Source organism: Microcebus murinus, chromosome X, assembly GCF_040939455.1.
Source record: "Microcebus murinus isolate Inina chromosome X, M.murinus_Inina_mat1.0, whole genome shotgun sequence".
Lineage (NCBI taxonomy): Eukaryota > Metazoa > Chordata > Mammalia > Primates > Cheirogaleidae > Microcebus > Microcebus murinus.
The window spans coordinates 5,288,325-5,408,629 of NC_134136.1; the positions used below are offsets into that span (position 1 = coordinate 5,288,325).

General features: G+C 40.8%; 2 protein-coding genes across 13 annotated transcripts; one reads left to right on the top strand and one right to left on the bottom strand.

Moving 5' to 3' along the window:
- The first annotated feature begins 1,662 nt into the window (after positions 1-1,662).
- On the top strand, positions 1,663-89,235 carry TAF1 (TATA-box binding protein associated factor 1). Of its 12 annotated transcripts, none has more exons than XM_075999243.1 (40): positions 1,663-1,896; positions 2,895-3,009; positions 3,147-3,263; positions 8,394-8,513; positions 9,625-9,866; positions 10,266-10,484; positions 10,909-11,127; positions 11,853-12,060; positions 14,461-14,637; positions 15,353-15,480; positions 15,575-15,682; positions 15,815-15,988; positions 17,559-17,732; positions 18,172-18,276; positions 20,276-20,476; positions 20,646-20,787; positions 21,837-21,967; positions 22,674-22,754; positions 29,166-29,315; positions 29,494-29,613; positions 29,892-30,067; positions 30,745-30,923; positions 32,387-32,600; positions 33,396-33,561; positions 34,734-34,945; positions 38,985-39,093; positions 39,309-39,407; positions 39,705-39,882; positions 43,151-43,218; positions 44,925-45,047; positions 46,438-46,530; positions 46,612-46,696; positions 68,513-68,580; positions 68,886-69,002; positions 72,474-72,599; positions 73,403-73,504; positions 73,779-73,935; positions 75,439-75,616; positions 78,329-78,393; positions 86,199-86,322. In XM_075999243.1, the coding sequence occupies exons 1-40, from the start codon at positions 1,717-1,719 to the stop codon at positions 86,273-86,275; spliced, it is 5,703 nt and encodes a 1,900-aa protein (XP_075855358.1). In that variant the 5' UTR covers positions 1,663-1,716; the 3' UTR covers positions 86,276-86,322. The 12 variants fall into 12 exon arrangements, with proteins under 12 accessions (XP_075855358.1, XP_075855364.1, XP_075855362.1 ...); XM_075999249.1 differs by lacking the exons at positions 78,329-78,393; positions 86,199-86,322 and adding exons at positions 78,239-78,242; positions 84,136-85,988; XM_075999247.1 differs by lacking the exons at positions 78,329-78,393; positions 86,199-86,322 and adding an exon at positions 88,838-89,235.
- On the bottom strand, positions 67,041-67,206 carry LOC142865928 (ribosomal biogenesis factor-like). The gene has a single exon (XM_075999498.1). It carries the CDS (start codon positions 67,188-67,190, stop codon positions 67,041-67,043), a length of 150 nt encoding a protein of 49 aa, XP_075855613.1. The 5' UTR covers positions 67,191-67,206.
- Positions 89,236-120,305: the final 31,070 nt, after the last annotated feature.

Consider the following 120,305-nt stretch of genomic DNA (forward strand, 5'->3'; position numbering starts at 1 on the left):
ATGCCCGGCTAATTTTTTCTATATATTTTTTAGTTGGCCAATTAATTTCTATTTTTTAGTAGAGATGGGGTCCCACTCTTGCTCAGGCTGGTTTCGAACTCCTGACCTTGAGCGATCCACCCGCCTCAAGCCACCGCGCCGGGCCTGGTTTATTCTTGGTAGTAGTATTGTTCATGTAATTCTGAAATAATATATTGATGTTGGGAACCAGTGCTTTCTTCCCTCTGTCCCGGAATGCAACCAGTGTTTTCACTGTAAGAGAAGAAAGACACAAATATAAAATGGAGGAAGGTGAGGAAGAACCCTATGGGGTTAGATTTAAATTGGAAGTTTATTAGCCACTCTGGCTAATAAATGTAGAAAGAATTTAATTAGAAAAATCACCCTTTTGCTCTCTCCCAATATAATTGATTCAGGCAAGGATCATCAATGGGTGCTAAACTGGTTTAGGGGTGGGGACCCTGCACAGCGCAGAGGCTCACGCCTGTAATCCTAGCACTCCGGGAGGCCCAGGTGGGAAGATCGCTTGAGGTCAGGAGTTCAAACCAACCCAAGCAAGAGCGAGACTCGTCTCTACTTAAAATAGAAAAATATATCCCGCCGTGGTGGTGCCCACCCAGCTACACAGGAGGCTGAAGCAGGAGGATCGCCTGACTCCAGGAGTTGGCGGTAGCTGTGAGCTAGGCTGACGCCACTGGGCGGCAGAATGAGACCCTGTCTTAAAAAAAGAAAAAAAAAAAAAAAACCCACCAGACAAATTCAGAACATGTAATGCTTTCAAGACAACTTGCCTGGATTCTTCCAAATATTTAGTGTCATGAAAAACAAACAAAAAGGCCGGTAGATCCTGGACTAAAGGGAGATTACCAAATACAATGCACAAACCTTGAATGGATTCTAGGTTGAAAAAATGTAGAATACTCCAACTAGGACAACTGGGGAAATTTCAATACGGACTGTGTGTTAAATTATATTGCCTTAATTTTTAAAGATGTGATAATAGTAGCGTAATTACGAGGTACGATGTTTGTTTTTAGGAGTGAAGAAACAGTATGTTTGCAACTCACTTTCAAATGGTTTAGGGGAAAACGAAAAAACCCTGGCAAAAGTTAACTGAATTTAAGTGAAGGGTCGGCTGTTCATTTTACTAATCCTTCACGTTTCCTGAAATAAAACGTTCAGGGGGAAGAGCCCATTCCCATGGGGGAAACGCCAATTCAAAACAAGTAACTTGCAAAGGTACCTTTGGCATGGTTGGGGACTGTCCATACAATTTACGGCAAATTTCCCTTTGGGACGGAGCGGTGAAGCTGTAGCCAGCAGACAGAAGAACCGGTTCTTACTCTTACTTTCCCAGCTTTGTGGCGTCGTGACCTGAGGTCGCCAGAATGTCAGCCACGTGACCCAGGCGGCTCTTTCTGATTGGAGGAAGATCCGTTGTTCTGTGCAGTGAGAATGACCCTGCGCAAATTAGCAGAAGGGGGCGGGACTGAACATTTCTTTTGACCAACCGCTTTCCTCATATCCAGCCTCCTGACTGCGTGTGGTCGAATCAAAAGCCGTTAGTAAAGTAGTAACACTTATTCTCCTTTCTCGTAGGATGGCCGGTCTTTCCGGTTACTTTTTTTTTTCTATATTTCTCTTCCGGTGGCGGCAGGGAGGGCCAAGGAGCTCTGTAAGTCATTTCTGGGCGACTGCTGTTTTTATTTCCGGTCTATGGGACCAGGCTTGGATTTGCTGCTGCTCGCAGCAGCCGCCGGCACTGCTGCCGCCATCATGTCAGACACGGACAGCGACGAAGATTCAGCTGGAGGCGGGCCGTTTTCTTTAGCCGGTTTTCTTTTCGGCAACATCAATGGAGCCGGGCAGCTGGAGGGGGAGAACGTCTTGGATGATGTGAGGGGGTGGGCGTGGGGATAGGGCTGGGGGTGGTACGGCTAAGGAGAGTAAGTGCAGTGAGGAAAGCAAAAGGTGCTTAGGAAGAGAGTAGAGGACGGTGTGGCCCTCTCCGAGGGGGCGCAGTTAACGTAATAGGATCCCGTCCTCGTAGCTGTGGGAGTAATGCGGAGTGACAGAGCTCAGTGCTGGGCGATGGTGAGGAGAAGAGAGGAGGACCGTAGGCGAGCCCCAGGAGTCGGGCGCGGAGTGGGTGGCTTTGGAGACATTGTTCTGCCGGACTAGACAGTAGGAAAAAGAATCGTGTACCCAAGTGAAATTGCTTCCAAACCATTACTCTGTGAACCTTCTTGGAGATTCTTGACACTGTCTGCATTTCTGACATCGGTGAGCGGAGATGGCTCTAGAGCCAGAGGACTGGACAGAACGTGCAACAAAGCGTTTGGTTTGGGCCCCGAGCCTTAGGACAGTACTGTTCAGACGGCTCGGGGCAGACCACTTCTGGTCCCAGTGTGTTCACTGACATTCTTGGAATTTATTCTTGTGCCCAACTGAAAGTCACCTACTTTCATTTAGCTTCATTTTCTCAAAGAATAAAGCTGTTGACCAATATTCCCCCTCCCCTGTGACACGAACACATAAAAGATAGCCCCCAAAGCCCTGCCTTGCCTTGCTCATCCAAATGACCTCAGTTGCCTTGGCAGAGAACTATTCATAGTTCAGAGACCTATTCCATTCATTTAGCCTTCGTGGTGGTTCTTTAGATAATCTTTTCTTAAACTGTGGAGGTGAAATTAGACATAGTACTTTAATAAAGATCTGATCAGTGTGGAGTTTAGTGGAAGATTTATGGTTCTTGAATGTGACACTCCTATTTAATACACTGCATTCATTTTTCATAGGGATTTATGACTTTGTGGACCAGGGAGATAAGCCTTGTGGTGTGGGAAGCTTAGGTCTAGTTGTTATCTCCGACTCTGGTGCTGTCCCTTTTTCAGGAGTGTAAGAAGCACTTGGCAGGCTTGGGGGCTTTGGGTCTGGGCAGCCTGATCACTGAACTCACGGCAAATGAAGAATTGACTGGGACTGACGGTGCCTTGGTAAATGATGAAGGTGAAGTCCGGGTCATGGGGAGTAAGGTGGGGGAGGAGGCTACACTTACTGTACATGTACTTTTAAATGGGAATTATCTGAGGGACTGAGAGTCATTTGCTTCTTGTTGAGATTCCCGCCCCTTTTTAAATTTATAGGATGGATCAGGAGTACAGAAGATGCTGTGGACTATTCAGACATCAACGAGGTAGCAGAAGATGAAAGCCGAAGATACCAGCAGACAATGGGGAGCTTGCAGCCCCTTTGCCACTCAGGTAATTTTTTGGTGTCATGGATAGAGCGTTCCAGTACTTTTTTCCAGTTCATTCTTTTTTTAAAATTTCAGAACATTAGGGGGGTACAAACGTTTTGGTTACATAATTGGTTTTGTATAGTTTGAGTTAAAGAAGTGTGCCCATCACCCAGATAGTGTGCATTGTACCCATTAGGTGTGAATTTACCCATCCTCTCTTCCCCCCTCCTGCCTGCTTGATTTCTGTTGAGTTTTACTTCTATATGTGCAGGCACATAAGTGTTGATCGATTACTTCCAATTTAGTACTGAGTACATGTGGTGTTTGTTTTTACATTCTTGGGATACTTCACTTAGACGAATGATCTCCAATTCCATCCAGATTGTTACAAAAGGTATTAGATCACCATTTTTTTTATGGCCAAGTAGTACTCCATGGTATACATGTACCACATTTTATTAATCTATTGATGTATTGATGGGGACTTAGGTTGTTTCCATATCTTTGCAATTGTGAATTGTGCCACTATAAACATTTGAGTGCCAGTGTGTTTTTTTTATAAAATAGTTTTTTTTCCCTCTGGGTAAGTACCCAGTAGTGGGATTGCTGGGTCAAATGGTAGGTCTACTTTGAGTTCTTTAAGGTATCTCCATACTACTTTGCATAGAGGTTGTACTAGCTTGCAGTCCCACCAACAGTGTATAAGTGATCCTTTCTCTCCGCATCCACGCCAGCATCTGGGTCATTCTCACTGGAATTCGGTGGTATCTCATTGTCCAGTACATTTTCTTGCTGTTTGGGCTGTGGTTTCTATGCCTGCTTTCCACCATTGTTCCTGCTCTCTATGCCTTTGCTTCTCTCCCTTTGCCAGCTCCGCTCCAAGTAGCTGCTGTTCTTTTTGTTGTTGTTGTCGTGGGGTAATCTTACCATACTCAATGTGTTGATCCTTCTACTGGTCCTGAATTCTTGGTTAATGACAAATAGGGAAGATAATGCTTTGCTCCTTGTCACCTAGTATTTGAGTATCCACAGCATTCACAGTATTGTTTTAGATGCTCTTCAAAGTTAGAGATTATGAAACAAACTCAGTCTTCATGGGTAAGTAATTGATAGTTTGAGGAAGATTAAGTATACAATGTAATATGTAAATGAATACATGTATTTGTCGGCTCCTATTACTCTCCTCTGTTGACACAATGTACTTAATGCTTTCTCCAATGTAAGGATTTTTCTCCCAGGTATAAGGTGCTACATTATAGAGTCTGAATGTCAGGTGCTACATTATAAAATCAGAATGTAAGTTGCTACATTATAGAATCAGAATATCAGCTGCTACATTATAGAATCAGAATATCAGTTGTTACATTATACATTCAGAATGCCAGCTGCTACTTTGTAGAATCAGAATGTCAGCGGGAAGGGGTCTTCGCAGTTATTTATTTTTAACCTCCTAATAGATAAGGAAAATAAACTTCAGGGAACTTTATCAAAAGTTTTACAATTAGCTCATTGCAGACGCTGACTAATTTAAGAACTCAGTTCATTAGACTGAGATTGAGCACCTCTATTATGTACTATAAACTGAAATAAACAGTATGATCCAAAGATAATAAAGTCCATTTTCTAATCTTCAGCAGCTTGGTTAAGTGATCATCATTCTTTGTATTGCCCTGTCCTATCCGTCATGTTTATTCATTGTCCATCTCTTTGAATTAGATTTCAGGCTGCTGAGAAATGTAGATAAAACCTTGGTAAATACTTGAACTGAGTTTTTTTCAGGGCCAGTTAATGTATTTGAGTGCTTCTTATATAAAGAGAATTAACTGTATCGTATACACAAGAAGTAACCTACAAAAAAATAGAAGATAGAGGACCTACCTTTAGAGATATTGTCAACATGAGGAAGATGAAATAAACAAGTGCAAAACAATTATTCATAGTAAGAAGACAAACCAACTACAAGCTTATGTTTCTGTAATGAGGAAAACAAACTTTAGAGAACTTTAATAAAGTGAGTAAATGAGTGTTATATTTAGTTTTGATGGACTGCCAGAATAACTAAGTCAAATAGCACTCTGTTGCCCTGGCTAGAGTGCCCTGGCATCAGCCTAGCTCACAGCAACCTCAAACTCCTGGCTCAAGCAATCCATCTGCCTGAGCTTCCCGAGTAACTGGCACTACAGGTATGTGCCACCATGCCCGGCTATTTTTTTTCCATTTTTGGTAGAGACGGGTCTCGCTGTTGCTCAGGCTGGTCTCGAACTGCCCGCCCAGCCTCCCAGAGTGTTAGGATTACAGGCATGAGCCACCACACCCAGCCAACATAGCTATTATTATTATTTTTGAGCACCCCAATTAAGGGGGAGGTGGTGGCAGCTCTGATTTTCAGTGGAAGTTATAATTTTCAGGTTTGAGTTTGTCATGACTAGAGATATTAAGGAAGAGAACATTTTTTTGTGGGGGTTTCCTAGGTGGGTTTTATGAGCTAACTTCCTAGAAAAGGAGGATGCTGCATTGGATAGAATCACAGCACTGTAGGATGCTCATTTCCAAGTTCTCTTGTCCTCTAGAAAGCTAAGGGCATAGGTTGAGATATTTAGAAGTAAGTGAGTGTAGTGTGTGTGTGGTGTTGGGGGGGGGCAGGGTAGGCAGTGATCTGCCAGCAGGTTTTCTTGAAAGAAGTGGAAAACATACTGCCAAATAGCAAGAACCAAGGATAGAGCGATTTCACAGTATCTTTATGTATGCATTACTTGGGATTTGATGCCATAAAGAGTTGTAAACAAACAGATTGTTCAGTAAGAGACAGGGTGGTAAAATGAAAAGAATGGATTTTGGAGTCAAAATGTCCCAGGTTCAAAATGTCATAGGTTCATGCCAGGCGTGGTGGCTCATGCCTGTAATCCTAGCACTCTGGGAGGCCGAGGCAGCTGTATGGCTCAAGGTCAGGAGTTTGAAACCAGCTTGAGTAAGATTGAGACCCCATCTCTACTAAAAATAGAAAGAAATTAATTGACCAACTAAAAATATATAGAAAAAAATAGCTGGGAATGGTGGCGCATGCCTGTAGTCCCAGCTCCTCGGGAGGCTGAGGTAGCAGGATCGCTTGAGCCCAGGAGTTTGAGGTTGCTGTGAGTTAGGCTGACACCATGGCACTCTAGCCTGGGCAGCAAAGTGAGACTCTGTCTCAAAAAAAAAAAAAAAATATTGGAAGCCACTTGCTATGCTAAAAAACAACAAAATAGCAAAAAGGGCGAAAAAAATTAAAGAAAAGAAAAGAAAATTAAAAAAAAATAATAATAAAAAAGAAATTATTGGCCAACTAAAAATATATAGAAATAATTAGCCAGGCATGGTGGCACGAGCCTCCTATAGTCCCAGCTAATTGGGAGGCTGAGGCAAGAGGATCGCTTAAGCCCAGGAGTTTGAGGTTGCTGTGAGCTAGGCTGACACCATGGCATTCTAGAGCGGACAACAGTGTGAGACTCTGTCTCAAAAAAAAAAAAAAAAAAAAAAAAAACACAAAAAACCTCCTGGGCTCAAGCAATCCTTTTGCCTCAGCCTCCCGAGTAGCTGGTACTACAGGCATGTGCTACCATGCCCGGCTAATTTTTTTTTTCTATATATTTTTAGTTGGCCAATTAATTTCTATTTGTTTTTCAGTAGAGATGGGGTCTCACTCTTGCTCAGGCTGGTTTCAAACTTGAGCGTTTCTAACTGACCTTGAGCAATCCTCCCACCTCAGCCTCCCAGAGTGCTAGGATTACAAGTGTGAGCCACCATGCCCGGCATGCTGTAATTACTATTATTTTTTCTTTTTTTTAATTTTTTAACTTAAAAATTTAAAATTAAAAATCTTTAAAATTAAAATTTTCTTTAGCTTTTTGATTGGACAAGTTAGGAGTTGATGTAATTACTATTAATATTTGGAAAATGTGTGTGTTGGGGAGTAAGAAATTGATAAAGGAGACAGTAGACTAAAGTCACAAGCTGGGAAAATGAGGATAGATATGTTTTTTTGTTTTTTTTTTTTTTGAGACAGAGTCTCGCTTTGTTGCCCAGGCTAGAGTGAGTGCCATGGCGTCAGCCTAGCTCACAGCAACCTCAAACTCCTGGGCTTAAGCAATCCTGCTGCCTCAGCCTCCCGAGTAGCTGGGACTAGGCATGTGCCACCATGCCCAGCTAATTTTTTCTATATATATTAGTTGGCCAATTAATTGCTTTCTATTTATAGTAGAAACTGGTCTCGCTCTTGCTCAGGCTGGTTTCAAACTCCTGACCTGGAGCAATCCTCCTGCCTTGGCCTCTCATAGTGCTAGGATTACAGGCGTGAGCCACCGCACCCGGCCCACGTGATATTGATAGAAAAAGAATTGAAGGATATTTCAGTGTTTTACAGATTTGGGTTTAATTTAAGTAAGGGTAATTCTTGAGAAAGGGGGCTTGTGGGGAAATAAAAGAGTGTTCAGGACCAAGTATTAAATGATGCCAGCGGTTAGAGGACAGTGAAAAGAATAATAAACTGTAGGTGGTAGACGGAAGTATGTCAGAGATTTGGTAGGTGAGAAGACAGACCAGTCTTGTGGAAAACTGACAGAGGCAGAGGGAGAAGATTCAATTTAATTATGAGATTGAACAGAGTGAAAATTTTTAAAAAGACACATGATCGGGAAAAGGAGCAAAAGATTTATTTTTATTTATTTATTTTTTGAGATAGAATCTTACTCTGTTGCCTGTGCTAGAGTGCCGTGGCATCAGCCTAGCTCACAGCAACCTCAAACTCCTGGGCTCAAGCAATCCTTCTTCCTTAGCCTCCCAAGGAGCTAGGACTACAGGCATGTGCCACCATGCCCATCTTATTTTTTCTATATATTTTTAGTTGTCCAATTAATATCTTTCTATTTTTAGTAGAGACAGGGTCTTGCTCTTTCTCAGGCTGGTTTCAAACTCCTGACCTTGAGCCATCCACCTGCCTCGGCCTCCCAGAGTGCTAGGATCACAGGCGTGAGCCACCACGCCTGGCCTCCTATATATTCTTAAGGGATATGCATAGTACTTTATGTGGTGCTTTAAATTTTTGAGTGGCAAGGGAGATCAAGGTGGTTATATAACATTTTAGATATTGAGGAGATCACCTTCTTGGTTTTATTAGATTATGATGAAGATGACTATGATGCTGATTGTGAAGACATTGATTGCAAGTTGATGCCTCCCCCACCTCCACCCCCAGGACCAATGAAGAAGGATAAAGACCAGGATGCTATTACTGGTGGTAAGTAGAGAGTGTCTACTGTTGTCTAAGGAGCAAGTTTCCATTAATAAGTACAGGCTTTTGGCACACACATAAAGGACGATTAAACAAAATTAAGCTTCTAGGAAAGGATAAAACTTCTGTAGATTCATACACTCTCAAATTTTAGTAAAAGGAAACTTTACTTTTAAAACATTTGGTATCAGTGTTTTAACATGTGCTTAAGAAGTAATAGTTTATGTTGGTGGCTCTTATATCTGGCTGCCCATCAGAATCACCTCGAATCTTTAAAATTCCAGGACTCTACCCTAGATCTTCTGAATCAGACTCTCCAGGGGTATTTTTTAAAGAGTTCTCCAAGTAGTTTCTGATGCAGCTGATCTGCATACTGGTATTTGGAAACTACCTGTTTAGGTGGCTTTCTTTTAAATGGAATAGTTAAAAAGGGAAGGTGCCCTAGAATGTGTATAAATCATATAGCATCGACTATCAGATACTCAGAGATTTCAAAGGCTGGTAGGGTCTTCAGTGATCATCTCACCTAGTCCTATGCCTGTAATGGTAATAACCCTGTCCTCAGCTGGAAGATTGGGGAAGAGTAGTGTCTTTGATTCCCCATATTTTGAGGATTATGTTAACCTGAATTCTTTCTGTTGGAGTTTTAAGCCATTTCCTTTTTTAGTCTGCAGGCTAAATATCAACTGTTAGCTTTGTGTCATAGATCTTATTTTATGCTAAACAATCTCATTGTTATCCTGTGGGCTTAAAAAATTCTCCAGCTTATGGATCCCTGAACTGGACATGATAGAGCCTGACTAATATAAAGTATCATAATTTTGCTATTGGTCACACCATTGGCTACAATATTGGTCACTTACAGAAAGTAGTAAATGTAGTAATAGTGTTTGTTTTCTCTCATCACAACCCTAGGGTACCAGGTACAAGGTGAGTTGGGGATGCTGGGAGATAATTCGTTGGAATCAGTTTTCTGGGTTGCATACTAGTATTCTGGGCGCTTGGAACTTTATCCCCTGCAATTGAGCCATGTGTATAGCCTAGAGTGGATATTGGCTGAATTTGAAGAAATATGCTCACAGTTACATGCCAAAGGGGTTTCTCTTCCTTGTTGCAGTGTCTGAAGATGGAGAAGGCATCATCTTGCCCTCCATCATTGCCCCTTCCTCTTTGGCCTCAGAGAAAGTGGACTTCAGTAGTTCCTCTGACTCAGAATCTGAGATGGGACCTCAGGAAGCAACACAGGCAGAATCTGAGGATGGGAAGCTGACTCTACCATTGGCCGGGATTATGCAGCATGATGCCACCAAGCTGTTGCCAAGTGTCACAGAACTTTTCCCAGAATTTCGGCCTGGAAAGGTACTTTCTATGGAGAATGCCCACATTGCAAACCACTGCCCTTTTCTAAATACTGAGTTCTCTTGTTAAGATGCTAAATATAGAATGGATAAGAGCTAAGGGTTTCCTTACTCAATGACATATTATTGGCTATACAAGAGCTCTTCACACTGTATTAGGTCTTCTTTTGAAGTTGTGTATGTTGATAATAAATGCGATTTATGCTATTCTCATTAGAAATTGTCCTATTCCCTTAAAAGAGCTATTAGAGATTATTATAGGACACTTCTTTATATTTGTGTTAGATGTTATAAATATGAATGCAGCACTCCTTGATTCCTCCCTCACAGTTGAAGGGAGTTTTCAGGCTCAGATGCTTTTGTTTTCCTATCTGGCATAGTGATGTGTTCTGTGTTCTAGGTATTACGCTTCCTGCGTCTTTTTGGACCAGGGAAGAATGTCCCATCTGTTTGGCGGAGTGCTCGGAGAAAGAGGAAAAAGAAGCACCGTGAGCTGATACAGGAAGAGCAGATCCAGGAGGTGGAATGCTCAGTAGAATCAGAAGTTAACCAGAAGTCTTTGTGGAACTACGACTACGCTCCACCACCGCCTCCAGAGCAATGTCTCTCTGATGATGAAGTAGGCAAAAGAGACCTGGGATTAAGGCCCATGAGGGGAGCAAATGAGTTCTTCCTAGCTTATGTCTAAATGAGAAATAACACCTTAGCAGCCAGAATTCTGTGCTAATTCTCAATGAGTAATCATAAATTCAATCCCAGTGACTACCCCCTTCCCTATTGTGATAGAAAAGTAATTGGTGGGGGAGGGCTGGGGGAGTAGAGGAGTAGATGATAATAATACACTGCTAAATAGGGAGGTTTGAATGATAGGCAGAATGTGCCATGATGTATTTGCATTATTTACATTGTAACTCCAGGTAAAGATTCCTGTTCAAGAATCAGCCTTATGGCTTCTCTAACTTTGCTTCCTGATTATTGACGCTCTGTAGCCTTAGGATATCTGGGATTAGGAAATTCTCCCCCCTTACCTTGTTCTGTTACAGATCACAATGATGGCTCCTGTGGAGTCGAAGTTTTCCCAGTCAACTGGAGATATAGATAAAGTGACAGATACCAAACCGAGAGTGGCTGAGTGGCGTTATGGGCCTGCCCGACTGTGGTATGATATGCTGGGTGTCCCTGAAGATGGAAGTGGATTTGACTATGGCTTCAAACTGAGAAAGACAGAACATGAACCTGTGATAAAATGTAGAATGATGGAGGTGAGCAACGCTGGTATGTAAGAAAGGAATCAGTGTGTTCAGGGCCCTATCAGTTTTAGTCACTTTGCTTTTTAATTGGGTAGATACTGTGTAGAGCTTCCTTGGTAGGAAATGCAGGTGTCTAAACAAAGCATTTAGTTTTTTGTTTTTTTGGGTTTTTTTTATGAGACAGAGTCTTACTCTGTTGCCCGGGATAGAGTGCCGTGGCATCAGCCTAGCTCACAGCAACCTCAAACTCCTGGGCTCAAGCAATCCTTCTGCTTCAGCTTCCCAAGTAGCTGGGATTACAGGCATGTGCCACCAAGCCTGGCTAATTTTTTCTATATGTTTTTAGTTGGCCAATTTCTTTTTTTTTAGTAGAGACGGGGTCTCGCTCTTGCTCAGGCTGGTTTCGAACTCCTAACCTTGAGCCATCCTCCTGCCTCGGCCTCCCAGAGTGCTAGGATTACAGGCGTGAGCCACCGTGCCCAGCCTAAACTAAGAGCATTTTGTTTGGTGTAGTATATCACCCTGGTAACAAGGCCCCATTCTGAGGGTCTGTTTGTGAAATGAGTGCTGTGCCAAACTAGGAGTGGGAGGAGGTAGATATTCCTCCATTATCAGGTGGTTCTCTCAAGTAAAGGACTGTTTATAAGGTGTGTGATATATCTCTGTTGTGGAGTTTGGAGGGGAAACATTGACCAATGACCAGTCAGGGATTTGTTATTCTTTCCCTACTTCTATAGGAATTCAGGAAACTTGAAGAAAGCAATGGCACTGATCTTCTGGCTGATGAAAACTTCCTGATGGTGACACAGCTGCATTGGGAGGATGATATCATCTGGGATGGGGAGGATGTCAAACACAAAGGGACAAAACCTCAGCGTGCAAGCCTGGCAGGCTGGCTTCCTTCCAGCATGACTAGGAATGCCATGGCTTACAATGTTCAGCAAGGTGTGCTTCCATGCCAGCTGTGTCTAGCACACTACCTTTCATCCCATTATCCTCATTGGCTTAGCTGTGATCTTTTGGGCTGCTGATAGTGAAATGTTTTGGAACTAAGCCCTAATTCTAGTCCATGTAATTTTTTACTCTATTAATCAGCTATGATGGACTCTGTTTTGTTTTGTTTTGTTTTTTAAAGACATTGGGTCTTGCTCTGTCTCCCAGGCTGGAGTGCAGTGGGTGCCATCATAGCTCACTACAGCCTCAGGCTCCTGAGTAGCTGGGACTACAGGCAGGTGTTACCATACCTGGTTAATTTTTCTTATTTTTTGTAGAGACTGGGAGGGGGGGGTGGTGTCTCACTATGTTGCTTAGGCTGATCTTGAACTCCTGACCTCAAGCGATCTTCCCACTTTGGCCTCTCAAAATGCTGGGATTATAGGCATGAGCCACTGCACCCAGCCACGTAGTTTCTTATTAGAGAAATGTGAAAGCCATTTTCAAGTTAAAGAGCTTTCTGAACTATAACAGTGCTTCATCTTTATAGTATATTTCTGTTTCCAAAGCCCCTTTGTATAATTCTAGAGTTTGCCATTTCCCTCCTTAAATAGATTTTTTTTAAAAGGTATGTCATGCTTACTGTGGAAAACTTTGAAAATACGGTATAGTGTCAAAAAAAAATTACCAGTAATCTATCCAGAGATTATCAACTATTTATTGGTATAGTTTATTTTCATTCTTCGTATGTGTATGTAGTTGAGTTTATATGTACAGTTTTGTGTACTGCGCTTGTCACTTAAATATTTTTCTATGTCATTCAGATTTTTTCATAAAAATGTTTAATGACGTGGGAAACTCATTTTAATTAACTTTTTTAGAGAGAGGGTCTCACTATATTACCCAGGATGGATTCCAACTCCTGGGCTCAAGTGATCCTCCCATCTCAGCCTTCCAAGTGACTGGGACTATAGGCATATCCCACCATGCCAGGCTTGGGAAACTCATTTTAAATGGAAAAAAAGTTATAAAACAACATATTTGATATCCCATTTGTGGAAAAAATGCAGATTTCTATGTTTTATATAAACATGGAAATCTGACTAAAAATATACTAAAGGGTCACAGTGGTTATTTCTGATTTATAAGATCATAGATAGCTTCAGTTTCTTCCTTCTACCTTTCTGTATTTTCCAGTTTTTTTTTCAGTTAACCTGGATTACTTTTATAATTTGGAGGAAAAACAAAATTGTCTAATTTTTTTTTTATTTATTTATTTTTTGAGACAGAGTCTGGCTTTGTTGCCCAGGCTAGAGTGAGTTCTGTGGCGTCAGCCTCGCTCACCGCAACCTCAATCTCCTGGGCTCAAGCAATCCTGCTGCCTCAGCCTCCCAAGTAGCTGGGACTACAGGCATGTGCCACCATGCCCGGCTAATTTTTTCTATATATATTAGCTGGCCAATTAATTTCTTTCTATTTATAGAAGAGACGGGGTCTCGCTTTTGCTCAGGCTGAGTTTGAACTCCTGACCTCCAGCAATTCGCCCTCCTCAGCCTCCCAGAGTGCTAGGATTACAGACGTGAGCCACCGGCCTATCTAATTTTTTAAAATCTAGCAAATAAGCTTTTTCCCTTTTCCCTTCCATTATGCCCAGATACTTTATTGGTTGCATAGTATTCTTTTAGGAATATTTCATAATTTATTTACCAATAATTATGTAGAGACGGGGGTCTTGCTCTTGCTTAGGCTGGTTTCGAACTCCTGACCTTGAGGATAGGATATTTTGTTAAAACCAATAGTTGTATTTAATATGTTTTTATTAGCGTCCTTTTTTTTTTTTTTTTTTTTCTGGAGACAGAGTCTCACTCTGTTGCCCTGGCTAGAGTGCCATGGTGTCAGCCTAGCTCACAGCAACCTCAAATTCCTGGGCTCAAGCGATCCTCCTGCCTCAGCCTCCCAAGTAGCTGGGTCTACAGGCGCGCACCACCATGCCCGGCTAATTTTTTCTATTTTTGGTAGAGACAGGGTCTCTCTCCTGCTCAGGCTGGTCTTGAACTCCTGAGCTCAAACAATCTGCCCACCTCAGCCTCCTAGAGTGCTAGGATTACAGGTGTGAGCCACCGTGCCCGGCCAATTTAACCATTTCTTATTAAACATTTAGGCTGTTTCAATTTTTGACAATTATAAATAATATTGTAGTGAACATTGTGTCTACAGCATTTTTTTAAAGTGAGAAATATAAAAAGAAATATATAAAAAAAAATAAAGTGAGAAATACATTGTGTAGGTTCCTTTTCAGTAGCTACATGAGTAACTCTAACATTTACTCTTTCGCTCTTTGTTAGACTCATGATTGAAAGGGTATAAATGTTTTGTCTGTTATTGAGTATATCCTCTTTCTGTTTTGAGTAGGTTTTACAGCCACTCTGGATGATGACAAACCTTGGTACTCTATTTTTCCCATTGACAATGAAGATCTGGTGTATGGACGCTGGGAGGACAATATTATTTGGGATGCTCAAGCCATGCCCCGCCTGTTGGAGCCTCCTATTTTGACACTTGATCCCAATGATGAGAATCTTATTTTGGGTATGTTACCAGCAGAGGCCAGTGTTGCTTTTCCACCTTTGACAGCATGTTGTTAATGTTGTTAATGGGCAGGAGGAAATCAGAAGAGTTGGGGACAGTTAAGACTAGAAACTCGAGATAGCAGTTTGAGAGGGCAAAGTTGTGGTTGTCAGTTTGTAGTATTTGTGTTGTTTAGGGAAAACTTAGGTAGAAATGTTGGAAAGTGGAACGTTTGCAGTGTCACTGTGGTTTGTTCAGTTAGAGTGAATCATGGATTAGATTTGGTTTGGAATGGGATGAGATAGCTAGTTAGGAACTGCAAAGATGTCGGTACAAAAGGTAAATCTTCAGGGATAGCAACTCTGGAGAGATTTTTTTTTTTTTTTTGAGACAGAGTCTCACTTTGTTGCCCAGGCTAGAGTGAGTGCCGTGGCATCGCCTAGCTCACAGCAACCTCAAACTCCTGGGCTCAAGCAGTCCTCCTGCCTCAGCCTCCCGAGTAGCTGGGACTACAGGCATGCGCCACCATGCCCGGCTCATTTTTTCCATGTATTTTTAGTTGGCCAATTAATTTCTTTCTATTTATAGTAGAGACGGGGTCTTGCTCTTGCTCTTGCTCAGGCTGGTTTCAAACTCCTGACCTCGAGCAATCCACCTGCCTCGGCCTCCCAGAGAGCTAGGATTACAGGCGTGAGCCACCGCGCCCAGCCTGGAGAGATTTTTGTTTAATCCTCAGAAATTCCTGATGAGAAGGAAGAGGCCACCTCTAACTCTCCCTCCAAGGAGAATAAGAAGGAATCATCTCTGAAGAAGAGTCGAATTCTCTTAGGGAAAACAGGAGTCATCAAGGAGGAACCACAGCAGGTCTGTGAAGGGAAAAGGGGCTTGATGTTTAGAGCAGAGAAAGATAATGGAAAAGGGTAGTCTGACTAAGGCTTATTTCATGATCTATCATTAGAACATGTCTCAGCCAGAAGTGAAAGATCCATGGAATCTCTCCAATGATGAGTATTACTACCCCAAGCAACAGGGTCTTCGAGGTACCTTTGGAGGGAATATTATCCAGGTACAAATATTTTATATGGTGGAGGGGAATCTCCTGCTTTGTTCTGATGGGAGGATCTGGATAAATTTTGGCTTAGGCTAGAGTTAATATTAATTTTAAATAACTAAAAAATACTGCTGTTTCTTGTTTTAGCATTCAATTCCTGCTGTGGAATTACGGCAGCCCTTCTTTCCTACCCATATGGGGCCCATCAAACTCCGGCAGTTCCATCGCCCACCTCTGAAAAAGTACTCGTTTGGGGCACTATCTCAGCCAGGTCCCCACTCAGTCCAGCCTTTGCTAAAGCACATCAAAAAGAAGGCCAAGGTATAGTTGAATTCTTGTTAGAAAAAACAGCTTTGAAAGATATTGGGGTACAAATGGGGGGAATATACTAGATTATATCAGAGAGTTATTTATTTTTTCCCACGTATTTATTTATTTATTATGGTTTTTGGGGACAGAGTCTTGTTCTGTTGCCCTGGCTAGAGTGCAGTGGTGTCATCATAGCTTACAGCAACCTAAAACTCCTGGGCTCAAGCAATCTTCCTGCCTCAGCCTCCCAAGTAGCTGGGACTGCAGACGCACACCACCACACCTGGCTAATTTTTCTGTTTTCTATAGAGATGAGGTCTTGCTCTTGCTCAGGCTGGCCTCTAACTCAGGAGCTCAAGCAGTCCTCCTGTCTTGGCCTCCCAGAGTGCTAGGATTACAGGTGTGAACCACTAGATCCGGCCTCGCCTGTGTATTTATTTCATCCTATGTGATAGGATGTTATTTTTTTTTTTTTTTTTTTTTTGAGACAGTGTCTCGCTTTGTTGCCCAGGCTAGAGTGAGTGCCGTGGCGTCAGCCTAGCTCACAGCAACCTCAAACTCCTGGGCTCGAGTGATCCTTCTGCCTCAGCCTCCCGGGTAGCTGGGACTACAGGCATGCGCCACCATGCCCGGCTAATTTTTTATATATATATCAGTTGGCCAATTAATTTCTTTCTATTTATAGTAGAGACGGGGTCTCGCTCTTGCTCAGGCTGGTTTCGAACTCCTGACCTTGAGCAATCCGCCCGCCTCGGCCTCCCAAGAGGTAGGATTACAGGCGTGAGCCACAGCGCCCGGCCAGGATGTTATTTTGGTTATTTAGGAGAATGTCCTTATTAGGGAGTGGAGTGCATGTGAAAATATTTAATGGTAAAGTATCACAATTACTGCAACTTTTAAAAATAGTTCAGCGAAATCTATAGAAAGACAGTTATAGTCCTTCCTTTCCTCCCTCCCTCCCCTCCCTCCCTCTCTTCCTCCCTTCCTAAAAAAAAAAAAAAAAAAAAAAAAAAAGAAAGACAGTTATAGGTAAATACAGCAAAATATAACATGGTGGTAGGATAATAGGTATTCATAGTGTAGTCATCCGTCAGTATCTCTGAGGATTTGTTTCCAGGACCTCCTATGGATACCAAAATCCTCGGATGCTTAAGTCTCTGATATAAAATGCCATGGTATTTGCATATAACCTATGCACATCCTCCCATATACTTTAAATCATCTCTAGATTACTTATAATACCTAATACAGTGTAAAAGCTGTGCAAATAGTTGTTACACTGTATTGTTTAGGGAATAATGATGAAAAATGTCTATACATATTCAGTGCAGATGTAATTTTTTTCCAAAATATTTTTGGTTTGTGGTTGGTTGAATCCATGGATGCAGAACCCACAGATATGGAGAGTTGACTGTACTATTCTTTCAACTTTACTATACAGTATGTTTCAGACTTTTCATAATGAAATTAAAAAATAGCAAAGTAAAACCTATTTTGGTCTGTTTGTCTCAGATTGAATACATCAGTGTGTGTAGTTAGTGTCCTATCAAGAGCTGGACTATATTTTCTTTGTTCTGGGCAGATGAGAGAACAAGAGAGGCAAGCTTCAGGTGGTGGAGAGATGTTTTTTATGCGCACACCTCAGGACCTCACAGGCAAAGATGGAGATCTTATTCTTGCAGAATATAGTGAAGAAAATGGGCCCTTAATGATGCAGGTTGGCATGGCAACGAAGATAAAGAACTACTATAAACGGGTGAGTATCTGCTCAAATTTTTGTTATTAATATAGCTGTAGTTAAATATCTAGTGATAAACTATGAGCATGTATTTTGTCTTTTTTATATTATACATTTTGATGGAGAAAAGAGTATTATCTGTTTTAGAGTTAGTAATACAGGTTGAACATCCCAAATTTGAAAATCTGAAATCTGAAACTAAAATCCAAAACTTTTGAGCACTAACATGAAGCTCAAAGGAAATGCTCATTGCATTTTGGATTTCCAGATTTGGGATGCCCAACTGAAGTAAAAATGTAAATATTCCAGAATCCAAAACACTTCTGGTCCCAAGCATTTTGGATAAGGGATACTCAACCTTTATTAGTAAATTGCCATGCTCATAGAATATATTGTGTAGGATTATTGATTATATTATATTCTATGATAGTAACTGGGTCTGCTATGTTCCTCATAGAAACCTGGAAAAGATCCTGGAGCACCTGATTGTAAATATGGGGAAACTGTTTATTGTCACACATCTCCCTTCCTAGGCTCTCTCCATCCTGGCCAATTATTGCAGGTGAGGAATTCCTTCCCGTTTTTACTTTTTTCTAAGGAAATTGATAGATGAGTTAGCTCAGAAAGAACCAATTTTAGTTGATCGAGAGACTGTTGTGTATCAAGTATGGGGAAGATGAGTATAATTCAAAAATTTTTTTAAAAAATCTTTTTCTTAAAACTGGCTCTGAATTGTGTTGCTCTTGGGCTAAATGAGGTTTGTTTTTTTTTTTTTTTTTTTTTTTGAGACAGAGTCTCGCTTTGTTGCCTAGGCTAGAGTGAGTACCATGACGTCAGCCTAGCTCACGGCAACCTCAATCACCTGGCTCAAGCAATCCTTCTGCCTCAGCCTCCCAAGTAGCTGGGACTACAGGCATGCGCCACCATGCCCGGCTATTTTATATATATATATATTAGTTGGCCAATTAATTTCTTTCTATTTATAGTAGAGACGGGGGTCTCGCTCTTGCTCAGGCTGGTTTCGAACTCCTGACCTCGAGCAATCCGCCCGCCTCGGCCTCCCAGAGAGCTAGGATTACAGGCATGAGCCACCATGCCCGGCCTAAATGAGGTTTTCTGAAAACTGGGTAAGCCCAATAACATTTGGATGGCATAGGGAAGCCAAACTAGGATTAATAATTTACTATAATTTATGAATGTTTAATTCCTGTGTATGAAATTGGTGCATTTTGACCATATTAGTTTGGTCATTGTATTGAACCACACCTGAACTGGGCCATCTACAATCCCCAGCCATAGTGAAATGTTTTTTTTTTCTTCCTTTGTTCTAATGGGTGTAGAGAGGTCCTCTGATAACAGCTTTTATATATTCAAGGGGAGGTATGGAGGTCCACAAATTATGTGGAGAAATCTTTAGCAGTCTCCTATCTTGTTTTTTTCCTCCATTTCTCTTGGGAACCTGAACCATTTTCCCTACTCTTAAACCTAGTTTATTTCACTATTGCTATTGCTTGTTCTCCTAAAGCACTTGCAAAGCCTATTTTTTATATCTGTAGTCCATTTCCCACCAGGTTTTGAGTATCATATTTATACTGTCCTTGGCATTCCTCTACTGTAACTTTCTATTGAGATTTTTTCTATTGAGGTTTTCTACCAATCCATCCCCTTCTTTTGTGGCTACTTCTATAGTCTCTTAAACATCCTTTCCTGTCTTTTCCTGTAATTCTTTTTCTGTCTATGTTTGACATTTAGAATTTTCTTTCCATACCCATATAATGAAGATCTTCCTTTCTGTCTACTCGTCTGAGTTTCTGGAGAGACTTTCCTTAGACTCACAGGCTTCTTGTAACAGTTAATCCTCATCTGGCTTCTGATTAAACTATTTATTTATTTATTTTTTTACTGGATGAGGTTCTGGGGCCCCAAGAGAGGGGTCCCCAGAAGTCACCCTAAACTATTTTATAAATGTTTCTGTTCTGCTGTCCTCTATCCTACTGTCCCATGTTTTCCTTTGTGTTTATTCTGTCCTCTCTAAGATAGTTTATACCTCATTAATTATTTTTTGTTTTTATTGTTCTATTTTTTAATTAATTCACTAATTTATTCAACACATGTTTTGATTTCACCTGTTGTGTGTCAGGGGCTATGTTGGGGTCTAGGGTAGTGATGGTAGTACTTGTTAGTTTATAAGGTGATTTTCATGTATAATCTTCATAGCAATCCTATAAGATATAGACATTTTAAGTAACTCCATTTTGTAGTTGAGGAAAATGAAGCTCAGAGAGATTAAATAACTTGTCTCATATCATATAGGTAATGACAGCCACCATCACTTAAATCCAAATCATTTGTTTTCTTCACTACTGACACTAAAAGACAGTGGATAAAAAGTTATTTAATCCCTTTCAATATTCCATGTTATAATTTGTTTATGTTACTGGATAGACCTTAGATGGCATAATGTAGATGGAGAGCAAGAAGCTTAAATTTCCTTTTTCATTAATTGACTGACTTTACTAGGGCTTTTCTGTATGTAATTTTTATGTTTTTACTTCTGCTAGGCATTTGAGAACAACCTTTTTCGTGCTCCAATTTATCTTCATAAGATGCCAGAAACTGACTTCCTGATTATTCGGACAAGACAGGGTTACTATATTCGGGAATTAGTAGATATTTTTGTGGTTGGCCAGCAATGCCCCTTGTTTGAAGTTCCTGGGCCCAACTCTAAAAGGGCCAATACACATATTCGAGACTTTCTACAGGTAAGACTGGGAAGATAGGAAGGGGGTCAGGATATATATAAAAAGGGTATGTGGGTTAGGGAGCACATCAAGAAAGATAAAAATATTGGAGCTTAGTGGGGGAAGAGGCCCTAGTAAGAACTTTTATTCTTTTCTTTGCTAAATAAAATACATTTGGTTTGTTGGGCAGGTTTTTATTTACCGCCTTTTCTGGAAGAGTAAAGATCGGCCACGGCGGATCCGAATGGAAGATATAAAAAAAGCCTTTCCTTCTCATTCAGAAAGCAGTATCCGAAAGAGGCTAAAGCTCTGCGCTGACTTCAAACGCACAGGTTATCAGTTGTGACTAGTTACTTGTCATGTCTACCTCTTTCCAAGAAAAGAAATATGGGGCCAAGCATGGTGCCTCATGCCCATAATCCCAACACTTTGGGAGGCCAAGGCAGGAGGATTGCTTGAGACCAGGAGTTCGAGACCAGCCTGAGCAACATAGCAAGATCCCGACTCTACAAAAAATTTTTTTGAAAAATCAGCTGGGTGTGGTGGTGCATGCTTGTAGTCGTAGCTTTTTGGGAGGCAGAGGCAGGAAAATCACTTGAGCCCAGGATTTTGAAGTTGTAATGAGCTATGATTGTACCACTGTAGTCTAGCCAGGGTGACAGTAAGATGCTGTCTTTAAAAAAAAAATAGGCCGGGCGCGGTGGCTCACGCCTGTAATCCTAGCACTTTGGGAGGCCGAGGCGGGCGGATTGCTCAAGGTCAGGAGTTCGAAACCAGCCTGAGCGAGACCCCGTCTCTACCAAAAATAGAAATAAATTAATTGACCAACTAAAAATATATATACAAAAAATTAGCCGGGCATGGTGGCGCATGCCTGTAGTCCCAGCTACTCGGGAGGCTGAGGCAGTAGGATCGCTGAGCCCCGGAGATTGAGGTTGCTGTGAGCCAGGCTGACGCCACGGCACTCACTCTAGCCTGGGCAACAAAGTGAGACTCTGTCTCAAAAAAAAAAAAAATAAAATAAAAAAAAAAAAATAAAGAATTATGATGCCTTTCAGTTAAAGGATAAGCATACAGCTAATAAAATAGAAATTGCTGGCCATCAAAGGTAGGAGGTAGCAAATTTAACTATGGAGGCTCTGATTACTTTTTGATTTTGGCTGCCAGGAAATTCAGTGTGTGATTGTTGGATGTCTTATATGTAGGAAACCTAGCAGCAGGGGTTTTCTTGGCCAGACAGTCAAGCCAACTGTGGCTAGGCCTGTTACTTTCTAGGCATTGCCTGGTTCAGTCTTGGTTTGCTATCCCTGTTACAGTCAGTGAATGTCAGGGCCTCTGGAATTCAGAACAGTCTCATTCTCTCTCTCTGCATCTTTTCCAGGGATGGACTCAAACTGGTGGGTGCTAAAGTCTGATTTTCGTTTACCAACTGAAGAGGAGATCAGAGCTATGGTATCACCAGAGCAGTGCTGTGCTTATTATAGCATGATAGCTGCGGAGCAGCGACTGAAGGTGAACACCTTCCTCTTAGGCACTCCTTATGCCTATGTTGTTTTTCAGAGAGACAGAAAAGACTCTCTTTCTCACTATCTTAGAGATAGTTACTAGATTGTTACCAGTTACTAAAAAATTCAAACTGTATAAGGTACTCTCTGTGTATGTCAGTTCTGGGGAAAACTGCAATGCAGTTAATTATCAGTGGGAAGGCTTAATGAGGGACTTAAGGCATATTGCTTTGCTTTGAAAATGGTTGCTCATCCATTTGGGTGGTGACCTTAATCTCTCCTCTTTGCAAGACAGGCATATAAGCAGGGAAAGTACTTGTTAGCTTTCCAAGTGGGGAGAGGTGATGATGGTGTTAGATGTATGGTTTAGAGAAGGACAGAATCCTTGTAAGGCGAAAATAGAAAAGATCCAGCTGGGTGGGACAGTATAGCTCTGTCCCACTGAGTTAATGAGTCTCAGTTAATGAGCACCTCTTTTTAGCTTCCTTATAGGCCCTAACTATCTGTATATTAGCTAGTAAGTTCCTTGGAATGTGGTAATATGTCTTTTAATAGCTTAAGGATTGTACAGTGGTGATAGATACAGTGAAGACTTTACAAAAAGAATTCATTCTCTATGCAGAATAAGTTTTGATGTTCTGTACTTGGTATTTAATAAAACTTGTACTTTGTGTTTTTCAATTGACTGATTTATGCGTGGATTTGTCTTCCAGGATGCTGGCTATGGTGAGAAGTCATTTTTTGCTCCGGAAGAAGAAAATGAGGAAGATTTTCAGATGAAAATTGATGATGAGGTAAGGCTTTACACTAATTTTTATTAGTGCATCTCAGTTATCCTTTTTAACGAAACAGCATTATTGAGATAAAATTGACATACAACAAACTGCACATAAAGTATACTATTTGATATGTTTTGACATGTTTATATCTGTGAGGTCCTCATGACAAAATAATGAACATACCTATCACCCCAAAAAATTTCTTTGTGCTCTACTGAAATCCCTTTCTCCTGCCTCTTTATTTCCCTATCCTGTGTCTGTCCCCTGGCAACCACTGATCTCCTTTCTGTCACCATAGATTATTGTGTATTTTCTAGAATTTTAGATCATGAAATCATATAGTATGCTTTTTTAAAAAATTGCGATTATATAAAGTTAAACATCTTAACTTTTAAGTGTACAGTTCAGTAGTGTTAAATACATTCACATTGTTGGCAACTCATCTCCAGAACTCTTTTCATCTTGCAAAACTGAAACTCCATACCCATTAAACAACAACCCTTCCCATTTTCTCCTCTCCTCAGCCCTTGGCAACTACCATTCATTCTACTTTGTTTCTGTGAATTTGACTACATTAGATACCTCATGTAAGTGGAATCCTATAGTATTTGTCTTTGTGACTGGTTTATTGTCCTCAGTAATAGCGTAATGTCCTCAAGGTTCATCCATGTTGTAATGTATGTCAGAATTTCTTTTTTTTTAAGGCTGAATAATATTCCATTATATGTATATACCACTTTTGTTTATCCATTCATTCGTTGATGGATATTTTGGGTTGCTTCCACCTCTTGGCTATTGTGAATAGTGCTGCTGTGAACGTGAGTATACAAATATCTCCTCAAGACCATGCTTTCAGTTCTTTTGGATATATACCCAGAAATAGGATTAGTGACTCCACATAGTAATTCTATTTTTAATTTTTTAAGGAACCTGCTTACTGTTTTCCATAGAAGCTGCAGCATTTTGCATTCCCACCAGCAGTATGCAAGAGTTCCAATTTCTCTACATCTTTGCCAACACTTGTTATTTTATTTTTGTTTTGTTTTTTTTAATCATAGCCATCCTAATGGATGTGAAGTAGTATCTCATTGTGGCTTTGATTTGCATTTCTCAAATGACTAGTGACATTGAGTATCTTTCCTTTCATGTACTTGTTGGTCTTTTTATGTTGTCTTTGGAGAAATAACTAAAGTTATTAAAGTGAGTCCCTTGCCTCACTTTTTTATTGGGTGTTTGGTTTTTTGTTGCTGAGTTGTAGGACTTCTTCATGTATTGTGGATATTAACCCCTTATCAGATAAATTATTTGCAAATATTTCTTCTCACTCCATAGGTTGCCTTTTCACTCTGTTGATTGTGTTCTTTGATGCATAGAGGTTTTTAATTTTGGTATAGTCCAGTTTATCTATTTTTACTTTTGTTATTGGTGCTTTTGATGTAATATACCAAAAATCAATACCAAATCCAATGTCATGAAGCTTTTGCCCTATGTTTTCTTATAAGAGTAGTACAGTTTTCACTCTTTCGTTGAGGTCTTTGATCCATTTTGAGTTATTTTTGTATGCGGTGTGAATAACAGTCTAACTTCAGTTCTTTTGCATGTGGCTGTCCAGTTTCCCCAGCACCATTTGGTGAACATATTCATCTAGGTTGTTATATGTATCTATCGGTAGCTTGTTTCTTTTTACTTTTGCATTAGTATTCCATGGTACATATGTACCACAGTTTAATTGCCTTAGAACATTTTGGTGGTTCAGTTTTTGATTATTATAAATAAAGCCATTTAAAAATTTGTGTGGCCGGGCGCGGTGGCTCACGCCTGTAATCCTAGCACTTTGGGAGGCCGAGGTGGGCGGATTGCTCCAGGTCAGGAGTTCGAAACCAGCCTGATCAAGAGCGAGACCCCATTTCTACTATAAATAGAAATTAATTGGCTAACTAATATATATAGAAAAAAAATTAGCCAGGCATGGTGGTGCATGCCTGTGGTCCCAGCTGCTTGGGAGGCTGAGGCAGTAGGATTGCTTGAGCCCAGGAGTTTGAGGTTGCTGTGAGCTGGGCTGACGCCACGGCACTCACTCTAGCCTGGACAACAAAGCGAGACTCTGTCTCAAAAAAAATAATAATAATAATTAGTGCATAATTGTGTTGTGAATATTCACATATGAATCTTTGCATTAACATATATTTCCTTTTTTTTTTGATAAACACCTAAAAGTAGAATTGATGAGTCATATGGTAATTTTAACCTTTTGAAGAACTGCCACTGTTTTCTATAGCAACTGCACCGTTTTATATTTGTTCATTTTTTTATTTTTCATCTTGAGACCCATAGTGAGGGAAACCATTTTATATTTGTACTAGCAACATAGGAGGGTTTCAGTTTCTCCATATCCTTGCCAATACTTGTTATTTCCTTTTTTAAAAAAATTTATGGCCCTTCTAGTGAGTGTGAAGTGGTCCCTCATTGTGATTTTTGTTTGTTTGTTTGTTTTTGAGACAAGAGTCTCCCTCTTTCACCCCAGGTAGAGTGCAGTGGTGCCCTGGGTAGAGTATATAAGTAGAGCTGCCACGCCTGGCCTGTTTGTTTTTGAGACAGGGTCTCTCTCTGTTGCCCTGGCTAGGATAGAGTGGTGCAATCTAGCTCACTGCAGTCTCCAGCTCCTGGCCTTCTGCCTTAGTCTCCCAGGTAGCTGGGACTATAGACACATGCCACTGTACTCAGATAATTTTTTCTATTTTTAGTAAAGACAGGGTCTTGCTCTTGCTCGGGCTGGTCTCAAACTCCTGAGTGTCAGCCATTGGTGCCTGCTCTTCATTGTGGTTTTTTTCCCCCCTTTTATTTCATCATATTATGGGGGTACAAATATTGTTAGGGTTACATATATTGCCCCTGCCACCCTTCTCCTCCTCCCTCCTCCCACCTGCCCACCACCTGATAAAAAGTTGTTTTTTTTACATTTTGGTTACATTGTATATCTTTGTCTCTCCCTAAGAAGGGTTAGAGTTATGCCCTTCCCCTCCAAAATGCTCGCCACATCCCTAAGATGTGGGTCTCTCCCCCCCACAATCTTTGGTGAACATTACCACCATTTGAGAACCATAGTTTTAATCAGTCAGTACCAATTTGATGGCAATTCATTGTGGTTTTAATTTCCATTTTCCTAATGCCTAAGGATGTTGAATATATTTTGATGTACTTATTCATCATCCATATGTCTTCTTTGGCGAAGTGTTTATTCATCTCTTTTGTCCATTTTTATTTTAATTAGTTGTTTGTGTTCTTACTGAGTTTTGAGAGTTCTTCACTTATTCTAGGTATGAGTCCTTTTATTAGGTATCTGGTTTACAAAGATTTTCTTCCAATCTGTGGTTTGTCTTTTAATTGTCTTAACATTGTCTTATGAAGTCCAGTTTCTCAATATTCTCTTTTGTTGCTTGTGGTTTTGGTGCTGTATCTAAGAAATTTTTGTCTAATCTAAGGTCACAGAGATTTTCTTATGTTTTTTACTAAAAGTTTCATTGTTTTAGACCTTACATTTAGATTTATTTTGAGTGAATTTTGTATAGAGTGCAAGGTATGGGCTAAAGTTTGTTTTTTAAAATATGAATGTCTAACTATTCCAGCACCATTTGTTAAAGAGTTGAATTATCTTTGAAAACAAAAATTTCGCCAGGTGCAGTGGCCAACACTTGTAATCACAACATTTTAGGAGGTCAAGGTGGGAGGATCACTTGAGGCCAGGAATTCAAGACCAGCCTGAGCAAGAGCAAGACCCCATCTCTTCAAAATATAAGAAAAATTAGCTAGCATGGTGGTGCGCACCTGTAGTCCCAACTGCTGGTGAGGCTGAGGCAGGAGGATCGCTTGAGCCCAGCAGTTTGAGGTTTCAGTGAGTTACGATGACACCACTGTACTCTAGCCTAGGTGACAGGACAAGGCCCTGTCTCTATGAAAAAAAAAAAAAAATAGAAAAAAAAGGACAGGAAACCCTAATATTTGATTATATCATTCTAATGCCTTTAAACTTTCTCTGGATCCTCATTTCTTTTAGAAAAGTCCTTAATATGCTTTATAAGACTCTACATGATTTGGTCTTTGTATATAACTCTAACCATCTTTCATCTCCTGTCATTGCCCGTTCTTTTTTTTTTTTTTTTTTTTTTTTTTTTTTTTTTTTTGAGACGTCTCAGGTTCTCGTTTTATTGCCCAGGCTGGAGTGCAAGTGGTCAGATCATAGCTCAGTGCAGCTTTCAACTCCTAGGCTCAAGCAATCCTTTTGCCTCATTCTCCTGCGTAACTGGGACTATCTGGCTAATTTTAAAATTTTTTTGTAGAGATAGGGTCTGGCTTTGTTGCCCAGGCTGATCTTGAACTCCTGGCCTCAAACGATCCTCCTGCATTGGCCTCCCAAAGCCTGGGATTACAGACATGAGGCACCATACCCAGGCAGCACCCTTCACTTTCTTATCATGACATTGATAGTATATACTAACATTGAACTTCGTTGGCTATTTGTTGTTTTTTTTTTGAGACAGAGTCTCACTGTCTTGCCTGGACTAGAGTCCCGTGGCATCAGCCTAGCTCACAGCAACCTCAAACTCCTGGGCTCAAGCGATCCTCCTGCCTCAGCCTCCCGAGTAGCTGGGACTACAGGCATGCACCACCATACCTGGCTATTTTTTTCTATATATTTTTAGTTGGCCAATTAATTTCTTTCTATTTTTATTTTTTTATTTTTATTTTATTTTTTTTTTTTTTTGAGACAGAGTCTCACTTTGTTGTCCAGGCTAGAGTGAGTGCCGTGGCGTCAGCCTAGCTCACAGCAACCTCAAACTCCTGGGCTCGAGTGATCCTTCTGCCTCAGCCTCCCGAGTAGCTGGGACTACAGGCATGTGCCACTATGCCCGGCTAATTTTTTATATATATATATCAGTTGGCCAATTAATTTCTTTCTGTTTATAGTAGAGACGGGGTCTCGCTCTTGCTCAGGCTGGTTTTGAACTCCTGACCTTGAGCAATCCGCCCGCCTCGGCCTCCCAAGAGCTAGGATTACAGGCGTGAGCCACAGCGCCCGGCCTTCTTTCTATTTTTAGTAGAGACAGGGTCTCACTCTTGCTCAGGCTGGTTTTGAACTCCTGACCTTTAGCGATCCTCCTTCCTCAGTCTCCTAGAGTGCTAGGATTATAGGCGTGAGCCATCATGCCCAGCTGGCTATTTGGTTTTTTTCCTCACTGACATGAAGTTCATGAGAAGGTAGTGCCTGGAATATAGTTATGTATTCAATAAATATTTGTTAAATGAGTAACTGATTGTAAAAAGCAGAGAATGAGCAAAGCATTATTGTACTACTCTTTCACAGTTGGAATGAAAAATGAGTGGATGTCTAATAAGAGTTTCAGAATTTAAGAATTCTTTTTTTTTTTTTTTTGAGACAGAGTCTCACTTTCTTGCCCAGGCTAGAGTGAGTGCCGTGGCATCAGCCTGGCTCACAGCAACCTCAGTCTCCTGGGCTCAGCGATCCTACTGCCTCAGCCTCCCAAGTAGCTGGGACTACAGGCATGCGCCACCATGCCCGGCTAATTTTTTTTTTTTTTGTATATATATTTTTAGTTGGTCAATTAATTTCTTTCTATATTTTGGTAGAGACGGGGTCTTGCTCAGGCTGGTTTTGAGCTCCTTACCTCGAGCAATCCGCCTGCCTCGGCCTCCCAGAGTGCTAGGATTACAGGCGTGAGCCACCGCGCCCGGCCTAAGAATTCTTTTGAATAGCCTTCAAGATTGAATCTTGAATAAAGAATTGTCCATTTTCTAGCCAATCGTGTATATTCTTGACTAGTTTGTGAGCACATTTTCCCCTTGTCTTAATTCTCTTAATTATTTTGTGGGGGTGGTAAACACTATTCAAGATCCCAGAAGAGGACAGACCTTTTTGACCCAAATCTTTGGCAGAGATAGAATACTGGACTTTGATTTAGTGCTGCTAGGTTTGGGACCAGTGCTTTGAAAGCATACATATAATCTATTTTGAGAATGTATAGATCATTCTAAAGAAGCTATTCGTGCAATTGGATAATCAAATGCAGTCATCAGTCTAATTTTGAGCCTTATGAGGGTAGGGGAAAACACTTTACTTGAGAATGCTTAGTTAAGTCCAAAGGATATGAGCTGAAGGATATTACTGTTCCTTATATTTCTCCTTACCCTGGCTGAACTCTTGGCCTCTATGTATTGTCATAACTTTTAAGTATCATACATATAAAAGAAGAGAACTGAGTACTAGACAGCTATATTTAATTGTTGATCTTTGTGAACACTTTAAGAAAGCATGAAATTGTTCATTATAATTATTTTACCCTTCTAGGTAATGGCTAGACATAGAGCAAATGTTTCCTACAGGCCTGAGAATCTTTTTCTGTACCTCAGGTTCGCACTGCTCCGTGGAATACCACAAGGGCCTTCATTGCTGCCATGAAGGGCAAGTGTCTCCTAGAGGTGACTGGGGTGGCAGATCCCACAGGGTGTGGTGAAGGATTCTCCTATGTGAAGATTCCAAACAAACCAACACAGCAGAAGGTAAGATTGTCTGAATTTCTAGAAGAAGAAAGTGAAGGGAGGAAGAAGTGGAGGTTGAGTGGAGATGAATGGAGGTGGGTGGAGGACTTGGAAAGTGGTTAAATTGTCAGAATGACTTAGATGTTTACTATAAGGAGTTCAGTTTCTTAGGATACTTACCTGTTTTTGTTTGAGATAGGATGATAAGGAGCCTCAGCCAGTGAAGAAGACAGTGACAGGAACAGATGCAGACCTCCGTCGCCTTTCACTGAAAAATGCCAAGCAGCTTCTGCGTAAATTTGGTGTGCCTGAGGAAGAGGTGAGTATGGGAGATAAAAACTTAGAGGATCCTAGGGGCTTTGTATAGAGAGGGAAGGGCGGGGAGGCAGGTGTAAAGAACAATCTGGAGAACTTTGTAGTATGCTGGGTCTTGGATACTTTTTCAGGAGTTAGATTTCCCAAAGCTTTCTTTTTAATCTGCTTTGGGATGGTTTTTCTTTTGTAGTCTAGCTCTAATTGTGTGGGATTGGCTTATCCTTTGGAATCCCTGAATGATTTGTACATATGTATTTATGTGTATGTGTGTCTATCTCATAGATTAAAAAATTATCCCGCTGGGAAGTGATTGATGTGGTGCGCACAATGTCAACAGAACAGGCTCGCTCTGGAGAGGGACCCATGAGTAAATTTGCCCGTGGATCAAGGTTTTCTGTGGCAGAACATCAGGAACGTTATAAAGAGGAATGTCAGCGCATCTTTGACCTACAGAACAAGTGTGTTGTTTTAGTGCTATAGAAAATCCAAGCTGGGGAGTCCACTTGCTCAAGGCTTCTTGGGCGTGGCTCCGGGTAAAAAAATCAAACAAAGAAAATCCAAGCTGGAAAGGGGAAGGGTCCCAGACACTATTTTGTAATGAAGAGGAGGTCATCTAAAATGTGACTGGGTGGTCAAATATTTGTGATGACAGGGTAGTAGCTGTTGTAATAGTACCACTTGAGTACCTGTTCCCTTCAAAGCAACTTGGCAAAAGTTTTACATGGAAAGAGGAGCTAGGCTTGAGCTCTAGGTTCCATGGTAACTCTTATGGCCTACTTGGGCCTGACAGCCAGAACAATAGGAACAGGTGACAGAGTTTTTTCTGAAGCTTTAGCTGTAAGAGGATGATAATGTGCTATTGAAAATGACCAGTGTGCTGATTTGTTTCTCAAGTTTTCTGTAGGAGTTCTGAAGAGTTACTGTAAGTTTTCAAACTTGACTGTTGATTAAATATTTAGGAAAACTTTGTAAAGCTTTTCTGTTAAGGGCCCCATGTCTTAGTGGATTTTGAGTGTGCCTTTTTAAGGTAGATTTTCTGATTTTCTACTCTTTCCTGCCGCCATATTTCCTTAGCTCTTTCTACATTTTTATGTGTCTCCTGGTCTTAATTTAACATTGTTTTTTCTCTTTTTAGGGTTTTGTCATCAACTGAAGTCTTATCAACTGACACGGACAGCAGCTCAGCTGAAGATAGTGACTTTGAAGAAATGGGAAAGAACATCGAGAACATGTTGCAGAATAAGAAAACCAGCTCTCAGCTATCACGTGAACGAGAGGAGCAGGAGCGGAAGGAACTACAGCGGATGCTACTCGGTGAGGGTAGTGGCTTCACAGACAGACAAGAAAGAAAAGGATCGAAAAAGGAGCGTAAATAACTGCAGACTATAACTGAGGCAAAGCTGGAGGCAGAAGAAGTAGGGGATGAGTATAGAAAAGCCTATAGATGAGGTAGAGAGCTTTCTGCAAACAGGATTCTAGGTTTGTCTTTGGGGGACAAATTGAAGAGATGCTGTCAATCTACTACTGCCTCTGTCTGTATCAGGTGCCTGGCCAAGCCAGGGCTGTCAGTGCTGTACTTCAAATGAGCTTTCTGGGCATTCATCCTAGAGGGTAAGAGTTTTTAATGCAGAATCTGTGGCTGAGTTTGGGGAGTTGTCCTTGAACCCTCTGAAGTTACATGTAAAATTCTATGCAAATGTGCTTTTTCTTAGAAGATTCATGGCTTTCGAAAGATAATTAAAGGAGTCTTAGACCCTAAAAAAAGTTCAAATTCACCAGCCAAAAATTGCAAAATTTGTGGGCAGGGATGGTGATAAAGGCCTGAATTGGGTTGGGCTATAGACATTGGGGATCAAAAGGGAGAAAATCAGGCTACCTTAAGATTTTACTGTGGGCTTACTAGAAAGATGTTAGTATCATTGATTATAGTAGTAAATTTTAGAGAAAAAAGGTTTAGAAAGAGAATGTGTAATGTGTGGAGTTTTAGTTCCCTGTGACACTCCTGAGTGTAGATGTCAAGTAGGCAGCTGAAAACTTGGATGTAGATACTAAGAAGAGAGCATAAAGGCTGAAGGTGAAGATTTCAATGAATATTCTCACTCACAGTAGTTTTCCCTTTGTTTCCTCCTTCCTATAAAAAGTTTTGTGCAATTTTATTTTTCTGGCTACTTTGTAAAGATGTGATATAATCCTTCCACCAGTGTGGTCCTCTAGATCTTGACTAGTGTGGTCCTAGACCACGGTATCTACTTCACGTGGGGATTTGTTAGAAATGTGGAATCTCAGGCCTCACTCCAGATCTGAATTCAAACCCACATTTTAATAAGATCCTCAGGTTATTCCTATTTATATTAAAGTTTAAGAAGCATATGCTAAACCTTAAGACTCTGCACTTGTTTCTGTGGTGTCATTTTTACCCCCTACTGCTTGGTTGGGTGCTTTTCTTTAATGTGATCATCAACTGCTTTCTGCTTGGACTTTTCTCTTCCCTTGTTCAGAGGATTCAGAATACCACTACTGCTCCTCTGTCTCCTATAGCAAACAGAATTCTTTGAGGTTCTTTCAGAACTTTTGTACTTGTAAAAATGGAGAAATTGGCATTGGTAAAATGAAGTCAGGAAAGGATAAATCAATGTACTCTTGGGGCTGGTGGTGATATGCTGTCTGTAGAACCATAGATTTGTAGCATGTTGAGCTTCAGTGTCTCCACTCAACCCCAAGAAAATGACTATTTGGGTGGTAGGGGGAATGTTTGGAAATCTTTTTCTACCTTGCAGCAGCAGGCTCAGCAGCATCAGGAAATAATCACAGAGATGATGATACAGCTTCTGTGACTAGCCTTAATTCTTCTGCTACTGGCCGCTGTCTAAAGATTTATCGCACATTTCGAGATGAAGAGGGGAAAGAGTATGTTCGCTGTGAGACAGTCCGAAAACCAGCTGTCATTGATGCCTATGTGCGCATACGGACCACAAAAGATGAGGAATTCATGTAAGTTTTTTTTTTTTAAATACTTTACTGATGGAAAATGGCTGAGGCTAAAAGAAAAATAAATTTGTAATTAAAAAAATACTTTAGTAAGCCGGGGTCTCACTATTGTCCAAGTGGCCTCCTGGGCTCATGCGACCCTCCCTCAGTTCCCACTGGTGGGGACCCCAAGCAGGCCACTGCCTGGAAGGCTCGGCAGGGTGTGGCCCACAGGGGCAGAAACCAAGGAAACCCAGGCCAGAGCTGCCGTTAGCAGCGTGTGGGGCCAGCGGGCTCTCTGGAGGAAGGAGGGTTAGTGAATCCTAAATACAACTGTGGCTCCTGGATGAATTCATGTAAGTTTGATTCACCACTTTCAAATATGATAGGGAGAATAGTAATAATAGTGGGGAATGGAGAGTGAGTGCTTTGAGTTTTAGTGACAGGATTCTTCACAGTCGTCACTAAAACTGCTGTAATTGGAAACCATCTTAGATCTTTGGGTTTGAACAGAGCCAAATCACAGAGACAATTTTGTATTTACCACATAATAAAGACATACCTAGTTCTATCTGGCTTCTGTGCATTTTGATTGGTGGATTTGCAAAAATCTTAGGGATTAGTCAGGACTTACTCTGAAAGAGGTGCCTCTCTGCAAATGGAGGGCTAACTGGTGAGAGATGGAAATGGCAGGTGGTAGCCTCTTTTATTTTGGCCTGGATGGATTACTTTAATTCTGAGATGTTAGCTATATAGACAATCTTCTTGGTTTAGGTTTGCTTATGGTCCTGTGATTTCCCCCCCTTCCCTGTTATTCAGTCGAAAATTTGCCCTTTTTGATGAACAGCATCGAGAAGAGATGCGAAAAGAACGGCGGAGGATTCAAGAACAACTGAGGCGGCTTAAGCGGAACCAGGAAAAAGAGAAGCTTAAGGGTCCTCCTGAAAAGAAGCCCAAAAAAATGAAGGAGCGTCCTGATTTAAAAGTAAGTATAATGTGATGTGATCACAACCAATGAACCAAAGGAAGAAAGCATACCTTTTTCCTTAGCTTGTGGCATTCTCTGTTACTGGGAATGAGGGCAGCATTGTGGAAAGCTAGTTTGTGAATTTATGTGGCTACCTGGGTGTTATTAGTACTAGTGTGAATGGTACTGGCAGCACTACACCCAATCTGGTGCCATTGTTCTCATTGGGTGTCATTTATTCTTCACTTGAAATATTTCCTAGAAGTCAAGATAGGTTTGGTGGATGTTTTTACACATATGTTTGTATCTCTGTACGTGTATATATATGCACAGGGACACGAATGTACCTGTTTTCTATAAAGTGACACCTGTCTCTCACAGTATTATATTAAATGATAATAATGCACAGGAAGCACTTTATGAACTGTAAAATGCTGAAAAAAAGTAAAGCACTGTTATTAACATGTACCGAGGTTATTGTTTTAATGTTCTGTTCTTGTACATGATATTAGATACGGTATTGGCCCCATTTTACAGATGAAATTAAGGTCTAGGATACTGATGCCACTTAGTTGCAAAACTGAGGTGGAGACTTGGTACCATTGAGCCTTTTCCTTGTTTTTACTAAAGGCAGGGAATATACCCAGCTCACTGATTGTGCTGCTGCATGTGGGCTTGGGCTTCCAGCAATGTTTCTCTTGCATATTTAATATTTTTGTGGTTCACAACTTAAATTGGGAGTGATAGCCTCTTTTTTTATTCCTTCCTTGATTTTTAAAGCAATATTGAGTCTCTGGATTTCATTTTATTTTTCACACGTCATTTCCATACATGCACTTTTGTCTAGTGGGTTCTGGTTGATATGTGCATAACAATTCTATTAGAGCAAAGGTTCTGAAGCTGCTCTTGTTTCTCCCCTGCCTTATATATACAGTTGACCCTTGAATAAACATGGGTTTGAACTGTGTAGGTTGGCTTCCATGCACGGATAATGGGATGTAGAATCCATATATACAGAGGGCTCGCTTTTATATGCTCAGGTTCAACAGGGCCAACTGCAGGACTTGAGTATGTGTGGATTTTGGTATACTCAGGAGGTCCTAAATGAAACCAGTCCCCTGTGAATACTGAGGGACGACTGTACTTCTTATCTGCTTACCTCTGACACTTTGATACTTTTCCTTTTGCAGCTGAAATGTGGTGCATGTGGTGCCATTGGGCACATGAGGACAAACAAATTTTGCCCCCTCTATTATCAAACAAATGCTCCACCTTCCAACCCTGTTGCCATGACAGAGGAGCAGGAGGAGGAGTTGGAAAAGACAGTCATTCATAATGATAATGAAGAACTTATCAAGGTTGAAGGGACCAAGATTGTCTTGGGGAAACAGCTGATTGAGAGGTAAGGGATAGCAGGCGGGAAGTACTATGAGACAGATCTATTAGAGTTTGGTGATGTTGGTGGGTGGCAGGGGTGGATGTGATATGTTCTCTGAATTGGAACTGAGGATACAGGGATTTTGATTAATTTTCCTCAGTAATCGTTATGGGTAATGAAAATTACACCACTCATTAGGTTCCACCACTTGCTTTTGGGCATGCTGCCTAATTTTTTTGAGTCTCAGTTTCCTTAGTTACAAAATAAAACCACCCTTACCAGGGTAGTTAAAAAGATAAAATGAGGCCAGGCGCTATGGCTCATGCCTATAATCCTGTGTGATCCTAGCACTCTGGGAGGCCGAGGTGGGTGGATCGCTCAAGGTCAGGAGTTGAAGACCAGCCTGAGCAAGAGCGAGACCCCGTCTCTACTAAAAATAGAAAGAAATTAGCTGGCCAACTAAAAATATATAGAAAAAATTAGCCAGGCATGGTGGCACATGCGTGTAGTCCCAGCTACTTAGGAGGCTGCGGCGGTAGGATCGCTTGAGCCCAGGAGTTTGAGGTTGCTGTGAGCTAGGCTGACGGCACGGCACCTGTGCAACAAAGCGAGACTCTGTCTCAAAAAAAAAGAAGATAAAATGAGAGAGACTATAAAGCATATAGTACAGTACCTGGCATATAATAGATGCTCAGTAGATGTTAATTCTCTTTTCCTGTTCTACTTCCAGGCTCTTTAATTATTACAAGGTCCCTAATCTTAGAGTGTTCTGATAATGGACCATCTAAAAAGATTGAAGAGACATAAACTATGCATATACCTATCTTTTATCCTCAGAGAATTTAATAGATGATAAAATGGAGAAGTTTTGAAATTTTTTCCCTTAACGTTTTAGTTTGAAAATTACAAACATACAGAAAAGTTGAAAGAATACAATACACTGTTCCTCTAAATTCACCAATTGTTAATATTTTGTCACATTTGCTTCGTCTTTGTATAACTTTTTTTTTTTCACTGAACCATTTGGAAGTAAGTTAGTTGCAGGCTTCATGATGTTTCACTCCTAAATTCTTTAGCACACATCTCCTAAGAATAAGAATATAACAACATGATATTATTATCACACCTAAGAAGGTTAACATTAATTCATAGTAATGTGTAATATTAACTCAGACCTCATTCAAATTTCCCATTGTTACAATATCCTTTATTGCTCCCCTTCCCAATTCTGGATCTAATCCTAGTTCAAACGTTAAATATATTTTGAGTCTCTCTTAATCTAGAATGGTCATCCTCCCTACCTTTTATGTTTTTCATGACAATGAATTTTTTGAAGAGTCCAGGCCAATTGTCTCATAAAATACCCTACATTCAGGATTTGTCTATTTTCTGGTTGACTAAGTTCAGATTAAATGTCTTTAGTGTGACATTTAATATCATACATAGGTGATATTATATACTTACTGTACCACGTAAGAAAGCTCATGTCAAGTTTTCCTGTTATTTAGATCATCTTCTTAAAGAGGTGGTACACAGACCCTATCATAAAGGTATGTTGGCTGGTCGCGGTGGCTCACACCGGTAATCCTAGCACTCTGGTAGGCTGAGGCGGGCGGATTGCTAGAGGTCAGAAGTTCAAAACCAGCCTGAGCAAGAGCGAGACCCCGTCTCTACTATAAATAAATTAATTGGCCAACTAATACATACAGAAAAAATTAGCCGGGCATGGTGGCACATGCCTGTAGTCCCAGCTACTCGGGAGGCTGAGGCAGCAGGATTGCTTGAGCCCAGGAGTTTGAGGTTGCTGTGAACTAGGCTGACACCATGGCACTCACTCTAGCCTGGGCAACAAAGCAAGACTCTGTCTCAAAAAAAAAAAAGAGGTATGTTTTTCTGTTTGTAATAAACATGTGAGTGAATATTCTATTCCCTAACTATCTTTCAATAGTCTTAGCATCAATTGATGATCATTACCTAATTCAGTTATTTCAGTGGGGGGGTTCAAAAATGGTGATTTTTCTAATTCTAGCATTCTTTCTACATTAGCTAGCATTTTTCTATAAACAAGAGCTTTCTCCTCTCCCATTTAAAGTATTACTATGGATTCTAAAATTGTTTCCTTTGCAAATGTAATGTTTTATAATTCTTTTTTTTTTTTTTTTTTTTTTGAGACAGAGTCTTGCTTTGTTGCCCAGGCTAGAGTGAGTGCCATGGCGTCAGCCTAGCTCACAGTAACCTCAAACTCCTGAGCTCAAGCAATCCTGCCTCAGCCTCCTGAGTAGCTGGGACTACAGGCATGTGCCACCATGCCCGGCTAATTTTTCCTATATATTAGTTGGCCAATTAATTTCTTTCTATTTATAGTAGAGACGGGGTCTCGCTCTTGCTCAGGCTGGTTTCGAACTCCTGACCTGGAGCAATCCGCCCTCCTCGGCCTCCCAGAGTGATAGGATTACAGGTGTGAGCCACTTCGCCCGGCCTATGATTCTTTAATATCATTAATTTAGATGCATAGATGGTATCCCAAATTTGACTCCTTTCAGCCAGATCTTGTGCCCTTTTGAAATTATTATAAATCTTTGAGAACATCTTTGCATTCTAGCAGAAGATGTCACAGGCTCTCTTTGAACTTTTCCTGTCCTAGACCTATAATTGGCCATTTCTTCAAGGAGCCCAGGTTCCTTTTATTAGGGAATGGTATTTAGAAACCAAGATCTAGATGTTACATAAGCTCATGGCCATTGAGATGTCTTTTACTTCTGTCCTCTTTTGTGGACAGAACTCGTAAATATGCATATATTTTAAATCACAACTTTGTACTGGTACCTCTAATCCAAATTGTCCCTATAGATTCTTTCTCATCTTTTCCCATTTCATATTTGTATTCTTTCTCAGTAAATAAATTTCTCAATATTGATTTCCAACATCAGTACATTTATTCGTTTGCTCTGTCCTATGATATGTACAAAATAGTTTCAGAATTACTGTACTAATACTACGTTAACCAACAACAAACCTATAAAGTAGGTTCAAGATGTTTTTTGTAGTTTGTTATCCTTGGACTACATGCCACTGAAGTTGTACAGTAAGGGTATTATATTCAAAATATATTTGGATTAATTGTTTTTGTGTATAATTTTAAAAATCAATTTGATATAGTCAGATTCACTTATTTCTGTTTGTATTTTGTTTGAGGTTCTTTTTTCCATCCTAGTGAATTTAATTTAACAGTATCTATAATGGTTATTGTGTTTCAAAGCACATTAGAAAAGGAAAATGTGGTGTCTTGATCCCTTACAGTGTAAGGGAAAAAGGTGGATGGGCTTAATGATTTAGGGAAAAACCCAAAGTAGTTTTTTTTTTCCAAATTAGTTTTTAATTTCTTGTTTTCATTCTGAATGAGTTAAGTTTCGTAGCCCTTTAACCCTAAAACAGAGGGTTTTTTTGTTTGTTTGCTTTTTTGAGACAGAGTCTCACTCTGTTGCCCAGGCTAGAGTGCCATGGCATCAGCCTTGCTCACAGCAACCTCAAACTCCTGGGCTCAAGCAGTCCTCCTGCCTCAGCCTCCTGAGTAGCTGGGACTAACAAGCATGCACCACCATGCCCAGCTAATTTTTTTTTTCTATATATTTTTAGCTGTCCAAGTAATTTCTTTCTATTTTTAGTAGAGACGGGGTCTCACTGTTGCTCAGGCTGGTCTCAAACGATCCACCCGCCTCGGCCTCCCAGAGTGCTAGGATTACAGGCATGAGCCACCGGGCCTAGCCCCTAAAACAGAATGTTAAAATTGGAAGGATTCTTAAAATTCCTTTAGCCTAGTTCCCTTATCTTCCAAATAGGAAACTGAAGTGAAGTTGTGACTTGCCTAGTTCTTTATTAATTTGGAGATCCTATGAGGCCTTGCCTGATATGAGCCTTAGAAGGTGGATGTCTGGCCTTTTGGTTTGACTTTTTCCTCCTAGGCTCATGCTGAGGTACTTTGGACTTAATCATTGTAGTTGCATTTTTTTTTTCTGGGAACTAGAAAAGGGGCTATATCCTATGAAAATGTTATTGATTGCAGTGCAGATGAGGTTCGAAGAAAATCTCTGGTTCTCAAGTTCCCTAAACAGCAACTTCCTCCCAAGAAGAAACGGCGAGTTGGAACCACTGTTCATTGTGACTATTTGAATGTGAGTATCTGTGTTGCTTCCTTCTGATAAGATGAGTTCTCATTGATTTTCCCCAGCCTTGTATGCCATGGCTGTGACAGCCTTAGATTCTCCCATTGGCCTTGCCCTAAGAATGTGTACTTTTCATTAAAAGATTTCTAAAATATATTTGCCTGGTTAGAGAATGTGGGGATTTTTGGTCTAAAGAAGCATTCTGATTTCTTGTTTCTCCATAGAGACCTCATAAGTCCATCCACCGGCGCCGGACAGACCCTATGGTGACACTGTCATCCATCTTGGAGTCTATCATCAATGACATGAGAGATCTTCCAAATGTGAGTTCATTACATTGGATATCTACTGTAGGGATGGCAAGGCTCTTTGTTCTGTTTGTGATTTCAGATATAGGGCAATAGTGTATAGACCTAGGTACCTGGAACTCCTAATTCTTTGGGATGTAGTTTTTTGGTGTTTTTTTTTAACAGTTTAGTAGAGGAAACAGACCTGCTCCATCTAGAAAGATTCCTTTGAGAGTTGATGGCCAGGTAGACAGGTAAGATGTGAGAGTCTTCAGGAACTGGCTCTGGCAAGTGTTCTTTGCTCATGGATCGCACTGGCTCTTGTTTGCACAGACATACCCTTTCCACACTCCAGTCAATGCAAAGGTTGTAAAGGACTACTACAAAATCATCACTCGACCAATGGACCTACAAACACTCCGTGAAAATGTGCGTAAACGCCTCTACCCATCTCGGGAAGAGTTCAGAGAGCATTTGGAGCTAATTGTGAAAAATAGTGCGACCTACAATGGTAAGAATCACCTGTTCTTGACTGTAAAAGTCACCTTTCAGTTCCTTATTTATCCATTACTAGTCCTAAATTCAGACTAGACTAACTGAAAAGACTAATTTATTAGTGTATTTGTGCGTGTGAAAATCAGGTGATGTACATTTTCAGTCATTTAATAAATACTGCTGCTTTGTATTCCCACTATTTTATTCTTATATCCTCTGGAGAATTTGAAGTCTATCTGTTAAAATGAAATAGCTACATGTGGAGTAGTGGGAGGAAAAAGTGGGTCTAGGTTAGTAGACGAGAAAGGCATTCAGTGTGGATGGAACTATGCAGAGTATGTGCTTATGACCATATTTGCTGTATGTTAATCTTTGATTTGGTCTACAAATTTGTTAGAGGGGCCGTTATATGTCTACTTTGCTTAAAAGCTAGGAAGGCAAGGGGAAAGAAATCTGTTTAAAAGGGAGGAAACAGTACAATTTCTGGTTTCTAGTTCCATCCTTGAGCACAGATTCATATATAAGTAGAAGAATTCAGAGTACAAATAGTGTGAATCATGGCTCTGTCACTTACTAATTGAGTTACTGTAAACAACTTACTTCTCATGGCTTCTCCATTTTCAATGACTGGCTCCCATACCTACTATCACCTCCTGCCTCACTCACCATTATATTTTACTAAATATCCCATGCCATTTTTTCATGCCTTTGCACAGTCTTTGCGTGCTCTCTCTCTCTCTCTGGAATGGCCTTTCTTCCGTTCAGTGGTAAATTTCCACTTGTATTTTCACACCAACTCATACCATCTCCTCATAAAGATTTATCCAAATTGCCTAAAACATCAATTTTTCTATCTTCTGTGCCCCACCCTGCACAATTAAGTCAGCTTTTATAGCTCTTATTGTTACACCATAATTATATATCTGACTCTCCCACCACTTTGTGACATTCTAGAGAAACTGTGTCTTATTTATGTTTATATTCCCAGGGCCTAGCAGAGTGCCACATATTAAATAAGGTAAACATAAATTTGTTAGGCCCAACTGTCATTCAGGTTACAAGGATAATTACTTAAACAAAAATCAGATTGGAAGGGGATGGGAAGGTATGAGTTAATTTTGAAGATACAAAAGTTGAGATGCCTATGGGTCATTGAGGTAGAGATGTTAGTAAAAAAAAAATTGGAATTTTACAAATCATAACTTTATCACTGCTTTGCATTTTGCCTCTAGTTGACTCTTCTTTCCTTACTCTCAAATGCTGATAATAGTAGTAATAATACCACTAGTGATACCAAGTGCTTTACTTGTATAGTTTTCTTTTATTTCACTGTAAGAAATCTTTGAAATGGGTACTATTATAATCTTCATTTTCCAGGTGAACATACAGGCCTGTAGTGTTGCAGAGTAGAGATGTTGATCTGGGTATATCTAACTCTAGAACCTGTGCCCTTAAGCACCCTGCTCCATATACTCTTTTCTGCTTTTTTGTTTGTTTGTTTGTTTGTTTTAAGATAGGGTCCCTCTCACCCTACCTGAGTACAGTGGCATTATCATAGCTCACTGCAACCTCAAATTCTTAGGCTCAAGCAATCAACTTCTATCAGCCTCCCAGGTAGCTGGGATTACAGGCGTGCCTCACCATGCCCAGCTAATTTTTCTATTTTTTGTAGAGATGGGATCTCACTCTTGCTCAGGCTGGTCTCAAACTCCTGACCTCAAACAGTCCTCCTGCCTTGGCCTCCCAAAGTGCTAGGATTATAGGCATGAGCCACTGCACCTGGCCACTCTTCTTTTTTTTCAGTTCCCATTCACACCTCACAACCCTGCATTTGCCTTCTGTTGAAGTATTAGAAACATCCTAATTGCTGGATCCACAATTACAAAGTAAAGGCCTCGTATGGAAAAATTATAAATTATCCATTGAATCTTTTCATCCATCCTCAAATTCTTTTTTTTTTTTTTTTTTTTTTTTTTTTTAGACAAGAGTCTCACTTTGTTGCCCAGGCTATAGTGTCAGGGCGTCAGCCTAACTCACAACAACCACAAACTCATAGGCTCAAGTGATCCTCATGCCTCAGCCTCCCAAGTAGCTGGGACTATAGGCATGCGCCGGCATGCGCCACTATGCCTGGCTAATTCATTTTTATATATGTGTGTGTGTGTATTTTTTTTTTTTTTGTAGTTGTCCAGCTAATTTCTTTCTATTTTTTTAGTAGTGATGGGGTCTTGGCGGGGCGCGGTGGCTCACGCCTGTAATCCTAGCACTCTGGGAGGCCGAGGTGGGAGGATCGCTCAAGGTCAGGAGTTCGAAACCAGCCTGAGCAAGAGTGAGACCCCATCTCTACTATAAATAGAAAGAAATTAATTGGCCAACTAATATATATAGACAAAATTAGCCGAGCATGGTGGCGCATGCCTGTAGTCCCTGCTACTCGGGAGGCTGAGGTAGAAGGATCGCTTAAGCCCAGGAGTTTGAGGTTGCTCTGAGCTAGGCTGACGCCACGGCACTCAACTCTAGCCTGGGCAACAAAGCCAGACTCTGTCTCAAAAAAAAAGAGAGACAGGGTCTTGCTCTTGTTAGGCTGGTCCTAAACTCCTTAGCTCAAACAATTCACCTGCCTTGGCATCCCAGAGTGCTAGGATTACAGGCGTTAGCCACTATGCCCAGCCCATCCTCAAATTCTTACTCCCTATCCATAGTATCAGTCTCAAGGTATTAAAGGCGACAGTACTATTATCATGCATGGATACACACAAATGAAGAAAATAGTTAAGGCTAGGCGTTGTGGCAAAATCAACCAGGTGTGGTGGCATGCCTATAGTCCCAGCTACTCAGGAGGCTGAGGTGGGAGGATCACTTGAGCCCAGGAGTTTGAGATTGCAGCGAGGCTATAATCACACCGCTGCACTCTAACCCAGCTGACAGAGCAGCAAGACTCTGTCTTAAAAGCGGGGGGGGGGGGGGGGGGGGGTTAAAATTAGTTTATTTATTCATATTATATACCTGCTATATGTTTGGCACTGAAAAACGGAGATAAGTCTAGCATGTCTTAAACACTTATCCTTAAGCAGTCCTCCTGCCTTGGCCTCCCAAAGTGTTAGGATTACAGGCACGAGCCACTGCACCCAGCCTCAAGTCTAGCATATGTATCTAACCCAGCAGTTAGGCTGGTGCATGGCATAATATTCGGTTCTTAAGTAAATGTGTTAAAAGAATAGAGAAGTCTTGACAGATCTTCACTCCCATTTTTAATGGTCCCATGTCTTACTGTTCCTCTGTAGGGCCAAAGCACTCATTGACCCAGATCTCTCAATCCATGCTGGATCTCTGTGATGAAAAACTCAAAGAGGTAAGACATTTAGGATGAGAGAAAGGCAGTAGAATTTAAAGTTGAGGGATAGCAGGGTTTCGGAAGTAGGGAATTTAACAGAAATAGAGTATATGTGGGAGTAGCAGATCTTAAGTACATAAAGTCTATAAGGGACTTTAGAACTCATATAAGCCAATCTCTTTTGTAGATGGAAAAACTAAGTCCATAGAAGAAAATACTTGCTCTTGCCATCATGACTATTAAATAGTAAAGTTAGGATTAAGATCCAGAACCTACGTAAACCTTTAGAAAGGGCAAAGGAAAGTGACTTCTCAGGAAGTCAGCAGTAGCTAAGAGACTAGCCAATGTTTTGGCAGGGAGGAATTTTAATTTTTAAATGATATTCCATCTTCTTACCAAAAACAATTCTGACACCTTATAAGCTTACAAAAATACAAATGTAATGATGAGGTTAATATTGAAGTAGACATTTCACAAAGGAGAGTAACTAAATGTACAATAAGCATGAAAAGATTTTCAACTTGAGTAATCATTAGGGAGATGCAAATTTAAATCACTATTGCATACCACTACATACCCACCATAAAAGCTAATATTAAAAAGACTGACAGTACTAAGTGTTGATGAGGATGTGGAACAATGGGAAACTAAACTTTTTCCTAGTATAGTGTCTGAAATGAATTTACTGGGTTAGGTCTCCTTATACAGAAGTCACTAATCAACAGTAGTGTTCAGTATTTTCAGCAACAGTTCTATAGCAGAAACAGCATGATATTAAGGCCTGACTTGCCAAAGATTTTTTTTTAGTGGGAGTTAAGCTATTGATATCCAGGGATATATATTTTTGGTGATTCAGAAGAATAGTATGTAGAGGCCCACGTGTGGGTGGCTCATGCCTGTAATCCTAGCCTTTTCGGAGTTCAGGGAAGGAGGATCGCTTGAGGTCAGGAATGCAAGCCCCCTTCTCTACAGAAAAATAAGCAAAAATTAGTGGGGTGTGATGGTGCATGTCAGTAGTCCTAGCTACTTGGGAGGCTGAGGTAGAAGAATTGATTGAGCCCAGGAATTTAAGGTTGCATTAAGCTGTGATCGCACCATTGTGCTCCAGCCTCGCTAGGCAACAGAGGGAGATCACGTCTCTTTAAACAAACAAAAAAAGAAGAAGGCTGGGCGTGGTGGCTCACGCCTGTAATCCTAGCATTCTGGGAGGCTGAGGTGGGCAGATTGCTCAAGGTCAGGAGTTTGAAACCAGCCTGAGCAAGAGCGAGACCTGGTCTCTACTAAAAATAGAAACAAATTAATTGGCCAACTAAAAATATATAGAAAAAATGAGCTGGGCATGGTGGTGTATGCCTGTAGTCCCACCTACTCTGGAGGCTGAGGCAGTAGGATTGCTTGAGCCCAGGAATTTGAGGTTGCTGTGAGCTAGGCTGACGCCACAGCACTCTAGCCGGGACAACAGAGTGAGACTCTGTCTCAAAAAAAAGAAAAAGGAATAGAATGTACAATACCTAAGGAAGTTGTTAGCATGTCATTTTTGTCCATTTTATTGGAATATCACTTATCTGGACTTTTTGCCTGGAACTGTATAGTAGACAATTCAGGGTTAAACTTTTTGGGGCAAGGGTAATAGCTAGCTGAACCTTAAATTATATCTTAAACTTTTCTGTATTGATCATACCTCAGGGAAACCTCTGTCTTGGCTTTGGTTTGTTTCATTTCAGAAAGAAGACAAATTGGCTCGCTTAGAGAAAGCTATCAACCCCTTGCTAGATGATGATGACCAAGTGGCATTTTCTTTCATTCTGGACAACATCGTCACCCAGAAAATGATGGCAGTTCCAGATGTAAGTGGTCTCTGTGCTAAATATTGTGAGGATAGTACAGAGGAAAGAAAAGAAGTATAGCGTGTACATGTGTATGTATGTTGGAGAGCCTGAGTAGTGGTGTATGTTAATTGAGACTGGTATGTAATTTTAAATATTGACCTTTTTGCTGTATGAGTATATTATCATTGACATCAAAGGGGCCAGGAGTCTGTATATAGAGAGGTTCTTGCTTTCTGTTGTTGGCATTCAGTATTTGAATGCTCCTTAATAGCTCTGGAGAGAAAGGATACCAACTCACGGGAGGCTCTTTTTATTTGTTTTTGAGACAGAGTCTCGCTCTGTTGCCTGGGCTAGAGTGCCGTGGCATCAGGCTAGCTCACAACAACCTCAAACTCTTGGGCTGAAGCAGTCCTTCTGCCTCAGCCTGCTGAGTAGCTGAGACTACAGGCATGCGCCACCATGCCTGGCTAGTTTTTTCTCTATATATTTTTAGTTGCCAACTAATTTCTTTCTATTTTTAGTAGAGATGGGGTCTCGCTCTTGCTCAGGCTGGTCTTGAACTCCTGACCTTGAGCGATCCTCCTTCGTCTGCCTCCCAGAGTGCTAGGATTACAGGCATGAGCCACTGCACCCCACCTAATGGGAGGCTCTTGATTCAGAGGTGCTTCTAGGCAAATGACACTTTGATAATTACCTAGTATTTGTTGTCTTTTGTTTAATTTTGTTGTTGTAATGATTCTTCCCAGGAATTAACTGAGTTTGCTTTTGCACTGTAGTCATATTTTCTACATGTGTAATGCTATAAAACTTCTGGATGAGTCTAGGGGATAAGGAATTTTAAGCATGAGTGTAGAGCAGGGGTTCTTACCCTGTCAGGGCACAGAAACCCTTAAAGGAATCTATGAACTCCTTAAATCATATGCAGAGTTTTATATGATTATGAGTTTTTCTGGAAAAAGGGTCCATAGCTTGTCAGGATTATCTGTGACCCAATGGAAGGTTGAGAATCTCTGGTATAAAGAGTAGTTTCCGGCCGGGCGTGGTGGCTCACGCCTGTAATCCTAGCTCTCTGGGAGGCCGAGACGGGCGGATTGCTCAAGGTCAGGAGTTCGAAACCAGCCTGAGCAAGAGCGAGACCTCGTCTCTACTATAAATAGAAAGAAATTAATTGGCCAACTAATATATATAGAAAAAATTAACCGGGCATGGTGGCGCATGCCTGTAGTCCCAGCTACTCGGGAGGCTGAGGCAGGAGGACTGCTTGAGCCCAGGAGTTTGAGGTTTCTGTGAGCTAGACTGACGCCACGGCACTCACTCTAGCCTGGGCAACAAGTGAGACTCTGTCTCAAATAAAAAAAAAAAAAAAAGAGTAGTTTCCATTTAATTTCCTATGATTTCTTTTTACTAGTCTTGGCCATTTCATCACCCAGTTAATAAGAAGTTTGTTCCAGATTATTACAAAGTGATTATCAATCCAATGGATTTAGAGACTATACGTAAGGTGAGTATTGATCTAAAAAATGCCTTTTTGTACTCAAGAAGTGACTTTGTGTATCTGAGTGCCTGATTCTTTTCATTACAGAATATCTCTAAGCACAAGTATCAGAGTCGAGAGAGCTTTCTAGATGATGTAAACCTTATTCTGGCCAACAGTGTTAAGTACAATGGTGGGTATTTCTCTTTTTTCTCTACATCAATCTATTCATCCAACATTAGTTAGCATTATTAAAATGTAAGTGCATAAAGCAGCTTTGAGCAGTGATAGCAGAAATTGTCAAGTGACTTAGACTGCTTTTTTTTAAAAGCAGGCACATATTGTACTGTGTAAAGTTTGTTATTAACTATTAATGATGAAAAATAACGTATGCATACTTTTGAAATCTTGAAAAGCATAGAAAAATTGAGTGAGAATAAAAATCAAATGGATATTACTTTGGGCTTTGAGCCATCACTGCTTTTCCATGAGATGTGAAAACTCAAATGTGCCCCATGCCCTTAGGTGGAGCTTAGGGAAGTGTATGGCTGTAGACCTTTGTGAGCTTCCTTGGTGCATGGAGTTTTGCTCAGTATATGAATTGATTGAATAATATATTCCAGGCTCTATTCTAGCTACTTAATCTGCTGATAGGAAAGACAATCACTGTCCTCAAATAATTCACAATCCAGTTGATAGACAGTTAAAATGTATCTTGACAAGCGCTATAATAGAAGTATATATGAAGTACACCAAAGGAGAGCAAGGAGTATCTTAACCTGAGGGTTAGGGAAGGCTTCATAAACAAGCTAATACAGGCCGGGCAAGGTGGCTCACTGCAATAGCTCTCTGGGAGGCTGAGGTGGGAGAATCACTCAAGGTCAGGAGTTCGAGACCACCCTAAGCAAGAGCAAGACCCCCCCCCCGTCTCTACTAAAAATAGAAACAAATTAATTGGCCAACTAAAAATATATAGAAAAAAATTAGCTGGGCATGGTAGCGCATGCCTGTAGTCCCAGCTACTCAGGAGGCTGAGGCAAGAGGATCGCCTAAGCCCAGGAGTTTGAGGTTGCTGTGAGCTGGCCTGACGCCACGGCACTCTAGCCCAGGCAACGGAGTGAGACTCTGTCTCAAAAAAAAAAAAAAACAAGCTAATACAGTTCAGTTTTGAATGACTTATTTGTTAAACAAACATTGATTGAATACCTTATATGTACTGGCACTTATAGATGTTACAAATTAAAATCAAATTAAACATGATCCCTGCCCCAAATTGGTTACAGTTTAGTTAGAGAAACAGAAAAGAAAATTGCAGTACTTAAATATTGTGCTAGGAGCATGCACAGAGTGCCACAAGACAGGGTATCTAAGTCACAGTGGTATTAAAGGAATCTTTCTGGAAGAGGGTTTTCTTAAGCTGAGTTCTGAAGGATCAGTGACGTTTGCTAGCCAAAGAATGTGGTGGAGAAAGTGTTCTAGATAGAAAGAAAAACGATATGTAAAGACACAAAGGCCTAAAATTGCATGATAGGTTTAAGAAATAAGACATTGGGGCTACACGTGGTGGTGTGTGCCTCTAGTCCCAGGTACACAGGAGGCCGAGACAGGAGGATCACTTGAGCCCAGGAGTTCAAGACCAGCCTGCACACACACAGACCACATCTGTATAATAATAATAATAACAACAACAAAAGTAAAATAAAATAAGATGTTTGGATTGCAGTTCAGTGTACATGTTGGTGAATTACTAAACAGTTCTGTGTTTAGAGAGTTAGACAAGAGACAATCATAGAGAGCCTTGTGTAATACTTAAAGTGGTTGTACTTTATCCTAAGTGGAAAAACATTGAAGGAATGGAGCAGAGAAATGATGATTACATATAACTCCTTAAGCAAATAGAAGAGGGAGCTAAGGGAATTTGAGAGAATTGCCTAGCATACTGAGGGCTTAACTAAGAATCCACATGATTGTATGACTTTTTTCCTGTAATATTTAGCAGCCCAAGTAGTAGGGCTGTAAGTTTGTCAGATAGAAGGGGTAGAGAATCAGAGAGCAGGTAAAGGAGGAAACAGCCAGAAAGACAGATGAGGAAATGGGCATTCTGGGCAGAGAACAGAATGTTCAATATCATGGAGGAATGAAGGAACAGGGCAAGTTTAGGGAACTATACATGACTAGAATATATATCATTAAGGAGATGAGCCTTTCATCTTTGTTCCCTTTGGGTTAGGTTATGCTCTTCTTATTACTCCCTTGTGCTCTTCTTATACTCACTAGAAATTAGAGAGTGGAAATGCCCCTTGTTAGGTCAATTATCTTTCTATTATTGTTTCCTGAAAACACCTAAAGTCAGTCACCCATAATTTTGGTAACAGAGGTGGGCTCACAGACGTCTAAAAAAAAGACTATATATAGCAAGTGATAAGCAAGCAAGAGTGTTACAGGAAGGCTGCTTGTCTTGGTGGTGGCTGACTTAAGATATAAGGCAGACTTAGGAGGAGCTTATGTGAAGCAATAAGAAAAATCCAGAAGATGATGATAGAAAAATAAGCAGAGGGCAGATGGACAAATCACAAAAGACAAAAATTAAATAGTAAATAAACATGAATAAATATGTGGTTGTACTAGTAATCAAAGAAATGCAAATAAATGCCCTTTTTAACCTATCAGATAAGCTCAGTTTTTTCTTTTATTTATTTTATTTTACTTTTGAGACAGGGTCTTTATCCTCCTAGGCTGGAGTGCAGCGGCATGATCACAGCTTACTTCAGCCTCGAACTCATGGGCTCAGGTGATCCTCTCACCTAAGCCTTTTAAGTAGCTAGGACTATAGACGTGTGCCACTACACTCAGCTAGTTTTTTTTTAATTTATTTATTTTGTAGAAATGGGGTCTCACCATGTTGCCCAGGCTGGTCTTGAACTCCTGGCCTCAAACGATCCTCTTGCCTCAACCTCCCAAAGTGCAGGGATTTATAGGCATGAGCCGCCATACCCACCCAAGCTCTTTTTTTTTTAATGGAAGCACTCAATGCAGGTACTCTCACATATTGCTGTTGATAATAGAAAATTGTAACACATTCCTGAAAAGCTACTTGGCAACATTGAGAGACTTAAAAATAGTTAAGCGAATACTTTATAGTTAAGTGGATTTGGATTTGAGTATTGGCCCCACTACTTAATAATAGCATTATGACTTTGGGAAAGTAACTTACCTTCTGCTTTCCCATATGTAAAATGGGAATAATAATAGTATTCCCCCTCAGAGTGTTATTGTGAGGATGAAATAAAATAATGCATGTTAAGTGTTTAGCACGTGGTAAGATTATAATCTGTCCTAATCAAAAATGCAGACAAAGGTGTTCATGGTAGTGTTATTTATATTAATGAGCAGTGAACCTGAATGGTTAATGTAAAGGGAATGGCTAGTTATAGTGTCACCTATACAGTAGATTATTAAGTAAAGATAAAAACTCTTTTAGGAAAACTAATTATCAAAAAATGCTCACAGTGTTAAATGAGAAAAGCAGAACACAAAACTGTTCATTTCATCTCAGTAATGTTTTTGGAAAAGATGTATATACATAGAAAAAACAGCTGGAAGGAAATGCACCAAAGTGATAATAGGGGTTATCTCTGAGATGTGGGGTTAGGATTGTCTTCATTTTCACCTTTTGTATGTTTTTCAAGTTTTTTACTGGTGTAGGAGGCAGAGAACTTTTCTAGAAGAAGTGACTTTTGGGCTGAATTTTGAAGGATGATGTTTATAATAGCAATTATTAAATACCTGTGTCGAGCAGATAGTCAAGTAGAAAAAGGTAGGGAAGAAGTTTCAGACAGTAGCACAAAAGCAAAGATAGATGAAAGTGCCTTAGATGGGTAAGTGAAAATAGTTAAGTTTGGCTAGAATGCAGAGTGAGAGCTAGGTTTGGTAGTAAGAGATGAAGTTTTTTTGTTTTTTGGGTTTTTTTTTTGTTTTTTTTTTTTTTGAGACAGAGTTTCACTTTGTTGCCCAGGCTAGAGTGTATTGATGAAGTTTTAAAGGTAGACAGGGACCAAATCATGAAAGTCCTAGTATGTCATGTCAAACTTTTAGAAGAAGAGAAGGACATTGTCAGGTATTTTAGTAAGATCATTCTAGAAGCTATCTGAAGAATAGATTGGAGGGGAATGAGATAGAGACCAGTAAAGGGATGATTGCTAGTCCTCCAAGTTAGAAATAATGAAGCCCTGAACTAAGGTAAATAGTAATAAGAGTGGAAAGATGGGGATCAGTTGTAGAGATATTCAGGAGGTAGAATTGATATCTTCATAAATGGATAGAGAATTCAAGATGATACCAAGCACTCATGATCTTGGTGGAAACATAAATTAGTACAAACTTTTTAGAGGACTATTAAATGTTGATTCCCTTTGACTAAGCAATTTCACTTCTAGGGAATACTTCTCACAAGTTTGCAATGGCATATGTACAAATGTTCTTTGCACCATTGTAATTGAAAAAAATATGGAGCATTCTAAATATCCACCAATAGGAAATTGGTTAAATTAAGGTATATCTGTATGGTAGAATACTGCTTAGCTATCAAAATGGTAGATTTAGCTAACAAAGTATATTTGTATATGCTGATATCAAAAGATATCTAAGATATATTATTGAGAACTATCTTTGCTCAACAGTATATTTAGAAGGGGGTCACAAATTCAGATCCTATAGAGGCCAGACAGGTAACATAAATGAGTGAAATGGGCTATGTGGGGGCCAATGAACTGGAGGAGCTGATTTCTCATCTAAAGGAGTCAGTTACTGTTTAGCTCAGTTGTTGTCATGGAGTGGAATTATTAAAGGGAGAAATGGAGGATAGTTTTCACTTTATACTTTGTACTTAGGTATTTGAATTTTTGTTTGTTTGTTTGTTTTTTGAGACAGAATCTCACTTTGTTGCCCAGCCTAGAGTGAGTGCCATGGCATCAGCCTAGCTCACAGCAACCTCAAACTCCTGGGCTCAGGCGATCCTCCTGTCTCAGCCTCCCAAGTAGCTGGGACTACAGGCATGTGCCACCATGCCCGGCTAATTTTTTGTATATATATATTTTAGTTGTCCAATTAATTTCTTTCTATTTTTAGTAGAGACGGGGTCTTGCTCAGGCTGGTTTTGAACTCCTGACCTCGAGCAATCCGCCCACCTCGGCCTCCCAGAGTGCTAGGATTACAGGCGTGAGCCACCGCGCCCGGCCGGTATTTGAATTTTTTTAAGTGAGCACATAGTACTTGTAATTAATAAAAGAAAGACATTTCCATTTTTGGAAGGATGAATAAGTCAAATGATATCCAAAATTCTGACTTGGACAACTAGCGGTGCCATTGACTAATACAGGAAATATAGGAGGAGGAGTTTTAGAGAAAAGATGATAGAGTTCAACTTGGGATATGTCATATTGACGTAAGACAACCGCAAGTGAAGACTTTCATTAGGTAGTTAGCTATATACAGGTCCAAAACTCAGAAGAGAATCTGTAAATACGGATTTCTTTTCAAATCATCAGTATATAAAAATATAAGTAGATAAGCTCGAATAGGGAGTAGGGTACATTCCTTGAACCCTCTGATGTATGTAAAATATGGTTGTATATTTTTCTGGGTAGAAAGATCATAGCTGTTATTATCAAAGTTGGGCAAGGCAAATGTATTATATGTAACCAAAATGTTTATACCCCCGTAATACCCTGAATTTAAAAAAAAGTGTGTGACCTAAAAACTTGAGAATCACCGTTTAAGAAGGGATGTAGGATGAAAATAGATGTAATGAATTCCAGCATTTAAGATATCAGGTGAAGGATGGGCATGGTGGCTCACGCCTGTAATCCTAGCACTCTGGGAGGCTGAGGCGGGCGGATTGCTCGAGGTAAGGAGTTCGAAACCAGCCTGAGCAAGACCCTGTCTCTACTAAAAATAGAAATTAATTGACCAACAAAAAATATATATACAAAAATATGCCAGGCATAGTGGCACATGCCTATAGTCCCAGCTACTCGGGAGGCTGAGGCAGTAGGATCACTTGAGCCCAGGAGATTGAGGTTGCTGTGAGCTAGGCTGACACCACGGCACTCACTCTAGCCTGGTCAACAAAGTGAGACTCTGTCTCAAAAAAAAAAAAAAAAAGATATCAGGTGAATACTGAGGAGTGACCAGAATGAAAGAAGGAAAACCAGGAAAGAGTAATATACTGGAGACCAAGAAAAGAGAATTTCAAAGAGGGAAAATGGCCAAGTCAGGTGCAAAGAGGAGACCAAAGAGGATGGTCATCAGAAGAACTATTTTAGTGAAGTGGTAGAATCAAAAGCCAAACTGCAGGGGATATGAATGAATGGAAAGTAAAAAAAAATAGAATTTGCCTGTGAAGGTGAGAAGGAAGATGGTAGTCAATATGTTGAGGGGATGAAGGCTCTTAGACAGAGGGGACCTTTATATAGGTAACAGAAGAAAATTAAGGATATGAAGTCTCTATAGGAGTGGAGAGATCGATATTGAAAAAGTATCTACCTAGAGATATTGAGAAAATGTCTGCCTAGTAGCCTCTTATTTTTCCTGTAAAGTAGGGAATGGGGTCTTTCTTGCTGAGAGTGGGTGAAGTGTAGCGGGAGAATGAATTTGAATAGAAATGTTGGCCAGGTGTGGTGGCTCACGCCTGTAATCCTAGCACTCTAGGAGGCTGAGGCGGGCGGATCACTGGAGGTCAGGAGTTCTAAACTAGCCTGAGCAAGAGCGAGACCCTGTCTCTACCAAAAATAGAAAGAAATTAACTGACCAACTAAAAATATATACACAAAAAATTAGCCGGGCGTGGTGGCACATGCCTGTAGTCCCAGCTACTTGGGAGACTGAGGCAGAAGGATCACTTGATCCCAGGAGTTTGAGGTTGCTGTGAGCTAGGCTGACGCCATGGCACTCACTCTAGCCCTGGCAACAAAGTTGAGACTCTGTCTCAAAAAAAAGAAATGTAGATAAGGGTTTGAATTATCTATTATAGAAGATTAGAAAAGAAGCTGATTAGCGATATTTCAGAAGTCCATTGAGCAGCTTTTGAGGGTCCAGCTGAAGTTGGAGACCATTATTTTTATGGCAGCGTCACTTGGTACACAATTGTGTGATTTTCTTTGTCAGTGCTCATCAAACCAACTTAGGGAACTGAGAAGGCAGGTTATAAAATTGATTCAGGATTGTTTTTTGGATATGTTGGAAAGATTGGGAATTGTGGATATTAGTAAAAAAAAATGTTGAAGTTTAGGCATCTCATATTTTTGTCACCAAAAGACCCTTTATGACAGGATTGTGACTGTGTATGTAGTCTCCAGTCTTGGGGAATATCTCAAAGCAGCTCCATAACAGTTTGAAATTTCTTTGGCAATTTGTGTTTTATCTTAAAAATTTATGCAAATTTTATATTAGGCTTATTTACTTTAACATATTTTAAATACCTTACCAAATTACTTTACATCTCCCCTCCAATCTTCAGATAAAAATTACTGATTGAGGAAGCTATACCACAATGATCCCGTAGCTTATTTCAGCATATTGTTATATATTACCTTAGTTTTTAAAGCATGTGGCTGATTAGGGAAGAAACTAAGGCCAGACGAGGCTTGATAGGTTGAGAGATAGGAGTCAATGGGCCTGGCCGATTTCTTGAGGTCACAGAAAGAGAACGAAAAAACTCCACAGATAGAAGGCTGTAATAAGAAAGTAGGATATTGGAGTTGAAACTTTCGGAGGTGAAGCAGTTTTTCAGTAAAGACAACATTCTAGATACAGCCATGGATATGGAGTCAGGGTGCAAACCGTTGGTATGAAGATTGGCAAGGATTTTGGATGGGCTGTAGATAAGAACATTAGAGTAACCCATTGTGATGGAAGGGATTTGGAGCGGAAAGGAAGAATGTGCCAGGTGTGTCAGTCTTGTGAATGAGAGAGAGTCAGTGAATGGTGACTAAAGGTGAAAAATACAGATTTCAAACTCAAGTGGCCTGCAAGAGCCAGGCAAGTTATATAAATTAGTAAGGTGGGCTGGGTGGAGATTGTGGTAAACTAGAAGAATACATATTACATCTAAAGAGGCATGTCTTTTAACTCTATGAGCCAAATCAAAACATCTGACTGCAAACCAAATCTGGCTCCAAGTTTTCAACCTTGGCATGTAAAAAACAGGCTTTTAGAATAGGAGAGATCCCCCCCCCCAAGGAAAAGTAAATAATGATTTGGTAGAAGCAATGGGCAGCCTAGAAGACCAACTTTCTACCCTCTTAACTAGTGGATGAGACAATAGGAATCTTCTGAATAGGGCTCTAAGGATTAGAAAGACATTGTGGAGTTAAACGGACATATGAAATGTTTCCTACTATCACATACTATACATGAAATAATACTTTTGTTTAAAATTTTGTCAGGCCGAGTATGGTGGCTTGTGCCTATAATCGTAGCTATTCGAGAGGCTGAGGCAGGAGGATAGCTTGAGGCCAGGAATTTGAGACCAGCCTGGACAACATGGTGAGACCCCATCTCTTTTTAAAAAAATTAGCTGAGCACTGTGGCTTGCACCTACAATCCCAGCTACTCAGGAGGCTGAGGTGGGAGGATTGCTTAAACCCAGGAGTTCCAGGCTGCAGTGAATTATGATTGTGCCACTGCACTCCGGCCTGGGTAACAAAGCAAGAAAGAAGCCCATCTCTTATAAATAAATTAAGTAAAATAAGACATTGGTTCTACCAAAAACGATCCTGCCTATATTTTTAATTGATAATAATAAATTCCACATGGGCTTTATTCTCTACTTTAAAATTTTTATTTTATTTACCAAAATTAGTAGAATGTTATCTCTAACATTATTTTGACTCTTTCCATTTAGATCCTTCACACATGATATCACACTGCATATGAGCATTATTTCCATAGTATTTTAAATTGACTTCATTGATTTACCCTTTATCAGTCACATATTTGGCCCACAGTGAGGCAGTGGCTGCAGCCCTAAAGTTAGGGTCATTAGAGAAAAACCAGAAGATAAGTAGCACTCCATATAAAACTGCAGCTGGACATATGCAGTATGTATGAGAGTACTTAGTCTTATACTTAAGTGGTGACAATGAACTACACACTAATAAAATATAAGCTCTGTGCCTTCTAGCTCTACCACATAGGTACTAGATCAATCTCAGAACCTCTGTTCATGTTCTTTTTTTTTTCCACATTGCCTTCTTTTCACCCTGCGTTCATGTCCATATAGCATTTGAAAAAAACAATAATCAGGGAAACCTCAAAACTTTAAGTGGTTGGAGTTATTTGCAGTAGTCCCAAAAGGAACGCAACATTCCATGTCAGTTAAAGGAGAGAGCCTGGCCAGGCTGGTGGCTCAGAACTATAATCCTAGCACTTTGGGAGGCCAAGGTGGAAGGATTGCTTGAGGCCAGGAGTTTGAGGTTGCAGTGAGCTACTATGACACCACTGCACTCTACCCAGGTGACAGAGCAAGACTCTGTCTCCATAAAAAAGAAAAAACTAAAAAGAAGGTCAAACAATCTAGAAATATATAAAATTAAAGGTTAAAATCTATGCCTGTCTTCCCATTCCTGTCTCCCATAGTTTCATTCCCCAGAGATAAGTTTGGTATAATCCTCATATAAAACATGTTTAATAAGTTGCATATAGTTTTTAAAATTTTTATTTTATAAAATTTTTTTGACTTTTTAATTTTGAGATAATTATAGATTCAGAAAATTTCAAGAACTGGTACAGAGTCCTGTGTGCCCTTCACTCAGCTTCCTCCAGTGGTAGTATCTTACATAGCTGTAGTTCAGTATAAAAACTAGGAAAATTTATATTGGTACATTACTGTTAACTAGATTATAGACCTTATTTAGTTTTTACCTTTTAAAAAATGTATTCATTTGTGCATGTATGTGTATATAGTTCTGTGCAATTTTGTGCCATATGTGCGTCATGTAACCACCACCGCAATCAAGATTTAGAACTGTTCTATCACTACAGAAGAACTCCCTGTTCTTTGTATCTGTACCCCCCACACACATGCACCCACCACTGTCCCTGTCCCAGTTATCTGTTCTCCATCTCTAGTTTTGACATTTGAACATGTTATATAAGGGGAATAATATAATATGTAACTATTTGAGATCGACTTTTTTTACAAAGCATAATTTACTTGAGATCCATTGAAATTGTTGTATGTATCAATAGTTGTTTTTTTTCTTTTGAGACTGAGTCTCACTTGGTCACCCGAGGCAGAGTACAGTAGTGTCATCATAGCTCACTACAACCACTAACTCCTAGGCTCAAGTGATCTCCTGCCTCAGCCTCCCAAATAGCTGGGACTACAGGCACATGCCACAAAACCCAGCTAATTTTTCTATTTTTAGTAGACATGGGTTCTTAGTCTTGCTCAGGCTGGTGGTCTTGAACTCCTGAGCTCAAGCATTCCTCCTACCTTGGCCTCCCAAAGTGCTAGGATTACAGGTGTGAGCCACCACGCCTGGACAATAGTTCATTTTTTAAATTGTTGCCTAGGATTCTGTTGTATGGATGATGTGCCAGAGTTTGTTCAACCATTCACTCATTGAAGGACATCAAGTTTCCACTATTTTGCTATTATCTGTAAAGCTGCCGTGAACATTCATGTGCGGCATTTTGTGTAAATAAAAGTGTTCATTTCTCTGGGATAAATGCTCAAGAGCAGGATGGTAAATATATGTTTAGTTTTGTAAGAAACTAACATATTTCAGAGTGTCTATATGATTTTACATTCCCATCGACAATGTATGAGTGATCCAGTTTCTCTGCAGCATTGTCACTTTTTTATTTTAGCTATTCTATCTCGTTGTGGTTTTACTTTGCATTTTCCTAATGGCTATTGATATTGAGCATCTTTTCATGTGCTTATTTGCCAATTTGCCATCTGTATAATTACTTTGAAGTGTCTGTTCATTTCTTTGGCTCAGGTTTTTTTTTTCTTTTTGAGACAAGAGTCTCGCTTTGTTGCCCAGGCTACAGTGAGTGTCATGGCGTCAGCCTAGCTCACAGCAACCTCAAACTCCTGGGCTCAAGCAATCCTGCTGCCTCAGCCTCCCGAGTAGCGGGGACTACAGGCATGCGCCACCATGCCCGGCTAATTTTTTCTATATATATTAGTTGGCCAATTAATTTCTTTTTATTTATAGTAGAGACGGGATCTCGCTCTTGCTCAGGCTGATTTCGAACTCCTGAGCTCGAGCCATCCTCCTGCCTCAGCCTCCCAGAGTACTAGGATTACAGGCATGAGCCACCGCGCCCGGCCTTTGGCTCAGTTTTAATTGTGTTGTTTTCTTAATATTAATGAGTTTTGAGGGTTCTTTATATATTGTATAGCTACAAGACCTTTATTAGATATATGATTTGCAGAGATTTTTCTCCCATTCTGTGTCTTGCCTTTTCAGTCTCTTAACAGGTATCTTTCAAGGAACTCAAATGTTTAATTTTGATGAAGCTTATCTATTTTTTTTCTTTTATAGATTGTACTTTTGGTATTGTAGCTCTAAGAAATCTTTGCCTAATCCAAGGTCACAAAGGTTTTCTCTTATATTTTCTTCTAAAAGTTTACAGTTTTAGCATTTAACACTTAACATCCATGATCTGTTTTGAATTAGTTATAGCATACAGTATAAGGTTGAGGTTGAAGTACGTAAGTTTTTGCCTACGAATGTCCAGTTCAGCATCATTTGTTTAAAAGCTGTCCTTGATGGGTAAAGTTAAGTTGTGATATCAAAAAAATCAGTTGAGTGTGTTGGTTTATCTCTGGAAGTCTTACCAGGTCGAGTGATTCCTCTTATTTTTTTTTCAAAACTTTTCTAGTTCTTTTGCTATTCCACATAATTTTATATTTCATTGATATTGTTGTATGCTTGTGTGAAATTTCTGTAGGAAATCTTGATAGATGTTCTGAAATTGTGTTCCAAAAGGCTGTGCCTGTTCATAGTCAAAATAACAGTGAAGGAGAATGTCTGTTTCCCTACAACCTTGCCAACACTGGAAATTATCAATGCTTTAAAATCTTTGCCAAATCTTTTCTGTAAAATTCAAGTATATAATTTAAAACAATTTTTTTATCATGAAAATTACATACATGTTCATTGAAAAAAATGAAACAATGTAGAATTATATAAAGTGAAAAGGAAAAATCTCCCTGTCCTTCCCCTCCTCCCATCCCATTCTCCAGAGTAGCCAGTGTTAGGTTTGGTATGAAATATTCTGGACCTTTTTCTATGTATACTATATACTTTTTCTTTTTTGATAAATGAAATAATTTATATTCTGTTCTATAATTTGATACTTTAATATATTATGGACAATTTTTCATTCATTAAAGTATGTGATCTTAACTTTAAGTAAAATATAAGTTTGATAAGTTGTATCTGCCTATCTTCACATAGGACTTAAAAAGGCAAAGGATGCCACTATGAATGTTCCTGGAAAAAAATATCTAAATTGGATTTCAACTTTGTTTTTAAAAATAATGTGGCTGAAATAGAGGGAGATTGCCCAGTGGTAACTCATTTGACATTTCCTTTCTGTAACAACACTGCTTTGTTGTTCAAGAATTCAGTTTTTGGCCAAGCGTGGTGGCTTATGCCTATAATCCTAGCACTTTAGGAGGCCAAGGCGGGAGGACTGCATGAGGCCCGGAGTTTGAGACCAGCCTGAACAACATATTGAGACCCCATCTCTACAAAACATTTTTTTAAAAACTTAGCTGGGGGGCCGGGTGAGGTGGCTCACGCCTCTAATCCTAGCACTCTGTGAGGCCGAGGCGGGTGGATCCTTTGAGCTCAGGAGTTCGAAACCAGCCTGAGCAAGAGCAAGACCCCGCCTCTACTATAAATAGAAAGAAATTAATTGGCCAATTAATATGTATAGAAAAATTAGCCAGGCATGGTGGCACATGCCTGTAGTCCCAGCTACTCGGGAGGCTGAGGCAGAAGGATCACTTGAGCCAGGAGTTTGAGGTTGCTGTGAGCTAGGCTGACGCCATGGCACTCACTCTAGTCTGGGCAACAAAGTGAGACTCTGTCTCAAAAAAAAAAAAAAAAAAACTTAGCTGGGCATGGTGGTGCATGCCTGTAGTCCCAGCTACTTGGGGGGCTGAATTAGGAGGATTGCTTGAACCTAGGAGTTTTAGGTTGCAGTGACCTGTGATGAAGCCAACGCACTCTAGCCTGGGCAACAGTGTAAGACCCTGTTTCAGAAAAAAAAAGATTACTAAAGAAGTATGTACCAGAAAATATTAAGTCTACGAGAAAATCCACTTTTTGAAAGCATATTTGTGAAATGAAGATTATATTTGTTAAAAGAAAAAGGAGACAAGGGGACAAATAAACTTTGTATGTCAGGGCTAAAGTTTCTGTAATGTATTTTATTTATTTATTTACTTACTTACTTTTTGACACAGAGTCTCACTCTGTTGCCCGGTCTAGAGTGCCGTGGCGCCAGCCTAGCTCACAGCAACCTTAAACTCCTGGGCTCAAGCAATCCTCCTGCCTCAGCCTCCCAAGTAGCTGGAACTATAGGCATGCGCCACCATGCCCAGCTAATTTTATTTGTTTTATATATATATATGTATGTATGTATGTATGTATGTTTTGGGGTTTGTTTTTTAGTGGTCCAGCTAATTTCTTTCTATTTTTTTTTTTTTTTTTTTTTTTTTTTAGTAAAGACAGGGTCTCGCTCTTGCTCGGGCTGGTCTTCTCAAACTCCTGAGCTCTAACAGTCGACCTGTCACGGCCTCCCAGAATGCTGGGATTACAGGCGTGAGCCACCACACCCAGCCTTGTAATGTATTTTAAAATAGAACTTTACCATGAGGGATATAAATCAATGTTAACTTCCCCCCATGTTTATCCTATGTAAGTTATTGTAGTTGGTATCATGTAGAGTTGGGCAAAGGATATAGAAAGAAAAATGGGCACCAGTAGATTTAGTGGCTTAAATCTCATAAGAATTTAGTTGCTATAAGTTCCATGAAGGCAGGGACCATGTCCGCCTTATATCTCTGTTACTTAGGATAATGCGTGGCACGTAGTAGACGTTCACTGAATAGCTGTTGAATGATTAAATTAGTGGCCAAAGATAGTGGTATAGTACTAGGAAAGAGTGTAGAGTGGTACTGTAGAAGACATGGCATTAGAGAGAGTTTGAAGGAAGAAGTCTCTTCCTGCAGAAGCATGGGAAACGAAAAAAAAAAAAAAAAAAAGGAAGAAGTGATTATCAGTTTCAAATGTAACAGAGGGCTGCTAAGGTCAAGTCTGAAAAATGTTAATTGTATTTGGCAGTTAGTGTATCATCGTTGACTGGATGGGAGCAATTTTAATGAACTGTTAATAATGCCTCCTTCTCTGACACAGTAACTCTTTTCTCTACAGTTCCTTGGTACTTTGTACTTTTGAAATTATGAGTTTGTTTGTATGTATGTATCTTCCATGAGGCCTTACAGGATATCAAAAACAAGGACCTATCTCTTGTTTTACTTTTGCTTTTGCTTTTATTTATTTATTTATTTATTTTTGAGACAGAGTCTCACTCTGTTGCCCAGGCTAGGGTGCCATGGCATCAGCCTTGCTCACAGCAATCTCAAACTCCTGGGCTCAAGCAATCTTTCTGCCTCAGCCTCCCGAGTAGCTGGGACTACAGGCATGCACCAGCATGCCTGGCTAATTTTTTCTATATATTTTTAGCTGGCCAATTAATTTATTTCTGTTTTTAGTAGAGACAGGGTCTCGCTCTTGCTCATGCTGGTTTCAAACTCCTGACCTTGAGTGATCCTCCCGCCTTGGCCTCCCAGAGAGCTAGGATTACAGGCGTGAGCCACGGTGCCTGGCCTGCTTTTGTTTTTTATTTTTATATTACCAGAGACTGGTACTGTACATGGCTTATTTATAGTAGGTACTTAAAAATGAAGAGTCAAGGCCAGGTGTGGTGGCTCATGCCTGTAATCTTAGCACGGGCTGAGGCAGGAGGATTTGCTTGAGCTCAGGAGTTTGAAGTTGCAGTGAGCTACGATGATGCCACTGCACTCTACCCAGGGCAACACAGTGAGACTCTATACCTCAAAAAAAGAAAGAAAACCAAAGAATTAAACCCTATTACAAATTTTACTCTATAGGAAAAGGTGTTTTGAGGTATATATCTGGTTATTCTAATTGATGACATATGTATTTAGCCAAGGCTATCTCTGTCTGTCTGTCTGTCTGTCTGTCTCTCTCTCTCTCTCTCTATATATATATATATTTTTTTTTTTTTTTTAAGTTGCTAAGTGCTAACCCTGTGGCCAGTGAGATTTATTATCTCACCCCTCTGGATAGTTTCTGCCTTCTTAAATTTCTAGTCCAGATTCTGAGTGAGATTTTGTTACTCTGGCTTGAGAGACTGAACCTCTTATCTTGGAAACTAAACATCTTAATTTATATCTGATCCTCATCCTACATAATGTAGGAAGCCTAGCTATAGTGTGAAAGGTTAAATTCACTTTTCTTTACTCTTTACTTGTTCTGGATCTAGTTTGAAATAAATATCTAAGAATTGGGAAACAAAAGCTCATTGGGATCTGTGGAATATGCATAATCGAATTTAGTAATTCTAAATTCTTTGGGAATTCGCTGCACAGATTTTGTTCTCTTTTTTTTAAACCTGGCACTGATATTTTTATTTTTATTTTTTTTGAGACAGAGTTTCACTGTGTTGCCTGGGCTAGAGTGCTGTGGCGTCAGCCTAGCTCACAGCAACCTCAAATTCCTGGGCTCAAGCGATCCTCCTGCCTCAGCCTCCCGAGGAGCTAGAACTACAGGCATGCGCCACGATGCCTGGCTAATTTTTTCTATATATTTTTAGTTGGCCAATTAATTTCTTTATATTTTTGGTAGAGCTCAAACAATCTGCCTGCCTCGGCCTCCCTGAGTGCTAGGATTACAGGCGTGAGCCACCATGCCCAGCCTGGCACTAATTTTTTAAAAGCTTTCTAATGCTACTAAGATTTTATTTTTTAATTCTAATGATTCGCATTGGAACAAATGCGTATCCCCCGCACCATTCACTATCAAGGTAATAAATTATGCTTTTTTGGGCAGAGTACTTATTTTCTTAGGAAGGAGTTATTTTTAGTATTTGTAGAAGAGTTCTCAAGGGAAATGTGAGCCTAGGATTGATCACAAATCTCCTCTTCTCCTTGTTAACCCAGTACTGCTCACCAATTTGACTGGTGTTATTCTCTAAAACCTATCAGATAGCTAGTTGTAATAATGCTTGCTTTCCCCTTCTAACTAGAACCATGAAGCTTATAACTTTTCTTTTCCTCACATCACTATACAGAAGGAAATTAACTTAGAAACGACAAAAGGGATTTTCTTGATTTTGGTGGAATATCAACTTTCCAAAGCTGTCATTGGAATTACCACTATTTAAGGACATTTACATTGAATTATATGTGATTCTATAGGCTCTGCCAATCCTTATTTGGTATGAGGCAAAGTATAAATAAATATGTTTTTCAATAAGACATTTACAGTTACTTTGGCCATGATTTAATACAAAGAGAGACAGACAGAGAGAAAGCAAAATATACTTAGAAAAACATTTTTCGTGTAAGTAGGTATTCTATTGGGCACTGTGATAATTTATAGATAACCTTATCTTTCATATTCATTTTGGTGTTAGTCTTGAAATTATTCTTTATAACTTAATTCTGATTTGCTTTATAATAACCCTTTAGGGACTGGGAAATTGGGATTCAGTTTCTCTTTAACCACTTCAGTACGGCGCTCACCGGCCACAACACCTTGCCCACAGCCGGCACTCACAGTCCGCATGATAGTTTGTGCTGTCCATTGACGATGAATCCATTTTGCTCTCATGTGATGAGGAAAGCTTGTTTTACTTTAGAGGCAGCTTTACTTGTAATGTAAATCAGAATAGGTAACATATACATATATGTTTTCATTATGTTTTTAAATGTTCACAATTTTATTTTGATAAATGAAAAATTAGAAAAGTCATATCACAACTGTCGGCTAAAGTCGACGCTTGGCTGTGCGCGTTCATCTGTGGCTTTTGACTACTATAGTCAACGCTCGTACCAAAGTGGTTAATCTTTTTCTGCCCACAGTAGCCCCATCACCTTTATTATTCCCATAGAGGCACTATTGTCTTTGTATGTACTGGGCTCCGCATTTCTTTCTAAGGTATAAAACCTATATCTGATCATCCTACTTTTGGCAAGCTCTTGACTGCTGCAGAATGTAGAGCAGTGTTTTTAGCTTCATGGAGATGGTTATGGACCCCTTTGTGACTCATGAAAAACCATGGATCTTCTACCAAAAAATGTATTATATTTATACAGAATTCTGTTTACAATTCCAGGGGGTTCATGAGTCTTTCTCTCATTATCACTCCAAGAAGTCCTGATAGAGGTACCGTGTTTCCCCGTAAATAAGACCTACCCATAAAATAAGCCCTAGCAGAATTTCTAAGCATTTGCACAATAGAAGCCCTACCCTGAAAATAAGACCTAGTGATGGGTATGGCTACGCAGCATATCTGCACAACCCATGCATGTCATCGTGGAGCAGTAAAGAAGATGAGCAGCCCTTCTCATCTGCCCCATGAGAGCTCTGTTGCTTCACATGAGAGATTGGGGCTCATGGTTCCAAAGGAAATAGTTGTAAGAAATTCAGGATGGAATTCGGAGTTTGGAGAGTTATGATGATGTTCCAGAAGAAGATGACTTAACTCTATTTTAATAAATGTAGATTGTTGTACCGTACTTAAAAAAAAATAACACATCCTCTGAAAATAAGCCCTAGGGTGTCTTCTTGAGGAAAAATAAACATAAGACCCTGTCTTATTTTCGGGGAAACACGGTAGGAAAAGAAAGCATCTGGATATTTTTATCTACTATGTTAACTCCACCACAGTGTTTCATTAAAAAGACTTCCGTGCTACTTTGCATATAATAGTGTAATAAGAAACCCTTGTAACACTTGAGAGCGTGGACTTTCTAAAACTGTTAAGGCACAAATAGCCAGTAATCAAAAGACAAAGACAGGCTGGAGGTGGTAGCTCACACCTGTAATCCTAGCACTCTTGGAGGCCGAGGTGGGCGGATCATTTGAGCTCAGGAGTTCAAGACCAGCCTGAGCAAGAGCAAGACTCCCGTCTCTAATAGGAAGAAATTGGCTGGACAACTAAATATATATATATTGGCCAGGCATGGTGGCGCATGCCTGTAGTCCCAGCTACTCAAGAGGCTGAGGCAGGAGGATCGCTTGACCCCCAGGAGTTGAGGTTGCTGTGAGCTACGCTGATGCCACAGAACTCTAGTCCGGGCAAGACAGCGAGTCTCTGTCTCAAAGAAAAAAAAAAAAAAGAAAAAGACATAGACAGGTTTATCAGCTATGTAAGTAAATATGCTTTTTTAAATATTCTAGAGTTATTATTAGTGGGTATTTCTTTAGAGTCGTATGTTGCAAAGAAAATGGGTAGGAAAGAGGTCTCATCTTCAAAGTGGTTTAAAGTAAGAGGGAAACTTTGCAAATATATAAAACTAACCTTTCCTTTTCTTCTAAAATGAGAGAATTGAGATATTTAGAGGTTGGTTTTATGTTTAGGTTTCAAAACTAAAGGAGAATAAAGGCTGAATTATTAATGTGTAGGCTGGGATATTCCCTATAGGTAGGAAGAGCCAGCATATACTGTTAAGAAACTGGTGGTGTACTGTCTCAGTGAAGGAGACATGTAACCTATATGCAGCCTTTCTGTTTTCTCTAGCATGCATTACCATCAATATGCAAGCTTGTCTGATAACTTTTGTAGTCTATCTCCATCAGTATTTTGAGACCAACCTACTGGTGGCCCCAAATGATCAGAATTCCAGAAACTTAAGATATAGTCTTATCACTGAAACTATTCTTTTTGTTTTGTTTCCAGATTCTTTTATTTAAAAAGGGGGGGGGAAGAGGTGGAGAAGGTAGAAAAGGAAATCTGTAAGATGCCTTTTGTTGGAGGGTGATAGTTTCTCATTCTGTAGGTTGTGTCTTTGTTAATTGTTTCCTTTGCTATGCAGAACCTTTTTAGCTTGGTGTAATCCCATTTGTCTATTTTTGCTTTTGTTGCCTGTGTTGTAAGGTCTTACCCAAAAAGTCTTTGCCCAGAGTAACATCCTGTAGCATTTCCCCAGTGTTTCTGTCTAATACTTTCATAGTTTCAGGTCTTACATTCATCTTTAATCCATTTGAGTTGATTTTTGTATATGGTGTAAGATGGGGATCTAATTTTATTCTTCTACATATGGATATCTGGTTTTCCCAGCACCATAAAGAAAGTGTCCTTTCCTCAGTGTACATTCTTAGTATCTTTGTTGAAAATGAGTTGATTATAAGTGTGTGGATTTTTCTCTGGGTTCTCTGTTCCGTTCCACTGGTCTATGTGTCTGTTTTTATGCCATTACCATGCTGTTTTGGTTACTGTAGTTTTGTAGTATAATTTGAAATCCATGTAGTATATTTTTATCCTTTTTTTTTTTTTTTTTTTTTTTGCCAAGGAGAAATAACTTTGTTTATTCCTGTAGCGTAAAAATCCGTACTTTGGATTCCACAAACTCTTGGAAAGCATTTTCTGCATCCTATTGGTTGTGGAAGTGCTTTCCTGCAAAAAGTTGTTAAGGTGCTTGAAGAAGTGGTAGTCGGTTAGTGAAAGGTCAGGTGAATATGGCAGATGAGGCAAAACTTCATAGCCCAATTGGTTCAACTTTTGAAGCGTTGGTTGTGTGACCTGTGCTCAGGTGTTGTTGTGGAGAAGAATTGGGCCCTTTCTGTTGACCAGTGCCAGCTGCAGGCGTTATAGTTTTCGGTGCATCTCATTGATTTGCTTTGCATACTTCTCAGATGTAATGGTTTCCCTGGGATTCAGACAGCTGTAGTGGATCAAACCGGCAGCAGACCAACAAACAATGACTCATCATGATTTTGTGGTGCAAGTTTGGCTTTGGGAAGTGCTTTAGAGCTTCTTGGTCCAACCACTGAGCTGGTCATCGCCGATGGTAGTATAAAATCCACTTTTTTGTCGCATGTCACAATCTGATCGAGAAATGGTTCATTAGAGAAGATGACACTTCAAGACAATGATTTTCTTGATTTTCGGTCAGCTCATGAGGCACTGACTTTTCAAGCTTTTTCACCTTTCTAATTTGCTTCAAATGCCAAATGACTAGAACGGTTGACATTGAGTTCTTCAGCAACTTCCTGTGTAATTTTAAGAGTATCAGTTTCAGTTATTGCTCTCAACTGATTGTTGTCAACTTCTAATGGCCAGCTACTGCACTCCTCGTCTTCAAGGCTCTCATCTCCTTTGCCACACTTCTTGAACCACCACTGCACCGTACGTTTGTTAGTGATGTTGTGAGTTGTCTCCACTGCTTTACAGCCCAATTTGAACTTAAATAAGAAAATTGCTCAGATTTGCTTTTTGTCTAAAATCATTTCCACAGTCTTCTTAAGATTAGTGGTAACTGGTTTTGCTTTGTTTTTAGCCTTAAAGTTTTTTTGGCTGGCTATGTGAAATACATTCCTGGACTTCTGCCCTTTTAATTTTTTCTTGGCCATTGTCAGACCTTGGATATCCTCGTGCACCTTCTTAAGCCCCAGGTGATGTCATCTGCACGCCTTTTTTATCCTTTATATCCTGATAAACAGGTTTAATTCAGGGATCACCTCCTCTGTGAAGCTTTTGCTGATTCTTCCTCCCCTCTTCCTAGAATTGGCCACTTTCTCTTTTGTGCCTCTGTATGTACTTTTTCACTGCATTGTATTGCCGTATTTATTTACAGTGTATCTTTTACTGTACGTTAGACTATGAAATTCCTGAGGATATGGCCTATATCTCACAAATTTCTGTAATTTCTAATGCCTGACACATAAAAGGCACTGAGAAATTGTCTTATGAACAGTGTATTAAATAATATTATAAAGCATTTAAGGCAGGGATTAAAAACTCAAATGCTTTCAGTATAAATGAGTTAAGGTATAAATGGACCTGGTAAGGACTGTGGTAACCTGGGGAACACAGAACACATGCCCTTTCTAAAAGGAGCAGCTGCTTCTCAGCTCCCACTTTGTACCTTATGAGAACGCTGATCCTGTATTGCCACATCTTTTGATTTTCTAAGAGAAGCCAGAATTTAGATTTTATGTGAAATCTTCCAATTGTTAAATGTTGTCAACTAAGGTTTTTTTATTGAGATACACAGAAAAGTGTACGTATTATCCCCAGATATATACAGCCTCCCCAACTATCAATATCCTGCATCAGAGTGGTATATTAGTTGTGTCAATCAATGAACCTACTGACAAATCATTATCACCCAGAGTCCATAGTTTACATGGGGGCTCACTCTTGGTGTTGTACATTCTATGGGTTTTGACAAGTGTGTAATGACATGTATCTACCATTATAGTATCATATATAATTATTTTCTAAAAGCATCCATAGAGATATGTACTGAACAATGTATAGATGAAATGATGCTAGAATTTGCTTCAAAATAATTTGGGAGAGATCTAAAAAGTTGAAATATAAATGAAAAAAGATTGGCCATAAGTTGATAATCTTTGAAGCTGGCTAATGAGTACATGGGAGTTCATTATATTAGTCAATTTTGGTATGTTTTTGAAATTTTTACCTCTAAAAGTACAAGAGTCCAAGTTAAAGCTGAAGCATGCACTTTGGAAGTAAACCTGGTGAAAACAAAGAAAAGTCTAAAGTAATTTAAACATTTTAAATTAGAATAAAGAAAAACCAAAAGTTAAAAAAAAGCTGAAGCATGATTTTTCTAGGTCTAGGATAATGGGACACTACTGGTGACAGAATGTAAAATTCTGGAACTAAAGTCTGCAAAGATAATGACACTTTCTTATTTCATTTATAGGGCCTGAGAGTCAGTACACTAAGACTGCTCAGGAGATTGTGAACGTCTGTTACCAGACATTGACTGAGGTAGGTGGTAAAGAAAAGATCCCCTTGTAATCTAGCTTTCTGAAATCCTTTTATTGAGTGAGAAGCCTTCCCTGCCTATCCTGTTTTAAAATGTAGCATCCTGCCCCCTCCACCCTCTCTGCATCTCGTGTTTTCTTCCCTGTTTTATTTATTTTGATCATTATCTGTGTACTGCCACTAGAATATAAACTCCATGAAGGCAGGGATATTTTTGTCTGTTTTTTTTTTTTTTTTTTTTTTTTTTACTTTTCTATCCCCAGTGTTTAAAATACATGTTGAACAAATGTATTAATTTTATTTCTCAGTATGATGAGCATTTGACTCAACTTGAGAAGGATATTTGTACCGCTAAAGAAGCAGCTTTGGAGGAAGCAGAATTAGAAAGCCTGGATCCAATGACCCCAGGGCCCTATACACCTCAGGTGAGTCTGAGGACTAGGAACTTCCTCTTACAGTTTTCTTATTGGTTTGGGAAATTGGGAGCATGTTAACAGATCTATTTACTGAGATACCATTCTTCTCTGTCCTTCCTCTTCATATGCCTTTCGTGTGCTTTCTTGTCTTCTCAAAGGCTAAGGTGAGTGAGGGCCATCGGTCTTGGTGGCCTTTTTGAATCCAGAGGAGGCAGCTGTGGGATGAATGAGCGGGGTTGGGCATTAGTTGTGTAGGCAGTATTTGTGAGTAGCAGATTCCTGACTACTGTAGCCATAGGCATCCTCTCACAATCTCTAGAGTTCTTTTGACCTTGAATCTGGGGGCTCTAGGGCATCCCTGCAATGTAGGCTTCTCAGTTATAGACATGGAACACATTGTTCCACTCATTCCCTCAGAGGTATCTCACTGTAGCTCAGATGTCACCCATTTTCCTGAATTAACTCCCTCTCCTAGTAAAGGAAGACAGGTAATATTTATAATGTTCTTAAGTTTACATGAAAAAAGACAAGAGAGCAGGATGAATATGAAATTTTTAGTCTTTCTGGTCTGACTGAACCCTTGAATAAACTAAGAGTATATTTTCCCTATACTATACTCTTAGAGGGTTGGCATATTTGAAGAATAGAACTTAATAGACTATATAACTGGTGCTTGATGTCTGTATTGGAGGCATTATGGTAGAATGGAAAGTACATAAGTTTTGACATAAAACAGGCCTGGGTTTGAGTCTTAGCTCTGCTACTGTCTAGCTGTGTCATCTTGGAAAGTTAAGTTAACCTCTCTGTTTCCTTTTCTCTAAAATCTACTTTTTAAGATTGTTGTAAACATTAAATGAGTTGGCCGGGCACAGTGGCTCACACCTGTAATCCTAGCACTCTGGGAGGCCGAGGCAGAAGGATCACTTGAGCTCAGGAGTTCAAGACCAGCCTGAGCAAGAGTGAGACCCCGTGTGTACTACAAATAGAAAGAAAGTAGCTGGGCATGGTGGTGCATGCCTGTAGTCCCAGCTACTCGGGAGGCTGAGGCAGTAGGATTGCTTGAGCCCAGGGTTTTGAGGTTGCTGTGAGGTAGGCTGATGCCACAGCACTCTAGCCTGGGCAACAGAGGAAGACTCTGTCTCAAAAAAAAAGAAAAAGAAAACATTAAATGAGTTAACTTTGCCAGACACATAGTAATATTCAGTAAATATTTGTTTCTTTTTCCTTATGAAAGTTGTCTATAAAGTTCTGAAAAGCTCTTTCAGATTTAACCAAATATTTTAATACAGAACTCTCCCATTTCCCATAGAAAATTTTTTCTCATTCTACCTAGGTTTCACTCTGAACTGATAATGCAACCTATGTGATCTCTATTGGATTATTGCTGTCTCTATATCTCGTTCATGGACTCTCCCTATCTATCTTTTACTCTCTCTTTCATCCCAAAACCTAGGTTACTGAGGGGCCAGGTATAAAGAACCCTCAGATACTACTTCAAGGCCCAGAACAAGGAAAGGCTTTTGGAGTGTGTGGGCAGATTGGGTCAAGGGGGCTTGGGTGAGTGATGTTGCCCAGGAAGGCCTTATTTGCTAATAGGCCCACAGCTTCCACAAGGCACTTTCTGGTAAGTTAAAGCCTGGGTATTAGTCATCATTCCCCAGGAGAGTCTAGCCACTGAGTGGCACATGGTTTGCTCATTTCTAGGACAGCCTAATCCTAGTCCTTTGGTGAGTCAAAGCCTTGAACCCAAAAGTCCTCTTCCTTTCTTCCCTCCCCCTCCCCCATTACCTCAAATGGCTGAGGAAAACCTTCAACTGTTCTCCCTCTTGAGCAGTAGCTCTTGTTTGATGCAGTTAGAGGGTTTCCTATGAAGAGTAGGATTAGATAGTACTGCTTCATTACTCCGGGTTACCTTTCATCATTCCCTTTATTCACACATACACAGTTTGAGATAGTAAGTCCAACTCATTGCCTCTTAACTTAAGATGCACATGAGTTACTGTCCTTACTCTTTATTACTCTAAAACTCAAATATTTTAGAGAGTGTTTGTAAAAGTTTAAACCTGCCCTAATATAATTCTGGGTTGTATAAAAGCATGACAGTAATCATACCTTACTTTCACCTTTTAAAATGGTGGAAACAAAGTGGGCTAGGTGCAGTGGCTCATGCCTATAATCCTAGCACTTTGGAAGGCCAAGGCAGGAGGATTGCTTGAGGCCAGGAGTTTGAGACTAGCCTGTGCAAGAGTAAGACCGATAAAATAGAACAAATAGCCAGATGTAATGGCATATGCCTACAGTCCCAGCTACTTGGGAAGCTGAGACAAGGAAGATCCCTTCAGCCCAGGAATTGAAGGTTACAATGAGCTATGATGATGCCACTGCACTGTAGCCCAGGCGACAGAACAAGACCCTGTCTCCAAACAAAACAAAGAGTTTTTGTTGGTAAAAGTAACATTCATTGGGGAAAACTGGAAAATACAAACATGAAATAAGTTACCTGTAATCATTTCTACCACTCAGAACGTCAACCATTGTAAATATTTTGATTCATTTCTTTCATTATTGTGGTATATATGTGTTTATGTTTATAGACACATTTTTATTTTATTTTTTATTTTCTAAGCATTCAAGTGAAAGGAATAAACACACTTTAAAAATGAAATTTGTCAATGTGGTTTCGTGTCTTGTTCGTTTCACTTTATATTGTATTGTGAGCATTTTATCTAGTCCCTCCTGACACTGAATAGCCCATTTGCTAAATCCCTATTCTTTTCAGGGGAGAGAAGAGGGAAGGGATCTATAATTTGAGTACCGGGCATTGGGTAAGGAGCTTACACATATCTCTTAATTCTCACAACAACCCTATGAGATAGACATTATCATCCATGTTTTACAGTTGAGGAAACCAAGGCTTAGAGATGTCAAGTAATTTGTTAAAGTTGCTCAGCTAGTAAGTATTAGAGCCAGAACTCAAACCCAGGGCAGTTTACTCAAAAGCCTGTGGTTTTTCACCACACCATTTTGCTTCATAGCACCCTCTAACAAGCTCATAAACTATGAAAGCATTCCATTCTCTTGTTGGAATTGAACTTTTTTATCCCATTTCTCTTAAATGTCTCTAAATCAAACAATGAAAATAGCACTCATTGAAACCTTGGGCCTAAAACACTAAGACAAGGCTTAGAAAAAACTAGGTCGTTGACCAGAAAGGCTGTTAGAACATAAAATTGTTCCATGGCTTTGATGCATTTCTGCTTCAGGCTTTTGATCACATACATCAGGTGCTTTATCTGCTTAGAATAGGCAACATTTGTAAGATTCCTAAAACTTACCGTAAAACTATGCCAAACTATGTTTTCTCTTTAACTGGATTGCTCTGCATGACCTTTCTCTGCAGTGAATGCTCTAAAGGGGAGTTATCTATATATTTTTTCCCCTTTCTTAGAGAGAAACTAAGTTGTATGTTTTGTGCCACAGCCTCCTGATTTGTATGATACCAACACATCCCTCAGTATGTCTAGAGATGCCTCTGTATTTCAAGATGAGAGTAATATGTCTGTCCTGGATATTCCCACTGCCACTCCAGAAAAACAAGTAACACAGGTAGGATGTGTTCACTTTTTCTCTTTGCCAGATTGTTAGTATGCCTGGAGGTGGGGGCGGGGGAGTGGTAATGGTGATATGTGACATACATCAAGGATGGCTGGGCCCCTTGGCCCTGGGAATGAAGGCTTAGAAATAATGATTTCAAAGTGGGATGGTGGCGGGTTACATGACTGGCATTGTCTTCTGTCTGTCACTATGGGCAGAGTCAGGTACAGTAGAACTTCAAGGAAGGCACAAGTGTGAAAAAAGTATAAAAGTATATGAGGCACCAGAGTAACCTGACAGGTGACTAGAAAGGCTAACTGCATTCAGAGTTCAAAATAATTGGCCTGCTACTTTATTATACGAATCTTAAAATCTAAATTAAAATTATTTATAAAATTAAATTTTAAAAATTGGCTTTTTCTAGAGGTATCAGAAGATATTCCTAGTCTAAAGCCAGAAATCCTATAGCTTTTCTTAGCCAGGGTTCCATTGGAAAGTGTGAAACTGAGGAGGATTTTTCTATCCCAAAGAGTGCAGCACAAGCTATAAGGAAAGCTTAGTTAGAAAGGAAGAGTCTCCTTGATACAGTAAGAGTAGGCTAAGGACTTTCCTGTTCTTTGGGGTTTTTTTACCTTGGCCATGATTTCCAAAGAATGGGGGAAAGTGCACATGCCTTGAGCTGTGTAAACAGCCCCCACTAACAGTGGGGTTGGCTGGGATATCAGGGAGGAGCATCCATCCTGGGTGAGAGCCCTTGGTTAACTCCTCCTACAGGCACGTCCCTCAATGATGTGCTATTTGTGTTCCTTACTCAGATGCGCCAGGGCCGAGGTAGGCTGGGCGAGGAAGACTCTGATGTAGATATTGAAGGGTATGATGATGAGGAGGAGGATGGGAAACCTAAGACTCCAGCCCCAGTGAGTATGCTTACAGAAAGCTATGGTTACATTACACCCTTACATGTTAGGAGCCCCAACAGTACAGGGCAGGCCAAATCCCTAGGTGATATCAGAGGGTCTCCATAGTGAGCCCCAATCTGGCTTTAATCCTTGGAACCAGCTAAACAAGTCTATCCACCGAAATTACTTAACTTCTTGTGAGGCAGCGAGGGAGGGGGGGTTCCTGGTGGTGGCTTCTGGTCTCTTGCTTGGTTAATTGATAGGGCTTTGACCCCCAACTGGTCTCATTCAGGAAGGTGAAGATGGAGATGGTGATCTTGCAGATGAAGAAGAAGGAACTGTGCAACAGCCTCAAGCCAGTGTCCTATATGAGGATTTGCTTATGTCTGAAGGAGAAGATGATGAGGAAGATGCTGGGAGTGATGAAGAAGGAGATAATCCTTTCTCCGGTAAGTCTTAATCATTGCTTCTGTTCCTATATAGTTCATCATAGCACCCTCAAGACTGGGTAGGAAGCTGTTGTCCACATAGGTTTTTATCAGAAACTGCTGCTTTTATTCAGGCTCCATTAACAGACCTAAGAGGACTAAGCACTCTCACATAGGATGATCATATTCATTAGCTTTAGAGAAAGTAAAGAAACAGTGTAGTAGGAAATGCAAAAGACGGCAGTGGAAAAGGCAATGCCTAAGTAACAGCTTTGATTTGGATACTTTTTTTTTTTTTTTTTTTTTTTGAGACAGAGTCTCACTTTGTTTGTCCAGGCTAGAGTGAGTGCCATGGTGTCAGCCTAGCTCACAGCAACCTCAAACTCCTGGGCTCAAGCGATCCTCCTGCCTCAGCCTCCCGAGTAGCTGGAACTACAGGCATGCGCCACCATGCCCGGCTAATTTTTTTTATATATATATATATCAGTTGGCCAATTAATTTCTTTCTATTTATAGTAAAGGCGGGGTCTTGCTCTTGCTCAGGCTGGTTTTGAACTCCTGACCTCGAGCAATCCGCCCACCTCGGCCTCCCAGAGAGCTAGGATTACAGGCGTGAGCCACCGCGCCCGGCCGATTTGGATACTTCTTAAAGATGAGAACAAAGTGTTACGTGTGGCAACAGGGAGGGAAAAGTAAGAAAAAAGATCCCGTTTTGGGATATTTAGTGGATTAATGGCAATGGCAGAGGAAATATTAGAAAAAAAAAAAAAAACAGGTTGGACTGAGATGGAGAAAGGAAATTGTAGGCCGGGCGCAGTGGCTCACGCCTGTAATCCTAGCACTCTGGGAGGCCGAGGCGGGCGGATTGCTGAGTTCAGGAGTTCGAAACCAGCCTGAGCAAGAGCGAGACCCCGTCTCTACTATAAATAGAAATAAAGTAATTGGCCAACTAATATATATATAGAAAAAAATTAGCTGGGCATGGTGGCACATGCCTATAGTCCCAGCTACTTCGGAGGCTGAGGCAGGAGGATTGCTTGAGTCCAGGAGATTGAGGTTGCTGTGAGCTAGGCTGATGCCATGGCACTCACTCTAGCCTGGGCAACAAAGTGAGACTCTGTCTCAAAAAAAAATAAAAATTAAAAAAAAAAAGGAAATTGTAAAGAATTCAGTTTCTAAATTACATCTTGCCACTGTTGATCCTAGGTCTTTGAGGTGAGAAGTACAGGCAAGATGCCTGCGTAGATGTATGAGAGCGACTAGTTTTAGAAGACCAAGCCGAAGATGTTAATTTTGTCAAGCTTATCTCTCTTTTTTTTTTTCTCCTTGTCTTTTGAGACAGAGTCTTGCTCTGTTTCCCAGGCTACAGTCCTGTGGCATTAATGTAGCTCATAGCAACCTCAAACTCCTGGGCTCAAGCAATCCTCCCTCCCCGGCCTCTCAGAGTGCTAGGATTATAGGCGTGAGCCACCTCACCTGGCCAAGCTTATCTCTTTATAAACCAGGATCTGTCTTTCTTTACAGCTATCCAGCTGAGTGAAAGTGGAAGTGACTCTGATGTGGGATCTGGTGGGATAAGACCCAAACAGCCCCGCATGCTTCAGGAGAACACAAGGATGGGCATGGAAAATGAAGAAAGCATGATGTCCTATGAGGGAGACGGTGGGGAGGCTTCCCATGGTTTGGAGGATAGCAACATCAGGTAATCAGCAGCAACATGCTACAGGGCTGTGGCATCAGTGCCCAGCTATGATGTCAGAGGGCCCAGCATCAGTTTACTTTCATCCATCAAACATTTTCTGAGCACCTACTAGGGCCAGGCACTGTGCTAGGCCCTGGGGATATACAGAGGAGCAAGACATGTCCTGCCCCTGAGGAGCTCACAGTCTAGTGGAAAAGACTGACACAAATAAATCATTACAAATATAACGTGATAAGTGCTATAGCATACATAAGTAAGTACAAAGTGCCAAGGCACCACTGAGGAGAGAGTGCCTCACTCTGCTTAAAGTAATCAGGGAAAGTTTCAGAGATAAGAAAACATTTGAACTGGGCCTTAAAGGATGAATAGGAGTCTGCTAAGAAGACAATAGTGGCAGCAGGTAAGGAGATCTTTATAGATGAATAGTATGTTCAAAGGCACAGAAATACAATACAAAGTACGTTGAGCAAAGGGAGGTTGTTGGGGAATTGAGGTGCCAGAAGTAGCAAAGGATTATATTATGGAGGAACTTCAATGGCATGCTAAGACATAGGGGTTTTATCTCATAGGTAATAGAAATCATCAGTTTAATGAAAAGAAAGTAATATCCAATTTGTATGTGAAATAACTCTTAGGGCAATGTGCAACAGATGATGAGGATATCAACTGGGATCTGTCAGGAGCAAGGGGAAAATGAAGAGACATATTCAAGAGCTATTTAGAAGGTAGATCAATTAGATTTAGGAGGTAAAGAGGTCAGATAAATAATGAATGAGAATGTCACTGAGGTAGGAAAGGGAAAGAACAGGTATTAAATAGGGTGGGAAAGGAGGGAAAATGGATTTGGCTTTTGGACATGTTGGACTTAATGTACATATGATACATCTAGTCAGCAGGCAGTTAGAATTTATTCATTCAGCAAATATTTATCATAAGTATAAAAACTAATATGTGATCCTTTCCTTCAGGGAGTTCAGTCTAGCAGGTAACCTAAAGCAGATAAATAGGCAATCATAGTGTAACATGAAAAGTGTTGTAATAGGCAACCACGGGGTTTTTTGGAACTTGGGTAGAGGTGGGGTAGGGGACCTGGTCAGGGAAGGAAACTGAGCCAAATATGAATAGGAATTAGCTAGATGAAGAAGAAAGCAAAGGGCATTCCGGATGTCAGGAATAGCATGTGTGAAAACACAAAGACATGAAACACTTTTAGAAAACACGAGTTACTCAGTGTGACTGGAGCTTTTGATTGATCCGTGTAAAATCTATGATCCATGTGATAGAAACAATTTAAAGAGGTAGGTAAGGGTCAAATTATGATGGACCTGAAAGTTTTGGGCAGGCAGTGAATGAAAATAGTATGATCAGATTTACATTTTAGAAAGATTACTCTGTACCCCAAAAGAAAAATGGACAAAAGGAATGAACTGATAATTCACAAAATAAATGCAAACAGCCAATAAATATATGAAAAAGTAACTTCCCTAATAATCAAAGAAATGCAATAAGAAAAACAATGAAGCGCAATTTTTTTCCTATCAAATTGGTGACGATTAAAATGAATGATAATGCCCAGTGTTGGAAAGGATATAAGGGTGGGGGAAGACATTCTTAAACTACTGGTGGTGATGTAAATTGACAAAATGGGGTGGGTGGGAGAGAGGTATAGCAATTTATCATTATAAATAAAAAAATTTTTAAATGTACATCCCCTTTGACCCAAAAATTCCACATTTAAGAAATTATTCTATGGGAATAATTAAATACCTTCATCAAGATATTTGTATAAAGGATGTTTATCACAGCATTGTTTCTAATAGTAGACAAATTACAGATAGCTTAAATGTCCTGGTGAGAGACTGTTAAATCATGTTATAGCCATACAGTGAAATACGATGCAGCTATTAAAATTATGCTATAGACATGTTTATTGACATGGAAAGATGTTTATTATAATCATTAGTGAAAAAAGCAGATTTCCTGGAGAGTATGTAGAGTATCCCAATTTTGTAAATTAAAAAAAATGTTTAAGCATCTAAAGTGCATAGAAAAATATTTAGAAGGTCATATACCAAAAGATTATCTCTGGGTGGTAGAGTTATTGGTGATTTTTTTTTTCTTTTCTTTTTTTCTGGTGTATATTCTTATTTTTTTTACCAGTGAACATGCATTACTTGTGTGATTTTTTTTTAAGTAAAATTAAGAATAAACAAACAAACAAAAAATAAAGAGCACTCTGGCAGAAGTATGAAGAAGTAATTGGAGGGAGAGCAAGACTGGAGGCATGAAGACTTAGTAGTGCAGTCCAGAGCTAACAAAGGACTAAGCCAAGGCAAACAGTGTAGGGATGGAAAGGAGGGTAGAGACAAGATATATTGAAGAGAGAATCTTCAGGACTATTGACTAATTGATTACTGTAAGTGGTAGATGAAACCATGAGGCTGTCAGAGCATTATGGTCATGTAAGCTGAAGTGTGCGTTGTTCAGTTGTAAGGGAGTTTATTTCATTCAGGTTCTTGTGTATATGAAGTTGGCAAGTTGATGTTCTTGAACAGGGCCATTTTTCTCTGAGACATGTAGAATAGTCCAGAACCAGTCACTTTAGTGTCCAGGGGAGGCGAGATGGGTTGATCCCTTGGTGGCACTGAGAATGGGAATGGTCAGCTAGAGGACGGTGTCCGAGCTTGAGAGATGACATGTTTCTCTTCTCAGTTATGGGAGCTATGAGGAGCCTGATCCCAAGTCGAACACCCAAGACACAAGCTTCAGCAGCATCGGTGGGTATGAGGTATCAGAGGAGGAAGAAGATGAGGAGGAAGAGCAGCGCTCTGGGCCGAGCGTACTAAGCCAGGTCCACCTGTCAGAGGACGAGGAGGACAGTGAGGATTTCCACTCCATTGCTGGGGACAGTGACTTGGACTCTGATGAATGAGGCTTCCTTTGGGCCTCCTTGGTCAGCCTTCCCTGTTCTCCAGCCTAGGTGGTTCACCTTTCCCCAATTTGTTTATATTTGTACAGTGTCTGATCATGAAATCACCAGATTAACACCTTAGCCTTTAAAAAAATAGTAAGTAAATGATAATAAATCACCTCTCCTGATCTTCATGGGGCAATGTTACCCTTCCTTTTAGCAATCCCCTTCCCCCTACCACTACTAAAAAGAGAGAGCGAGCTCATTCTTCTCCTGTTTTCCTATAACTCCATTTATTGCTCTTGGTATAATTTTTCCCTGGGGAAGGAGGAGAAATTATGAAAGGACTAATAACTTTATGTCCTCTTGATGTAGTAGAAACTTTCCAAGCATGGTATCATCTCAGTTTTCTAATTTGCAGGCTGGAAAGGTGAGAACCCCTCTGCTGGGACAGAGAACTGGGTTCTGGTGGACTCTGTGCCACACTAAAAAACCTATTGGACAAACTGCCCATTATTTTATTATTTATTTGATTATACAATGCCTTGTTCCGAAATGGATTTGAGGCAAGTGACTATAAATCTTTGAAACAGCCTAGATGTCAGAAATGATGTGTTGCCATGTAAATGTGTTCTCTCCCTCCCCCCCAGGGAAAATGGTAGGAAAATGGTAAGTTTCTTAGGGCAAAGACTGTGTCTTTTGTTTCTTTTCATGCTTAGGATATGGTTCTGTGTATAGTAGGTACTCAGTAAATGTTCCTAAAATCACAAAATCCTCAGTAGGTATTACTGAACATCTGCTTCATGATAAGCACTCTACCAGATCCTTGGGGTGCAAAGGTAAATAAGACACATCTCTTTTACCCAAAGAGCTTACCATGAAGTTGGGGACGGGGGAGTGGAATTCAAAACATGTTAATAAGTCATCATAGTACTGTGAGATAAGTGCAATTAAGAAGCTAGCTATAAGGTATAGGGGAAAATAGAGGAGTGATCATGTCTGAAAAAAAGTCAGGGAATTCTTCCTAGAGGTAATTTTTAAGCTGATTGTTGAAGAATTAGTAGGAGCTTGCCAGATGGAAAAGTCCAGGCAGAGTGTAACACGAAGTGAAAAGGCCAAAGTCTAGAGATGGCAGAGTGTGTTCCTAGTTTGTTTGTTTGTTTGTTTGTACCTGCCTTGTTCCAGAAAGGATTTAAGATGGTTTATGTTCTAGTCCTTTATTGCTGGAATGGCTAGAGATGAGACTAAAAGATAGGAATCATATCATCAAGATCTTTGCATTTGATACTAATGAGTGTGAATTTTATATTATGGGAAATAAGCTCTAGAAGAGTGAAATAATCAGATTTGTGTTTTAGAAATTTTCTGTATGTTGAATGAATGAAGAAAGAAATTGAAGAATCAATCATATGTAACAAGACGTGTGATTCCATTTTTGTAAAAGACAAAAACCATGTGTGTTTATTTATGTGTGTTTATATATACTTGTACATGCAAAGGAAAAAGGTCTGAAAGGATATACACTAAACTGTTCACAATGATAACCTCTGAGGGATGGGATTGGAAGGAAGGGGGTTTATGTGCTTGTATGTATATGGGGTGGGTATTGTGCTTTTATTTCTGTATTGTTTGAATTTTTTTTACAAGTATGTATTATTTTTGTAATAAAATTTTTTTTTTAATTCCAGCAATAGTGTGGAGAATGGTTTGGAGGGGAGCAAATCTAGTTCAAGTAAGGGGGAAAGGAGTCCAAACTAGGGCTGTGGCATTGGGATGGATAGGAGGGGGATGGATTTAAGAGATCATTAGGAAATAGAATCCATAGGATTGGCATTTGGGGGTGGAGGAGGAACAATAGAAAGTGGCTTTCAGAATTTTGGATTGGAAGATTGGGTGGGTACATGGTATTCATTCATTCATTTTAACAATTATCAAGCCACTTTTTTTTTTTAATGAGACAGAGTCTGGCTCTGTTGCCTGGGCTATATAGCCTGGCATCAGCCTAGCTCACAGCAACCTCAGACTCCTGGACTCAAGCAATCCTCCTGCCTCAGCCTCCCAAGTAGCTGGGACTACAGGCATGCACCACCATGCCCGGCTAATTTTTTCTATATATATATTTTTTTAGCTGTCCAGATAATTTCTTTCTATTTTTAGTAGAGACTGGGTCTCGCTCTTGCTCAGGCTGGTCTCAAACTCCTGACCTTGAGCGATCCACGGACCTTAGCCACCGAAAGTGCTAGGATTACAGGCGTGAGCCACCACGCCCAGCCCAAGCCACCTATTTTTATCAAGCAGTCTGCCAGATGCTGATAGAGAAGTAAAATACAGTCTCTGGTTACAAGGAATTTAAGGTCTAGAATGAGAGATAGATATGTAAATAAGTAAGTTTAATAAAAAGCCATCATTGCAATAAATAGTTATTTACAAGATTCTGTGATGAGAGAAAGAAGTTCTCAACTCTATTTACAGAGAAAGGACAGAAATACTTCACAGTGAAGACCCTTTAAAGATCATGAAAAATAGAGAGGAATTTACCAGATAGTCATAGGGGTAGAGGGTGGAAGCACGTTCTAAGCAGAGGGAACAGAATGCTTATGAGCATGAAACATGTTCATGGAACTACAAGTGGTTACGGATGGCTGGAAAATAAGGAACATATGTAGTATAGTAGTGATTACAAGCTCAAAATCGAATGCTCATTTAGAGCCATCATTCTGGCAGTAGTATGAAAATAGAGTGGAGAGGGATGATGCCAGATGAGAGATGATAGAGACCTAAACTATGACTGAGGTATTGACAGTAAGAATGGAATGAGAGATATATCTTGGTGACTGATTAGAAATGGGGGGGGGAATAGTAGAACCTGGTTTTATGATTTAGGTGACTGGGTAAATGAGTAAATTATACCATTCACTGAACAGGTTGTGGGTGGAAGGTAGGGGAAACAGCTAAGCTTGGTTTAAAGCCTGTAAGCTTGAAGTATATATAAAGCTTAGGATTTGAACAACCTTAGGAATAGGTGAGATCACATAGGAAATATGTGCAGAGTCAGAAGAGCATGGAGGATAGAATCCCAGTGTACACCAATATTTAGGGATGGTGAGAAATAGAAAACCTAAAGAGCAGTATTTATTCAAACCAAGGAAGGAGTTTTAAGGGAGGGGGGGGAGACAACATATTTACCACAGAAATGTAAAGTAAAATCAGGCCTGAGAAAAAGCATTTGGATTTGGTCCAATTAGCAGGTCCCTGATGACCTGAGCTAGCAAAAACAGTTTTAGCAAAGTAGTGATATTGGAATCCAGCCAGCAGTGGGGGGGGCAGGGTGTGAGAAACAAATGGGAGGTGAGGAAGTTACAACAGAGATCAAGAGATCATAGTCTACTCTTTTAAGAAGCTGGGCTGTGAAGAATAAAAGAGGGAGTGTCTTAGGATGGAAGATAAGTATGCTTACATAGGCTTAGGGGAAAGCAATAGAGGAGGGCTGGAAAAAGCAAGGGAAGATAATTGTTGGAAGGACCTATGAAGACAAAGGGGATATTAGCTAACATAGAGAAATTTGCCTTATAAGGAGAGATTGCTTCCCCCGAGATAGAGAAAAGAATGGATGCAGTTACAGATCAGTGTATAGATAAGGGAGATAGGAAGTTTGAGGAGTTCACACTTCAAAGTTTCAGTTTCCTCTGAAATAGGAGGGATCATCTTTGTGACAAAAATGAAAATGAGAATAGGGGCTTGAATAAGGTGTTAAACTACTGAGGGGGGGGATAATGAGAAACTGGAAATAAGCTAAATGTCCATTAGTAGCAGAGGAGTTGAATTATGATATATGTCCATTCAGTGAAAAATGTGGAGCTGTTAAGTAGAAAAATCTGTATGTGCTAGTGTGGAAAGATATTCTTGAAAAAATAAGTCAGGTAGGGTTAGATTTCACTTGTTTGGAGGACAAAAGGGATGTAAAATCCATGTTTGCATACTTACAGAAAAGATTGGGCAAGATGCACTTCAGACTGTCAGCATCTCTAGGAGTGAGGTAGAATTGGGAAGGGGGCTCATTGTTTTCACTTTAAACCTTTCTATGTAAGCATTTTTGTTTTTTATATTTTACTTATTTATTTTATTTTTATTTTTGGAGTCTTGGTTTGTTGCCAGGGCTAGAGTGCCGAGCCATTAGCCTAGCTGAAACTCCTGGGCTCAAGGGATCCTTTTGCTTCGGCTTCCCAAGTAGCTGGGACTATAGGCTGATCACTGAGGAAAATCGGAACTAGAGCTAACTAGGGATCCATAAAAGGATTACTGGATGTTTAATGCACAAGTGAGGTTAAAGATTATTAATTAAAGTGGTACCAATTTGTTGTACGATTTTTCTCCGGACTTAGCAATACAGCTGTCAGAGTGTAGAAGCAGAAAAGGTAAAGCAATCTAGGGTGAAGACTGGTTATAAGAGAGAGACTGGTGGGTTTCATTTCATTTCAATAACCCTTTTTTTTTTTCTTTGAGACAGGGTCTTGCTCTGTCTCCTGAGCTAGAGTGCAGTGGCTTCATCATAGCTCACTGCAACCTCAAACTCCTGGGCTCAAGCAATTCTCCTCCCTCATCAGCCTCCCAAGTAGCCTGGACTACAGGTGCACACCACCATGCCCAACTAATTTTTCTATTTTTTGTAGTGACAGGGTCAGGCTAGTCCCAAACTCCTGAACTCAAGTAATCCTCCCATCTCAGCTTCCCAGAGTGCTAGGATTACAGGCATGAGCCACTCACTGTTCCTAGTCAATAACCTTTTCTTTACAACTCTGTACCAAGTACTGTGTTGGGTGCTGTGAATCTAACTTACAGTCTAGTGTTGGACAAGTCCATGCAAGAGTATAATAAGTGAAATAATAAAATACAATGTACAGAGGACATGCAACCTCAACTCTGGAGCTAAGGGAGACCTTCCCAGAGGTAACTAGTATGAGTTACCCAGGCAGAGAAGCACTAGGGGTAAGGAATGAGTGTCGGTCATTCCAGGCAGAGAAAATAGTATGTGCAAAGAGTATATGTATGACTACAAATAGTTGGGGATGGTTGCAGCATGGTGCACATGGAAGAGGCTGGCAAGAACTGAAATTGTAAAATTAGCAGAGTCTAAATTATGGAGAGCTCTCTATGCTTTCCTAAAAAATTTGGATTTTATCCTAAAGGCAATAGGGATCTATTGAAGGACTTGGATCACTTCAGCAGCAATTCAGAATGTGGATAGTAGAACATGATTGGAGATGGCTATGGCAGTCCTTTAGGCAAGACAGTTATAAGGCAAGAACAGTGGGTAGAGATTTGAGAGAAGTTAGGAGGTAGAATCTATAAGACTTGGTGACTGATTAGATGTCATGAATATTTTAATCAGGCAGTAAATATTCATTCAGTCTAATGGGTACCAGGCATTATTCTAGATACTCTGAATACAGCAATGAGTAAAATAGTCCCTTCCCTTAAAGAGCCTAGAATTTAGTGGGGGAGGTAGACAATAAACAAATAAAACTAAGAAATACTATGAAGAAAAAAATTGACATGAGAGGGTATGGTGTGAATGTGCTAGTTTTGTTTTGTTTTGTTTTAAGAGCAGGGTCTCATTCTGTTGCCCAGGCTGGAGTGTGGTGGTGTGATCATAGTTCACTGCACCGTCAAATGCCTGAGCTCAAGTGATCTCCCTGCCTCAGCCTCCTGAGTAGCTGGGACTGCAGGCTTGTGCCACCATGCCCAGCTAATTTTAAAAATATTTTTGTAGAGACAAGGTCTCACTATGTTGCCCAGGCTGGTCTGAAACTCCTGGCCTCAAGTGATTCTCCAGGCTCAGCCTCTCAGAGTGCTGGGATTGTAGGTGTGAGCCCCCATACCTGGCCAAGGGTGCTATTTTAATGGTCAGGCAAGACTTTGCTGAGTAGCTATCATTGGCGTATGAATATGCATATATTACTTCAGTAAAGTTAAAACTTTTTTTAAATTTGAAAAGGTAAGGAATGAAAGAACCACAAAAGATACTTTAAAAGACTGTCCAGGCCAGACACCATGGCTCACACCTGTAATCCTAGCACTTCGGGAGGCCAAGGCAGGAGGATTATTTGAGGCCAGGAGTTCGAGACCAGCCTGAGGAACATAGTGAGACCCCGTTTCTACAAAAAAATAGAAAAATTATCTGGGCATGGCAGCGCATGCCTGTAGTCCCAGCTACTCAGGAGGCTGAAGCAGGAGGAGCCCCTGAGCCCAGGAGTTTGAGGTTGCAGTGAGCTATGATCACACCACTGCACCCTAGCCTCAGCAACAGAGTGAGACCCTGTCTCAAAAAAAAAAAAAAAAAGAAAAGAAAAGAATGAAACCAGGATACACTGTTTTGAGGGAAGCCAAAGGATGGAGTGGCAAGCAATGTCCAGTACTTGCAGAAGGGTCAATTAGATAAGGACTGGAATTTATTTGGATTTGGCAATTGGTGAGCCTGGTAAAAGCAGTTTCTTTGGAATGGTGGGTGCTGAAATCAGATGGCAAGTGGGTTTAAGAATTGAATGTGATTTGATTAAATAATAGCTATCATTCATTGTGCCGGCCTCTCTGCAGAGAACTCTACTTACCTCACCTCATTTAATTCCGAACCATCTATGAGATAGGTATTATTATTCATATTTTAGAAATTAGGAAACTTGTTCAGGGTCATACAAATAGAGGGATTAGCCTTGGACTGGAGAAGGAAGGACTACCTTTAAAGTGAGGCCAGAAAGATGCATGTTATGCAGTAGGAAGGGGGCAAAACCATGCCCTTGGACATTGTACGCCCTATTAAGAAGTTCTGTCTTTATTCTAGAGTAGTGGGAAACTTTGCAATGGCAAGGAGGTAAAGACTTAGGAAAGTGACTTCAGGTTTATATTTCCAAATCAATATGAAAATAGCCAAGTTTTTTTCTATTGGCAGTGAAGCTTCATTTGCAGTTCTAATAAAGTCATAGAAATTACAGTACAATATTTGCTAGATATAATAATCTAACTTTTTCCCTCCACTCAACCTTGAAGACAAACAAGTGATGTGTTTGTTAAAAAATACTGATTCTAGGCTTACTTTAGCCCTTTTAAATCAGAATATCTAGGGGAGAAGAGGTGGTAGTCTGTATCTTTTATAGATGACCCAAGTGATTCTTACTTGAGAAGTTAGGGAAACTCTGACCTACCAACATTCCCAAATTAATGTTGTCACTGTATCAGCTGTTCTTAAACTAGTATGCATCAAAATGGGATTGCTTATTGTAAATTTCAATTCCAAGGCTTGGAATGAGCATTTATAATATGCATACCTATAATTCTGATGCAGATTGTCTCTAAAATAATAATAATAGTAACATTAATAATAATAATCCTTTGGTAAACATAAGTACTTTAGAAGAAATATAGTCATAATTTTTTTTATTGTCGGGTATATCATATTGCAAATTTATCCTTTGCTTTTTGGTGCATAACGTAATAGTCAAAGTTTTTTAAAATAATAAATTGCTCTTAATATTTTATATTTAATTTATTTATGTCATACATAAACTGATGATTATAATTACATATAAATTATAAATATAAATTATAAATTCTGCAGATTGGTTTAAATGAATATAAGATTTTGAAAATCGTTTCTTTTAAATTTTGCCTATATAGGTTTGGATTTTCCACATTTTGGGGACTCGGAATCCATTGTTTTCAGTCAACTCCATATTACAGCTTTTCAACTTTAAATATCCATTCATCTTGATTTACAATAAAATAAAAATGTACACTTGTATCCTGTGTTTGTGACTCTATCACTTATGTAATACAAATAAGACCTTCCACTAGCCAAAATTTTGAACTCATAATATTTGAAAGAAGTGGTCGACTGGAGTAAGCAGAATTAATTTACATTTTAATAGTTGGAGGGCATGACATATCTTTTTTATCTGGAATATTACAAGGGTACCAAATATTTTGATTACATACTTTGCTTTTGTGCAGTTTGAGTCAAAGTTATACGTGTGCCCATCACCAAGATAGCATGCACTGTCTCCTCCACCCCCCTCCCACCTACTTGGTTTTCCCGTGAGGCATGTCATGTGATGATCACAAAATTCCTTTCTCTTCCTGTTTCCTTCTTCCTGTCAAATCAGGAATACTTTAAAGGAAGGAAAAGGCTATATTGGAAAATTTGAAGCAAATAAATGTTCAAAACTACAGAAGTAATTAAATACTTAGTTAAGAAAAAGAATTTATAAATGAAAAATGAAGATTGCTAGAGTGCCTGAGATACTTTGCTTCAATTCCCTCAACTGTAAAGTATATTTAGAAGAAAGTGTATTAGTAAGTGTATCAGAAGCTGTTTAGACAGCTCACTGCTTAAGTTTCTCTAACTCAATTTTTAACATTCTGCCTATCTTTTAAAATATTAGGGCCGGGCGCGGTGGCTCACGCCTGTAATCCTAGCACTCTGGGAGGCCGAGGCAGGAGGATTGCTCAAGGTCAGGAGTTCGAAACCAGCCTGACCAAGAGCGAGACCCCGTCTCTACTATAAATAGAAAGAAATTAATTGGCCAACTAATATATAGAGAAAAAATTAGCCGGGCATGGTGGCGCATGCCTGTAGTCCCAGCTACTTGGGAGGCTGAGGCAGCAGGATTGCTTGAGCCCAGGAGTTTGAGGTTGCTGTGAGCTAGGCTAATGCCACGGCACTCACTCTAGCCTGGGCAACAAAGTGAGACTCTGTCTCAAAAAAAAAAAAAAAAAAAAGTCTCCAAGTGATAGGATAGAGAGGCCTCCCCCCTCAATCCCTGATTTGGACATTTTGATGAAGTTTATCCAATATTGCAAAATTTCTTAAATCTCAGCATTTAAATTCAAAACCACCTAATTGCTTATCAATGAAGAATTCTCAACCTTTTACATTTGCACTGCTCTATTAATCAATGGTTAAAATAATGGCTCTTAACCTGTTTGTGGGGGTACGGACAATTTTGGAACTATAATAAAATATGATAAAAGTTGTAGACCCTCCCTCTAGGAAAAATGCATATACACATAAGGTTTTGTATTTAACATCAGGCATCTTTTGGGCTCCTGGTTAAGAAACTAATTTAAAAAGAGGTATAGGCTGGGCATGGTGGCTCATACCTATAATCCTAGCACCCTAGAAGGCTGAGGCAGGAAGATCGCTTGAGGTCAGGAGTTCGAGACCAGCCTGAGCAAGAGAGCGAGATCCCCATCTCTACTAAAAATAGAAAGAAATTAGCTAGCTGGAAAACTAATATATATATTTTAAAAAAAACTTAGCCGGGCATGGTGGCGCATGCCTGTAGTCCCAGCTACTCAGGAGACTGAGGCAGGAGGATGGCTTAAACCCAGGAGTTTGAGGTTGCCGTGAGTTATGCTGACTGACGCCACGGCACTCTAGCCCAGGCAATAGAGCAAGACTCTTTCTCAAAATATAAATAAATAAGAGGTATAGTCTGAGTTTAAAGTGATTTTCTTTCCAAAGATGTCTTAAAAGTCTCAAACAATAGAACATAATTTAAGTAGACCTATATCTTGAGAAAGAATCATAAGCAAGTTGCAGGCTAGATTTCCAGTTTACAATAGAAAGAGAAGTTGGGGCAACACATTTTTATTCTCTTGAGGTAAATTTATTAATCATTCCACCACCTCCAATTTTCTAAATACCAGCTGGAACTCCAGATTCCAGTAGGATCTCTTTCTGGGCTAGAAGGAAAAAAAAAAACATTTCAACAAAAATCCACATGTGGGATCCCAGGGTGTATAATGTGGTGGTTTGAAATACAGGCATGAGTGTCATACTTGTGGCTTTCACCACTTATTTGTGACCTTGAGCAATTATAGCTCTCTGACAGGGTTATAGTGAGAAATAAAGGAGATAATGCATATAAATGTGCTTTAGCACAGTGCCTGGCCCATAGTAAACATCCAGTAAATGTTACCTGTTGTTATCTATTCTGAATAAGCAATAAAAGTTCATACATTTAGACAAATTTAAGTTATTCTAACTATCCTTAATGTGAAATCTTAATGTTAAATTCCAAATACCAGTTAGCCATCTTATATTCCAGACTAAGTAGAAATCCTGAAGACAGAGAGAATGGGTTTGTCAGAATTACCTGAGAGACTTTTCAAACTCCCATGTCCCCATTAATTTTTCCCACATTCAGATTTGTTTAAATCAGTGCCTTGGTGAGCCATTGTTACAGATGAAAAAGTATAAAGGTGGGGGGAAAGCTTCAGAACCATTTAGTGACTTCATCTTCTGTTTCTAACAGGGCTAGAAAACAGAACTTTTCAATTTACTTGACTCTTTATTGAAAATAAACTCTTGCCCCACCCGAGCAAGAGTGAGACCTCATCTCTACAAAAAATAGAAAAATTAGCCGGGCATGGTCACACGCACCTGGAGTCCCAGCTACTCGGGAGGCTGAGGCAGAAGGATCAATTGAGCCCTGGAGTTCGAGATTGTGGTGACGCCGCTGCACTCTAGCCTGGGCAACAGAGCAAGACCCTGTCTCAAAAAAAAAAAAAAAATCACCTCTTTATGACACAGTCAAATAAAAGCAAATAGATTCTTGAGGGCTCTAGACAACTCCAAGTACTACAATACAGTTTCTTCATATATTTATTTATTTTTCTTTCTTTCTTTTTTTTACTTTGGATGCAAAAAGTTTCTTCATATATTTCCAAAATTCAAGTATAGAATAAAATTTTGGAGTTTTAAAAGGTTTGCTTCTCATTTCTTTTATTTCATTTTTTAACTTTATAATTAAATTATAAGTTAACACATTTAACTCTCAGATCACCAAGTAAGTATGGTTTCTCCTAACTTTGAGCAACAAATACCAGACTGACTGGGCAGAGTTTGTTTACCAGAAAATGTAATACAAATTTTGTAAAAGGTAAGACAAAGATATTTCTTACAATTAAACCAGAAGTTCTTTCCTTTAATGAATCCTAGCATGGTGATTTTTAAAATCAATATTTAGAAGATAAAAAAATTTTGTATCAAGAGTCTTATTGCAGGCCGGGCATGGTGGCTCAGGCCTGTAATCCTAGCACTCTGGGAGGCCGAGGCGGAAGGATCGCTTCAGCTCAGGAGTTCGAGACCAGCCTGAGCAAAAGCGAGACCCCATCTCTACTAAAAATAGAAAGAAATGAATTGGCCAACTAAAAAGTATATAGAAAAAATTAGCCGGGCATGGTGGTGTGTGCCTGTAGTCCCAGCTAGTCAGGAGTCTGAGGCAGAAAGATTGGAACTCTAGCCAGGCAACAGAGTGAGACTCTGTCTCAAAAAAACAAAACAAAACAAAACAAAAACACCTGATCACTTATCAATGAAGAATTCTCAGCCTTTTACATTTGCACTGCTCTATTAATCAATGGTTAAAATAATGGCTCTTAACCTGTTTGTGGGGGTACGGACAATTTTGGAACTATAATAAAATATGATAAAAGTTGTAGACCTTCCCTCTAGGAAAAATGCATATACACATAAGGTTTTGTATTTAATATCAGGCATCTCTTGGGCTCCTGGTTAAGAAACTAATTTAGGCCGGTGCGGTGGCTCACGCCTATTATCCTAAGCACTGAGGTGGGAGGATGGCTCAAGGTCAGGAGTTTGAGATCAGCCTGAGCAAGAGCGAGACCCCATCTCTACTAAAAACAGAAAGAAATTAATTGGACAACTAAAAATATATAGAAAAAAATACCCGGGCATGGTCACACATGCCTGTAGTCCCAGCTACTTGGGAGGCTGAGGCAGGAGGATCGCTGGAGCCCAGGAGTTTGAGGTTGCTGTGAGCTGGGCTGACGCCATGGCACTCTAGCCCGGGCAACAGAGGGAGACTCTGTCTCTAAATAAATAAATAAATAAATAGAGTGCTTTTGATGTCAGTTGGAACTGAATAAAAAGGACTGCCTGGAGCTTTCCCTAGGTGTCAAGTCTTAACCATAGATAGTGCCCTTAAACTTAGAATATGGTCTCTCAATATAAAGGTAAAAGAGGCTATGCTGCCCTATTCCCTTGCCCCCAATATTCATTACACAATAGTAACTGAATTTCTATTAACTCTTCTTTTCTCCAACATAAGCTATTTCATAGTGAACAGGTCTATGCAAACCTACCCCGAAAGTCTGAGGAAGTTGAAAGGACAAAGAAAGAAGCTGACATATCCAGTTCTTAGAAAGAAACATTTATTCAGTTGGTAACTCAGAGTGGAAAAAAAGATAAGAAATAAAAATTGAAAAATCTGTAAAAAAATAATTAAAAAAAAAGAAAGAAACATTTAATAGGGATTTATGAACAGAAGTCATGTGTTGGGCAGGTGCAAGGAGAGACAAGATGGTGGATTCTGGCCCCATTATCCCCCCAGAACCGAGGGTTATATACCTTAGGTAAGGGCTATGTAGGACAATTAAAGTTGACCTCTCAGGGAAAAGCAAGAATGCTAGGTGAATCTGCCTAAGGGCTGGATTTATGGTCGAGGTTGTTTTGACCTAAGGGCAAGATTTAGGGTAATGGTAGATAGAGTAGAACTCTCAGAGGCACCCCGGAACAGAGGTTGACCAGAAGTCAACATGGTGGATTAGCATCCAAGATGGAGCTGCTTTATCCTCCACACTATCCTATGCCAGGGACATATGTGCTTGCCTAGTTTGTAATATGCTGCTTTAGAAGCTAGAGATAGTTCAGAGAGTTTCATGTGCATGATTTACAAAATAAACTAGATGCCATCTGACATTATTCTCAAATTAAGATAGTATTAGTGCCTAAGAACATGTCTTTGACGTCAAACTCCTGTGCTCACACTCTGACTCTTTAGGCAAGTCTCCTGGGCCTTAGTTTCCTTATCGGTAGATGTGGGATAATAGGATCGTTGTAAAGATTAAATGGAATAATATATCGTGAAGTGGTTGGAATAATGTCTGGCACATAGTAAGCACTCAGTGTTAACAACATAGTTATATTTTATTACATATAATAAATAATAATGAGTTTAGGAGAAGGGAGGTGGACCTTCCTTTGTTCTAATTCCATGTTCATCAATTCCTAGTGTTGCAGTTCAAGTAGAAAAACAGGGCATGCTGGTAAAATAGTGAATGTAAAACTGTTGAGAATAGTATGTCCACACATAGAAGAGCCAGTTAGGCTGGGCGCGATGGCTCACACCTGTAATCCTAGCACTCTGGGAGGCTGAGGCGAGTGGATCGCTCGAGGTAAGAAGTTCGAAACCAGCCTGAGCAAGACCCCATCTCTACCAAAAATAGAAAGAAATTAATTGGCCAACTAAAAACATATAGAAAAAAAATTAGCCGGGCATGGTGGCGCATGCCCGTAGTCCCAGCTACTCGGGAGGCTGAGGCAGGAGGATTGCTTGAGCCCAGGAGTTTGAGGTTGCTGTGAGCTAGGCTGATGCCACGGCACTCACTCTAGCCTGGGCAACAGAGTGAGACTCTGTCTCAAAAAAAAAAAAAAAAAAAATAAGACATAGTTAGTTGACCACTGATAGCATTCATCATAGCCCTATAGCCTCAAGTCTCACCAATCAGAAGTTGTGTCGAAACCTGAAATCACACTGATGTCTAAACATTGACTAAGTTATTAAGAATCAGCAACAAGAAATTTAACAAATAGGCAAGTACTCACATTTGTTCATCAGCACATTCTCTCCTAGTTGACACATTACATGTGAGAAGACATTGTAATCAGAATGTTGCTTGGTGAAATAATTAGAACCAGGGCAGTAAGTTGGATTTCATTTTTAACTTTTTACTGTGGAAAATTTCAAACATACTTAACAGTAGAAAGAAGAGTATAATGAACCTTTAAGAACCCTTCATCTAGCTTGAACAATTACCAACATTTTGCCAGTCTTCTTTCATCTACCTCCCCCCCATCCCCAGTCTTTGGAGAGATGCGGTGGTATTTTAAAGCAAATCTCATGCCTCTATCAACTGAGCAGAAATAAAAAAATAAAAAATAAAAAAAAAATAAAGCAAATCTCAGACATCATGTCTTACTAGTAAATTCTTCAGTATGTATCTCTTACAGAAAAAAATTGCAAAAATAGATAACTCTTCTATCATTATGACACTTATCAAAAGTAACAATAATCCCCCAATACTATCTAATACCCAATCTATGTTCAAATTTCCCCATTGTCTCAAAAAAATGTCTTTATGCATTTGGACTTGTTGAAATCAGGATCCCAACATTGTTTTTCTGTTTGTTTGTTTTGAGACAGAGTCTCACTCTGTTGCCCCGGGTAGAGTGCAGTAGCGTCATCACAGCTAACCGCAACCTCTGCTTCCCAGAGCTCTAGAAGTACAGGCCTGAGCCACCGCGCCCCCACCCCAACATTGTTTTGGGGTCATATGCCTTTTAAGTCTTTTCCAACCTTTAACACTTGCACCACTTTTTTTTTCTTTTCTTCCTTTTTTTTTTTTTTTTGAGACAGAGTCTCGCTTTGTTGCCTAGGCTAGAGTGAGTGCCGTGGCATCAGCCTAGCTCACAGCAACCTCAAACTCCTGGGCTCAAGCGATCCTTCTGTCTCAGCCTCCCAAGTAGCTGGGACTACAGGCATGAGCCACCATGCCCGGCTAATTTTTTTCTATATATATTAGTTGGCCAATTAGTTTCTTTCTATTTATAGTAGAGACGGGGTCTCGCTCTTGCTCAGGCTGGTTTCGAACTCCTGACCTCGAGCAATCCGCCCGCCTCGGCCTCTCAGAGAGCTAGGATTACAGGCTTGAGCCACCGCGCCCGGCCTCTTTTCTTCCTTTTAATGGCATTTATTTCTTGAGGAAACCAGATCACTGACTTTCTCACAGTATGGCTGATTGCATCCTCAATATTTTTCTACCCCCTGTATGTCCTATTGATAGGCAGTTATATCAGGAAGTTGGATTAAACTCAGGTTAACACAGTGACTGCCACCCTAGAAAAAGAATGTTTCCCTGGGGCCACGGTGTTTTATTAAAACAAAACAATCTTTTCTAATTTGTTACTTTTTTTATTTCAGCATATTATGGGGATACAAATGTTTAGGTTACATATATTGCCCTTCCCCCCCTCCCAGAGCTTCAAGCATGTCCATCCCCAGACTATGAGCAACGCACCCATTAGGTGTGAATATACCCATCCCCTCCTCCCCCTCCCATCTGCCCGACACCCGATGAATGTTACTGCTATATGTGCACTTAGGTGTTGATCAGTGAAAACCAATTTGCTGGTGAGTCCATGTGGTGCTGGTTTTTCCATTCTTGGGATACTTCACTTAGTAGAATGCGTTCCAGCTCTAGCCAGGATAATACAAGAAGTGCTATAATTTGTTATTTTTTATTGTTTTCTGTGCATGGGTTATGTGCAGCACAATACACATTTTTAGAATTAAATTGTCAATATTAATTGTAACAATAAACATCAACAAGTAAGATTTTTACAAACCAACTGCAGGGTTTTGCTTCATGAGGCCCAAGGATCAAAACTAGCCTGAGTTAAATACAACTCACCTGGAAGTCAGTGTGTTAAAAATGTTATTTCAGGGCTGGGGTGGAGAGGATAAAGGTGCTTCATGAGTGATGGTGTATGCTTCCTACTGCAGCGTATCACGAGGCATGTGATGTCTGGCTTTTACACTGGCCGATTTTAATGCATGGTATCATCAAGCTGGGATAACCTCATGTACCCACCTTCTCTATAGGGATGGATTTCTTTTTTCTTTTTTCATTTTTTTATTTTATTTTATTTTTTTTGAGACAGAGTCTCACTTTGTTGCCCAGGCTAGAGTGAATGCCGTGGCGTCAGCCTAGCTCACAGCAACCTCAAACTCCTGGGCTCAAGCGATCCTCCTGCCTCAGCCTCCCAAGTAGCTGGGACTACAGGCGTGCGCCACCATGCCCGGCTAATTTTTTATATATGTATTAGTTGGCCAATTAATTTCTTTCTATTTATGGTAGAGACGGGGTCTTGCTCTTGGTCAGGCTGGTTTCGAACTCCTGACCTCGAGCAATCCGCCTGCCTTGGCCTCCCAGAGTGCTAGGATTACAGGTGTGAGCCACTGTGCACGGCCAAGGTTTTTTTTTGTTTCTTTGTTTGAGACAGAGTCTCACTTTGTTGCCCAGGCTAGAGTGAGTGCCGTGGCATCAGCCTAGCTCACAGCAACCTCAATCTCCTGGGCTCAAGCAATCCTCCTGCCTCAGCCTCCCAAGTAGCTGGGACTACAGGCACACGCCACCATGTCTGACTAATTTTTTGTATATATATTTTTAGTTGGCCAATTAATTTCTTTCTATTTTTAGTAGAGACGGAGTCTCGCTCAGGCTGGTTTCGAACTCCTGGCCTCGAGCAATCCGCCTGCCTTGGCCTCCCAGAGTGCTAGGATTACAGGCGTGAGCCACTGCGCCCAGTCCGGGCCAAGGATTTTAAAAGACTTGTAAGATATGTGCATGTTTATAGGCTTCATTCAACAAACACTTATTTTATTTTACGTATTTATTTATTTTGGAGATGGGGTCTCAGGGTCTCTCTCTGTTACCCAGGCTGGAGTGCAGTCGCCCGATCATCGCTCACTGCAGTCTCCAACACCTGGCCTCAAGCGATCCTCCTGCCTCAGCCTCCTGTGTAGCTGGGACTACAGGCATGCGCCACCATGCCCAGCTAATTTTTTATATTTTTTTGTAGATATGAGGTCTTTCTATGTTGCCCAGGCTGGTCTCAAGGTCCTGGTCTTAAGCAATGCCCCAGCCTTGGCCTCCCAAAGTACTGGGATTACCGGCAGCGAGAGGCACCACATCTACACTAACATACATTTATTGACTACCTACTATGTACCTGGTACTATGCTGGGCCCTGGGATACAGAGATATATTTATTCAATTATGTAGTTGCACACTGTTCTAAGAGTTGGAAATCATTAATTCATTTATTCATTCAAGAAATATTCATTGGCTGGGCTCGGTGGCTCATGCAAGAGTTTGAGACCAGCCTGAGCACAAACAAGACCCCAACTCTCCAAAAAAAAATAATAATAATAGAAAAATTAGCCAGGCACGGTGGTGCACACCTGTAGTGCCAGCCCAGGATTATGATCTGGCAGTGAGCTATGATAATGTTACTGCACTCTAGCCCAGGTGACAGAGAGAGTCCCTGTCTCAAACTTAAAAAAAAAAACAACTTATTGCATGAATACTGTGTGCCAGCCTTTGATCTAAGTGCTGGAAATAAAGCATTAAACAAAATGAAGTCCTTCTTTTCATGGGTGGATGGAGATAATGAATAAACATATGCAAGGTCATGGTAAGACATAGGAAGAAAACTGAGGTAAGATGAGGTTATAGAGAGAGTGTATGTGTGTTGAGGTGGAGAGAGTTGTAACATTTTTTTTTAAAGATATGGGGTCTGGTAGGCCGGGCTCCGTGGCTCACACTTGTAATCCTAGCGCTCTGGGAGGCTGAGGTGGGCAGATCGCTCACCTCAGGATCGCTCAACTCAGGTCAGGAGTTCGAAACCAGCCTGAGCAAGAGTGAGACCCAGTCTCTACTAGAAAAGAAAAAATAGAAAGAAATTAATTGGCCAACTAAAAATATATAGAAAAAATTAGCCAGGCATGGTGGAGCATGCCTGTAGTCCCAGCTACTCGGGAGGCTGAGGCAGGAGGATCGCTTGAGCCCAGGAGTTTGAGGTTGCTGTGAGCTAGGCTGATGCCACGGCACTCTAGCCCAGGCAACAGAGTGAGACTCTGCCTCAAAAAAAAAAAAAATGATACAGGGTCTGGGTTCGGTGCGTTGGCTCACGCCTGTAATCCTAGTACTCTGGGTATTACTGGCTGAGGCAGAGGATCACTGGAGCCCAGGAGCTGGAGGTTGCAGTGAGCTCTGATTACACTGCTGCACTCTAGCCGGGCTGACAAAGCAAGACTCTGTCTCGAAATAAAATAAAATAATATAAAATAAAAGATGGGTCTGACTCTGTCACCTAGGCTGCAGTACAATGACATTACCACAGCTCACTGTAACTTCCAACTTCTGGGCTCAAGCCACCCTCCTGCCTCAGCCTCCCGAGGAGCTGGGACTACAAGTGCACACCACTGTGCCTGACTCAGAAAGGTGACATGTGAGCAGAGAAACTAATGAAATAAGGGAATAAAGTATGTGCCTATCTGGGGAAGATCATTCTAGGCAAAGGGAACAGTGCGTACAAGGGCTCTGACATAGGCAACTTGCTTGTCATGCTAGAGGAACAGCAAGGAGGCCATTGTGTCCAGAGCATAGTAAACAAGGAACAACTGGTAGGAGATGAGGTCATAGAAGTTTCAAGGGGCCAAATTGTGTAATTCCTTGTGGCATGGTAAATAAACCATTAAAAGGGTTTTTTGGTTTGTTTGTTTTTGACACAGGGCCTGGCTCTGTTTCCCGGGCTAGAGTGAGTGCCGTGGTGTCAGCCTAGCTCACAGCAACCTCAAACTCCTGGGCTCAAGCCACCCTTCTGCCTCAGTCTCCCGAGTAGCTGGGACTATAGGCCATGCCAACCATGCCTGTTGTTTTTTTTTTCTAGTCTTTTTTTTTCTGTGTACGTCACTCAGATAATTTATATTGTTATGTCTTAATTCATTAATCTTTTTTTTCTGCACTATTTTGCTGTTAATCCTATCTAGTGTACTTTTTTTCATTTAGGCCTTTTTCATCTCTAGAAGTTTGATTTGTCTTTTTTTATATCTTCTACATCTCTACTTAACATGCTCAATTTTTCCTCTACCATCTTGAACATATGCAATGTAGTTTTTTTTTGTTGTTGTTGTTGTTTTTTTTTTTTTTTTTTGAGATAGAGTCTTGCTTTGTTGCCCAGGCTAGAGGGAGTGCCGTGGTGTCAGCCTAGCTCACAGCAACCTCAAACTCCTGGGCTCAAGCGATCCTCCTGCCTCAGCCTCCCGAGCAGCTGGGACTACAGGCATGCGCCACCATGCCCGGCTAATTTTTTTCTGTATATATTAGTTGGCCAATGAATTTTTTTTATTTATAGTACAGACAGGGTCTTGCTCTTGCTCAGGCTGGTTTCAAACTCCTGACCTCGAGCAATCCGCCCGCCTTGGCCTCCCAGAGTGCTAGGATTACAGGCGTGAGCCACCGTGCCCGGCCTGCAATGTAGTTATAATAACTGTTTTATTGTCCTTGTCTATTAAGTTTATCACTTGTGTCATTTCTGGGTCAGTTTCTACTGATTTATTTTTTCCCTCACTGTGGATCATATATTCCTGCTTCTTTGCTTGCCTGTTAATGTTTTACTGGATGCCAGACATTGTGAATTTTATTTTGTTGGGTACTGGATATTTTTGTACTACTGTAAAGATTCTTAAGCTTTATTCTGGGAAGTTACTTGAAACCAGTTTGATCTTTTTCGAAGCTGACTTTTAAGCTTTTGTTTGCTTGGGTTTTTTTTTTTTGGTTTTTTTTGAGAGAGTCTCACTTTGTTGCCCAGGCTAGAGTGAGTGCCATGGCTCAAGCGATCCTGCTGCCTCAGCCTCCCGAGTAGCTGGGACTACAGGCATGCTCCACCATACCTGGCTAATTTTTTCTATATATTTTTAGTTGGCCAATTAATTTCTTTCTATTTATAGTAGAGACAGAGTCTCACTCTTGCTTAGGCTGGTTTCGAACTCCTGACCTCGAGCAATCCGCCCGCCTCGGCCTCCAAGAGTGCTAGGATTACAGGCGTGAGCCACCGCGCCCGGCCTAGGTAGTTTCTTTATGGGCATGCATAGTCCTCAGCTGAAAATTTGAGAGGCATCCTCTGCAGATCCGGGTCGCCAGAGTTTTCTCTCTTTGCAGCTTTTTCTAGTACTCTGTTCTGTGAACTTTAGCTGCCTTGTCCCTAGTCTCCAACTCTGTCTTCTCAACTTAGAGACTGCTGGGCTCTGCTTGTGTTCCTCCTCCCTGCACTGTGGCCTAGAAACTCCTTCCAGGCAGTATGCTAGGGCAATCACACGACTCATCTTGTTTGTTTCTCCTCTTTCTGTGATTACTGTCATATACTACCTGATGTTCAATGTCTGGAAACCACACTTTTATATAGTTTGTCCTTTTATGTTGCTACCGTTTTAAGCAATAGTGTAAATTACTCAATCTCGGCCAAAAGTCAAAGTCCCTGTGCCTTTTTGTGAGACTGGGGTTTAAGATTTCAGAGGTTGGGTTTTTCTAGGCAGTGAAGATCAGCCCAGGGTGTGGCCCTGGGAGTGGAGGCTGGAATGGAATGGAAAACAGAGTTCCTGGGGCGAAGGCCTAATAAGAGATGTAAGGTTGTTAAATGAGTCATTCCTACAGATGCTTAACAGGCAAAGTAACTGGGAATAGAACTGGCATTGCAGACAGAGGGATGAGGATGGGCAAAGGGCCTGGAGGAATAAATTAGCAGTGGCTTCAGAGAATTATAAAGTATTTCTTGGCCGGGTACGGTGGCTCACGCCTGTAATCCTAGCACTCTGGGAGGCCGAGGCGGGCGGATTGCTCGAGATCAGGAGTTCGAAACCAGCCTGAGCAAGAGCAAGACCCCGTCTCTACTATAAATAGAAAGAAATTAATTGGCCAACTAATATATATAGAAAAAAATTAGCCGGGCATGGTGGCGCATGCCTGTAGTCCCAGCTACTTGGGAGGCTGAGGTAGGGGGATTGCTTGAGCCCAGGAGTTTGAGGTTGCTGTGAGCTAGGCTGATGCCATGGCATTCTAGCCAGTGCAACAAGAGTCAGACTCTGTCTCAAAAATAAACTAAATAAATAAATAAAAAATAATAAGGCCAGGTGCAGTGGCTCATGCCTATAATCCTATCACTTTGGTCGGCTGAAGGGGGAGGATTGCTTGAGGCCAGGAGTTTGAGACCAGCCTGAGCAATATAGTGAGACTCTGTAATAAAAAATTTTTAAAAATTTGTAGAGAAAAACCCATAAACTGTAGCATTATATGCCCACTGCTCTGCACCTTGCTTTTTCCATCTAAGAGTAGGAGGGCTGGCGGGGTGAGGTGGCTCACGGCTGTAATCCTAGCACTCTGGGAGGCCGAGATGGGAGGATCGCTTGAGCTCAGGAGTTCGAGAGCAGCCTGAGCAAGAGTGAGACCCCATCTCTACAAAAAAATAGAAAGAAATTAGTTGGACAACTAAAAATACGTAGAAAAAATTAGCCGGGCATGGTGGCACATGCCTGTAGTCCCAGCTACTCAGGAGGCTGAGGCAGGCGGATTGCTTGAGCCCAGGAGTCTGAGGTTGCTGTGAGCTAGGCTGACGCCACGGCACTCACTCCAGCCTGGGCAACAGAGTGAGACTCTGTCTCAAAAAAAAAATGTAGGAGCGCTGTCCATAAAGTATCCAGCCATGTTATATGAAAAAATATATTAACAATGGCTGGATAGTTCCTGGACAGCCCTCATATATCCTGGAGACCTTTCCAAGTCACTCTATGCAGAGCTGCTCACTGTGTTTTGTGGCTGCACAGTATTACACTGTTAGCTGGACCATAGTTTTTTTTTTTATTATTTTTCTTTTAGCCTCGGTTTATACAGCTGTATGTACCATAGTTTATTTAGCCAATTTCCTTTACTGCACATAAGAGTGGAAAAATAAAATAAAATCAAATAACCAATTTCCTACTGGTGGACTTTGAGGTTACTTCCAGTTTTTTTTTGCTCTTGCAAACTGTTTCAGTGAATATTTTTGTACATGTGTATTTCAAACATGTATTTATAGAATATATAGAATAAATTTTTAGAATATCCAAAATAAAATATAGAACACATTCCTCAAAGTAGAATTTCTCGATCAATGAATAGGGCACCACCCCTTGTGATCAGCCACAAGGAGGCTGTATCCGCGGATCTCTTTTTTAACAAATTGGTAAGGCCCCTCCCCCTCCCCCCAGCAATCTCTCAAACACTGTGTGGCAGCAAGCCATCCACTTCTGCAGTCTCTGCTCCTGCTGCCAAGGGCAACTGTTTCTAGTTCTTTCTGTTTCCTTGCAGAATCCTCCCTCCTCTTCTCTGGAGTATGTGATAAAACATTGCGTCTAGTGGATCTGCATAAATCCTTCAGGGACAATGCTTTGTGTCTGTGGTGTAACGTGGCTGGTTTAATGCTGGTTTTTTTCTTTTCACAATCTTGTACTTGTCATCGTGACCATGGTTGTGAAATCCCTCTGCTCATCTCCTAGCAGCCTCCCCGCTTCCTCACCTTCCTCCTTATTCTTCCTCCACTTCTTTTTCTCCTCCTCTGCTCCCCTCCTCCTCATTCGTGATAGTACCTTGATGTCTCAAAGTAACTAAAATAATAACCGGGGACGGTAGCCCAGGCTACATCTACTTTAATCACATCTTTCCTGTCAGAGGCAATGACAGCTCTGACACTGGTGTCCCCCTTGAGGGGCACGTAAAAGGGTTTGAGGAGCGCCTCCCGATGCTTGTCGTATCAGCGAGACGAGTTCCTGGACTGATGGAGAAAATCCTTTGAAGGACATATCAGTCAGGGTTCAATCAGAGAAACAGAACCCAGTAGATGATGTATGTTAAGAGAGTCGTTGCAAGAAACAGGCTTACACAGTGGTGGGGGGTTGCTCGGCAAGGCCAAAATTCACAAGGCAGGCCATCAAGAACAGCTGGCTTTCAGGGCGCGGTGGCTCACGCCAATAATCCTAGCACTCTGGGCGGCTGAGGCGGGCAGATCGCTCAAGATCAGGAGTTCGAAACCAGCCTGAGCAAGAGCGAGACCCATCTCTACTAAAAATAGAAAGAAAGTAACTGGCCAACTAAAAATATATAGAAAAAATTAGGCGGGCATGGTGGCGCATGCCTGTAGTGCCAGCTACTCACTCAGGAGGCTGAGGCAGGAGGATCACTCAAGGCCAGGAGTTTGAGGTTGCTATGGGCTTTGATGATGCCACTGCATTCTAGCCTGGGGGACAGAGGGAGACTCTGTTTCAAAAACAAACAAAACTCCAAATAATTTTTGTAGATACTCTGCTCTCAAGGAGGTGGAAAATTATTCCTTAAGCATAGGCCGGGCACAGTGACTTCCCTCCAAAGAGTGCGGAAAGGGGGGAACCTGACAAACACTGTCTCAGCCAGGTGATCAAGATCAATGTTTTGGGACTTTTTTGACTGGGGGGGGAGCAAGGGCAATATATGTAACCAAAATATTTGTACCCCCATAATATACTGAAATAAAAAAAAAAAGGATCAATGTTAATAGTGAAAAGTCATGTTGGTAGGCTGTATCTTAGCTATGATGTGATGAAAATGGCACTTTCCCTCTGTGGTCTTCCTCCCCCAAACCCATAACCCCAGTCTAATCATGAGAAAAACATCAATAATACCAACTGATGAATATTCTACAAAATACCTGACCAGCACACCATAGAACTATTAAGGCCATCAGCAACAAGGAAAGTCTGGGAAATTGTCACAGCCAAGAAGAGACTAAGGAGAAATGACAACTAAATGTAATGTGGTGTCCCTGGATGGAGTCCTGGAACAGGAAAAGGATGGTAGGTAAAAGCTAAGCGTATCTGAATAAAGTATGGGCTTTGGTTAATAATGATATATCAATATTGGTTGATTATTATAACAAATGTACCATACTGATGTAAGATTTTGAGACTGCAAACTAGTACAACCTCTGTGGAAAGCAATATGGAGGTACCTTAAAGTGATACAAGTAGATCTACCATTTGATCCAGCAATCCCATTACTGGGCATCTATCCAAAAGAACAAAAGACATTCTACAAAAAAGACACCTGCACTCGAATGTTTATAGCAGCACAATTCACAATTGCAAAGATGTGGAAACATGCCAAGTGCCCATCAGTCTATGAGTGGATTAATAAAATGTAGTATATGTATACCATGGAGTTCTATTCAGCCACAAAAACAATGGTGATCTAGCACCTCTTGTATATTTCTGGATAGAGCTGGAACCCATTCTACTAAGTGAAGTATCCCAAGAATGGAAAAACAAGCACCACATGTGCTCACCAGCAAATTGGTATTAACTGACCAACATTTATGTGCCTATATAGTAGTAACATTTAGTGTTGGGCAGGTTGGGGTGTGGGCAGGTTGGAGGGGGAGGAGGGGATGGGTATATTCACAACTAATGGGTGCGGTGCACACTGTCTAGGGGATGGACACGCTTGAAGCTCTGAGGTGGGGGAAGGGCAATATATGTAACCTAAACATTTGTACCCCCATAATATGCTGAAATAAAAAAAATAAAGATTTTTATAATAGGGGAAACGGGATGTGGAATATATAGGAACTGTCTGTACTACCTTCTCAATTTTTCTGTAAATATAAAACTGTTCTAAAAAACAAACTTTATGGAGACAGTAAAAACATTAGTGATTGCCAGAGGTTTGAGGGGAAGGGGGGATAGTTTGAATAAATGTACTACATGGGATCTTTAGAGGAGTGATACTATTCTGTATGATACTGTAATGGCAGATGTGTCATTAAACATTTTATAAAGCCCATAGAGCGTGCAATACAAAAAGTGAACCCAAATGTGAACTGTATACTAACAGTGTATCAATATTCATGATTGTACCAAGTGTGGTACACTATTGCAAGATGTTAACAATGGAGGAAACGGCATGGGCTTGGAGAGGGTAGGTTGAGTGTACATGGAACTTTATGTAATATCTACTCAATTCTGTATATCTGAAACTCTACTAGGAAAATTAAGTCTACTAAAATAAATGGACAAAGGACTTAGACATTCCTCCAAAGGAGACATAGAAGTGGTCAAGAAGCACATTAAAAGATGCTCAATATCACTAGTCATTAGGGAAATACACACGAAACTCACAATGAGGTACAACTTCACACCCACTAGTCTGGCTATGATTCTTTTAAAAAACGAAAATAACAAGTGGTGGTAAGGATATGGGGAAATTGGAACCCTTGTGCATTGCTGGTGGGAATGTAAAAAGATGCAGTAACTGTAGAAAACAGTTTGGCAGTTCCTCAAAAATTTTTTTTAAAAATAGAATTACTGGTTGGGGAAAGGGGCTGTTCACAGAAAAAAAAGCCAAACTCTGTAAAATAATTTTAAAGAGATTTATTCTAAGCCAAATTTGAGGACCATGACCCAGAGCCATGCCCAAGAAAGAAGCCTTGAGCAGGTGGACTGGCTGTGGCTGGGTCACAGTTTGGTTTTATACATTTCAGGGATACAGGGGTTACAGGTGAAGTCATCAATCAATGCATGGGAGGCATACATAGCTTTGGCCCGAAAAGGTGGGACATCTCAAAAGGGGGGAAACGGAGGACTTACAGGTTATAGGTGGGTTTAAGATTCTTTGACCTGTAATTGGTTAAAGACATGAAGCTTTGTCTGAAGGTTTGGAATGTTTTAACATAAGGAGCTGTTAATCAGAGACAAGCCACTGGACATATTTGTTGTGTAAATTGAGGGCCTGCAGGTTTGTCTTGCATAGCCTTAGGCCTGTTAATGGGTTACAAAGGATGTCCCCAAGAAGGGAGGGGGCATGATGAGACAAGTCGGACCTCCCTCTTCTGGCAGGCAACTTAGTTTTAGGGTATCCCCTTGGCCAAGAGGGGGTCCATTCAGTCAGCCGTTGGGGTGGGGGGTGGGGAGCCTTAACATTTTATTTTAGTTCACATGGGGTAAAAAAAAAATAATTGATCCAGCAATTCTATGATCCAGAAATTCTACTCCTAGGTTTATATCCTAAAGAATTGAAAACAAGTATTCAAACCAAAACTTGTACACAGACATTCAATGGCACTATTCACAGTAGCCAAAAGGTGAAACAGCCCAAATGTCCATTAATGGATGAATGGATTTTTAAAATGTATATCGGGCGGGCGCTGTGGCTCACGCCTGTAATCCTAGCACTCTAGGAGGCCGAAGCGGGAGGATCCTTTTAGCCAGGAGTTTGAGACCAGCCTGAGCAAAACAAGACCCCGTCTCTACTAAAAAAAAAATAGAATTTTTTTTTAATTTTTAAAATAAAATAAATAAATAAAAAAGAAACAAGCTGGCCGGGCGCGGTGGCTCACGCCTGTAATCCTAGTACTCTGGGAGGCCGAGGCGGGCAGATTTCTCGAGGTCAGGAGTTCAAAACCAGCCTGAGCAAGATCCCGTCTCTACTAAAAATAAAAAAAATAATTGACCAATTAAAAAATATATATACAAAAAATTAGCCGGGCATGGTGGCGCATGCCTGTAGTCCCAGCTACTCGGGAGGCTGAGGCAGGAGGATGGCTTGAGCCCAGGAGTCTGAGGTTGCTGTGAGCTAGGCTGATGCCACAGCACTCTAGCCCGGGCAACAGAGTGAGACTGTCTTAAAAAAAAAAGTAAAGGCCGGGCGCTGTGGCTCACGCCTGTAATCCTAGCTCTTGGGAGGCCGAGGCGGGCGGATTGCTCAAGGTCAGGAGTTCAAAACCAGCCTGAGCAAGAGCGAGACCCCGTCTCTACTATAAAATAGAAAGAAATTAATTGGCCAACTGATATATATAAAAAATTAGCCGGGCATGGTGGCGCATGCCTGTAGTCCCAGCTACTCGGGAGGCTGAGGCAGGAGGATCGCTTGAGCCCAGGAATTTGAGGTTGCTGTGAGCTAGGCTGATGCCACGGCACTCACTCTAGCCTGGACAACAAAGTGAGACTTTGTCTCAAAAAAAAAAAAAAAAAAAAAGTAAAGAAACAAGCTATGTACTCATACTCCTTTATGAGTCCATTTGTATTAAGTATTCAGAATAGGTAAATCCATAGACAGAAAGCAGGTTAGTGGTTGCCAGAGGCTTGGGGGAGGGAGGAATAGAAAATGACTGCTTAATGGGTACCAGATTTGTTTGGGGTGATAAAAATGTTGTGGAACTAGATAAAGGGAATAGTTACACAACATTGTGAATATACTAAATGCCACTGAATTGTACACTTTAAAATGTTTAATTTTGTTATGTGAATTTTACATCAATTTTTAAAAAGGAATGTAAGGAGTACATAAGGGAGGAAACACTAGCTGCTTTAAAAGGTGTCTAGAAGATGGGAGGGTGGGAAAGTTAAAGAAATTTTCACAGAAGTGATGTTTGAACTAAGTCAATCAATTAACAACCCCTTTTTTTGAGACAGAGTCCCATTCTGTTGTCCAGGCTAGAGTGAGTGCCATGGCGTCAGCCTAGCTCACAGCAACCTCAAACTCCTGGGCTCAAGCGATCCTCCTGCCTCAGCCTCCCGAGTAGCTGGGACTACAGACGAATGCCACTATGCCCGGCTAATTTTTCTGACCTGTCAGAGAGCTGACAATCTATTAATAGTTGGGAGAGACAGACACATAAATCGGCAATTGCAGTGCCTTGTGGTAAGTGCAGTGAGAGACATCACCTGTCACAGCCTAGGCATGTTTCAAAGAATGAGTAGGAAGTGGCCAAGTGAAGAGGGAAGGAAGATTGTTTTAGGCAAAGAAAAGAAAGCAGAAATAAGCACAAATAAGGGCATAGAACCAGGGCGGGTGCAGTGGCTCACGTCTGTAATCCTAGCACTCTGGGAGGCCAAGGCCAGAGGTCGAGGTTCGAGGTCAGGAGTTCGAAACCAGCCTGAGCAAGTGTGAAACCCCATCTCTACTATAAAATAGAAAGAAATTAATTGGCCAACTAATATATAGAGAAATAATTAGCCGGGCATGGTGGCGCATGCCTGTAGTCCCAGCTACTCAGGAGGCTGAGGCAGGAGGATCGCTTGAGCCCAGGAGTTTGAGGTTGCTGTGAGCTAGGCTGATGCCACGGCACTCTAGCCCAGGCAACAGAGTGAGATTCTGTTTCGAAAAGCAAAAAAGGCATAGAGCCAAGAGATAGAAGGTGTGTGTGTGTGTGCGCGCACGTGTGTGATTACACGTGGTTTCATCTTGTAATAGAAAAATTTCAAAATAGGAAGTAACAAGTAATGAAGGTTCAAACAAGTAAATGACAGTCAGGTTTGTGTTTTAAATAAATCCTATTAACAGCATGAAGTCTAAGATTGAAAGAGGAACAAGACTGGAGGCAGAGAGACTGATTAGAAGGCTGTTGCAGTAGTCCAGATGAACAATTACCATTGTTTGGCCAGGCAAGAAGTGGTAATTGGAATAAAAAGGAAGGGTCCGAATCAATAAATGCTTAGAAGGTAAAATTAACAGCACTTGAGGATTGATTGGATATCGGTGGTGAGGGAGAGTCCAGGATGAGTCCAGGTTCCTCTTTTGTGTATTTGTCAGCGGTATTGGTTAATAGCAACGAAGGCTGACTAAGCGGAAAAGGCATTAAAAAAATATATTGGGGAGCTCCCCTAATTGTTGGGAGAGCTGCAGAACTAGGTTAGAGGCTAAGTTCCCAGGAAGAATACCCCAACCACTGCAGAAGTGGCTGGATGATACAGGTCTCCTCCTTCCCAATAGCACAAGAAGAAACTGCTACTGCAAGAGGCTAGCCTTGAAATCCTTGGAAATTCCCCGATAGGAAACAAACAAGAAAACGGGAGTGTCACAGAGAGCAGGTTTCCTCCCCACGGCGCTCAGTTCTGAATCAATCTCTTGCAGGTGCTTCTGATTGGAGGACACAGGCATGCCTGTGTCACATGACTGTGTCTTAACTACAGGGGACACTGGCATATAGCTCTGACTCATACTGGGCAGGCGGGGCTCATAAAGTGGAAAGTCTTCCATATATAGGAAGGCTATTCAAATTTTGAGGGCAGCCGCAATTGCAACCCAGATGGTGCTGCTGTCAGCTAATGTAGAGAATGCAAGAGTTTGGGGGCAGGAGCGAGGAATTCCATTTAGAACATGTGGCATTTCAAGTGTCTGTAGAACATTCAGATGTAGATGTCTAGCAGATGGTGGGATATTTGAAGTCCTTAGCATCCAGGTAGCAGTTAAAACAAGAGGGTGTGGGATGGGCTAAGGAGAGCGTTTGGCTGAGATGAGGACAGAAATCCTGGGTGTGGGGAAAAAAAAGATCGCCTGGATTCTCCGTGCCCGGTAAAGAGCCGCAGCCGCCCGAGACACAGGAATATGGAACAACACAGGAATGTTTGCTTTCACTTTCCCTAGACGTGTTTCACTTTTCATATATCACGAGGATCATATCTGTAGCCATTTATCTGGCTAATTGCGCTGATCTAAGAAGGTAAAACTTCTCTCCCCGAGAGGTCCAAATGATTACAGCCAGGACTAGGTTCCTAGGTGCCAGGAAGGCGGGAGCACTATTTTCCTAGGCATTTATACTTCAAAAGGGTTGAAGCCCAGAACGTGGAGACCTCTCTAAGCTGTAAAAAGCTGGGGACACAAGGGATTATCTGGCCCTTGTAAAGACGTGTTTACATTACAAAAGGTTAAAGTACCGTGTTTCCCCGAAAGTACCACCTACCCACAAAATCAGCCCTAGCAGGATTTCTAAGCATTTGCGCAATAGAAGCCCCACCCCGAAAATAAGCCCTAGTGACCAGCAGGCCACGCAGCGCATCTGCACGACCCATGCGTGTCCTCGTGGAGCGGGAGAGAAGCCGAGCAGCTCCTCTCATCTGCCCCATCGTGACAGCGACTGTCCCAGAGGTGACGGGAAAGGTGCGGGCAGCCCCACCAACAAGGCCGGCTCCCCTGTCGGTCCCGGCCACCCTGTGCGTGCTGCAAGCTGAGGCTTTGAGGGGCAAATCACACACCCCCTGCAAATAAGCCCTAGGGGGTCTTCTTGAAGAAAAAGGAATAGAAGACCCTGTCTTATTTTCGGGGAAACACGGTATGAACTAGCATCCCATCCTTACAATCCCGTTTCCAAGGACCAAAAGGTTTTCTCTCTCCTTTTGGAAGGGAGCAGGATGGCTGTCTTGTGTATCAATGGAGAAAATCCATTGTTCTCTACCCCTCATCTATGGGGTGAAACTTGTCACACACAGGAAGTTTCCATCAGTTCCCATCATGTCACCTGTGGTGCAGGGAACCAACATGGCAATGTTGTTACTGTGCCTATTGATCTGGTTGTATTAATAAAGAACTCTCTTCTGGCCTGGCCGGGCGCGGGCCGGGTGAGGTGGCTCACGCCTGTAATCCTAGCACTCTGGGAGGCCGAGGCGGGCGGATTGCTCGAGGTCAGGAGTTCGAAACCAGCCTGAGCAAGAGCCAGACCCTGTCTCTACTAAAAACAGAAAGAAATTAATTGGCCAACTAATATATATAGAAATAATTAGCCGGGCATGGTGGCGCATGCCTGTAGTCCCAGCTACTCAGGAGGCTGAGGCAGGAGGATCGCTTGAGCCCAGGAGTCTGAGGCTGCTGTGAGCTAGGCTGATGCCACGACACTCTAGCCTGGGCAACAAAGTGAGACTCTGTCTCAGAAAAAGAAAAAAAAAAGAATTTGCTAGGCAAAGTGGGATGGACGGGAAGGCCAGTCTAACTAGAATGAGAAGATTGGGAAAAGGCACGGTTGGGAGTGTGAAACAGCCTGCTCTTTTTAAGGAGCTCCAACCAGTGTGAATGACGCCGAGTGTGAGCACAGGGCAGCAGACGAGGCTGGATCACTAGGCAGAGCTGACGACATATGGAGGTCTTTGTGCACGAACCCAAATGATGCAGAACCATTGACGGGTTTTAAGCAGAATATTGCCTTAATTCTGGTTTGTATTTTAGATTTTTTTTTTTTTTGAGACAGAGTCTCGCTTTCTTGCCTAGGCTAGAGTGAGTGCCGTGGCGTCAGCCTAGCTCACAGCAACCTCAAACTCCTGGGCTCAAGCGATCCTCCTGCCTCAGCCTCCCGAGTAGCTGGGACTACAGGCACAAGCCACCATGCCCAGCTGATTTATATATATATATATATATATATTAGTTGGCCAATTAATTTCTTTCTATTTTTATGGTAGAGACGGGGTCTCGCTCAGGCTGGTTTTGAACTGCTGACTTTGAGCAATCCGCATGCCTCGGCCTCCCAGAGTGCTAGGATTACAGGCGTGAGCCACCGCGCCCGGCCATATTTTAGATTTTTTAAAGTCAAGTGTGAAGAATGGGAGTCAGGTAGCACTAGAGCCCCAGAGACCAGTTAGAGGGCTGTTGCAATGGCCCAAGCCGGGGTGAGGGGCTGGCACTGGCAACGGGGTGGAGGACGAATTCCAGAGCTATTTTGATATCCCACATGTGTTCTTGCAGCTCTACACCCTTTCACCTATTTTCAGCATGCAACATGAGGCCTGGGTTTTCCTTTCCGTTTATGCTCTTTAATGGCCCAGCTTTTCTTCCCAGAAGCAGCTGCGAGGACTTTTGAGAATGGGGTCCTTATCGCTAATACCTCCACTCTGCTCACTCTATGGGACAGGGGATGAAATTATCAAGGGCGGTGGGGCCTCAGCTAATATGCTTTTCTTTACTTGCTTTTGTTTCTGTCTTGGTAGAATCCTTCAGTTAATCTGAGGCGAGAATTTGATACCTTGAACATTATGAAATCAGGCTGTCACACTGTTTTCCAGCGCTTTCTTGCCTGGAGCTCTCCATATGTGGCCAATTGAAAGGGCTAACGCTGTATATGAAAGTTGAACTCAGTATGTGAAACTGTCTACAGTGGCCCCCACCCTGGTAGCACTCTCCCTCCTTTCTCAGGGTTACTCGTTGCCATTTGTGGAGGCAGAATTCTAAGATGGCCTCTAATATCCCATCTCTGCCTGAGTACACACACCTTCTCCCAGTTATTCAGGCAAACACTAATCTAGGTGCTGCTGTGGGGGGGATTGTGCAGATGTAATAAAGAAATAGAGGCCGGGTGCGGTGGCTCACACCTGTAATCCTAGCACTCTGGGAGGCCGAGGCGGGCGGATCACTCAAGGTCAGGAGTTCGAAACCAGCCTGAGCAAGAGCCAGACCCCATCTCTACTAAAAATAGAAAGAAATTAATTGGCCAACTAAAAATATATAGAAAAAATTAGCTGGGCATGGTGGCGCATGCCTGTAGTCCCAGCTACTCGGGAGGCTGAGGCAGAAGGATCGCTTGAGCCCAGGAGTCGGAGGTTGCTGTGAGCTAGGCTGATGCCACGGCACTCACTCTAGCCTGGGCAACAAAGTGAGACTCTGTCTCAAAAAAAAAAAAAAAAAATAGAGATTATCCTGAGTGAGCCTGACCAAATCAGCTGAGCTCTTTTTTTTTTTTTTATTTCGGCATATTATGGGGGTACAGATTTTAAGTTTCCAATAAATGCCCTTTCCCCCCTCCCCCCACAAGTCTGAGTTTCCAGCATGACCATCCCCCAGATGGTGCACATCTCACTCATTATGTATGTAATACCCCCCCCCCCCCCGCCTAATACCCTATTACTGTACTACCTATGTGTCCACTTAGGTGCTGCTCAGTTAATACCAGTTTGCTGGTGAGTATATGTGGTGCTTGTTTTTCCATTCTTGGGATACTTCACTGAGTAGTATGGATTCTAGCTCTATCCAGGAAAATATAAGATGTGCTATATCACCTTTGTTTCTTAGAGCTGAATAGTACTCCATGGTATACATATACCACATTTTATTAATCCAATCTTGCAGCTGAGCTCTTAAAAGGGATTGGGCTGTTTAGTCACAAAAAGACAAATACTACATGATTCCACTTATAGAAGGTATCTAGTCAAATTCATGGTACGTTACTATATATGAAATGTCCACTTTCCTTAAGTGCTGAGTTTGACAGTTGATATCTTGGACATTTCACTTTGACACTTGTTGTTTTATGTTTATTGTGAAGGTACATCCTCAGTCTTTCAAACACACGTTTTGCCTTGTGATTATCTCTCACATTTTTTTTTTTTTTTTTGAGACAGAGTCTCACTTTGTTGCCCAGGCTAGAGTGAGTGCCGTGGCGTCAGCCTAGCTCACAGCAACCTCACACTCCTGGTCTCAAGCAATCCTGCTGCCTCAGCCTCCCGAGCAGCTGGGACTACAGGCACGAGCCACCACACCTGGTTAATTTTTTCTATATATTTTAATTGGCCAATTAATTTCTATTTATAGTAGAGATGGGGGGGGTCTTACTCTTGCTCAGGCTGGTTTTGAACTCTTGACCTTGAGCAATCCACCTGCCTCAGCCTCCCAGAGTGTTAGGATTACAGGCGTGAGCCACCACACCTGGCCTGGTGATTTTAATCTTGAAAATGAGCCATGTGGGCAACCTGACACCAAGGTGGATAATGATGAGCTGTAGTGGAAGTGAATCCATCTCAACCTACGTGTGAATTAGCAGCAGGGTTTGACGTTACTATTCCAACAATATTGGACCATTTGAAAGTAAAGAAGCTGTGGGAGGCTGAGGCAGGCGGATTGCTCAAGGTCAGGAGTTCGAAACCAGCCTGAGCAAGAGCGAGACCCCCGTCTCTACTATAAATAGAAAGAAATTAACTGGCCAACTAATATATATAGAAAAAATTAGCCGGGCATGGTGGTGCATGCCTGTAGTCCCAGCTACTCGGGAGGCTGAGGCAGGAGGATCGCTTGAGCCCAGGAGATTGAGGTTGCTGTGAGCTAGGCTGATGCCACGGCACTCACTCTAGCCTGGGCAACAAAGCGAGACTCTGTCTCAAAAAAAAAAAAAAAGAAAGTAAAGAAGCTGGATAGATGGGTTCCACATGAATTAAAGGAGCATCAGAGAGAAATCATCTCAAAGCTTGCCTTTCTTTGCTGTCATGAAATAAAGGGGAAACATTTCTACACTATTGTTACATGTGATGAAAAATAGATTATTTTTGACAATCCCAAGTGTTCAGAACAATGGTTGGATAAAGATGAAATGTGAAACACAGTCTAAAACCGAATATTCATCCGAAAAAGCTAATGGTGTGTGTTTGGTGGTCCAGTGCTGTCATCCACTACAGCTTCATGAAACCTGGTCAATTGATTACAGCAGATGTGTACTGCAACCAGCGGGCGTGGTGGCTCACGCCTGTAATCCTAGCACTCTGGGAGGCCGAGGCGGGCGGATTGTTTGAGCTCAGGAGTTAGAGACCAGCCTGAGCAAGAGCAAGACCCCATCTGTACTAAAAAAATAGAAAGAAATTAGCTGGACAACTAAAATACATATATATTTTTTAAAAATGAGCTGGGCATGGTGGTGCATGCCTGTAGTCCCAGCTACTCGGGAGGCTGAGGCAGGAGGATCACTTGAGCCCAGGAGTTTGAGGTTGCTGTGAGCGATGATGACACCACGGCACTCTAGCTCGGGCAACAGAGTGAGACTCTGTCTCAAAATAAAAAATAAAAATAAAAAAAGATGTCTATTGCAACCAATTGGACGAAATGATGAGGATGTTTGCAATTAAGCAGCCAAGATTGGTTAATAGACACAGGCCAATCCTCTTGCAAGACAATGCTCAACCACACGTCACACAAACACCACTGCTCAAACTACAGCATCTAGACTTGGAAACTCTGTCATCCACTGTATTCACGAGACCTTGCACCAACAGACTACCACTTCTTCCAGGCATTGGACCGCTTGTTGCAAGGAAGAATATTCAATTCTCAACAAGCTGTGGAAAACACCTTTCGTGATTTCCTCACCACTGGCTCTCCAGGCGTCTTCGCGGCTGGCCTAAACAAGCTACTGTTAAGGTGGCAAAACTGTGTCGATAGTGTAGGCGCATACTTTGATTAATTGCACTGCTTCTTGTTTGAGATATAATAGACAACTTTTGATTCAGAATCAGACATTTTATATTAAGTGACCTATAGAAACAGAAAGTAGAAGGCAGGCCGGGCGCGGTGGCTCACGCCGGTAAGCCCAGCACTCTGGGAGGCCGAGGCGGGTGGATCATTTGAGCACAGGAGATTGAGACCAGCCTGGGCAAGAGTGAGACCCTGTGTCTACTAAAAAAATAGATACAAATTAGCTGGACAACTAAATATATATAGAAAAAATTAGCTGGTGGCGCATGCCTGTAGTCCCAGCTACTCGGGAGGCTGAGGCAGGAGGATCGCTTGAGCCCCCAAATTTGAGGTTGCTGTGAGCTAGGCTGACGCCACGGCACTCACTCTAGCCTGGGCAACAGAGTGAGACTCTGTCTCAAAAAAAAAAAAAAAAGAAGAAGAAGAAAGTAGAAGAGTGGGTTTATCAGAGGTTGAGGAAAGAGGGAAATGGGAAGTTTTTTGGCTTTTTTTGTTTTTTTTAGACAGAGTCTCACTCTGTTGCCTGGGCTAGAGTGCGTGGCATCAGCCTAGCTCATAGCAACCTCAAATTTTGGGGCTCAAGCCATCCTCCTGCCTCAGCCTCCCGAGTAGCTGGGACTACAGGCATGCGCCACCATGCCCAGCTAATTTTTTCTATTTTTGGTAGAGATGGGGTCTTGCTCTTGCTCAAGCTAGTCTTGAACTCCTGAGCTCACAACGATCCACCTGCCTCGGCCTCCCAGCGTGCTAGGATTACAGGCGTGAGCCACCGCGCCTGGCCAGGAAGTTGTTTTTTAACTGATACAGAGCTTCAGTTTTACAAGATGAAAAAGTTCTGGAGATCTATTGTACAACAATGTGAATATACTTATCACTACTGAACTGTACAGTTTTTTTTGTCACAAAAAACCAAAACCAACCTTTGTGAATTGCTGGTAGTATAATTTCATTTTCAGATTAAGAATTTGCATTTGGGGCTGGGCACAGTGGCTCACGCCTGTAATCCTAACACTCTGGGAGGCCGAGGTGGGAGGATCGCTTGAACTCAGGAGTTTGAGACCAGCCTGAGCAAGAGCGAGACCCCGTCTCTACTAAAAATAGAAAGAAATTAATTGGCCAACTAATATATATAGAAAAAATTAGCCAGGCATGGTGGCGCATGCCTGTAGTCCCAGCTACTCGGGAGGCTGAGGCAGGAGGATCGCTTGAGCCCAGGAGTTTGAGGTTGCTGTGAGCTAGGCTGACGCCATGGCACTCACTCTAGCCTGGGCAACAAAGTGAGACTCTGTCTCAAAAAAAAAAAAAAAAAGACTCCCATATATCTGATAGATTCTCCTTTTGGGGGGGCATGGGTCAAATCTAGCATATTTAATAGTGGTTACATTAAAGAAAAATATAAATCCAACTTCAAAACAATGTTTATTTTTCTCTTTCTAAACAATATTTTCTTTTTATCCAGATCAATTCAAACTTTATATAAACTTTAATGTTGCAAGGAAATCTAATCCATTTATGAAAATTAGTAGTTGTACAATCAAGTCAAGATAATGTTGACTAAGCTACTGAGATCAATATAATACATTTACTCAGCTGCAAGGTGGTTTATGACTGTAATCCGTGGCCAAGGCAGGAGGACCAGGAGTTCCAGGTTAAGGTGAGCTATGATTGTGTCACTGCACTCCAGCCTGGGAGACAGAGTGAGACCCTGTCTCTAAAAAAACAAAACAAAACCCCAAAGATAAGTATAGATAGCACAAAAAATGGCTATGACTCTAAGATCATCTAGTTTTATAAAAATAGTTCTAGTTGTCTTTATATGTTATGCCAATTTATACCAGAGTTTAATGACAGAAAAGACTATTTCCAAAGTGGTGGCATACATTGCTTTAAGATTTTTAAATGTAAGGCCATTTTAAAAAATAGACAAACCACAGATGAAAATGAAGGCAACAAAAAATTCAACTTTTCACAACCAAAAATTAGCACAACCTGAAAATAATTTAGAAAAGGATGTTTGTTCTAAGAGATATATTGCAGATCTGTGTTCTATTACCCAAGATTATATCAATTCATAATTCTAAATATTTCTAAAATGTAAGATTAAAATCCTTTTTTTTTTTTGCAGATTAAGGACCTCTGAATAAAATCATTTTCAATGTATATGTAAATTCTGTGTTTTATTGCACAGGTATGTTTCTTCAACACTATCGTTTGCAAATGGACCACTGAAAGAGATAATAATTTTTATTCTCAAAGTTTTATTCAACTCTCCTTTGGATTGAATACACATGAAATGTAGTTTCAATCATAAAGTCATGGTGGACAGCAGCAAAGGACTTGTGGGGCAGATTAAGGAAAATCTGATAACTCACATTGTGATTATTTTGCAAATCGATGCAAGATAATTCACACTTTTAAAAACTCAAGATTTTCCTTTTTAAAGAACCCACATAGACTCAAGACACCTTGCCAACACTTCCCCACCCCTCAACAAATTGATCACTCTTTTACACATAAAACTGAATTGGTTATGGCAATAAAATTGCTAATAATGAAAGTTTGCAAAATTGCAAACTCTTTTTCTTGATCAATCTCTTGATTAATTTTCTTGATCAATCTCTTTTTCTTGATCCCAAAGTACAAGATGTAGGGCTTTGTAATCTTTTAGCAGTGCTTCTCTTGTAAATAATCTTTCATTTTGCTTGGCAAAGGCAGTTTTTGAAATAAGACTATTCAGAAATATTGACATAAAGCTAATGACACAGGACTGCAAAGAACAAACCTGCATGGATTGTGACATTGGATCGGTGAGTCTGGCAGGGTAAATTGCAGATCCAGGCAACGGAGACCTTGAATAACAAAAAGCTTCATTTTCCAGTCTCTGGTTGAATGTTCAATTAGATCAACTAATTGTCCTTCTACATCTGGTTGTTCATAAAAGCAAAACCTACAATTTGAGTGTTCAATTCTAGAGTGAAGTGTTTTACCATGGGAGCAAAAGCTCGAGCTTAAAAGATAATGGTCATCAGTGCTAGCCTGAACAAGAAAAAAAAAACATCTAGCACATTTGCTAGCTTCTGTCTCTCAGCACCTGATTGCCTCCCAGTACCATCCTTATTTTGCAACTTTTTTTTTAGCTCCTCTGTAAGGCTTGTGACAGCCATAGAACCACTACTTTGTACAGAATCATAAACTCTTGCAACCCCAGGAGCAGAGTCAGGGTCAAAATTCAAATGATAGCACATACTTTCAGACACATGGACATCTGTGCTCATGAGTCCACTGAAGTTCCTTTGGATTTGATTCTGTATGGGAGGTAGAAATGGTGAGCGTGGAGGGACATCATCATGCTTCGCTCTTTCCATGCTCTGTAACGTGACTCCTATGGTGCCAATGAACAAGCTATTCACAGAGGGGTCCTCTGGGGCAAGGACCAGGTCCTGGGCTACCTGATTCTTATTCTGGGAGAACGAGTTCCCTCCCACTTGATAATGGACTGCAGAGAACTGTCTGGACAATAGTCACAAGATCCTTGCCCAGGGTATAGCCACTCATCTAAAGGCACAGAATACCGAACATCATCTTGAGGCTTAAGTCGAATAACTCCAGGCACGTATTGATTAAGGTGAAGATGGCAGTCTCCTTTCTGAAATCCTGAACTCTTTAATGAACTACTTTGTTCTTTGCACACAGTTTTAGGCTGAAGATTGTGAAAATCTTTTCAAACATCATTCCGTGCTGGACGTGGTTGGAGTGTAAGAATGAACCAAAGCTTTGACTCTCACCTCCATTGTGAGCCGGGTCTCCTTAGAATTTTTAGGTCAATAAGCCAAAGTGAGGACAATAGTGATTACAGAGAGAATAGCTCTTAGGGTCTTTGAGCTCTCATAGCTTTAAAGACTATTGGTGCTGAGGAAAGGAAAAGTTGTCCTCAGCTGGCAGACCTCACAGAGGGTGTGCTTAGTTTGCCTTTTTGCTTTTGTTTTGCAGAAAGCTGCCTTTCAATGTACCCATTAGGCTTTCACTCTTTGATCTATTTTTCCACCTTATTCATCTTCACTGTTGATATCACAGCCGGCCATAGGCCATATCTTTAGCAGAGCAGCTACCAAATAAGGACTCATCTTTTCTAAATTGTTGCACTACCAAGCAATCAGTTTTTTGTTTGCTTTTATTCAGGTTAAAAAAAAATTCTGGAAGGTTTTAAGACTAATTTCCTTCATTGTGATTGGTTACTTAATCCAGGGAGATCAATTGCGCTCCGGAATATTATCCCGTCACATCTGGAGAGCCCGCGATGCTGCAGCTGTGTATTTTTTCAGCTTCATTTAACCTTTGGAGCCATTTTCCAGCGGCCGCGGCGCGGCGGCGGCCGGCAGCGCGGGTCCCCGCTCCCTCCTCCGCGCGGGCACTGTCGCTGCAAAACGTGCGTTTCAAGCCGCTAAATTTTTGGTGATTTGTGAAACGGCAGCAGAAAACTAATGCACCATTGGTCGTGTTATTAGGGTGCAAAGTTTGGGGTTGAAGAAGCAGCTGATTTATTTATAGATGATTCTAAATTTAGAATTGTTGCACATAAAAGAAAAAAAAATAACCAGAAATCAGTGTGAAAGAGAAAAACACATAAAAGCACCTTCTTCAATGCCCAGATCAAGCCGCCTTCGACACCCTCCCTCCAGCTTGACGAGATTGTTTTCTCCCTAGATATTCATAGGCAGTAATGTATCTTATCACCTAAATAATACTTTTCTGTCTTGTTCTCTAGTGGCTTTTTCTGTCTCCTTAACTAGGCTTCAAGTTCCTTGAGGGTGAGGATTTGTGTTGTTCATTTTTCTGTCCTCTGACAGTGCCTTGCACATAGAGGTGCTAGTAAATGTCAGTTGATTGGCTGAAGAAGGTATGTTTGATGAATAAGTCCTTCAAACTCAACCCCCTAGGTGATATTTCTGGAGGGTACCTGGACTGGGTTCTTGAGGGTCCAACAGGACTTTTTTCTTGTCGAGCCACTGTGAGCCCCACCTTCCAGCTTCCCATAGCAGCAAAATGTATCATAATACCAATATCCTGTGACTCTTCTCTCAAGATAAGGAACCTTGTCTGACTGGGAGCCTGACCTGGTATTTAACAATAAGAAGAGTTTTACTTAATTAGCGCTAGCACCCACTAATCAGTAAGGCCTAACATCTGCCAGTGGCATGTGAGCAGTCTGGTCTAAAAGTCAAAAAGCTGAGTTTATTCACCACAGGTGGGTAATTGTGGGGTGGGGGGGGTGAGGTTTTACTAGTTAAATCAAATCACAGGAAGAGGTTGGTGCCTAATTTCTAGGAGTTTGTGGTGTAGTGAACTTTGTCTTTTTCACGGTGTGACTCTTGATTATGGAGTAGTATTGTGAATCTTCTCTGTGCTCATATCCATAATTAAGAGTTTGTTCACTGTTTCAAAGAAATTGAAGCAGAAGTTAAGAACTTAGGTTTTTTTTTCTTTTTTTATCTACTTTATTACTTTTTCCTTTTTTTTCTTTTCTTGGACAACGTATTGCATTAGTTTTTTTTTTGTTGTTGTTGTGGTTTTTTTTTTTGTTTGTTTTGAGACAGAGTCTCGCTTTGTTGCCCAGGCTAGAGTGAGTGCCCTATCGTCATCTCAAACTCCTGGGCTCAAGAGATCCTCCTGCCTCAGCCTCCCTAGTAGCTGGGACTACAGGCATGTGCCACCATACTCGGCTAATTTATATATATATATATATATATATATATATCAGTTGGCCAATTAATTTCTTTCTATTTATAGTAGAGACGGGTCTCGCTCTTGGTCAGGCTGGTTTTGAACTCTTGACCTCGAGCAATCCGCCCGCCTCGGCCTCCCAGAGTGCTAGGATTACAGGCGTGAGCCACCGCGCCCGGCCTGGTTTTTTTTTTTTTTTAAACGTAGTCAAAGGGCTAGGTAGTAGAAACTTTTTGAAAAAATTAACTGACATGCTTTCTTAGGTCAAGGACTTTTTTGTTTTTAATTTTTTTTGGGAAAAGTTCTTGCTCTGATGGTTGGGTTAGAGTGCTGTGGCGTCAGCCTAGCTCACAGCAACCTCAAACTCCTGGGCTCAAGCGATCCTCCTGCCTCAGCCTCCCGAGTAGCTGGGGGTATATGCGCTGCCACCACGCCCAGCTAATGTATTTGTTTTTGTAGAGAGGGGGTCTGGAACTCGCAGACTCAAGCAGATCAAGGACTTTTTGAAATAAAAGGCTGTGAGAGAGCCAATTTGTAGCTTCCAGTGGCTTATAATAATTTTGTGCTGATGTGGCAAGCTACCTTAAATCCTTTCTGGAACAAGAAATGAGGTATAAATTAATACCAATGTGACAAGATGTCTGAACAGTGGACTTGAAACTGCAGGATCATAACTGATTTGTTCAAGAAAGTGGAGGCAATTCCTGACTCAATCTAGATATGTGGTTTAGGCAGATGGCAAGTGAATTCATTTATCATTGTTGAACTGCCTTGAGCTCAATGGAATCACCGATTGTGACAATTTGCAGAGCTATTTGGTGGAAATGAAGTCACAGCTCAGAGAAGAGTCATGGATTTTGATGAATGCGAATCATTTTTAACATTTTTATGGCTGCCTTTGGAATGCAAACTCTGGGCATTTGCCCTGTTACTATGCGCAGAAGTCTACTGAATACCAAAACGATTTTGAAATTTCCGGCCATTCGTACCAAATCGGAGATGTTTGGATTCATTTGGCCCCGTGAAACTATCAGTCTTTTTTTTTTTTAATCAAATTTGCCTGAGTCAGAATTAACACGTGTTCAAATCGGAATGCTCTCCCTCATCGTTTCGAATAACAGTTCTGTCTTTGAAATACAATCATTTGAATTTACTCGCTCTGAATTGATCCATCAACCTCGTAACTATCCATTTTTGTACACACAAAAGTTGATTAAACTTTTTTAGACACTTTTGGCATTTATGTTAAAGTCTACGTTATTGGCTAGGTAAACACCAGTATACTTTACCATTGTGGCAAAAATGTATCCGTCTTGTGTACGAAGTTTCTTTTTACTCTTCGGCTACACTTTTAAGAAA

Excerpts from the sequence above, each read along its gene's own strand:
- TAF1 (XM_075999239.1), top strand. The coding sequence starts at position 1,717 with ATGGGACCAGGCTTGGATTTGCTGCTGCTCGCAGCAGCCGCCGGCACT. Across the intron at positions 46,531-46,611 it reads ATTTAGAGACTATACGTAAG|AATATCTCTAAGCACAAGTA; the intron begins GTGAGTATTGAT and ends TTTTCATTACAG. Across the intron at positions 69,003-72,473 it reads CAGGGCCCTATACACCTCAG|CCTCCTGATTTGTATGATAC; the intron begins GTGAGTCTGAGG and ends TTTGTGCCACAG.
- LOC142865928 (XM_075999498.1), bottom strand. The coding sequence starts at position 67,190 with ATGGCCAAGAAAAAATTAAAAGGGCAGAAGTCCAGGAATGTATTTCAC.